The 121896-nt window shown below is 46.5% G+C and overlaps 1 protein-coding gene, 2 long non-coding RNA genes and 4 gene segments (V, D, J or C); 1 reads left to right on the forward strand and 6 right to left on the reverse strand.

The window, feature by feature from the left end:
• Nucleotides 1–3349, reverse strand: part of LOC105070989 (T cell receptor beta constant 1-like) — a 4692-nt gene extending 1343 nt beyond the window's left edge. The window contains 3 exon segments of the C gene segment in view: nucleotides 1–323; nucleotides 2964–3107; nucleotides 3340–3349. The exon segment at nucleotides 1–323 is cut by the window's left edge and continues 70 nt beyond it. Coding sequence covers nucleotides 1–323; nucleotides 2964–3107; nucleotides 3340–3349 — 477 coding nt within the window.
• Nucleotides 3350–8157: 4808 nt separating this feature from the next.
• On the reverse strand, nucleotides 8158–41359 carry LOC105070804 (T cell receptor beta constant 1-like). The segment is given in 8 exon segments: nucleotides 8158–8419; nucleotides 8730–8836; nucleotides 8997–9014; nucleotides 9459–9851; nucleotides 13448–13487; nucleotides 33788–33811; nucleotides 40706–40998; nucleotides 41270–41359. Coding segments are annotated over 8 exon segments (930 nt in total).
• LOC141578108 (T cell receptor beta constant 1-like) lies at nucleotides 17550–23140 on the reverse strand. The segment is given in 6 exon segments: nucleotides 17550–17811; nucleotides 18123–18229; nucleotides 18390–18407; nucleotides 18852–19244; nucleotides 22324–22346; nucleotides 22926–23140. Coding segments are annotated over 6 exon segments (738 nt in total).
• PRSS2 (serine protease 2) lies at nucleotides 28060–31945 on the reverse strand. Its single transcript, XM_010957152.3, has 5 exons — nucleotides 31812–31945; nucleotides 30292–30451; nucleotides 29035–29288; nucleotides 28515–28651; nucleotides 28060–28263 (listed from the first exon to the last, which is right to left on the reverse strand). The coding sequence occupies exons 1-5, from the start codon at nucleotides 31849–31851 to the stop codon at nucleotides 28111–28113; spliced, it is 744 nt and encodes a 247-aa protein (XP_010955454.2). The 5' UTR covers nucleotides 31852–31945; the 3' UTR covers nucleotides 28060–28110.
• A 12512-nt stretch (nucleotides 41360–53871) lies between the features above and the next one.
• LOC141578235 (T cell receptor beta variable 27-like) lies at nucleotides 53872–55318 on the reverse strand. The segment is given in 3 exon segments: nucleotides 53872–53979; nucleotides 54855–55144; nucleotides 55270–55318. Coding segments are annotated over 3 exon segments (447 nt in total).
• Nucleotides 55319–56008: 690 nt separating this feature from the next.
• LOC141578121 (uncharacterized) lies at nucleotides 56009–59699 on the reverse strand. The gene is made up of 3 exons (XR_012508046.1): nucleotides 58097–59699; nucleotides 57484–57639; nucleotides 56009–56271 (listed from the first exon to the last, which is right to left on the reverse strand). It is a non-coding gene; the product is annotated as an uncharacterized LOC141578121 (long non-coding RNA).
• Nucleotides 59700–61987: 2288 nt separating this feature from the next.
• On the forward strand, nucleotides 61988–111055 carry LOC141578114 (uncharacterized). Of its 4 annotated transcripts, none has more exons than XR_012508036.1 (11): nucleotides 61988–63080; nucleotides 63181–63310; nucleotides 63406–66229; nucleotides 66695–67111; nucleotides 82503–82610; nucleotides 84324–84674; nucleotides 85683–85896; nucleotides 86087–92164; nucleotides 102977–104430; nucleotides 109392–109714; nucleotides 110856–111055. It is a non-coding gene; the product is annotated as an uncharacterized LOC141578114 (long non-coding RNA). The 4 variants fall into 4 exon arrangements; XR_012508035.1 differs by having other exon boundaries at nucleotides 61988–62292; nucleotides 62833–63080; nucleotides 82503–84674; XR_012508034.1 differs by having other exon boundaries at nucleotides 82503–84674.
• The last annotated feature ends 10841 nt before the right edge of the window (nucleotides 111056–121896 follow it).

The raw sequence follows: 121896 nt of genomic DNA on the forward strand, positions 1-121896 counted from the left end.
CCGGTCCTTGTCCGTGAGCCCGTGGAAGTGGACTTGGCAGCGGAAGTGGTTGCGGGGGTTGTGCCAGAAGGTAGCGGAGACCCTCAGCCGGCTGCTCAGACAGTAGGTGGAGTCACTGAGGCTGGGGTCCTCCCTGTAGGGCTGCGGGTCCGTGCTGACCCCGCTCTGGACCTCCTTCCCGTTCACCCACCAGCTCAGCTCCACGTGGTCGGGGTAGAAGCCTGTGGCCAGGCACACGAGCGTGGCCTTCTGGGTCCGGGAGATCTCTGCTTCCGATGGCTCGAACACAGCCACCTTGGGTGGTTTGACCTGGCTCAGGTCCTCTGCAGGGGACAGGGGTTGGGAGCAGGGCTGCTCTGAGAGCTGGGCTTGGTAGGGGCCGTGTGTGTGTGTCTGTGTGTGTGTGTGTGTGTGTGTTTGTGTGTGTCTGTGTGATGAGACGGCAGGGCAGGAGGTCATCGCAGAGCACAATTGTGTAGCGGTAGGTCCTGCCTGTTTGGGGGGGCACCTCCCCATTCCTCTGTGATTGACCTCCATCTGCCTGCCTGTCCTTTGCATTCCCCCTGTGACAGGCCTGTCTACCATGTCTCCATCCCCCCAGGGGGCATTCCAAAGGGCACTGCCCAAAGTTCTGAGTATGTCTCTTCAGTGGCCTGCTTTGATTTCTTACCCAACAAGAAAAGCTCCCCTGTCTATGTCTCACCGTGATGTGTGGTAGCTACTTACGCAGATCACTGGGTTGGAATCACAATAACAGAATTGGAATCTTAGAACTGACCTTGCCCACCAGTGTGACTGCAGACCGTCTCTTAATTTCTCTGCATCATTTCTCCTACTTGTGAAGGGAGAGTCAGAACACTGAGTGTCTGGAGTGGGTGGGGGATTAAAGGATGGAGTCAGGACTCAGCCCTCAGCTGGGTTACTTGCTTGTGAATCTGAGGGGCTGCGGCGTGAAGGGGAGTTGGGGAGAAGGGGCTCATTGGGGGGCTGGGACTTTCTCCAGGTGACAATTCAGGTGGCGTATTGCTGTGCACTCATGTGAGGACATGCTCCTGTCCTCGGGAGAAAGGGGTTTCTTTTCTGCCCTTTTGGTGCATCAGGAGGGGACCCAGCCATTCCTCTGCCTGCCGTACCCCTGGGTCTCCTCAGCTGGGACAGAGGGCCGTCTCCCCGTGTTTCAGATTCAGGACTCTTCAACCTTCTTTGCCCCCTTTACTTCTAATTACTCTACTTCTCCCTACCAGCAAGCTTCCTAAACATGCATCTGAGATCATCAGAGCCACTGCTGCTTCCAGTTGTCATAACACATTGTCAGCGCTTAGCCTCTCCTCCGTGGCGCCTTCCAGGGCCCAGCTGAAGGCCTTCCTGTTACTGCCGCTTGGCCCCCTCACTTAGCTGGCTCATTTCTTCCGGGCTAATTCTACACTCATTCTATCCTGCCCTTTATATTGATTTTTCTGTTGGTTTTGGAGCAATTCTGTTAAAGGAAGACATCTCATTCTTAAGAGTTTTAGTTTAGCCTGGAGGAGGAGAAAATGTTCTTCTAACCGACACTTCACAGGTCTATGCATGAGACCTAACGCAGGGCTGGCTTCATGGTTATATGACCTGTGCTGCATGCACACGACACATACACACACAGATTCCCTCGTCCAAGACACAAGATCATTAAAGGGTCAGGGCTTGGGACCCAGCTTTATCTGGTTCTAAAGTCTCTGGTTTTCTCCACTCTGGCTGATCCCAGGGACGCGGCTTTTCCTCTGGGAACACCCCAGCTGAGCCCCATTGGCTCCATCTTAATGAGTCAAACTACAGACAGCGCTTGGTCAAATAATCCAGGGAATACCCAGTAGTGTGGGTTTCTTCCCCTCAGTGCTCTCATCACCTGGTGACTTTAAGGTCCCTTTTCCAGCACTAAGACCTAAGATGCTCCTGGGAATTTTCCTCACCTCACAAGCAAAGTATCTGCATTTTAATGGATGCCCTGCCCCCTCTAGCTGTTCAACCTCCAAGACCTAGTGTGAGGAGGGAGAGTTCAAGCAGGGCAAGGCAGGTGGGAGGACATATCTCCAGGATTAAATCCACCCCCGTGGCCCAGGTTCCCATCCAGCCTCTCTGTGCTGTACACACAGCCTGGACCACGGAGGTCTGGGGCTTAGGAGGAGAGGAAGAGGTTTAAAGCTTAAATTTAAATCCAAACTTCTAAACAGTAAATCAACAAACCCCGCTTGTTTGGAGTAATTTCCTGACTTGTGCTTCTCTCCCTCTTTCACCTCTCTATTCCACTCTTGTTTGTCATCCTTTCTGTCCTCTGTTCAGTGGAACCTCCATCTACACCTCCCAGGAGCCCGCTCTGCCCAGGGCTCACCATCCTGTGCTCACTCCTACCTTTTCCTGCTCCTCCAGCTCATTTTCCCCTTGGTAGCAGCTTCCCTGCTCCTACCCTTCCCCCAGCCCAGGACTGCCCTCCTCAGGCTTTTTCTCCAGTCAAGCAGCTCTCAGACTCCCAATAAATCCTCTCTTTCCACCGCTCAGCTTGCCCCTAAAAACCTCAGAAAAGAGAGACCAAATCCCCGCTGCCCTCTGTGCAAGTTCCCAGACGTGAGTACCACATCCAGTACCCGCTCCCTTGCAGAGCTGACCCCACAGACGGACAAGTGGCCGCGCGCCCCACCTCCAGCCCACCGCCTTCTCCATGGACGCAAGGGTCTGGGCTGGAAGGCACAGAGACTTCCACATCTTACCTAAGACCGTGAGCCTGGTGCCTGGGCCGAAATACCTCTCATAGGAGCACAAAGGAGGAGCCCCGCACGCAAACCCCCCGCAGCGCCCAGCCGCCCCTCTCCTGGGTCCCAGCGCCGGGCTCCAGCGCAGGGAGGGGACCGGGTGCGGGGTCCGGCCGCCCTGCGCCCGCCGCCTTCCATCCCGCCCCGCCGCCGGCTGCCGGGCCCGCGGACACTCACCCGGCACGGCCAGCCGGCTGCCGGCCCCGAAGGTCAGGGCGGCTGCTGGAAGCACAGCCCCCGGGCTCCCCCCAGAAACCGTGCCCGCCCGCCCGCACTCACCTAGCACCAGGAGCCGCGTGCCCGGCCCGAAGTACTGGGTCTCTTGTTCACAGCCCCCCAACCCCGCACAGAAACCCGCAGGGCATTCCTCAGGGTCCCTGGCGTCTGGGCTCACCTAGCACAGACAGCCTGGTTCCCCCGCCGAAAAACAGTGTCTGCTCACAGCCCGAGGCCCAGGACAAAAACCCAGCGCTGTCCTCTCCTGACGCCCCTGATTCAGCCCTGGCCCAGCCAACACTGAGCACAGCCTCAAATGGAGCTGGGAGCTGCCCACCTCTCTCCATCCCGCTCCAGGGAGCACTCTGGGACCCCAGCTGCCCTCCTTACCCGGCACAGTCAGCTTGGAACCTTCCCCAAAGTACAGCTGTCCGGTGTTCACACAGCCCTGGGGACTAAGGCACCGACTTGGCCTTCCCTGAGTGCAGCCCAGGAGGGTTCAAAGTCCACTCCCTGAAAGCTAGCGTTCAGGGGATCCTCAGGGCTGGGCAGCCCGTCCTCCCTCCACCTGGAGCAACCCTCTTACCTAGCACAGTGAGCCGAGTCCCTGCTCCGAAGTACTGCTCAGCGTAGGAGCACAGTGAGAAGGGGCTGCCAAGAATTCCTCCCCCTTCCCACCTCCCTTGGCACAGACTGAGGGCCACCTTCCCTCCCCTCTCTGGCTTCTCTCTTCCCACCTGTCTCCAGAACTAGCTGGACACAGTCACCTGGACCCTGCTTGAGGTCATCCCTAATTTACAGAGAACCACCTTGGCTTGGAGACAATACAGTGGCTGTGAAATCTGCAGGGGTATTGGTGGTGGAGGTTGGAGTTGAGAAGTGTGCCGGGCTAGACCCTGCCTCTTGCTGGTTATGTGACCTGTAAGCTCACTGGCCTTAGTTTCTCCACCTGAACAATGGGGTAGTATCTTTACCCCAGGGTTATTGTGAGTGCTTAACAAATAACCCATCTGCAAGTACTTTGTCAAAGGGCAAGTTTTATGAAAAGCACTGAGTGATGATCCTATTTTGAGGCCTTGATTCTTCACTTTTCAGGAAGCTGAGTGTGGAGCAGGGAGAGGCAGAAGTGCTTGCTGAGCCCAGCTCCCTGCAAGCTCATGTCCGGAGCCAGCTCCAGGGACCTCTCCCAGCTACTCTCCCCATGCAGGAGCCTTCCCTGGGCTGGGTGGAGCTGTTTTCTGAGGCAGGGCTTTTTGTAAAAGGACCTTCTCTACCTGAATCATTGTGCCTCCCCCCGCTATAGTCCCCACAATGTTACACCAGGATACAAAAATGTCTTCTCCCGTTGGCTCTCCTCCCCTAACCACTAGGCAGGGGCAGGAAGTGCAGGTGGCAGAGGCTGGTCTGATTGAGTGGGGCTGGGAAAAGACAAAACCAGAGTACATTTAAAGTGGGGAAGGGCAGGGAGCTAGTGGTGGTGGGGGAGCAGCGAGGCCCCTCCCTGGAGCACGCTCCACTCTGAGATCGCCTATGTCATGTCATGAGGTCCCCCCTCAGGGACGCCCTGTGCCCACCTGCACAGGCTGCCATTTATAGGGAGGTGGGCTGGGAGGAGCAAGCGGTGGAACCCGTAGAGCAGGTGATGGAAACATGGCAGGGGGATTAGCAGCCTGCAAACCCCTGCACTTGCTTCCTGAGCGAGGTCCAAGTTCCTTTCCCTTCGTTTATTCCACAGATATTTAATGAACGTCGACTGTATGCCAGGTGTCATGCTGGTCGCAAGGATAGGCTCCAATCTCAGCGTGGGATGCACCGACCTGCCTTTTCAACCTTCCTTTTTATGACTCCCCTCTCTGAACCATGCACCCAGCTGAGTGGAAGTACCCAGAAGTACCCGACCCTGTAGTTTCAGCTCTTGTGTATGCCTCTGACTGTCATGACCACTCTCCCATGTGGATAATTGAGACCAAGTTTTCCTTTGAAGAGTCCGCCACCTTCTCAGACTGTCCCCTGAGGACCTCAGTCAGAAACTGAGTGCTATCTTCTGCCTGTATTTTAATAGACAGCCCACATTGCTAATCAAAGCATCACTTTGTGTGTTAACTGTCTGTACTTATGAATTATCCCCACATGAACAGGGAAGTTCTCACGAATTGTACACTGGATATCTTTGGTTTTTTGAAGATTAGTAACAAATGTGCAATGATATGGGCTTAACAAGTGGGTGACTGTGTATATATGTTTTATATACATATACACATGTGTGTGTATGCAAGTGTGGGTACATAAGCAGACACACAAGTTAGAATGCAGGGATGCACTGTCATGGAGAGAGACGGCTGTGTGCTGCAGGCCTGTGAGTGGAAGGGTGGACGGCTATTTCAGGCAGGACTTAGGGTAATAACTGCTGCTGAACTGAGTCATTTTCACATCACTCACTGATTCATTTATTTGTTCAAACATAATTTATAGAACAAATATCCTAAAATTTATATGGAATCACAAAAGTCCCAGAATTGCCAAAGCAGTACTGAAGCAAAATAACAAAGCTTGAGAAATAACCCTCCCAGATTTTAGACAACACCTCAAATCTTCAGTAATCAAAACAGCGTGGTATTGGCACAAAAACAGACAGATGGATCAAAGGCTCAGAACAGAGAGCCTGGAAATATATGCACACACCTACAGTCAATTAATCTTCGACAAAGGAGGCAAGAATATACCATGGAGAAATGACAGCTACTTCAGCAAGTGGTGCTGGGAAAGCTGGACAGCTGCATGTAAATCAATGAAGTTAGAATACTGCCTAACACCATACACAAAAATAAACTCAAAATGGCTTAAAGACTTAAATATAAGACAGAACAACATAAATCTCCTACTAGAGAACATAGGCAAAACAGTCTCTGGCATAAATCTGAGCAGTGTTCTCCTAGTGCAGTCTACCCAGGCTATAATAATGAGACCTAATTAAACTTAAAAGCTTTTGCACAACAAAAGAAACTATAACCAAACAAAAAGACGAACTAAAGAATGGGAGAAAATGTTTGCAAACGATGCAACTGACCAGGGCTTAATTTCCAGAATATACAAACAGCTCATACAATTCAATAACAAAAAAACAACTCAATCAAAAAGTGGCTAGAAGACCTAAACAAACATCTCTCCAATGAAAACATACAGATGGCCAATAGGCACATAAAAAAATGCTCAGTATCACTAATTATCAGAGAAATGCAAATCAAAACTACAATGAGGTATCATCTCATACCAGTCAGAATGGCCATCATTAAAAAGGCCACAAACAATAAACGCTGAAAAGGGAGTGGAGAAAAGGGAACCCTCCTACACTATTGGTAGGAATGTAGGTTGGTGCAGCCATTGTGGAAAACAGTATGGAGATTCCTTAAAAAACTAAAAAAGAACTTAGCACATGACCCAGCAATGCCATTTCTGGGCATGTATCTGGAGGAAACTCTAATTCAAAAAGATACATGCATCCCAATGTGCATAGCAGAAATATTTACAATAGCCAAGACATGGAAGCAACCTAAATATGCATCTACAGATGAATGGATACAGAAGTTGTGGTTTATATACACACTGAAATACTACTCAGTCTTAAAAAAGAATAAAATAATGTTATTTGCAGCAACATGGATGGATCTGGAGATTGTCATACTAACTAAGCCAAAATAGAAAAATACCAAATGATACCATTTATATGTGGAATCTAAAAAAAATGACACAAATGAACTTATTTACAAAACAGAAACAGACTCACAGACATAGAGAACAAGCTTATGGTTACCAGGGGAAAAAGGAGTAGGGGAGAGGAAAAAATTGAGAGTTCACAGTTTGCAGATACTAACTACTGTATAAAAAATAGATAGACAGCAAGGTCCTACTATGTAGCTGAAAGAACTGTATTCAATATTTTGTAATAGCTTATAATAAAAACAGAAATGTAAAATATATATATATATATCTTTATAACTGAACCACTGATATATACCAGAAACTAACACAACGTTGTAAACTGACTATACTTCAATTAATAAAAAAACCCTGAAAATATAATTTATTGGGTTTGTACACTGAACGAAGGTACTATGCCACATCCCAAGGATATTATAATAAAACACAATTTTGTCATCAAGGGGCCGAACTATAAGTGGGGATGTCAGACTAGGAAAGAGATAGTTTCTATCAAGTGTGGTGAGTGACAGTAAGGAGGTGGGCCCAGGGCACTGTGACAGCAGGATACAGGGTGCGTTCCACCCAACCTCAGGTACAAAGGGGCAAAGAAGCATCTTGCAGGGGAGGATGTCATTGCTAAATCTTCAAGGCTGAGTGGGAGTTTGCATGTATGTCATTCCAGGTATATAATGGCCTGAGAGCAAGTCGCTCAGGGTGACAAGAGTGAGGATGACTGTGGACAAAGAGGTGGAGGACATTCCTGGATCTTTTATATCATCATGAACTTTGGATTACATCACTATGGTGGCAATGTAACAATAAAGAACTTCTGAAGGATTAGAAATGCTTCTATTTCTTCTACAAGAAGTAGCAATAGGGCTAACGCTGGTTGCAGGGGACTCTATTTCCTACCCTCCCAGGACTATCAGGGACGTTCTCACTCCCATCTAGGTCACTAGAATGGAACTTATAATCAGCTCTGTAACTGAAAGTGGAAGATACATCTGCTACTGAAAAGAGATTTCCAAGTCAGTGACTTCTCTTCTGAGCTGGCAACCCTACCGGGTGGTGAGTGAAGCCCAGCAGCACACTCAGTGAGACCCTTCAAAGGAGCGTGGATGAGGAATATGACTGATGGGGACGTGGCCACTTGGCGGGTGGACACACCTGTCTATCAGCGATCCCTCAGAGCACCTTTGTTCCGGCAGAACGGAAAGTTCTTGTAGGAGCACCAGCACTTTTCTAGGCTGTTCAGGAGCAAGCCTCTCTCTTCACCCACCGCCGCCGCTCACCTGTCCTGACGTTCTCTGTCAAGGAGGAGCGGTGCCAGCCACAGCTGGGCCCCTTGCCCCTCAGACCTGAGGGGACTGCACTTTCCTTGAAATCTTGTTTCTACTGTGAATGGAGTCACATGGGGGTTCAGAGACAGACAGAAGAGATATCTAGACACTCAGGGCAGAGTCAGCCAGAACAGGCCATGTTTATTGGTCACTCGGTCCTGGCAGGCTAGGGCCCCCCGTGGGCCAGGGCATTCCGGTCATGAGTGTGTAGGTGTGCACACACGTGGCGGGTACATGCTGGGATGAGCAGGTAGAGATGAAGGGGCTCTTCAGAAACACCGGGTAGGAACGGAAACAGGAGAATTGATATCAGGGCAATAACAGGCTGGAGGCTCCTGGCTCCTCCTCTGAGCTGGCTCAGGAATCCTTTCTCTTGACCTGAAGAACAGAAAGTGTGGAGGGTTACCAGGAGCCAGGAGTTGGGGGGGGACTGGGAGGAAGTAGGATGGCCCATTGACAAGACGAATCACAGGGTTCCTCCCAACACCCACTGGGTGTTCAGGTGACCCCAGTTTCTCCTGCCCAGCGTGGCTCCTTCATTGTGATCCCACAGGTATGAGGTGTTTTCTGAGGCTCGTGGTTGAGCCCCACCTTCCTCTCTGCCCCTCTCTGGTCCTGCAGTGTCCCTGTGTTCCTGGGTCTGAGTAACAACTGCAACCTGCCTGCCCCATCGTGCCCTCCCCCTTACCATGGCCATGAGCACGAGGGCGCTGACCAGCACAGCATACAGGGTGGCCTTCCCCAGAAGGATCTCATAGAGGAGGGTGGCAGACAGGACCCCTTGCTGATAGGACACTGTGGGCAGGAAGGGAGAATAGGTAGGTACCTGTGAGCAGGTGTCTCTGGTCTCTTCTCCACCTGCCCCCCACCCCACCCAGGTCCCTGGGATCAGCATTCTCTGGTTCCAGATCAAAGACCATGGGAGATGGAGACAAAGACGGAGAGGGCCACTTACCCGAGGTGAAGCCACAGTCTGAAAGAGAAAAGTGAGGGAAATGGGTGAGAGCCTCCATCTTCTAAAGTGGATTCAAAATTAAGACAGCCCTGTAGTGAGCACAGGCTCCCAGACTCAGAGCTGTCTCCTGTCAGAGTCCTAGCTCTGTCTTCTGTCTGTTGTGCGAATGTAGCCACAGCATCCTTGAAATTCATGGAACAGGGCAGCACTGAAGGGGGTTAGGGCCCAGCACTGAGGCCCTGAGCTGTGCAGGACACTGGTGATGGGGACCCATCCCGACAGCGCTGTGCTGAGGATCTGGGGGAGGAATTAGCCCGAGAGGCCCTGTCCACCCTCATGGTGGCCTCTGGTCGTCCCACCCCCATCCTTTCTTCCTGAATCTCATTTTTCTGGGCTTCTACCTGGATCTCTCCCTTTCTCTGGTCTGACTCAGTCCATGCCGATCCTCCCCGACCCGCTCACCTGCTCGGCCCCAGGCCTCGGCACTGACGTTCTGGGAGACGGGCATGGGCCAGTCCTCCTTCCACTGGTCCCGGTCCTTGTCCGTGAGCCCGTGGAAGTGGACTTGGCAGCGGAAGTGGTTGCGGGGGTTGTGCCAGAAGGTAGCGGAGACCCTCAGCCGGCTGCTCAGACAGTAGGTGGAGTCACTGAGGCTGGGGTCCTCCCTGTAGGGCTGCGGGTCCGTGCTGACCCCGCTCTGGACCTCCTTCCCGTTCACCCACCAGCTCAGCTCCACGTGGTCGGGGTAGAAGCCCGTGGCCAGGCACACGAGCGTGGCCTTCTGGGTCCGGGAGATCTCTGCTTCCGATGGCTCGAACACAGCCACCTTGGGTGGTTTGACCTGGCTCAGGTCCTCTGCAGGGGACAGGGGTTGGGAGCAGGGCTGCTCTGAGAGCTGGGCTTGGTAGGGGCCGTGTGTGTGTGTCTGTGTGTGTGTGTTTGTGTGTGTCTGTGTGATGAGACGGCAGGGCAGGAGGTCATCGCAGAGCACAATAGTGTAGCGGTAGGTCCTGCCTGTTTGGGGGGGCACCTCCCCATTCCTCTGTGATTGACCTCCATCTGCCTGCCTGTCCTTTGCATTCCCCCTGTGACAGGCCTGTCTACCATGTCTCCATCCCCCCAGGGGGCATTCCAAAGGGCACTGCCCAAAGTTCTGAGTATGTCTCTTCAGTGGCCTGCTTTGATTTCTTACCCAACAAGAAAAGCTCCCCTGTCTACGTCTCACCGTGATGTGTGGTAGCTACTTACGCAGATCACTGGGTTGGAATCACAATAACAGAATTGGAATCTTAGAACTGACCTTGCCCACCAGTGTGACTGCAGACCGTCTCTTAATTTCTCTGCATCATTTCTCCTACTTGTGAAGGGAGAGTCAGAACACTGAGTGTCTGGAGTGGGTGGGGGATTAAAGGATGGAGTCAGGACTCAGCCCTCAGCTGGGTTACTTGCTTGTGAATCTGAGGGGCTGCGGCGTGAAGGGGAGTTGGGGAGAAGGGGCTCATTGGGGGGCTGGGACTTTCTCCAGGTGACAATTCAGGTGGCGTATTGCTGTGCACTCATGTGAGGACATGCTCCTGTCCTCGGGAGAAAGGGGTTTCTTTTCTGCCCTTTTGGTGCATCAGGAGGGGACCCAGCCATTCCTCTGCCTGCCGTACCCCTGGGTCTCCTCAGCTGGGACAGAGGGCCGTCTCCCCGTGTTTCAGATTCAGGACTCTTCAACCTTCTTTGCCCCCTTTACTTCTAATTACTCTACTTCTCCCTACCAGCAAACTTCCTAAATATGCATCTGAGATCATCAGAGCCACTGCTGCTTCCAGTTGTCTTGATTAAGTTTCTGTCCTAAGTGTCTCCTCTGTGCTGTCCTGCAGGGCTCCAGGAGAATGCATTCTAGTTCCCACCCCGACATCTGCTACAGCCTCCCCGTATGGCTGGCTCATTTCTTCCAGGCCCTCTCTCCATTAATTTCTTTTTTCCTAGCAATTCTATTAAAAGAAAGTCATCTCATTCTTAAGAGCTCTAGTTAGCTGGGAAAACGGAGAAAATGTTCTTATACTTGACATGTCACAGTTCTATGGATGTGACTTAACTTGAGAGCTGGCTCATGGGTGTGTGACCGGTGCAGTCACTCAGGACCCCACACTTGGCAGGGGCCCTTGGTCCCTTGCTTGGCTTAACGTGCTGGTTTACTTGGAAATTTTAAATGATTTTTAAACAAAACCCTTGCATTTTCATCTTGAGGCCGTCTCCCTCCCGTCAGGCCAGCCTCGCTCCCCACATTCCTACCTTGCTGATTGTGATTCTGTCCCTAGGTCTTTACAGGCTGAAGGTGCCTGAAATGGAAATATCCTAACTTCTATCTGCACTAGTGGCTCCACCAGTCTTTCTCCTCCCAGCCTGGTTATTTTACTCCCCCGTCCACAACCGTGCCTCTGGGATTCTACCAGCCCTACAGAGGCACCACAGAATGTGTTCCTCTGACCTCCGCACGCAGCAAATGCTCAACTCTTACTGTAAAAATTAAAGATGCTCTTTGAGCCCTGTGTGATGGTCCCCATGATGTTTACTGATGTGATGGGCAAAACAAACAGAAGCAGGACCTTCCTTCCTCCTGGAAGCACTGACTACAGGGCTCCATGGTCAGGGAAAGTCAGTCTTCTCTCCAGATTTGTCAGTCCCTGTGGGGTGTGGGTGGGCTTGCTTATGTGAGTGTGTGTGCCCTGGTGAGTTTCTGTTGTGAGTGTTCCGATGTGGGCTGGACTAGCCTCAGGCAGAATTATGAAATCTATCTTTCCTGTCCCCAGCCCACCTCTCACACATTCCCAGCCCTCCACTCCATTATCCACATGCCAAACCTGCCCCTCCTTTGAACTGGGCTCCCCTACCTCCCCAGGGACCACCTGGTGGAGGGACATGGGAGGGGCTGATGGACTATGGCAATCCAGGTTTGCCAGAACCTCTGCGTGGAGCTGCTTTTGTAATCCTCACAGCAGCAGGTGTTATCGATGAGACTGCAGACTAGAGAGAACTGAGGTGCGCACAGAGGCACTTGTCCTAGGTCTCCAGATCATTAAAGGCCCAGGGCTTGGAACCCAGGTTTTTGTGATTCTAAGGTCTCTGTCTTTTCTTCACTCTGGCTGATCCCAGGAACGCGGCTTTTCCTCTGGGAACCACCCAGCTGAGCCCCACTGGCTCCATCTTAATAATCTAACTAAACGCAGTGCTTGCTGTGGTCAGATAATCCAGGGAAATACCCAGTAGTGCGGGTTTCTTCCCCTCAGTGCTCTCATCACCTGGTGACTTTAAGTTCCCTTTCCAGCACTAGGACCTAAGATGCTGCTGGGAATTTTCCTCACCTCACAAGCAAAGTATCTGCACTTTAACTGATGTCCTGCCCCTCAGGCTGTTTAACCTCCAACACCTAGTGTGAGGAGGGAGATTTCAGGCTGAAGAGAGAGTGTATATCTGGGGAGTAAATCCACCCCAGTGGCCCAGGTTCGCATCCAGCCTCTCTGTGCTGTACACACAGCCTGGACCGCGGAGGTCTGGGGCTTAGGAGGAGAGGAAGAGGTTTTAAGCCTAATTTTAAATCAAAACTTCTAAACAGTAAATCAACAAACCCCACTTGTTTGGAGTTCTTGTTTCTCTCCCTTTTTCACCTCTCTATTCCACTCTTGTTTGTCATCCTTTCTGTCCTCTGTTCAGTGGAACCTCCATCTACACCTCCCAGGAGCCCGCTCTGCCCAGGGCTTCCCATCCTGTGCTCACTCCTACCTTTTCCTGCTCCTCCAGCTCATTTTCCCCTTGGTAGCAGCTTCCCTGCTCCTACCCTTCCCCCAGCCCAGGACTGCCCTCCTCAGGTTTTTTCTCCAGTCAAGCAGCTCTCAGACTCCCAATAAATCCTCTCTTTGTCCACCACTCACCCTGCCCCTAAAAACCTCAGAAAAAAGAGACCAAATCCCCGCTGCCCTCTGTGCAAGTTCCCAGACGTGAGTACCACATCCAGTACCCGCTCCCTTGCAGAGCTGACCCCACAGATGGACAAGTGGCCGCGCGCCCCACCTCCAGCCCACCGCCTTCTCCGTGGACGCAAGGATCTGGGCTGGAAGGCACAGAGACTTCCACATCTTACCTAAGACCGTGAGCCTGGTGCCTGGGCCGAAATGCTGCTCATAGGACCACAGAGGAGGAGCCCCGCACGCAAACCCCCCCGCAGCGCCCAGCCGCCCCTCTCCTGGGTCCCAGCGCCGGGCTCCAGCGCAGGGAGGGGACCGGGTGCGGGGTCCGGCCGCCCTGCGCCCGCCGCCTTCCATCCCGCCCCGCCGCCGGCTGCCGGGCCCGCGGACACTCACCCGGCACGGCCAGCCGGCTGCCGGCCCCGAAGGTCAGGGCGGCTGCTGGAAGCACAGCCCCCGGGCTCCCCCCAGAAACCGTGCCCGCCCGCCCGCACTCACCTAGCACCAGGAGCCGCGTGCCCGGCCCGAAGTACTGGGTCTGTGAGTCACGGCCCCCCAGCCCCGCGCAAAAACCCGCCGCGTCCCCGGTGTCCCTGCTCACCTAGCACCGACAGCCGGGTGCCTGCGCCAAAGTACTGAGTGTTCTGGCTCACAGCCCCGGGGCGCAGCACAAAAACAGGCCCCCCACCCTGTTGGCGTCCGGAGTGCCCGACTCTCCTCCCTGTGTCCCTGGAAACCCCGCTTACCTAGCACGGTCAGACGGGTGCCCCCGCCGAAATACAGAGGATCTGTGCTCACAGCCCTGGAACCCAGGCCAAAAACCTGGCCCTATTCTCTCCTGATGCCTTGGATCAGCCCAGGTCCCTCCAACCATGAGCACAGCCCCAAATGGAGTTGGGTAGCTGCCCATCTCTCTCCATCCCGCCCCACGGAAGCTCCAGGACCAGCTGCCCTCCTTACCCAGGACAATCAGCTTGGAACCCTCCCCAAAGTACAGCTGCTGGCTGTTTACACAGCCCTGGAGATCCACAAGCAAACTTCGCCTTTCCAGAGAGCAGCCAAGGAGGGTACAGCGCCCATTCCCTGAACATCAGGGTTCAGAAGATCTTCCAGGCTGGGCAGCCCCTCCCTCCACCTGGAGCAACCCTCTTACCTAGCACAGTGAGCCGAGTCCCTGCTCCGAAGTACTGCTCAGCGTAGGAGCACAGTGAGAAGGGGCTGCCAAGAATTCCTCCCCCTTCCCACCTCCCTTGGCACAGACTGAGGGCCACCTTCCCTCCCCTCTCTGGCTTCTCTCTTCCCACCTGTCTCCAGAACTAGCTGGACACAGTCACCTGGACCCTGCTTGAGGTCATCCCTAATTTACAGAGAACCACCTTGGCTTGGAGACAATACAGTGGCTGTGAAATCTGCAGGGGTATTGGTGGTGGAGGTTGGAGTTGAGAAGTGTGCCAGGCTAGACCCTGCCTCTTGCTGGTTATGTGACCTGTAAGCTCGCTGGCCTTAGTTTCTCCACCTGAACAATGGGGTAGTATCTTTACCCCAGGGTTATTGTGAGTGCTTAACAAATAACCCATCTGCAAGTACTTTGTCAAAGGGCAAGTTTTATGAAAAGCACTGAGTGATGATCCTATTTTGAGGCCTTGATTCTTCACTTTTCAGGAAGCTGAGTGTGGAGCAGGGCGAGGCAGAAGTGCTTGCTGAGCCCAGCTCCCTGCAAGCTCATGTCCCGAGCCAGCTCCAGGGACCTCTCCCAGCTACTCTCCCCATGCAGGAGCCTTCCCTGAGCTGGGTGGAGCTGTTTTCTGAGGCAGGGCTTTTTGTAAAAGGACCTTCTCTACCTGAATCATTGTGCCTCCCCCCGCTATAGTCCCCACAATGTTACACCAGGATACAAAAATGTCTTCTCCCGTTGGCTCTCCTCCCCTAACCACTAGGCAGGGGCAGGAAGTGCAGGTGGCAGAGGCTGGTCTGATTGAGTGGGGCTGGGAAAAGACAAAACCAGAGTACATTTAAAGTGGGGAAGGGCAGGGAGCTAGTGGTGGTGGGGGAGCAGCGAGGCCCCTCCCTGGAGCACGCTCCACTCTGAGATCGCCTATGTCATGTCATGAGGTCCCCCCTCAGGGACGCCCTGTGCCCACCTGCACAGGCTGCCATTTATAGGGAGGTGGGCTGGGAGGAGCAAGCGGTGGAACCCGTAGAGCAGGTGATGGAAACATGGCAGGGGGATTAGCAGCCTGCAAACCCCTGCACTTGCTTCCTGAGCGAGGTCCAAGTTCCTTTCCCTTCGTTTATTCCACAGATATTTAATGAACGTCGACTGTATGCCAGGTGTCATGCTGGTCGCAAGGATAGGCTCCAATCTCAGCGTGGGATGCACCGACCTGCCTTTTCAACCTTCCTTTTTATGACTCCCCTCTCTGAACCATGCACCCAGCTGAGTGGAAGTATAGGACCCTGTAGTCTCAACCCTTGTTCATGTCTTTGACTGCCGTGACCACTCTCCCATATGGATAATTGAGACCAAGTTTTCCTTTGAGGAGTCTGCCACCTTCTCTTATTCTCCCTGATGATCCCAGTCAGAAACTGAGTGCTAACTTCTGCCTGCATTTTAATAGACAGCCCACATTGCTAATCGAAGCATCACCTTGTGTGTTAACTGTTTTTACTTATGAATTATCCCCCTCATGAACAGGGAAGTTCTTGGGGACCCTGCCTTGGATATCTTTATGTTTTGAAGGTTAATAGCCAATGTTGTAACGATACGTGCTTAACAAGTGGGCGACAGTGCACAAGCATGTTTGTATATACAGAAACACATATGTGCATGTGCAAGTGTCGGTACATACACAGACACACAGGTTAGAATGCAGGGATGCGCTGTCAAAGAGACATTCGGCTGTGTGCTGCAGGCCTGTGAGTGGCAGGGTGGACGACTATTGCAGGCAGGCCTTCGGGTGATATCTGCTTCTGAATTAGGTCAGTTAGGCTCCACTCATTAACTCATTCATTTATTCAAAGATAATTTATTGGGTTCGTACACTGAACCGAGGTACTATGCTCCATCCGAAGGATGCTGTAATAAAACACAATTTGTCATCAAGGAGCTGACCTTCAGGTGGGGGTGTCAGATGAATAAAGGGGTAGTTTCCATTAAGTGTGGTGAGTGGCAGGAAGGAGGAGGGCCCAGGGCACTGTGACAGCAGGATACAGGATGCGTTTCATGCAGTCTCAAGGAGTAAGGGGCAAGGACAGTCCAGAGAGGGCTTATTGCAGGGGAGGATGTGATTGCTAAATCTTCAAGGCTGAGTGGGAGTTTGCATATATGTCATTCCAGGTGGAGGATTGCAAAGTAGCCTGAAGGCAAGTGGCTAGGGGTGGGGGGTCAGAGTGATGGCAGTGAGGTGGGGGGTGGGAGGTCAGACTGACGGGAGTGAGGTGGGGGGTGGGGGGGTCAGACTGACGGGAGTGAGGTGGGGGTGGGGGGGGTCAGAGTGACAGCAGTGAGGTGGGGGGTAGGGGGGTCAGACTGACGGGAGTGAGGTGGGGGGTGGGGGGGTCAGAGTGACGGCAGTGAGGTGGGGGGTAGGGGGGTCAGACTGACGGGAGTGAGGTGGGGTTGGGGGGTCAGAGTGACGGCAGTGAGGTGGGGGGTGGGGGGTCAGACTGACGGGAGTGAGGTGGGGGTGGGGGGGTCAGAGTGACGGCAGTGAGGTGGGGGGTAGGGGGGTCAGACTGACGGGAGTGAGGTGGGGTTGGGGGGTCAGAGTGACGGCAGTGAGGTGGGGGGTGGGGGGTCAGACTGACGGGAGTGAGGTGGGGGTGGGGGGGGTCAGAGTGACGGCAGTGAGGTGGGGGGTGGGGGGGTCAGACTGACGGGAGTGAGGGGGAGTGTAAGCTAAGGAGGTGGAGGACAGTGGTGGGCCTTTCATGACATCCTGAGGACTTTGGGTTACATCACCATGGTGACAATGAGTCAATAAAGAACTTTTGAAGCAGTTTACAAATAGCAATCGGGCTAAAGATGGTTTTAGGGAACTCTATTTCCTACCCTCTCAGGACTATGAGGGACGTTCTCACTCCCGTCTAGGTCACTAGAATGGAACTTATAATCAGCTCTGTAACTGAAAGTGGAAGATACATCTGCTACTGAAAAGAGATTTCCAAGTCAGTGACTTCTCTTCTGGGCTGGCAACCCTACCGGGTGGTGAGTGAAGCCCAGCAGCACACTCAGTGAGACCCTTCAAAGGAGCGTGGATGATGGATATGACTGATGGGGAAGTGGCCACTTGGCGGGTGGACACACCTGTCTAGGTCAGCGATCCCTCAGAGCACCTTTGTTCCGGCAGAACGGAAAGTTCTTGTAGGAGCACCAGCACTTTTCTAGGCTGTTCAGGAGCAAGCCTCTCTCTTCACCCACCACCACTGCTCACCTGTCCTGACGTTCTCTGTCAAAGAGGAGCGGTGCCAGCCACAGCTGGGCCCCTTGCCCCTCAGACCTGAGGGGACTGCACTTTCCTTGAATTCTTCTTGTTTCTACTCTAAGTGGAGTCACATGGGGGTTCAGAGACAGACAGAAGAGATATCTAGACACTCAGGGCAGAGTCAGCCAGAACAGGCCATGTTTATTGGTCACTCGGTCCAGGCAGGCTAGGGCCCCCCGTGGGCCAGGGCATTCCGGTCATGAGTGTGTAGGTGTGCACACACGTGGCGGGTACATGCTGGGATGAGCAGGTAGAGATGAAGGGGCTCTTCAGAAACACCGGGTAGGAACGGAAACAGGAGAATTGATATCAGGGCAATAACAGGCTGGAGGCTCCTGGCTCCTCCTCTGAGCTGGCTCAGGAATCCTTTCTCTTGACCTGAAGAACAGAAGGTGTGGGGGGTTACCAGGAGCCAGGAGTTGGGGGGGGGACTGGGAGGAAGTAGGATGGCCCATTGACAAGACAAATCACAGGGTTCCTCCCAACACCCACTGGGTGTTCAGGTGACCCCAGTTTCTCCTGCCCAGCGTGGCTCCTTCATTGTGATCCCACAGGTATGAGGTGTTTTCTGAGGCTCGTGGTTGAGCCCCACCTTCCTCTCTGCCCCTCTCTGGTCCTGCAGTGTCCCTGTGTTCCTGGCTCTGAGTAACAACTGCAACCTGCCTGCCCCATCGTGCCCTCCCCCTTACCATGGCCATGAGCACGAGGGCGCTGACCAGCACAGCATACAGGGTGGCCTTCCCCAGAAGGATCTCATAGAGGAGGGTGGCAGACAGGACCCCTTGCTGATAGGACACTGTGGGCAGGAAGGGAGAATAGGTAGGTACCTGTGAGCAGGTGTCTCTGGTCTCTTCTCCACCTGCCCCCCACCCCACCCAGGTCCCTGGGATCAGCATTCTCTGGTTCCAGATCAAAGACCATGGGAGATGGAGACAAAGACGAAGAGGGCCACTTACCTGAGGTGAAGCCACAGTCTGAAAGAGAAAAGTGAGGGAAATGGGTGAGAGCCTCCATCTTCTAAAGTGGATTCAAAATTAAGACAGCCCTGTAGTGAGCACAGGCTCCCAGACTCAGAGCTGTCTCCTGTCAGAGTCCTAGCTCTGTCTTCTGTCTGTTGTGCGAATGTAGCCACAGCATCCTTGAAATTCATGGAACAGGGCAGCACTGAAGGGGGTTAGGGCCCAGCACTGAGGCCCTGAGCTGTGCAGGACACTGGTGATGGGGACCCATCCCGACAGCGCTGTGCTGAGGATCTGGGGGAGGAATTAGCCCGAGAGGCCCTGTCCACCCTCATGGTGGCCTCTGGTCGTCCCACCCCCATCCTTTCTTCCTGAATCTCATTTTTCTGGGCTTCTACCTGGATCTCTCCCTTTCTCTGGTCTGACTCAGTCCATGCCGATCCTCCCCGACCCGCTCACCTGCTCGGCCCCAGGCCTCGGCACTGACGTTCTGGGAGACGGGCATGGGCCAGTCCTCCTTCCACTGGTCCCGGTCCTTGTCCGTGAGCCCGTGGAAGTGGACTTGGCAGCGGAAGTGGTTGCGGGGGTTGTGCCAGAAGGTAGCGGAGACCCTCAGCCGGCTGCTCAGACAGTAGGTGGAGTCACTGAGGCTGGGGTCCTCCCTGTAGGGCTGCGGGTCCGTGCTGACCCCGCTCTGGACCTCCTTCCCGTTCACCCACCAGCTCAGCTCCACGTGGTCGGGGTAGAAGCCCGTGGCCAGGCACACGAGCGTGGCCTTCTGGGTCCGGGAGATCTCTGCTTCCGATGGCTCGAACACAGCCACCTTGGGTGGTTTGACCTGGCTCAGGTCCTCTGCAGGGGACAGGGGTTGGGAGCAGAGCTGCTCTGAGAGCTGGCTGGGCTTGGTAGGGGCCGTGTGTGTGTGTGTGTGTGTGTGTGTGTTTGTGTGTGTCTGTGTGATGAGACGGCAGGGCAGGAGGTCATCCCAGTACAATTATGTAGCGGCAGGTCCTGCCTATTTAGGGGGCACATCCCAGTACTCCGTGGTTATTCTCCTTCAGCTTTTTCCCCATTTTTCTATGTCACCCTAGGGGTACACAGTGCTGCCTGCCTCCTCCATCTCCCTGAGGTGGCATCATTTCCTGATTTTCTTGGCTTTCTTTGCAAAGTCACATACTTGACGCCCTGTAGGATTATCTATCAAATGAGTGTGTCCGTCTATTTGCTTCCTAGTTCTAAGCCCTCTTTGGTGCATGACTGTGTAATTTTTCAGACTTAGAAGTGATTAGAGTTGAATAAGGGTTGATTTTTGAGGCAAAAGATTCCTACTAGCAACGTGATCCTGGGAACTAAATTGACCTTCTAGTCATCATTTTCCTGTTTTTGCAAGGGGTATGTGTTTGTTTGAGTGGTAGCTCATATTAATCAGAATTAGCTGTTCTTGACTAGAAGAGACACTTTTCTCATTGCATCTGATATATATTTTTTTTCCTACGCTATACCCTACTCAGCTTTCATTTTGTTTTCTGCACGTAACCTGTTTTGAGGAGCCCAGGTGCCTCCGGCTAGTATCCTACCTGAAGTTCCACCCACACTGAGTCCTACCCCCGGGGTGCCCGGGGTGTGTGATAGCTTGCCTCTGATGGCTGTGATTCCAGGAAAGAAGCTGTTTCTGGGTTGAACTCTTTCTTCTTTCCATTGCCCAGGAAACCACCCTCCCAGCTTTGGAATCCAAATTCCAGCTCCATTTTATATTTGTGAAAGCAGCAAGACCTTGGGGACGAATGCATCTCAAAGTCCCAGGGCCATTTCATCAGAGATTCGTAGTGGAGAGTCCCAGACTTCTGCCTGACAGAAGGGAGAGAATTCTGGAATTGCTGGAAGGCATGCCCTCATGTGAAGACATGGAGGGATGGAAAACAAACTCATCTACCTTTCAAGCACCCTCCTTTTGCCAAACGTACTGTGCCCTCTATTTGGCTCTGTTCTGACAGCGCCAAACTGAGAATGAGTTTGTGGAGCAGAAATGTGGCAAACCCTGAGATGAAAAGGCTGACTACAATAAAGCAAGTCCTTTGCAAAGAATTTTCACATAATTGAGTCCCTTAAGGACCCCCAGAGGCTGGCACTGTTATCTCTGTTTTATGCATCTCAGAGAGCCCGAGAGACAGTTTAAGTCACTTTGCAAATTGTGGGAGCCCCTTTCCCCCAGGTGTTTTGAATCTCAGTGATTTGTACTTTCCAATTTCCATTACCTTCCTGGCATATGCTCCCATCTGCAGGACAAAACCTGCTCCAGCCAACTAATCTGGCAGGACCGATGTGGCCCATTCCTCTGGCCTCGTCAGTGTCTCCAGCTCAGGCCCATCCTGTTCTTGCTTTGCTCCTCTGCCTGCCTGCTTCCTCCCAAGGGTGGCGATGGTGTGTTGGTGCTTTGTGATGGGCCCCTTACTCTAATCTCAGGGTAGATCTCGAGGTTTGAGGAAATGGGGCCTCCGACCTATTTCTCTTCTTTGTGCCTTGTTTGTTGCTAAGATGGTGTAAGTTTCCAGTTGTAACAGCTTATTCAGGCCTACCTCTTCTGACCCCCACCAAGCACTGTGTTCCCCAGAGACTCCCCTGCAACTGACATGATGCTGTGACATGGATTTCTGCCCCCTAGGCTCAAGCACACCCCAAAACCATGCCAGTCTCATCAAGCTGCTCCCCCATTGCCTCCTGAGCCCTTAAACCACCTCAGGAAGACACACCTAGACCTTGGAGACGTTCGAGACAGAGAAGGAGGACAAGGAAGGTGAGGACAGAGTTCTCAGCTGGCGGTAGGTGTTGGGAGGGATTTTAACGTAGAAGACAGAGCTATTCACCAGCATGGAGTCAACAGTGCAGGACTGAGTTAGAATGGGAGGGAAAAATGGGGACGATCGGACAAGAAAGGAAACGTAAAACAAAACACACATTAAAAATGCAGAGATGAGAGGAGTCCTGGAGAACAGTAGGAAGAAGAGTGAGAAAACACAAAACCCAGAGACTGAGCACGGCCCCGAGCTGTAGCTGCTCCGGGAGGGAAGGGCGGCTTTGACCCCCATCCTTACCCCCAACTCCCCTCCCAGGAGCTGACTGTCATGGCCAACCACAGGCACCCCCATCAGCAGCGGGGCCCCCATACCTGTCACGGTGAGCCTGGTGCCGAGCCCAAAGTGGAGGGGTGAATTATAGGAACACAGCTGCAGACAGCTGTGGTAAAACCCTCCACCCCGAGGGCTCCAGCCGGAGCGCAAGTCTGAGCGCCCTGAGAGCCCGGATGGCCACGTTTCCCCGCCTGATTCACGGCTCTGGACCAGAGGGATTCCACTAGGAGAAAGGCCGAAGCCTTTCTGGGGAAAGGCAGGAAAGAGGAAGAGGCTTAGGAGCAGCAGATCCACATGCAGAAGAAGGAGGGATGAACCGACAGAGTGAGGAGGCAGATGATGGGCTGAAGACTTAGGGAGGAGAAACAGAGGAATTAACCAAGCCTCATCTACAGTGACGGCAGACCCAGCTCCTTGGAAGCCCCACAGGGATCAGAGAGTTTACTCGACCCCTTTCCACCAGAGCTGGGAGGACAGAGACTCCAGGTCCAAGGAGTCTGCCCTGCCTCCCGGGTCCCGTGCCTTACCTAGGACAGAGAGTCGAGTCCCTTCTCCAAAATGCTGCACCCGGTTGCTACACAGTAACACACGAGTGTGGCAGACCCCCGAGTGGCTGAGGGGCGGGTCATACTTTCCAGAAGCTAGCTTCCCCCGACAACTTCTGGGGATTCTAGCACCTTCTCTGCTCCCCCGTGCTCTCAGAGCCTTTTCTCTGCTGTGTTCTCAGTCCCTGTCTTCTCTAAGGGGTCCTTCTAGAACTCCAGCCTTACAATACACCATCCCCAAGGAAGACCTTTACTTACCCAAGACGGAAAGCTTCGTCCCGCTGCCGAAATAGAGTTTTTCATTAGTCACACAACACTAAAGCCTGGTAGGAAAACTGCGCCTGCGCCTCCCATTCCTTCCTCCTCAAGTCCACCTGCCGCTCTCCCGTTCCTTTCTTTAGTGGAATTTTAACTCCCAGAGGTGGAGGGGGTGACAACAGTGCAGTCTGAAATGCTGTGGTCAGAGGACCGATTCCACCCCACTCCCACCCCCTCCTTCGTCCATCTCCTTCTGCAGGAGGGAGAAACAGCAGAACGGACAGATCCCAGGCCAGAGGCTCTCCTATCTACCCCTGCAGTGATGGGCACATGCCAGGGAGACAGGAGATGGACAAGGTGACCCCTTTCTAGTTGAGACCACCTGCCTCCCAGTAGGGGAACCCAGGCTTGGCACAGGCCGTCCATGAAGTCACTGGAGATGGAGGCTGTCCATCTCGTCAAGACAAGAATTCATCAAGACACGAATTCGGGTCCTTCTGACAAAAATATGCTTTAACTGAAGCATCTGAGATGGCAGAGCCATCGGACTCTGCACCCCACCCCCCTTTTGGTTCCCAGCTCTCCAGCCCTGACTGGCTTACCTACAACAGTGAGCCGGCTTCCCTCCCCAAAATAGTAGGTGTCTGTAAAGCACAGCCTCCCAGATCCACTTCAAAACCTCCCGTTGTCTCCTGAGCCAGCTGGGATTCAGGGAGAGGTTGGGCTGTTCGTGGATCTTTTCCCCCACAGAACCACCAGGACCCAGGAGCTGGGTCATCCTTCCCTCCCCCAGGGAAGCGAGTCCTCCCCAGGAGACAGTCCTGCCTCATCGTACTCGCTGGAGACCCTGGCCTTACCTACGACCGTCAGCTTGGTCCCTGGGCCGAAGTTAAAGTCATAACACATCAGAATACAGCCACCCTACAACGCCCACTGGGGACCCGCCTTCCCCTACAAGGGGCCAGGAAAGAGCTGGACTATATCTTACCTACAACCGTGAGTCTGGTGCCTTCTCCAAAGAAAACTTCAGTGTTCACACAGTGACACGGAGCAAAAAGGAAAACACATATGAAGTGTGCAGAGAGGAGCGGGTCCTGGATGGTGTCTGGTGGATTTTGGAATTAGGAACCCCTCGTGTGCTTTATAGACATTGCACAGAAGACTGTTTTTGACTTTTGATTCTTGGGGCCACAGAACATGGCCAGAGTCCATCCAGAGGGCCCTGAAAGATTCCTTTCTGGAATCTTTCTGAGGCTCCATCAGAGAGGGATGTGGGCCTGGGGAGGGGAGTGGAGTCCCGGAGACCCATGACTGTCCACAGAGAGCTGGGATACCACTGGCTTCTTCTTTTAAAGAAGGGGTCCCTTCCCACTGACCTTGTCCTGGGGGACGGGTGGGGTGGGGTCTGTCTAAAGGGGTCTTTCTGGGTTCTTCACCCATGAGGCCCTGAGGCAGTCTTCTTACATCTGGCTTTCTGCCCGGAAGCTGCAGCTCTGATCCAGGCCTGTCCTTGTCCGTGGCCTTGACTTGACAGGTGGCCGGGGGTGAGGTGGAGGCATTCTGACCCAAACCACCCTTGGGCCTGTGACCCGGGCAGAGGGCAGAGGGACTGTGGGCTTTGGGACAGGCAGAAAGGTTTTTGTAAAGATTTCCCATAGGGTTGAATCACCGTGGCCCCCTGTCCCCACAACGTTACAGCTTTATACAAAAACGGCCCCTCCCATGGGCCCGCCCCTCGGAGTCGGAGTCGGGGTCTGGGAGAAACCACCAGAGCAGCTGCCCCTTTGAGGGCATTGGAGGGCGAGGAGGTGACGTCAGCGCCCCTGCGAGGGGGAGAGGGTAGGAACCAGGCCCCCCAGCCCCTGCCCCGTGCCCTTGCATCAAGACGGTGTGTTTTCCCTGGTGCCCGCCCCTCTACACAGTTGTCGCCCACTGTAGCAGCCCCTTTCCACCCTGGGTCTGCCCCTGAGACTGGTCACTAGAGGTCATGCCTTTCACCCAAGAATGGGATCCCTCAGTACCCAGACTCTGCCCTTTGGCCCAATTCTGAACCTCCAGGGTGATCTGGGAAGAAGTAACTACGAGCTACACAGAGGCAGGGCTTTCCCAGGGGTAGATACAGTGCTGAGGGCTGAGAGCTGTGTCTCTAACCAGGTGTGAGGAAAGGGAGGACCACGTGTGTCGCCCGCTGGCCTCTCTCCTCACTGTGGACCTCAGACATCAGAGTTCAGGGAAGGGAGCTGGGGGAGAGGACAGCGAAGTGGATGAATACAGCCTCAGGGACGTTCAAAGCGAAGCGCATGGCCACGTGATTGCCATCAAGGTCTCCTCCCGCTTTTCCCTGAGGGGCAGAAACATTTCACATGTTTGATGGGTATTTCATTTTCCCTGCACTAGATGACCTTGAGATTGAACCTCCAGTGTGTGGCCTCAACCTCATTTCACTAGATGGTGCTTCCTTTTGCTGCCTTTCAAACTATGACTTAAAATCTAGAGGGAGAAAAAGAGACCAACTTGCCTACGTAATGATAACACACTTACAGGGGAAAACGTACGCAGAATCAAAAGACAAATAACAACATGGGAGAAACGTGAGCAGTTCTCACCCTAAGGGCTGATCTCCCCATCATGATGAACTCCTAGAGATCAATAAGGAAATAATCCAGCAGCTCAATTAAACCAGCAAAGAACAGAGGCTCAGAAATAAGATCCAAATGCGCTTAAGCCACAGAAAGACACTTGCAGTGATAGATACAAACTAAAACTGCATTGAAACGTTGCTTTTCACCAACTTGATTGACAACACTGAATTATGGAAGACCATTCTTTTTTGGCTAGTTGCTGGTGAAATACATTGATTGCTGGTAGGAGTGCGAGATAATGCGACCCTTTATAGGAGCAATTTGGAAACATCCATAAAACCTACAAATGTGCCTCCTGTTTCACCCAGCAATCCCACCTGTGGGAATTTATCCTGTAATCACACTTGCATACAAATGAAAAAAATGTGGGTAAAATATTTGCATTGTTTGGAATAGCAGAAAGACTGGGAAACCCTTAAGTGCCCATCAGTAAGAAATTGGATAAATAAATTGTGATACATTCACAAATCAGAATGTTCTTCAGTGCTGAAAAAGAATGAAAATGTTTCATATTGCTATGGAAAGCTTAATACTGTTAATTGGATAAAAGCAAGCTATAAAATAATGTTCCTGTACCTGCTACCTTTGTCTAACAAAGGGGGAAAATAAGAATTATACTTTTGTTTGCTTGATGCTACATAAACAGTGGAAGGTTACAAAGAGATGGATAAAAGAGATTACCTGTTAAGAATGAGTGGAGGAGGCAGAAGCAGAGTGTAAGTCAAATAAACATTTCTCAGTATCAACTTTATCGTGTTTTGATTTTTGAACCGTGCGGCTTTATTATCTATTTAAAATTAAACTGAATAAAATTTTAAAAGAAAAATAACAATAAAGCACTGCTTTAAGTAATTTTAAAATCTGCTACTGAAAAAAAACCCTACATGTTTTATTAACAAAGTTATTCTTTTTTTCCAGAGAAGATCAGTTTATGCAAGCAGTTGTTTTATGGTCCTGAATTTGCATACCGAGTCTCTGATCAACTAGGGAGCTTGTGAAAAATACGTATTTCTGAGTAGTCCCCAGGATATTTTGAGTTAAAAATCTCTAGGGTTGGGTTTATTAATTTATGTGTAAATAAACAATTAGCAGGGAATTACCCTGGGTATTTCTACTTCAGCACCAGGGGACCCACTTCTTGTCCCCAGGAGGAGAAGGGCAGGTGTCGGGTGCTAAGAAGAGCAGGGAGCTATCTGGTGGTGCTACGAGCTGGCTGCAACCACAGGGCTCGCAGTATTTACAGGAAAAGGGGAAAGGGGCTACAGTCTTTATTTAACCCAGGCCTGGTGACAGATCTCACAGTGCTCTACCATAGCCCGAATAAAAGTTCATTGATCGCTTTTATCAGTTGGAAAGTGGCAAGACCACTTCCTTGCTCCTCTTCCACAATGAGGACCACTCTCATCAATGCGGTGACTCACTTTGATCTTGCACCATGATTTTCCCATCTTATTTATGCACATTTTTCACCTGACAGTAATTTACTCCTTAAGTGGTTTCCTTTGACCAGCTAGCTGGGGACCCTCATCCCAACTGGCCTTACAAAGAATAATACTTCCCTGTCTTGGTTCCACTACTTTTAACCCTGCTGGGGTTTGTCCCAGCTTTGCCACTACTCTGTCATACTCTCAGCCGCCTGAGTGTACGCGAAGGCTTGTTTATTTTTCCCTGTAAAAGGAGTTTAGACCGGATAGGCAGGGACCCAGCGGGGTCATTCTTCCTCTTGGACAGCAGGGAGCAGCCTTTCCTTATTTTTTGTTAGACCTAAGTGGCTGCAATCTCAGCGCGGCCGCTTGAGGGGGTGAGAGGAATGTGGATGGTGCCCGTGCCTTTCTTAAGGTGTGTTGGGATGTAGGGAGGAGACACACAACTAATATCTATGTGTCATTTTGAAAACTTTCAAGTATGTTAACAGACATTTTAACCCCGAATTTGTCTTCTAATTTCCCCAGATGAAATTGAAAGTTGAAGAGGCTAAAAGGGTCCCCAAAGGGGTGTGGGATAAAAGACAGGGCTGGAACCAGTGCCCAGGCGCCGCCACTTCAGTTCCCAGGCTCTGGTAGACGTGGCACCTGCTAGCCCCCCCACCCCCAGCCCCACCACCGTAGCCAGGCTGTGGGGCTCCCAACCAGCCTGCTTGGACCTTGGACAAGTTACTGAACCTTTTGAAACTCCAGTCTCCTATCTGTAAAATGGGAAGGATGATGATGATGATGATAAATAGAATCACACCTACCGTCCGGAGCTGTTGTGAGAAATAACTGAGAGAATACACGTAAAGTTTTATCATGGTGCCTGCAGGGAGTAAAGACGATATTACTGTCGGTTTCACAGAGGGTCCTGGTCTAGGGCTGTCACTTTGACTTCAGAATGACTTGGAAGTCTTGTTAAAATGCAACTTCCTGGGCTCTGTCTCAGAGCTTCTGGCTCAGTGGGTCTGGTGTGGGGCCCAGGAATTTGCATTTCTCCTAAATTCCCAGGTGATGCTGGTGCCGCTGGTCCAGGGGCCACCCTTGGAGAACCGTCCTCCTGGAAGGCTCTTTCTTCCTTCCGTACATTTCCCTCCAGGCCTAGCTCATACTCTGTTCATTTGATCACTGGTGGCCTACTCTGCCCCAGCTGTGGTTTGATCAGTAGATACACCAGGTTGAGCAAGACCAGATTTCTTCCCCAGGAAGCTCACGGCTGAAGGCCAAGGCAGACACATCCATGTACACCAGCAGCATGAGCAGACGTGTGATAGGGGAAAGCGTGGGAGGGAAGGAGGATTCCTCACTCAGGCCAGAGGGTCAGCAGGGCCAGGGCAGGGGTGTGGGGATGAGGGTCAGGAGCAGAAGGAGTCAAAGACTTTTCTGAAGAGGGTGAAGGGGTGGGTAAGACCAGAGCCCCTCAGGAAGTGCCGAGGGCAGGGGAGGAGCTGGAGAGATGTTGAGTTGCGGGGCTAATGGGCCACAGGTTGATGGATCACAGGCTGATGGACCAAAGGGTGATGGACCACAGTTGCAGCTAGAGATGGGGGTGGACCCTGTCTGGCCTTGGGTGGGAGGATGTTCCCCAGAGTGAGGGGGCTGGAGGGAGCAGATGCAGACCTGAGCAATGGGAGCAGAGTCACTTTATTAGCATAACGATGGCAGAGGGATAGGGTTTAGCTGTTGGCCACGATGGTCTCCTCAATCCAGTCTACATAGTTGCAGACCTTGGTGTAGACCCCAGGCTTGTTCTTCTGGGCGCAGCCATAGCCCCAGGAGACGATACCCTGGAGCTCTCCGTTGCAGGCCACAGGGCCACCAGAATCACCCTGGGAGGGAAAGATGGGACAAGCTTTATAAAGAGAGAGGAAAGGCGGACCAGAGGCGTGTGCAGTCTGAACCTTAAAAGACCCGGTTTCTGTCAGCTCTGTGGCTCCACATCCTTCTCACTGATGAGATGCCACCCACGCTAGCCGCCCTCGCTTCTCCACGGGACCACTGAATGGGAGCTTGCAAGCCCGCTCCCAGGGGGGGCTGCGTGGTGTCTGGGCAGGGTCTCAGCATGACAGGGTCAAGTCACCTGGCAGGAATCCTTGCCTCCCTCCAGGAAGCCGGCGCAGACCATGTTGTCAGTGATCTGTCCGGGGTACGAAGCCTCACACTCGGCCTGGCTCAGCAGGGGGGCGTCCAGGCACTGCAGCAGCTCAGGGTAGTTGACTTTGAGGATCAGGAAGAGATCAAGGAAAGGAAAACGGGGGTCAGGCCAGGACTGGAGATGGTACTCCAGGGCTGAACCTGGGGGCAGCCAGGAGAGGCCCCCCACGGAAGGGCCGGCAGTGGGTTTCAGCTCCCAGGGATGCTCTCTGCCGACCCCTCCCCTAGAGGTAATAATAGCAAGGCCTACACTGGTCCTGTCTTTTGATTCTAGGGGTCAGCTCTCTACACCTTGCATATCTCTGGTACCCAGCGCAGGGGCCTGGGTGTAGTAGGCACTTGATGTGAATTTGCAGACTGGAAGCAAGGTGGTCCAAGCTCAGGGGCTGCTGGATTCTGGGCAACGTGGCTAGGTAGGAGGCTGAAGTCGTGAGGGGCCCACTCACCGCCAGAGCTCAGGGTGTTGCCCCAGCCAGAGATGAGGCACTGGGTGCCAGCAGCCGCGCAGGCGGTGGGCAGAGCTAAGGTGGACACCCGGGTACTGAGGACTGCAGGCGACGAGAGTTTGATCAGCAGGATGTCATTGTCCAGGGTCCAGCTGTTGTAACTGGGGTGCCGGATGACCTTGGCCGCACTGATGAACTGCTCAGTGCCCTCCACAACATCGATGTTGTTTTCTCCCAGCCTCACCTCGATGCGGCTGTGGGTTTGGGGGGAGAAGGGGAAACCTGAGAGAAGTCCTGTTCTCCACAACCCGACATCTCCTCCCAGGGTACTCCCTGCTCAGGGGTGGAGGTGTGGGAATGTCACAGGGCAGAAGGGCGGTGGGTCAGTGCAGGTGAGACTGACAACCTCCATGCTTCACAGTGGGTGGGGGTGGAGCAGGGACCAGGTGAAGGGGTCTGGTTGGGGGTTGCTCCTCCATCCCCTTCTCCAGCCGCCTTTCCCATAATCCCTCAGGCAGTCAGTGTTGCGGGCATGAGAAACGAGCCACTTCAAGTTCCCCAGGCGTCCTTCTTCCTCTGTAACCTTGCTAACCACACGCAGTGACTTTGACCCCCTTCTCGCTCCGGTGAGCACCACCATCCCGTGTGATCTGCCTAGCGCTGCGCCAGCATCTGCAGCATCAGCCTCACCTGGGAACCTGTCCGACATCCCCTCTCCCGGTTCCTGCCCTGGGCCTGCTGAATCAGAAACTCTGGGGGTGGGGCCCAGAGAGCTGTGGTTTAACAGGCCTTCCAGGTGATTTTGATGCACACTCAGGTCTGAGAACCCTTGGTCCAGCCAGTGATTCTAAGCTCTGCCTGTAGAGTAGACTTGCCAGAGGCAGAGAGTGTTAAAAACTCACTGATATTCAAGCCCTCTTCCTAAAAATTCTGAGTTCAATAGGAACTGGGCATTCGTATTTTTCGAACATTTCTTAGCTGGTTTTGACATGGAGCCAACTTGGCAAAGGTGACTTGTGTGATGTCCCTGTCTGCTTTTCCTACGGGGGCATTTCCACCCCCAGAATAGTCCCTCCCTGTTTTTGTGACCGGCAGCCCCTTGCTGTTTGATCTATCTATTTAGGGTGTGCCCCTCTTCACCCGCAGCTCCCACTTCTTCCCCATCTTTGTACCAAACTCAGCAGCCCCCTGGACGGACCCCGGCTCTCAGAGAGGGCCCCGGGCGGTGGGCCTGGCCGGCAGGGGCCCAGCACTTACGACTTGTAGCAGTGAGCAGCGGACACCACCCACTGGTCGCTGATGAGGGAGCCCCCGCAGAAGTGGTAGCCGGAGTTCAGGGACACCTGGTAGGGGACGGAATTCTCCGCACAGGTGTAGCCCCCGACGATCTTGTCATCGTCGTCAGTGGGGACAGCAACTTGAGTGGAGACAGAAGGGAGAGGGCGGCTCAGCCGGAGGTGGGAGGGTGCAGCCTGGAGCCCCGCGGCTGGGCCACGCTGATCAGGATTCCCGAGCAAGCACAGCGACGAGAGGGAGGCCACAAGGGAGCGCCCCCGGTGTGTATCGCGGGAGGTGGCTCCCCCAGCCGCTCCGCGTGCCCGCAGGGCGCAGAGGTAGGGACCCCGCGGGGACGCAGGCCCAGACCTCCAGTGGCGGCACCAGGGCAAAGAAATCCCCTCACAGTGCTCTCAGTGTGATGGGGTCTCACGGGGAAGGCTTCTCTCTCTCTCTTTTTTAAAATTCTTGTCAAAAGAGTCATGTTCTAGCTTAGTCCAGAAAACTAACAAGTCACTGATCCCTTTTTAAAGAACAGTATTTGAAATAATTCCTTAAAGTATTCAGAATTACTTTGGATTATTCCTTAATGATAAATGAATAATAGCATATTATAGATGTTACTATTTCTGAGATGAATAAATCTGCAAGCACAGATCTCCCTTTATGCTTTAATATAGTTGAGAACGAACATTATGAACAATCTGATTTCTCAAATACTGTTCTGATTTTTGTGCCTTTTTTTAGTGATTTATTTATACATATAGGTATATTCCTTTTCGTATTCCTTTTGTTGTAGGCCACTACAAGGCACTGAATATAGTTCCCTGTGCTGTGCGGCAGGATCCCTGTGCTGTGCACAAAGTCTCTCTTACTCATCACCAGTCTCCTCCCCACTGTGCTTTCAGCCCCAGGCTGGGAAGGTAGGTTGGCCTAACCAGGGCAAGCTCCTGAGTGGCCCTGGCTGCACCCAGCCTCTCCCATAGCTCCAATCTCCACTGTGAGGCCAGGCACCCATTGCATACGACAAGGGTAGACACTGTTATTGGCCAAGAGAACAGTGATTTGCAATGGTGGGTGGACACCTGGGAATCTTAAAATCATCTGGGAAGTTTAAAAATTCAATGTGCAGGCCACGTCCCAGGCCAGTTACCAGGACTCCGGCAAGAGACTTCTTCCAGTCTCCCCGGGTGCATCTGAGGTTAGGAGCAGCTACAGCCAAGCCACAAGTACTAGCTCACATCACAGACCATCTCTACCTGGTCTCCCTTTCTAGTCTCTTTTGAAAAAGTCCCAAGGGGAAATGGATGGATGTTGGGGATGGAAGTGGAGTTGGGCAGAAGGGGAGAGAAGTGAGGCTTCAAGAGAGCCCAAGAGTGGGAAGGCAGGTGCTGGACAGGAAAGATAGATTATCAGAGCACAGGTAGACCGGAGAGGCCGCAGGAATGGTGGGGTGTGTATCTCCGCCGGGAGAGGGGGCCTGGACCAAGCATGAAACTCACCAGCTGCTCCAACGAAGGCAAGGATCAGGAGTGGATTCATGGTGGCAGAAGTCTAATTGAGTGGGTGACGGGGAGCCTTTATACCTCCCAAGGAGAGGGAGAGGGATGTAGGTGAGGGTGGAGGGCCACCGCTCCTCCCAGGACAAACACACCTGCAGCTTTCCCTTTCCTGGTGTCTTGCATCAGTTCTGCTATGTTTGGCCGCTCTGTGGACTCAGGACCTGCGGGAGATAAGGAACCTTACTTCTGAGGACAGAGAGGAAGACCAGCTGAGCCCAGGAGGATTCTGGGGTGAGGGAAACAGGGGAAGCCAAGACCCCACACATCACAGTTGGGCCTTCTTAAGCAGAGGAGGTGACAGTTAGGAGGAGGGAGAATGATCTGGGCCCCTAGGAATCCTCTGACCTCACAGAGATTAACTTACTTTAAGAAAAGGCTGCTACTGGGAGCACACTTGGCTTCCCAGTATCCTGGAGTCCCAAGAGAGGAAGGAGGTCCTGACTAAGCCATAGCTGTAAGCGGGAAGACCTTTCTCAAGTCCAAACCGCTGGGGAGGAAGGTCAAATCCAAAGCCTTGGGGAACCAGGATCCCAACACCAAGACGTGATGAGATGGGAGAGGCAGAGCTTCTTGGGAGTCTGGCCTTTCAGCTGGCTCTCCTTCCTACCGAGCCTTGTGGACGAGGACTGTTTGGAAGGAGGAGGGGCCAAGGGTTAAGTAGGTGTTTACCTGATACATTTGTGGGGATAGGGGACCAGTACCATGTTCCCCCTCTTCCTCACTATGAAGACACTGGTCTTTCTCACCGCTCATGCTGCCGTAGGTTCTCTTTAAGCAGCCTCGTGGTTGTGCTAGGAAACTGTACTCAGGGTGAAGGAAATTGCCCCCACCCGCTAGAAGCTGGCAGCCTGAGCTGGAATTTTAAGCTCCAGATCAGAAATTAGGAAAGGTTTGGACAATGGTAAATTGGGGTCCTGATCAGAGAATCAGCCGTAGGTAGAGAGACTGGCACTCAGTTATAAAGGTCGAGTATTAGGTGATTGATAACAAAGTTGAAGGTGGGGTAATTCTGGAATTTTCCATTTTAGATGCAGTGGGACTATTTTGCTAAGCTCAGTACAGAGTGAATCTTCCCAGAAACAATCTCAGTTTGCAAACTTCCATGGCCATTAAGACACAGCCCTCCCTGTATCTTATTGAGACACAGTCTGGCCAGAGGGGCAAGAGACGGAACTGGAGCCTGTGCTTGAGTCTAACGATGTGAACCAGGTGGAGGAGGCTGCCTGTGAGGAGACTTCTCAGCTGCTCTGAGCACAGGGTTCGTGACCGGCAGTAGTGGGCAGAGCTCCCACTTTTCTTGGAAAGGTAACAATGAGCGAACGTTCTGGAGATGGTGAACACAGTGAGAAAAGCTCGGAAGTCTGGTGGTGAGACAGGAGGTAGGCTGGGGGGATGGAGGAAATGGAACTAGAGGGAGGTGAGGGTGGGGCTCACGGCTTGAGAGGGACCACGGGGTGTCTCCTGGCCCAGTGCCTGGCACTGCTGGAAGCCAGCTTCTCCACACCAGGACACCCACCCACCCACGGCTCAGAGCTCTGCCCTCTCCCTCTGCGCACCCTCTGTTCCCTGCTGGGCTCCTGTCTAGGTGGGGATGCTGATAGATTCTTGCAGTGCCTGGCAGCTTTTATATGGAAGAGCTTTCACACCTGCCGACAGCGATGGGAAGCTGATGCCCATTTGTGTGGAATTTCAAGTCTCACTGATCATAAATGTTTTGACGCGAGGTGCGCAGAACAACATTAGTTCCATTTACAGAGGATGAGACTAAGAATAAGAAAGGTTGTGTCTCACCCAAGAATACAGATCTACAAGTGGTAGAGCTGGCCTCAAGGCTCCAGAAAGGCCTGGGAGAGCGTTGCGAGGCGTGGGAATCACTGCAGATGGCAGCTAAGGGGTCAAGCCAGAGGACAAACTACTTCCTGACCCCCAGTGATGCTTGTCTCCTGGAGGGGAGTAGAAGAGTGAATTAATCTTCCACCTGACACCTGGCTTCACAGCCTTACCTTGCCACGGTCATGGGTCCCTCCAGGACACGTCTAATGGATGGCACACCTCTCTGTGGCCACAGGTAGCTGACCTAGGTTGTGAAGTCTCCATAATGGGGACTTTTTCTGAAATATCAAATATGCTATTTTGTTTTGTCCCCCCATTATGGGGTCTTTATAGGAAGTCCTACTGTAAGATAGAGACCCTTCCTCTGCATGCCAGCGTGCCCTGGACAGGTCTGGGGTGGTGGGTGATCCTTGGTAGAAGATAAGATATTATCTTGGGAAAAGGGAGAAAGTTTTTGGATTGGTGCTTGCGGCTCTGACTCTGTCTAAAAGGGAACTCCCAAGTTTGGGGGCTTTGCTGGGTCTAAAGCCTATAGACTAACCTCCTGACATTTTGCACTCCTCATTAGAGTAAGCCAGCCCACCCACAACACGGTGTGATGTGAGTTTCTGTCAAAGTAGCAGGGATCGCCATACAGACAAAGGAGAGAGACGTGGGTGGAAGCCATTCCCTCATACTCTAGGCTCAGATGTGTAGAATGGATCAGGTCCACCTTTGCCCAAATTCAGTTTGGATAAGTCAGTGCAGCTCTTGGCACAATCATTCTAGTTCATATTTAGTGCTTGGTGTATCAAGCCACTGCCTTTGAATTAGGATAATAGTGCATAGTTTCTGTGTGCTTACTACACCAATTGTTGCGAGTCCTTCACGGACCTTTTTTTCCCCTTTATTATCATAACCACCTATGGGTTGACTGTTTCATAGATGACAAGACGAGGTTTGTGGAGTGAAGTAAATTTTCAAGGCCACACAGCCAGCAGGGGTTGAAGCGCGGCCCCCCGATGCCCGAGCCTGCATGCTCTACCACAAAACGAAAGTCGATCCTCAGCCTCATGAGGCGGGCAGCAGGTAGCATTTCCTCCTCTTTGTACTGATGAAAAAATCTAAGCTAAGAAGTTAAGTGACTTCTCCACGGTCACCCCGTGGTCACTCACATAAATGACACCAGAACCTTTCTCTGTTGAAGATACGTTCATTTCCCATCATGTTGTCACACATGCTGGAGTCTTTCCAACCTCCCACTCATCTGAAAAGTAGACTTTTGTCAGATTCCAAAGCCCTAGTTTCTTTAAAAAAAAAAAAAAAAAAAATTTGCCTCCCCAAGCCCCCCCACCCCCCCCCAGCACAGGTATTTCTCAGCTCTGAGTCACCTCCTCCCTGGCATCCGGTGTCCTTTACCACCTCCAACCAGATTATCAAATTCTGGGCTATCTTTTCTCAAAACTCCCAGATCCTCCCCACCTCCACTAATTTTTTCTGAACTGCGTATTTTCTTCATTGTGCAATTTCTCCTTCTCCAATAAGAGCGATTTCCTTGAATATCTCTGCCTGGGAATCACTGAGTCTGGACAGTGAAGGGGCGCTCTGTGCGATCAGGAAAAATTGAAGGGTGAGGCAGATGCTGGAGGCGTAGACTGGTCAGGGCTGGCTGGCTAAATGGAGAAGCCTGCTCCTCCTCCCCAGCCCCCTTCTGCTCCCCACCTCGAAGCAAGGAAGATGGGCAAGTTTTATGCCTGGGGGCCGTCCATTTGTGTATTGTATCTGTTCTTCAGGCTGATATAGAGGGGTAACTAGGGGAGGGTCTAGCAATGAAAGGTTTTTATCTAAAGATAGAGTGGTTCCTGTAACGTAATGGTCTTTCGGTTCACATTCCAGTCCCTCCTTGTCTGGTCCCTGGGCTTCTTAAGTGACTTCAGTGTCACTGAAGAGTGAGCAGAGGAAGCCCGTAGACAGTCTGGCAGCCATGACTTGTCCCATGATGCTCAGGGCTTAATAGATGACATGCATTTCTTTTTCTAAATCATATTAGATGCAGACTGAGCCCCACAAGCCAAGTTCAGTGATAAGTCTAGTCAACTGAGCTCCCTCCACTCTTTTGGGTTTTCAGAAACCCTAGACTGTGTTGTCCACTTGGGATGCAGCCAATGGTCAGTCCACTTCCTACAGGCTAACCTGTCCAGGAGGATCTCCTGAAGGCTCCCAAGGCCCGGGACTGAGCGCTCAGTCCACACAGGCGCCCACGCGGTTCCACCTGAGGACCACTCAAGTTCAGGGCCATTGCGTTTGCCTCTCTAGAACCCATCACACCTGTGCCCTTTCCCAGTCTGGGGGTGGGGCAGCCGATGGAGCCGCCCATGCTACTGGGACACCTTTCTACTCAAATAGAAAGGAAAAGCGTCTGCTCCCCCTCCCGTTAGAACAATCTAGTTCATTTTTTTAACGGGCTTACATTGTCTAAACTCAAATGCTTTTGTAGAGTTTTTCTCCAGGGAAGTCATTATTGCTTAGCCAACTCTTCTCTTTTCTTCTGAATCATATTTATTTACTCAGAGTATTATTTGCTCAGACTGCCTTAACAAAACCCCACAGACCTGGTGTCTTGAACAACAGAAAGCTATTTGCTCACAGTTCTGGGAACTCGAAGTCCACGATCAAGGTGTTGATAAAAGAAATTTTCACATACTGGGGAAAGTCATTCTGGCTCCTACCTGAATTAACTTGAATTTTATGCTACCTAAAATAGCCTATTTGTGGCTTATCAACCATACATTGTACATCTGCTTTAATTATTATAGAACAAGACACATCGATCAGAAGTAAAGAATGTCCATGTTAAAAATAAAAATTAAATGCTTCCCTTCCTGGGAGACCAGCACTGGTCCCTCTTTGCTGGTAAGACTCTTGTTTCAGATGCCAAGGCCATACTGACTCTCTGTGTATGTGCTGGTCTTTTTTTTTTTTTTTTTTTAAACTTTGAAGGAATGTATCGCTGACTTGTTCAATGTTCTTTGTTCTGACAAGACATAAAACTGTGCTGAAAGCCACGCTTCTACAGAGCAGTTCCTCAGTTATTTGAAAAGCTCTCTGCTGGGCTGTAGTTCTCCATTTGGCTCAACACAACTCCTTTCTATTCCTATTACAGATTGTTTATTGATTACTTTCCTTGACAGCGTCAGCAGGGTTGGTTCTCCTGAGGCCTCGCTCCTCGGCTTGCAGACGGCCTCTGTCTCCCTGCGTCCCCACGTGGCCTTTCCTCTGTACGCACATCCTGGGTGTCTCTCCCTGTACGCCCTCATCTCTTCTGATGAGAACACCAGCCAGACTGGATTAAGTCCATTGTAATGGCCTCATTTCAGCTTAATTATCTCTTTAAAGACCCTATCTCCAAATACAGTTACATTCTAAAGGACTGGGGTTAGGACTGAAACATATGACTTTTAGGGGAACACAGGTCAGTCCGTAACACTAAATATTTACTGAATTCCAGTGATGGTCCTGCTGTTTTTCTAAGCTACATGGAAACAGCAATGGAGAAGATACCAGTAGTCTTTGCTTTCATGGCATTTATGTGTGTGCATGTCCACACACGTAAGGAGGTATAGGAGAGGCAGACAGTACATTTAAAAATACATATTATGTATATACAGTTGACCCTTGAACAAAATGGGATTCGAGCTGTGTGAGTCTACTTATACACAGATTTCTTTTTCCCAATAAAAACTATAATATTACACTATCTGGGGTTGATTCAATCCACCAATGTGGAACTTCAGATACGGAGGGCTGACTATTTAAAGTCACAAGTGGATTTTCAACTGTGCACAAGTTTGGTCCCTAAGCTGCACCTTGTTAAGGATCAACTATATCTTTATATCAGAGTAGTGATTGGGTGTTAGGATAAAGAGATAATAGATGTGAGTGACTGGAGGCTGGGTCCACAAGTGGCCTATTAGGTAAGAAGGTCAGGAATGCTGTTTGTGGGGAGACGGTATTTGAGTTGAGAACTGATTAAGAAGATACCAGCCCTGTGAAGGTGGGGTGAGGGTGCCTTTCATTATTCAATGCTGAGTCTATAATAGAAATAAAGAGACATATTCAACCACAGGTTTTTTAAATTGAAGTATAGTTGATTTACAATGTTGTGTTAGTTTTAGGTGTACAGCATAGTGATTCAGTTATACATGTATACATGTGTATATATATTCTTTTTCAGATTCTTTTCCATTATAGGTTATTACAAGATACTGAATATAGTTCCCTGTGCTGTACAGTAGGATCTTGTTGCTTATCTATTTTATGTGTAGTAGTTTGTATCTGTTAATCCCAAACTTCTAATTTACACCCCCCACCTTTCCCCTTTGGTAACCATAAGTTTGTTTTCTATGTCTATGAGTCTGCTTCTGTTTTGTAAATAAGTTCAATTGTGTCATTTTTTTGATTCCACAGATAAGTGATATCATATGATACTTGTCTTTGTCTGATTACCTCACTTGGTATGATAATCTCTAGGTCCATCTATATTGCTGTAAATGGCATTATTTCATTCTTTTTTATGGCTGAGTAGTATTCCACTGTGTGTGTGTATGTGTGTGTGTGTGGGGGTATATATATATATGTCACAACTGCTTTATCCAGTCATCTGTTGATGGACATTTAGGTTGCTTCCATGACTTAGCTATTGTAAATAGTGCTGCTAGGAACATTGCGGCACATGAATCTTTTTGAATTCCTGTGGATATATGCCCAGGAGAGAGATAGCTGGATAACAATAATTCCATTTTTAGTTTTTTTTTTTTAATGGAATTTCCATACTGTTTTCCATAGTGGCTGAAACAAATTAGGGGAATAAACTAAAAATATAACCAAACAGGCAGTAAACAAGGATAATTATTTCTCTTGGTCTTGGCTTCAGGTGGAGGATTAAAGAGTTTGATCTGAATATTCATGACCACTAGGTAGTCAGCTCTTTGGGTTTGGCATAGACACTGTAAGGCCAGGAAGATGGACGCTGAGAATTATAAAATAAAATATCAGGTCTGTTGTCCCCCTAATTGTTTGACAGAGGCAAAAAATAAATATTTCCTAGAAAACCCAGCTATACTCTACGAATTAGGGAAAACACGAGGGTGAATTGATAATATCAAATTACATAATGCACAAGGAAATAAGCCACCCCGAGTAAGAGGCAGCCGAAACCACAAGAAAACCAGATGCATAAAGTCATCAGACATCAGCATTAACAGAGAAAGATTCCAAGTGTAAGTTCGATATTTTTAAAGAAATAAAATAACTGAAAAATACACGGGGAGCAAGAAGCTTCAAAAATGACTGCTCACATTTATAAAAGTCCCAAGTAGATTTTCTAGGAATGAAAATATAATTTACATCAAAAAGTCAACTGAAAAGTGATACAGCTTATTTGCAGCTCACATGTGAATTAGTTGATGGGATAGAGGATCTAAAGAATGTATCCCGCAGGCAGCACAGAGAAGCAGAAAGAGGGAAGTGTGAGTGGATAGAGTCTAGACGATACGGGGAACGAAAGCTGATCAAAGGCTAGAGCTACGTTTCAGGCCATCTCCCCCATGAAACGTGGACCGCCAGATTCACGGACTGAAGTTCTGGCCCTTGCAAAGACCTTCCTCTGTAAAGAAACGTGTTCACTGTAATGATGACTGCAGAGTAAAGTGCAACCTATGCAGGCAACATGCCCGTGGTTTTTTCAACTGAAAATAGGGGATTTCCCATGAAAACCTGAGTGTGGGTTGAAGGTAAAGAGGCTCGGCTGGGGGCGGGGAGAGCGGTGGAATAGGAATGTGCGCCATGAAGCTGGAATTTGCTCCTGCCATCAAATCGTGCCTTTTTCAACCTACGCATGGGTCTTGTCTTAATGATAGGTTTCCACTTCGTATCAGAAAAATCAGTGTGTGTCCGAATTTCTAGTTTTTCAGATCGGATAACAACCAGTTCTGAATGCTGTGATGAGGCATTTAGTACAGAGCCAGGAGCAGGTTTTCAAAGAAAGAACAGTTGTTGGCAGGTCGTATGAGTTTCCACCAAAACTGCTTGCATCTGCCTTCTGATTCTCTTTTTTGGGAAAGCCAAGGGCCCTGCAGAGCATCCCTATCTGCCACGGGCTCGTCAAGAACGCCTGAGCCTGCCTGGCCTGCGGTCCAGGTGGCTGGGCCATTCCCAGCACAGCCTTGCTCTGCTACAGAACTGTCTCTTGCATGGGCCCAGCCATACAGATTAGACAGTAAATGGACCAGAGCAGCACACCCGGAAGCAGTAGATGTTAGCACCCACGTCTAGAGTGTCCAGTAAGCATTGCACCTCTTCCTCCACGGCAGATGATGTAAGATGCAGTAGCTTACCTGTCCCTTTCGAGGACACTCCAACATGTCTCACATCTGTAAACCACTCAAAAGCACACCAAGGTGGCAGGCCCCTGAAGTTTTGCAGATTACCGTTGGTCTGGCATGCCTTTGACATCCCCAGGCAGCTAGACTGCTTTACAATTTCTGTTCACCAAGAACAATCAGCGTAAGGCCATCCATGCGACGGGCCAGTATGGTAGCAAGATGACTAAGGGCCTCGTGAACCGTGCTGATGGAGAACGGGCTAAGTGTAGCCTCGAGACAAAATAGTTAAATGGTATTTGGGACTCTGCCACTTCAAGGCAAACTGTACCTGATTGTGTTTACCGAGTATTTCTAAACACTCTTCTGGAAGAAATTTTGTCCTCACCCTCCAGGAGCCACCCTTCTTGTCTGCGGGTGGAGCCCTCCAGGCGGGTCCTCCAGACCCTCTCCCCGTCCCCAGCCTACTTGTTCATGCTCACAGCCACCCACCAACACACAGGCGGCTGCATCTGCCTGAGAGCTGCGGTTTCCTGCCTCTACCAGCCTCCCAGGGATGTCAGGCCCAGCCGGGTGGGAGCCGGCAGGAGGGAGCCAGGGTTCTTGCTCAGATCTGTGATCTGGGCCCAGCACTGTGTCAGCGCTGCAGAAGTAAGAGCTGCTGTCTTCAGGGCTCACACTGCTCACAGTCAGAACTGAGAAGTTCAGGCTTGGGCGGCTGATGGGAAACTTCTCCTTGGCAAATCCACTTTCATAAGTGGCCTGGGAGCCCTGATTTGCAGTTGCAATCAGGCTCAAGCTCTGTCCTGGACGCTGACGGTACCAGTACATGGAGATGACTTGGCTGTCGGCCTCACACTGGATCATCATGGAGACCCCGTGCTGACAGATGGCCCTGCTTGGCTTTTGAGAGACGAGAGCACCGAACGCAGAGCCTAGTTCCAGAGAGACAAAGAAACCCACGAGGGCTGAGACAAGCTTGTCCCTAGGCAGGAAAGTCTTTTACTATTTGCTCCAGTATCACCATGGCTCCCAAAGAACCCTGTACCACTGCCTCCATTTGTTTCTGTTCTGCCAACTGTCGTTCTGTAGGGATCCTCCAATCCAACATCTCCCCCCATGCTCTGACTCGTGTCCTCAGACCCTCGACTCCTCTTCTCAGCAGTTTAGCATTAACTCCAACCGTCCCCACGGGTAAGGCCATACCTAGCCCCAGGAGAAGCAGCAGAAGAGTCAGCATCTTTAGGTGGTAGCCGCTCTTCTTCCTTGAGAAAAGGCACTAAGAAGCCAGATTCAGGTTTGTCTTTCCTCACCACTGTGTACTTCCTTCCTACCATGCTCCCCCCTGCACCCCAACATAGGAAGTTGAGTTTCTGCAGAATAGGGAGTAATTAGTCTGCCCCCTAGTGGAGCTGTGTGGGTCTTCACTTCAGCTGTGTCTTCATTCACAAGGCTCCCAGCCCGCAACTGCCATCCCGCCCCCAGGTATCCATCACTTCCCCGTCCACAATTACTGATCACCTGTACGTGCTACCCTTTGGGTAGAAAGCAAGAATGAGACACGGTATTGACCTCAGGAAACGAAAGGTAAAATTTTAGATTATGTGGGAATCTTGTAACTCAGAATTTCAACTGTTTAGTTCTCACTGGGGTTGCCCCAAACTGAACTCATTTATCCTCCCCTGACGTGTGCTCCGTAAACTGGCTCCTATTCCTGAATTCCTCCCTCCTAATAAATGGTATCCCCATTCTTCTTCTTGTCCAGGCTCAGAAATTCATGTTTTCTTCTCACCTGCCTCATTTATTAATTCACAACTGAAATGCATTTTCTCTCACATCTCCTAATTTTGGTCGTTACAGTCATGACTGCTTGGTTCCTCTTTACTTGAACTCTGTATATTTATAATTTATAAAGTTTCCTCTAATTCAACTCAGCGTGGACTATGAGACAGGTCATTCCTCTGTAAAATTTGACCACAGTACTAAGGTCCTTTTTCTTCATCCGGCTGATTTCCTCTATCGTGGAACTTCCTGAAATAGTTTTTTTTAATTGAAGTATAGTCAGTTTACAATGTGTCAGTTTCTGGTGTACAGCATGTTTCAGTCATACATATACTTACATGTGTTTGTTTCCATATTCTTTTTCACTATAGGGTACTACAAGTTATTGAATATAGTTTCCTGTGCTATACAGAAGAAACTTATTGTTTATCTTTTTTATATATATGGTAGTTAGTATTTGCAAATCTCAAACTCCCAATTTATCCTTTCTCACTCTCTTTACCCCCCGGTAATCATAAGTTTGTTTTCTATGTCTGTGAGTTTGCTTCTGTTTTGTAAATAAGTTCATTTGTGTCTTTTTTTTTTTTTTTTTTACATTCCACATATGAGTGATATCATGTAGTATTTTTCTTTCTCTTTCTGGCTTACTTAGCTTAGAATGATGCTCTTCAGGTCCATCCCTGTTGGTACAAATGGCATAATTTTATTCTTTTTTATGGTTGAGTAGTATTCTATTGTATAAATACACCACAACTTCTTTATCTAATCATCTGTGATGGACTTTTAGGTTGTTTCTGTGTCTTAGCTAATGTAAATAGTGCTGCTATGAACATTGGGGTGTATGCTTGTTTTTTAATTAGAGTTCCCTCTGTATATCTGTCTAGGAGTGGGATTGCTGGATCATACAGTAAGTCTATTTTTAGTTTTTTGAGGAATCTCCATACTGTTTTCCATAATGGCTGCACCAAACTACATTCCCATCAAGCAGTGTAGGAGGGCTCCCTTTTCTCCACACCCTCTCTGGCGTTTATCGTTTGTGGACTTTTGAATGACTGCCATTCTGCCTGGTGTGAGGTGGAACCTCATTGTAGTTTTGATTTGTATTTCTCTGATAGTTAGCAATATTGAGAAATTTTTCATGTCCCTGTTGGCCATTTTTATGTCTTCATTGAGGTACTGCTTGTTTAGTTCTTCTGCCCATTTTTGGATTGGATTGTTTGGTTTTTTGTTATTAAGCTGTAAAAATTGTTTATATATTCTGGGAATTAAGCCCTTGTCAGTTGCACCACTTCCAAATATTTTCTCCCATTCCATAGGTTGTCTTTTTATTTTGCTTACAGTTTCTTTTGCTGTGCAAAAGCATGTAAGTTTAATTAGATCCCTTTTGTTTATTTTTGCTTTTATTCTTATTTGCCTGGGGAGACTGTCCCAGGAGAACATTGCTAAGATTTATGTCATAAAATGTTTTGCCTATTTTTTTCTAGGAGGTTTATAGTGTCTTGTCTTATGTTTAAGTCTTTAAGCCATTTTGAGTTCTGAAATTGTTTATACTTCCATAAACTTGCTTTCCATGTATTATTTCAGTCTGTCTATGAATTAGGCTATTGAGGCAACAATTATTTCATTTTTACAGATTTTAAGACATTTTACAGATTAGGCATATAGATCTTATATAACCTATCCAGGTTGACAAAATCCAACAGTGAGTGACAGAGGCAGGACTCAAATCCATGTCTATGTGACTCCAAAGATCAAGAGCTAATGTCAGTTCTGTTAAGGACTGCCTCACTTTTGCTTGTGCCTTACTAGAGCAGAAGCTGGTGGATGACTGAGAGCTTCAGGTCTAATAGCCTAAAGTAAACGAGGGACCTGGAGGAAGAAGTTCTTGCCAAACTAACTTATTTATTTGATTCTGAGTTTCCATCTATTATAAGACATGCGGGTAAAAACATAATTGTTATTTTGGGGTGGTGGTTAGTTCCACTACATGAGAAATGAATACTGATTATAGGATTTGTCAATATTTTAGAAAAATAAATCTGTGAAAACCAGTTTTCCTTATAATAGAGGAAACGCGGTATGTTGGGGATGCTAATACTCCAGTAGCCCCTTGTATGGTGTGCACGTGTAGCTTCTGCTTCTACTGTAGCTTCTGCTTCTACGGGAGATGCTAGAGACAGAGGTTCAAAATAAACCCTACCAAGTAGTATACTGGTAAAAGGTAGAGAATAATCCAATTTTTTCTTGACATGTAGGAGTGCATCAAAATTTCCTGGTCAAATATATCAAACTTTCTTCCAAAATAACCCCCCACATCTTCTATTTTAGCCATCCTAAGGTTTCCTGAAAATTATCGAATTACTTACTGCAAGAGTCTGAAATCTAAGAAAGCGCTGACTCCCCATTCCATTTCGATGGAACAGAGCACTGCTCAGGGGTCCGGTGGATCAGCACGGATGCAGAGGTCTTCTCACTGCTGAGAGAGCCTCGAACAAAATGCTTTTGCAGGTTTTTGGACTCTAGGGCCAGGGAGGAGGGTGTGATGGGAGGGCGAGTGGTGGAGAAGCCCTGGGTACTGAGTCAGAGTGGGGAAAAATGTCCCAGGACCCCTCCCCCTCTTCCCACTTGAAGGCCTTGGCCGAGGGGCCTCAGGAAGACCCCTCCCCAAGCCCCAAGGCCTCAAATAAAGAGACTTAAGGATGCAGTCTTAGGACCAGTAATGCAAATCTTATGAAGAAGAATGACAAGCCCTGGGGGGTCTGAATGCTTGACTGCAGCTCCCTTCAGAGACTGCCACACTGGCTGGACCCCAAGGCTGGTGTGGGGGTGGTAGCTTCCCGCTGTGAACCTGCAGATGGGTGTCTGTTTAGCTTCATAACTGAAACTAAGCGAGGTGAGATGCGTTGGAAGAAGCAGGTGCAGCTGCATCAGCACAGACGCGGAGAGGAGCTGGGTCTGGGGAAAGCGCTCCCTCTACCGGGGCTCCACTGAGGAGGTGGCAGCTGTGATGGGGAGGCTCCCAGGCAGCGCTGGAAACAGACTCTCAGGCTCATGCCTGTTCTGTTCCCCTGCAGTGATTTTCTGTGTCTGGGCAATGCTTTCTGTGGGAAATTAAAAAAAGAAAAAAAAACTTTGGGGAGACTGTAGGACTCCCAGACACCCTGGATGTCCACCGAGGGTAAGTGTTTGTAGATGAGATGTTCTGTTATTCACTGTTACTCTGTGAAGGTGTGTTCTCTCTCTTCTGGATGTTGACCCACAGCCAGGAGGCTTGTGACTCCTGCCTTTTCTCGAAGAAAGAATTCACTCCTTCATTCTAGTGGGACCGCTCACAAAACACTGCAGGGTATTTCTTTAAACTGTTTCTCTGTTATTTTTATCCAAAGTCAACCCAAGTCCTGTCTTTCATATGAGCTTTATCCTGAATGTTGTAATACACATTGATTTATTTTTTTCTTTGAATTCTTCTACATCAAAATTTAGCACTGAATCAAAATATATTTTCATATGCCCATTTTGTCTCATTAATGGTTTTGCAAATCCCCTGCATTTTGGGGCTTCTTTTTTTTCTGTATATATACAGGTTATTGAAGTATAGTCAGTTTTCAATGTGTCAATTTCTGGTGTGCAGCACAATGCTTTAGTCATGCATATACATAGATACATATATTCGTTTTCATTTTTTTTTCACCATAAGTTACTGCAAGATATTGAATATAGTTCCCTGTGCTCTACATTTTGGGATTTCTAATACTCTTTACATTGCTTGTGTACTCCCAAACAGAAGAAATTCACTTAATACTTACTGAGGGGATACTTCATTCTTAAACATAAATGAATACTTTCTCCAAATGATCGTGACTGCAGATAGAACCTAATTCTTACCACATTCTGCACCATAGTTCCCTATCAGAATTTTCAAATAAAACATTATTGACCATTCAGAGAACCTGGAGAAAGATTTATTTTTCAAAATCAGTTTTCCTCTTTTTAGATTGAATGAGCAAAACTCAAATTCCACAAACTTCCTCTTGAATCAGCACCTGGACAATAAAGTTTATGTCAACCAAGGGTTTAGATTGTGTGAGTGCCCTCTAGTGAGACATCAGGAGCAAAGATACTGAGCAGAGGAGCAAACGTACAGTAAGAGGGACAAGGGAAGGGAGGGGAAGGGAAGGGAGGGGAGGGGAGGGGAAGGGAGGGGAAGGGAGGGGAGGGGAAGGGAGGGGAAGGGAGGGGAGGGAAGGGAAGGGAGGCGGGGGGGAAGGGAGGGGAACGGAGGCCAGGGAAGGGAAGAGAAGGCTGATTTAAAAGATGGTAGGGCTGAGAAGGGCTTCCTCAGTGTGACTCTGTGAGAGGACCCTTCCTCCTGGTTGGGGCAGAGTATCATGAATTTAGACAACACATCAGGTTGAGCAGGTTAACGTCAGAATGGCCCCTAACTTGGAAAGGAGTATTGAGTGGGTCCTGAAAAATAACCCGTGCTGTTCTAGCCAAGTTGTGTGCCTGTGGGCTCGGTTCCTTCTCACTGTCTACCCGTCGTCTAATGGGCACACATGTGCCACTGGAGCAGCGTAACTCAGCCCTGAGTCACTCTTCCCTTGCATCTGCCCTTTTTGTGCAGAGAGGATGTGGCCGTGCAGTGCTGTGGATATACTGCTGGCACAGAGGTACACAGATGTCTGGCTGGTGCTGGCGGACTCCAGGGTCAGGGCGAAACGCTCTTCTTCCTGGAGACATTGTACCCTTCGGGCATATCTCCTTTCTCAACAATGTCGACATCATATGAGTAGTGCAGCAGCCGCAGACCCAGAGCTGGGTCTTGTCGATACCAGAACATTCTCTCGTGGCCCATGTCCTGTACACAGTCTATCAGAACTTTCTCTCCCATTCGTTTGACCAGATATCTTGGAATTTGGGTTACTTTTGCATCCATGAGACCTATGGAAGATGGATGGGGGAGGTGAAAAAAGAGGTCACTGGGAAGCCTGATGAAGGAATAATCTTATCCAGGGTCTAGAAATAATAGAACAAAGGTTTGCCATGAACTCCCCAGACTCACCTACTCCCAGGAAACAAAAGGCACAGAGGAGCCTGATTCCCATGGCAGGTTTAAGGCAAGGGTGCATCTTTCCCCAGGACCAGGCTCTGGGCAAATTGACTATGAAGTCCCTGTCCCGCCCACACTCGTGATCTCTCAGCCACCTGCTAGATTCTAGAGAGGTTGGAAGAGCTAAAGTGAAAGCCATCCCTTTTCTTTGTGAGAGAGTGTGTGTGTGTGTGTGTGCGCGCACGTGGTGATCTGTAGAAAGAACTGCTTACAAGGTAAGCCCTTGGCTTGATCTGGGAACTTGTTTCGGGAGCACTCCCACCACTTAATAACTTGTGAGTGTGATTCATTGTACCTGCCTGCAGAAACAGTGGAGTCTACGCTGAACACTGCTCTGTCTCCCTGAGTCTAGAATTTGGTATATGCTAGGCAGCAAATGCCTATGTGATCAGCTCTATGAGTTTGCTAGGACTGCCAGAATGAAGCCCCATAGGCTGCGAGACTTAAACAACAGAACTTTATTTTCTCCCTGTTCTGGAATCTAGACGTTCAAGATCATAGTGTTGGCAGGGTTGGTTTCTTTTGCCGCCTTTCTCCTTGGATGGTATGTGGCTGTCTCCTCCCTCTGTCCTCGCAGTGTCCTCCCTCTCTGTGTGTGTCTGTGTCCTAATTTTCTCTTCTTATAAGGGCATCAGGCATACTGGGGAAGGGCTCATCCCAACGGCCTCATTTAATCTTAGTTACTGCTTTAGAGAACTTATCATCCCCAAATATAGTCACATCCTGACGTACTGAGGGTTAGGACTTCACCATGTGAACTTTGAGGGGATCCAATTCAGTGCATAATACCAGCCACCCAAAGTAGAGTCTCTAACAGGCTTCTCTGGGCAGAGACATTACACACAGTTTGCTTCATTTCTATCACTGGGGTGAAAGTGTGTGCCTTCATGGGAGGGAGAGGGCATAAGAACATCTCACAAAGATTCCTCCAAACTCTGCCAATGTCTTCTTTCCCTCATGCTCTAGCTGTGTATCCTTACAAGGTCTGTGTGATGATCTTAGCCGTGAACACAACCATAATGCGAGTCTCATCGGTCCTTCTTGTGAGTCTCTGAAAGTGCATCTCCAGAAGTCGGATTTTTTTTTCTTGACCAGCTCTGATTAGGACTGCTTTACTGTTTCGCCCTCTCTCAATGTACATTTCTTTCACAGCGTGTTCAGTTTTTCATACAATATTATTTAACAACAGTAATTGTGACAAGTAATGTATTGGTTTCAGACATTGCTGCTAGACTGCCTGGGCTTCAAACTTGGTTCTTTGACTTACCAACTTTGACCATGGGCAAATTCTGGGCCTCAGTGTCCTTCTATGTACAATGGAACTAATAAAAGAACCAACCTCACAGGGTTATGGTAAGAAGGCAGCAAGCTGATACGTATAAATTGCTTATAAATGTGCCTGTCTCAATAAACGTAGCCATTAAAAGCATTGACTGTTATCACTACATCCATCATTTACTGAAGATTAATTTTGTCTCAGGCACTATGTTAAAATTCCTCACTGACATTTAGCAGCCTTAAGTAAGACTTTGTCTTTTTAGATTTGCCTTCCAAAATATTTCTGCAGGAATTGTTTTTCAATGAAGTCTAATCTATAAAATTAAAACTACGCTTACTATGCCCTGTTTAGCCACCATGGATATTAAACTTTCATCCATTACCAAGCATCCTGTATAATCTCTATTGATTTTTCTCTAAGTCTCATGATACTTGTGTAATAGGTACCTCACCCAAACGCTTCTGCTCATCTGCTAGGAAGGAAAAGCTACAAACTCCAGGGCTCCAATTCTGATATTAACCATCAATTTTTTTCCTCTGAATTCCTGGTGAATCTCTTAACCAGAAGTGGTCAGAAGAAATATGTCTGGCTTTGTGTTCTGGTTCAAGTTCTGCCTTCCTGTTGTGCTGCTCTCTGCTTTTGAAATGATTTACTTTAGCATTTAGGGGACTTTATCAGATTCTAGTAGCTCCCGGCCATCCTGAGGACATCTTTGCATCCAGGTTGGCATCTTGTATTGCAGAGTATCGTAGCAGAAAATACAAACCTGACTCCATATTGGATCTATTCCGTTGGCTCTAGCCTTTAAGCTCTGTTGCTTGCGCTTGGTCATGCTGGCTCTGCACCTTTGTAGAAGAAGGTTGCCAATAGCCTGAATTATACATAATAACCCTTTCTATAGGCTCTGCCTCCCAGGCTTGACCTTCAAAGGTATAACACTTTTCATTCATAGAGAGATAAAAAGTTGCAGAACAGAGAGTAACGTTTGTCTTGGAGGTTTGCAGGAACATCATGACTAGACTCAGGTGGAAAATGCAAGAACAAAGGTTTGTTTCATCCCCTTCAGGGTCTGTCAGTCACCAAGAAGTTTGCAACAACCAGCCACACCTCCTCCTCTTCTAGTATAAAAGAAGCCTGAATTATAACTCAGATAAGATGGTTGTTGGGGATGCTAGCCCACCATCTTCTCAGTCTGCTGGCTTTGTGAATAAAGTTGTTTTTCTTTACCCCAATGTCTTGTCTTGCAATTTATTGGCTTGTCGTGTGGCGAGCAGTCTGAGCCTGGACTCAGTAACAATAGGAGAAATTTATATGTAATTTTCATAGTACATAATATTAAAGAATTAGAAAATTTTTGTTAGGTAAGATAATATTAAGATAATATAAACATGTCATTATTTTCTAGAGCTTTCTAAAATCTGGAGTGAAATATTGTTACCAAGGCTGTTGCCCCAGAATCACACCCCTGGCTCCTCCCTCTAATGGCAACCAATTACTCTTATCTTCAGGAGGAAGCTGCAAAGACTAAATAACAAGAACTGACTAGAACCAACTATGCCCAAGATGGTGGCAGATTTGACTTCCAGTAGACCTTGAGCTTCACTATATGATCATTATAATTAATTAGCATGCTAAATGACACACCCACCAGTGCCATGACAGTTGACAGATGCCATCATGACTGGAAGATCCCCTACAAGGACAGGAAAGGAGTGGTGCACCAGGTCCAGGTCCAAGCCACACCCCTGTTCTTGGATAACTCATGAATATTCCTTCCACACTTTCCAGATCCCTCCTTTTACTTTTTGACTCTCCTATGTATTTAGTGTCTCCACTCAAACTGGGTTGAGAAATTGATTTGTGAACTAGGCTCCCACTTCTCCACTCTTTGGTCATTGAATAAAGCTTGTGCTGTTCCAGTCTCAGTCTCAGTGTCTGTTTTGTTACTGGCTGCACAAATCTGACAGGAAAAAGAACTCCCCTGACCAAGACAAGGGATCTTAGCCTGAGCCAGGACCCACGCACGGGTCCAGTCAACCAATTTGGTAACATTATGATGTCTGGAAATTGCTCCCAAATACATCAACTAAAAGTGTCGTGAATAGAAGAAGGAAGGACAGCAAAATACTAATGACTGCATTTGGGTAACAGGGTTCATTATTATTCTCCTTGCTTTTGCAACTGAAATTTTTCATAATAAAAAGCTTGAAAATGTTATACCAAGAGAAACGTGGAAAGTACAAATTATTTTTATCCAGTGCTTTACCACAACATTCAAATAAGCACCATCTCTTCTATGAAGTAATTGACTTACATTTTTCAAAATTGTCATGATTACAAAAGATGAAGACAGACTGAGGAAAATTCCAGATTAAAGAGCAAAAGGGACACAAAAACTCAACACAAGGTGTAATTTTGGATTGCACTGCAGACCAGAATCTTTTTCCCTTTTTGCTATAAAGGACGTTATTTGGACAATTGCAAATATGAGTAAAATAATACATAATGATGTAAAAAAAATAATAAAACCTAATTGAAAGTTGTTCTGCTTTTATTATCGCCATGTGCCAGAAATTCTAAACAATTTTGGTGATAAAAGATGCAATATTTGTCCTTCTGTGACTGGCTTATTTCACTTAGCGTAACGTCAAACACCTGGAAGCAGAAAGAAGCATCATTGCCAGGGGCTGTGGGGGGTGGGGGGGAATGCCCACAAAATCCACACCCTTTTTCTCTTTAATTCTTTCTTCATTTACACACCACCACTCTGCCCACCCATTCTGCTGTACAGCCGTTGTACTGTCTTTACCTTTTTCAATTTAGTCCAAACACTGAGATGCCTTTGTTCTCTGACCTTAACCCAGGTCTATAATATTGTTTTCTGTTTCATACTTTCATCCTTTATTCTTACAAATTCCCTTTCACTTTTTCCTACATATGTTTCTAAGAACATATCTCAAGTCTTCTTTCTTACACTTGAGGAATTGGAGGGAATCCCAAACAAGGAAACTTTGAGAAAACTGTAGATTCTCCATCTAAAAGGAGAGGGACCTGAATTCCTGGATGGACAGAGAACATCTCACATTTCACGTGTGCACCTGTGTGTGTCCACATAACTGTGTGTCATTCTATGTAAGTGTATGATCCTCTTTTTAATTTTTTCATGCAATTTGGGTACATTTACTTTTAATCATTTTGGTTTTTTTCTCTAATATGAAACACATCAAAGTTATATTCAGGAATTAATTTTTAAGGATTGCTGCAAAACTGTGCTCCTTGACTGCCCTCCAAAACTCCTGGTTACTCATATGAAAAACCAGATAATTTGGTTTTCATCAAGACTGGCAAGGGGATTAAGTGCACAGAATATGAAGAGTTGAGTCTGAAGCACCAATGGAGATTTCAAGTGACATCACCAGGTAGAAAGCTGTATAAACTGGACTGAAGCTCAGATTCGGTATCTGGCTAGAACACTTAATCTGAAAGTTATTAGAATAGAGGTTTTTATTAAAGTGATAAAGTTGGAATGATACTGTTCAGGGAAAGTGAATAAAGTAATAAGAAGAGGGAAAAGGATGGAATACTGAAGAAAATCATTTTTAATGGAAGAATATAGAAATAGTAGTCTACCAAGGACAGTGACAGTGAGTGAACCAAAAATTAAGACTAAAATATTGTGACTTGTGCTCTGGCTTAGCCTGCTCAGATGCTATAACAAAAATACTACAGATTGGGTGACTTAAAAACACCAGAAACTTATTTCTCCCAGTTCTGGAGGCTGGAAGTCTGAGAGCAGGGTGCCTGCGTTGTCTGGTGGGGGCTGTTTCCTGGTTACAGCCCTCTTGCTGTAACCTTACTTTGTGGAAGGGGCTGGGGAGCTCAGTGGGGCCTCTTGTAAAAGGGCGCTACTCCCACTCATGGGAGCTCCACCCTTACAACCTAGTCATCTCCCAAAGGCCCTGCCTCCTCATACCAGCCCATCTGTGATTAGAATTTCAACATACATTTTGGGGGAACATAAACATCCAAACCATAGCGTATTTTAACTCTAAAAATGCACTAAATTTTGTAGATATTTCTTTAGCATGTATGAGATTGGTTGAGGTGGAAATTAATCATAGGGAAAAAATTCCATAAGGAATACCGAGACTGGATCCCTCTAAGGAACAGTGTAAAACCAGAACGCTACTAGTCCTAGGAAACAAAGGGCAGAGTAACCTGGTGCCTAATGCAGGTCTAAGTCAGGAATAAGGGTTTCCCAGCTCTAGGCCCTGGTATAATGGGAGGCACTAGGTTTGTGGATTCTACAAAGTAAGAAGAGGTCTGTTGACATCATTGTCTCAGAGGCTCCCGTGGGATGCGGGTCAGTTGTGATGACCTCCAGGAACCAAGAATAAGTTATTGCATGTAGACTCTTTCACAGGGAACAGTCTTTGGTCTTATCACCTCTACTGACATCTTTGACTTAATTAGTATAATTCTAATAACATTGAGAATATGATAAAAGGTTGGACCTAAGGGGCAGCAATTTTTAAAATTCTGAAATGTCTGGGTAAGTCTTTTAAAAAAAGGAGAGAATGGTCCACTGGAAGCCTATGCTGATAATCACATGAGATGCTCCCAGGAGAGAGAGCTCACCTTGAAGTCAGGGTGGAGACAGGGGTCTGGCAGGGTAGACAGACCCAGTAAGACAGCCGTCATTCTTGGAAAGATGAGCAGATTCTACACTGAGTTGTGTTGCCAGACTTTGTACGTTGGATGAGGTTCTCTGCGTGCTCTTGTTCCAGGTGAAAATTACTATTTTACTGACTGGTGAATGATGTATGTAGTTGAATGAACCTTTGCACTAAAGCCTCAGTAGGACACTGGGGATCAAGACACAGACTTGCAGTCCTGCCCCTCCAACACAGAGAAGGAAAAGGCAAAGGCTGAGCAAAAGGTTTCCTCGCGCACTTCATCAACAGAGATGCCACTCCGCAGGAAACTATACCTGGGAGTGATGATGGAGCGCACGGGGAGCAATACTAGGGTCTGCTTATTGCCTTGCTTGGTAAATGAAATGGTACAGAGCAGAAGCATCAGCAGCGGCCGGCAAGTATTTTAGGGTCCAACAGAAAAAGGAAAGAATGCCATGGATGTCGTGGTACCCAAGAGAGGCAACATCCTTTTCGGGGTGATGTATAGCACAGAGTAAACCAGGGCTGGCGTAGAGAAAGAATTAAACACTACTCGAGTACGTGATTCATCTTGTTTGCATTCCCACGTGAAAACCCGTGGAATCTCCCCAAAGTATGGGTGGGTGAGGACTCTGCAGGGGGCTCAGATCCTGGACTAGTCAGAGGGGTGTTGGGAAGATGGTATGACTGATCCTTCATTCATTAGCCCCGCACTCCTCAGGCACTCTGGTGAGTATGGAGATTAAAAAAAAGTACCCAATATAAGCATAGTCGCTGCTCTCATTAACTCCAACATTTATTCATGTACGTTTTAAACAGCAAACAATCGAGTATGTTAACTGCCCTGAGGATTGATGTTCAGGCTGTCATTAGAGCACAGAGAAGAACTAATTCAGTCAGGGAGTCAAAGAAATCTTCCTGGAGGAAATGACTCTGAATTGGTATGTAGAGAAATCATTAATTAGGTGTCCAGGTAGAGGGAACATTCTTGGTGAAGACCCAGGGGTGAGTCAGCGTAGGACATGTTCAGGTCCCAAGGAGGGTTGTAGAGCGGAAGGCAGCTGTGTAACTGAAGGAAAAGGGACGTTCACGTTAAGGAAGGGAGACAGGTGCAAAGACCGCATCGTGGAGTTGTTGAGAGGCTTGTAAAATAACATAAACTTCAGATGTCAGCCAAGTCAATGAAAGATGCTGATGAATTTTAAGCTCCAGAGTACTTTGTGGGTGGGGGCAGGTAGCAATTTGGATGGTGGTTAAGGAATCCAGGCGAGAGGCAGCATTTGCTGGACCACAGTGTTATCAGTGAGGTTAAGAAAAGCTAGTAAAACTTGCAAGGAGTTTAATACTTAGAAGTGTGCAGGGAGGGTACATTAGGGGTGGGAAGGGAGTATCCAAGAGATGATGGGGACGACTTCTTCACCTTTGGCTTGGGCATTTGGGGGGATGGCAGACCATTTGCTGAGATGAGGAAAATGAGATAACAGATTTAGTAAACAACTCAGAACGTGCTGTTCCTCCAAGCTACAAGACTTGTAAGAAGAGGACTTGAAATGTGGGGTGAAGTTTTGTTAAGTGAGTGAACTGAAAACACAATGTTCAGTTTGGGTAACAACGATCCTCAGTAAGGAGAAAGGATGGCAGTGTGTGCAAAAGTCTTTTTCTAGGAAAGGAAAGCCTTACCCCTGGTGCTAGACTTAACGCAGTTAGCTGGGCCTGCTTTGAAAAGCTCGTTGGCGCCAGAAATGAGCGGAGGGCACGTTGCACAGGGGCTGCGTTGCTCAGAGTCCCCACAGCTGGGGAGTCAGGGAAGGACTTCTGTGGGCACAGATGACGGGGGAAGTTTTTCCTTTTGGTTGGGTGGGGCCTCCCACGGGAGGCGCCTCCCTGCCCTCGTGGCTGCCCTTCTTGTGCAGACAGCAGCTGGCTGCGCCGCGCTGTGGATACGCTGCTGGCGCAGAGGTACAAGGAGGTCTGGGTGATGCTGGCCGACTCCAGGGTCAGGGAGAAATCCTTCTTCTCTTTCCGAGAAACAGTGTACCCATCAGGGATATCTCCCTTTTCAGTAAAATTAACATTCTGTGAGAAGTAGATCAGCCTGAGACCCAGCCCTGGGTCTTGTCGATACCAGTACATAGCCTCGTGGTTCATATTCTGAGAACAAGTCACTGTCAGCTTCTTCCTGGTCTCTGTGATGCAGTGTGTCGGGCTCTGGGTCACGTCGGGTTCTACGGGGCCTGTGGGGGAAGGAGACAGAGCTAGAGGCAGCCGAGGAGGCACCTGATGCTGCAGCCCTTAGGAAAGGGCTCGAGCTAAGACCTGCAAGCTACAGGCGAGGTTGCCCTCGGGCTCTGGGTCTCACCTGCTCCCAGGAGCCAAAGCAGGACCCAGCCCAGGAGCCGGGGGCCCATGGCAGTGTCACTCAGGCGTCTGCCAGCGCTGGGGGCTCTAGTTGGTTTCTGTGATGTCTCTTTCTCTGCAGCTACTTGGCCCTCAATTTCCCGAGAGAAGCCACACCCCTTTCCTTATAGGGAAACCAGAAGTGTAAACCAGGTGACTGTCCTGGCCAGCCTGGGCTGGTGAGGCTTGTGATCCCTGCCATTTTCCTCGCCCTCCTGGGAGGCTGCTGGTTTCTGTGCATTTGACAGCTTCTTGTTAGCACCTTTTTTGTCAAAGTTGAAAAATATTTTGGATCTCTAAGATGGAAACTGGTGTAACGTATTTGATCATCACTTAGAAATATGAGAACGTGAAACATGCTATCATCAGAACTACACTTTTTCTAGGTTTCTACCTCTCATTTCTACTCCGCAGAAAAATTACAAGTATATTCCTGTCTTTGTATGGCCATGGACATATTTTTCAGCCACGACCTTTTAAAAGAGTCTTGTGTGAAAATTTACCTAAATCCCCGTCATGGATTATTTTATTGGTCTGTATCCAGTTCAAGATCCTAGACCCAGGGCTCTTTTCTCGTTAGCAGCTTAAACTTAGTCACGAATGTGAATAACTGCTTTCCTCAAGGCTGGTGTTGGATGTATCTTTCTTCCCTTTCCTCCTCTCTCTCCTCTTAAAGGGGCTGTGAGAGGCAGAGGCGACACCTGCCTTCTGCAGCAACCTCACCTTTATACCAGCAAACTCAGTTTCTTTGCTGCTTGGGGCGTGTGGCTTTGCTTGCTTGTGGTCTCCAGACGGGGCTCCACAGGGAGGGTTTCTGTCCCTGGAGAATCGTTAAGCCAGTCTGTGCTTTTCTGCTCTGGTCCCAGCCATGCGGAGCTCTGCCGGTGACTCGGGTGTCCCCGCATCATCTTAGCTCCTCCAGCAGCTCACAGATGGCTCCACTTTCTGGGTCTCTGTGCCCTTCCTGCATTGAGATAACTTCCCTGGGGCTGCCCAGAATATTTCCCCCCTTTAACTCCCTTGAGCTCTTCTTGGGCTATGTTGGAATCGAAGTATTCTTGAGAGGGGCGGAGGAGGAGAGGGAAGGAGACTGCCCCGTGCTCCTAATTGCTTCCCACCACAGCTAGAGCTTCACCGAGCCCCTCTGTATTTTGCTAAATCGTTATTATCTCCAGACAAGAAGTGGGTTCTCATCCCAGTTCTTGGGCTGCCGTCGAATCTCAGAGGTGGCTTTCTGGCCTCAGTCCCCTTCAGGTGGACATTTGGCTCTAACAATCCATGGGAGTGAGGGAGTCGTGACATTAACCCTACTCTAAGGAGGAGAGTTCTTTCTTTCTATATTTCTGCACCAATCCTTTCTGGAAAAGGCTGTAGGGAGCAAACCTGGTTCTACTTCCATCCTAGGTGTTCATGTTGTCCTGGCCAGTCCTCCATACCCTAGCTACGGGTCCAGGTACTCTCAAGAAAAAACCCCCAGCAGTTTTCATTCTCAAGAAGCTGCCTCAGTAAATAATTTTGTATTACCTAGTAATACCTTGTCATCCCAAACTGCATCTGTAGAAATCTTTCACAGCTTACCCACATCCGCAAAACAGAAGGATCTATTTATCCTCCTGTCCATTGGATTTTCCCAGGTTCCGTGGTACTTCCAACATCGTAGAGGTGGACAATTACAACTCAGAGACTTGTACTTTATCCCAAGCATTTTCCATATTAGATTAACCCAAGATTTAGGAGGCTGCTGCTTCTATATTCCTACCCTCCCCCACTGGCTAATTCCCTCTCCTCAGACACCTGCTTCTCGCCTCCCTATGCCATGGACTGTGAGGCTGCTCTGGTCTCTTCTTTCTTCTTCAACATCAACCAAGACCCTAAAGTGATACTGCTGAGCTGAGTCCCCAGTATGTTTGTACTTAGAAGCCAGTTGCTGTATCTTCCCACCCTTCTTTCCTGGAAACTTCCCTTCCCTCTGATCTCTCCTTCCCAAGGCCACCACAGCCAAGAGTTTGGGGAACTTCACTTCCCCAATGCGGGCCAGGCTCCTGTGTCCCTAACAAAGGGACTGGGAAGAAGAGAGAATCCTCCAGGTGGCCAGGAGCTCTGAAACGTCTCCTCCACATTTTGCACATTGATGTAAGGCATTCTGGTCTACACTGTCCATCCCCATGTGTCTTACCCTGCGGGTCTTCAGTGCCTGCTCTCAGCCTCCTCCTCTGAGACACTGCTCAGTACACCTGCTGCGTCTCTCCTCCATCCTTCTTGGATGACAGTCTCTTGACAACAGTAAGTATGTCTGCCTTTATCCAACTGAGGAACCGTTTCTTTAAAACCCCTGTAGGAAGGACACATCTGTCCCTTTAATTATACAGCCATATTTGTTTTCCTGTGGGTGATCCTGAACCCAGACACAGACTATAGAATTTTCACCACACTTCAAATCCTGTTTTACTTATCCTCAGGCCGTTTTTGGTTCTGAGGAAGTCATTCTATCCTGTATATTTTTCTATACTATATGAGTAACCTTCGAAAGACCTTGTGAGATTTTAGTACTGAGTTTTCTTTTAATTGGTCATATAGTATCCAATTTTATGTACACTTGTCTTATCAGTGTCTGAAATGCAAGTGTATATTAAGTAATATGTTAACGCCCTCTAGTGGACTATCCCAGCAGTAGGCAGACTAATGGCCCCTTAAAGATGCTCAAGTCCTAATCCCCCCAACCTGTGAATGTTTAGATTGCAAAAGGGAAGGAAGGTTGTGGATGCAGTTGAGGTTGCCTATCGGCTGACCTTGAGCTGTAGACAGTAGCGTGGGTTATCCAGGGAGGCCCAGTCTAATCATGTGTGTCCTTCAGAGCGGAGAACCTTTCCCAGCTGTGTTGAGGGAGACGGGAGCGTGGAAGAAGAGTCAGAGAAGGAACATTGCTGACTTTGAAGCTAGAGAAAGCGAACCACAGGGCAAGGAAATCTGATTCTGTCCAAGAGCCTTCAGAGAAGAATGGAGCCTTGCCAATTTTCTGATTTTAGTTGAGTGAGACCCATGTTGGAATTCGGACCTCCAGGACTGTAAGATAATAAATTTGTATTGTTTTAAGCCATTAAGGATGTGGTTACTTGTTGTAGCAGCAACAGAAGACAATTATAATCACCAACACTAAAAATTAGTGGGGAGATGTGGTAAGAAAGCAACTAAGGCGGGAAAAGCAGAGGAAAGGATGATAACCTGGCAGGCAGGGCTCTGGGTGTTCTTGTGTGGGTGGGGGAGCTGGGGAAGGCAGGGTCACTACGTGTCTTGGGTTTTCCACTTTTGTGCAGAGGATGTGGCTGCGTTGATAAACTGCTGGTGCACAGGGACTCTGGTGTACCTAGAAGATTCAAGGATCAAGGGGAGATCTTTTCTTTTCTTTTCTCTGTCTCTCCACATCTCCATCCGCCCTCCACCCCAACCTTTCCCTCTGCATGCTTGAGTGTGTTTGTGTGGTCACCTCACAGTGGAAAGAAAGCTGGAAAGCCAATGGACTTCTTTGATATTCTCAGTAGCAGGAACAAATTCCAATCTCCTGCTATTTGGAGGGTGACTCCTTGGGTCACCCTGGTGGCTCTGTGCTCCTTAGCAGTGACCATGCACACCGTGTTGGCTATTGACTGTCAAATCACAGGAAGGATCTCTTCCCAACAGAATAGTCCATCCCTGAGGCTAGCAATGACTGCGGGGCTCCCTGCTGGAACATTCTGATCCTAAACCTGTGGAGATGAGGCATTTGCAAAACTGGAGCGTGTCAAGAACAGAAACTGGTAGCATCTACCTTTAAAAATGGCATCACCTGTCCTTTAAAAAAACTAAAAGTGAAATTACCATATGATCCAGCAGCCCCACTCCTGGGCATATATCCAGAAGAAACTCCAGGTTGAAAAGATACATGCACCCCAATGTTCATAGCAGCACTATTTATAATAGTCAAGACGTAGGAGCAATTCCCCAGTGACAGCCAACAAGGAAACCGGGTCTCTAGTCCCAGCACCACAAGGAGCTGAGTCCTGCCAGTCATAGGGATGAGCTGGGTGGAGGAGCGGGGCTCCAGAGAGAATGCTGCCAGATGACACCTTGATTTTAATCTCATGAGACCTTGAGCAGAGAACCCAGTCCCTCCCATCCAGGACTTCCGACACACAGAGCCATGACATGATAAGTGGGTGATGTTTTGACCTGCCTAATTGCAGTGATTTTTTACCCAGCAATAGAAAACTAAGACAGCTGGCTGGCACCCAGCATCCTCCCTTGGGGACTGTACAGTGAAAATTCTGCTCCCGGATAATCCCTGAAGACAAACACATTTCATTTCTTTCTCACCCCTCTCCGCTCCCTCTCACACACACACTAAGTTCTTCCTAAACCCACACATTGTCTGACAACTTTTCACTACCGTTGCATCCGCTTTTACTTATGCTCAGGCCACTGCATGTCTGAGGAAGTCCCAGTACCCTATCTCCCCATCCAACATGGTTACTCTTTGAGACACTCATGGAAGAATCTTTGGCTTTTTTTTTTTCTCCTTTCTTGACTTAATTGAACAGAATTCAGTTTCATCAAAATTTTCTTACAGCTGAACCTGAAAACTGAAGTTGGTCTTAGAAAATATTCACATTGGGTTAATATCCTTTCGTCTAGTAGAATATCAAGGGCAAAGACTTTGATTAGAATAGAGAGAGTGATTTAGACAAGAATGGGAAAAGGGAAGCAAAGAATATTAAGGTCAAAGGCAGGGCTTCAGTGCAGGCTTCTGAGGAAACTTCTAGTCGGGGTCAGGAATCTTGAGGACAGCACCCCCTCACTCCTCCGTTTGCCTCTCTTTTTGTGCGGAGAGGATGTGGCCGTGCAGCGCTTGGATTCACTGCTGGCGCAGAAGTACACAGATGTCTGGTTGGTGCTGGCTGACTGCAGGGTCAGGGGGAAATCGGCCTGATCTTCTCGAGAGACATGATACCCCTCAGGGACATCTCCTTGCTTAGTAGTTCTGGTACCAGTTGAGTAATAGATCAGCCGCAGCCCAAATCCTGGGTCTTGGCGGTACCAGTACATTGAATAATGATTCATCCTCTGTGAACACTGGAGAGTTAATTTCTGTTCTGTCTTCAGGATTCTGTGTCTTGGGGACTGTGTGACTGCAGCTTCTTTGAGGCCTGTGGGAGACAAAGCAGGGATCAAATAGAAACAGCCTGGGGAGCGGAGATGAGTGCTACCTTCTTGATGAAACATTTTGCTGCCGGAGCCTGGGAAGCCAGTGACAAGGATTCCTGACCTCTGCTCAGGACTCACCTGCTCTGATGAGAAAGATAAGAGCACAGCAGAGGAGCCTGTTGCTCATGGTGGCAGCAGATGGAGAACACTGTCTGCTCCTGGGCTGAACTAAGTCTCTGATGCCAACACTTTTCACCCACTTCCTGGCCCGAGACCACGCCCTCCTCCCTCACTGCTTCAGAAAGCATCGCAAAGCCTCTTAGACTTGACTGAATGTGATAATTTCATTTATCCAGGTCACATGACTGTTTACGCCCTTCCCTTGAAGAATTAGCATGGCAGGATTTGCCTCTGTGACTTTTCTGATTTCCCTTATCTTTTGTAATATGGGGGTTTTGCATCTTTTGAATTTTCTCTGGACTATTGTGGTAAATTGATGTGTGTTCCCTGGACCCTTGAGTGTTTTCTCGGAACACTTCTGGAACTCTTTTCCATTTTGTCCTTATGTCCAACCTCGACTTTCACTCTAAAAGTACTCTCGTCTCTTTAGCCAGCCTAATGTTATTCTTTTCCACAAACACTGTATGTGCTTTCCAACCTCTGTGCTTTGCACATAATCCTACGTCCTCTCTTTTTCCTTTAGGCTGATGCTTAAGGGAGTGAAAAGGTGTGGGGAAGGGAACGAAGCAACCAGACGTACACAAATTTAGGAAAATCTCGTAGGTGCCCAGAGCACGTTCAGAGAGGATTTCATATGCTGTAGCAACTCATCTTAGCAGAGCTTCCACCGATGGAAGTGGGTATGGACAAATGCTGATGTAAGGACTTTCAGCAGCTGTCTCCCAACTGCTCTGAACAATGCTTGCTTTGGGAAAAAAAGCATTTTAGGGAAATTGTGGGATGCTCATCACCACAGATGAACTGAAGCCCAAATGTCATTGATGTGACTTTCTGCAATTTAACATTATTTCTAGGAAGGTTTTTTTCCCACAAATTCTAGGTCACCTAGGATGTGGCAGTGAATTACTATAGATAAACTGCTAGCACAGAAGTGTGAGGATGTCTCTAGGACCTGGAAGAAACCCTCCTTCTTCTGGGAGACACTCATCAGGGAACCTTTTTCAGTGCTGCCCCCAACAAGTGAGCAGGGGGTCAGCCGCAGCCCCAACGCTGGGTCGTGGATGCTCTAGAACATTCTGTCATGACCAAAGTCTGAAAGACATTCCAGAAAAGCTTCTCCCCTGTTCTTCTCTAGGTTCTGGATTACTCTAACCTCCAGGTGACCTGTGGGAAAAGGATGCAGAAGGTACAAACTGTGTCCATCAGGAAGCCCAATGTTTTGAGCATGACAAAAACAAACAAAAACCCTGTGCTGGTGCCTAGAAATCCTAGGGTCTGAATTCCCCTTGTGCTCCAAGACCTCATCCACTTCCAAGAGATAAACTGAGAGCCTGAGCCTCGTGGCAGGATAGGAGAAGGAACAGGTCTTCCTCCAGCTGTCAACAGCCCATCGGTTGCTTGCCTGTGATGTCACTGTCTCCGCCCACACCCACAGTCCCACATCTACACAGGTGGTGTCTTCCCTGCCTTTCACAGAGCACCACTAGGCATTCGACTTTCCCGACCAATTCAGATTGGGGAAAACAATCACTCTTTTCGGTTAATACTTGCTATTCCTTTGCATTCTTTCTCACTCAGACTCAGTTCTTCATCCATGACACGCCCTAACAACTACCATTGCAGCAAAGTAAGTGGATAACATGAAGGTTCCAGAGGGAGACTGCCTAGATCTGAATGCTGGTTCTGTTACTTACTCTCATCTTGGGGAAGCGAGTGACTTGGTTTGTGCCTCAATTTTATGATCTGTAATTTGTTTTATTAAAAGTATGTACCTTATAGAGTTGCTGTAAGGATTAAATGAGTTAATATGTTAAGTGGTTATAACAATGCCTCGTACACAGTAATCACTCCTTCAAATTTAGCTTTCAAATTGGTAACGAGTTGTACTGCTACTAACATCATCATTTATTATTGAGTCTAATTTTGTGCTGGGGATTATAGTAGGCAATCTGCATTCATTTTCTTGACTAAATAAAACCTGGGAGTCCCGAATTATTCACTCCACTTCTAGACTAGGAAATTGTCTTTAAACAGGTTAAGTAACTTGGTAAAACTAGAAATTAACCGGATAGTCTAATTCCAAAACCCGTACTTTCAACTGTTAATGATGAAATTTTCAAGATTTTCTACTCTGTATATTCCTCTCTATTTTCTCTCTCTTTTAAAGAGTTTGACTGGAGACTTCTTACTATGGGAATTATTTTTCAATTTACTCCAGCTTCTATAACTAAATGACACTTAGTAAGCTATCCCCCAACTGCCTGAAATTCAACAGTAGCACCAAGCTGATGCCTGCCACTCTGATGGCCCCTCCAGTGGCAGGGAGGGGATTCTCCTAGGAGAACTGCCCTCCTCTGAGCCCAGGGATCAGTGTGGAGTGCCCTGCTGGAAGATTGTATCCCTGAACCTGTGCAGGTATGACATTTACAGAAGTGGGCCAATTCTGGGGTTATCCACCCTTCAAACTGAAATCACCAGAATAAAATATTGTCTTTATTCCATGCCTCTTTTTCAGCCCTCTCCACAGAGGGGTCTCCATCAGCCTCCCATTTTAAGCTGCTTTACAACAGGGTTTTCGTTCACTCAATTAGGGAGGAGAATGAGACCTGGGACATGGGAGACTGGAGCAACGAATAATTTTGGGGGTGAGTAGAGAATAGTGGGGCACAAATTCAGGGTCAATTCCAGGAAAATATATTTGACTCTTTTTTTGTTTGTTGAATACATTTTTATTGAACAGCTACTATGTGCCAGAGCTACGATCAGACACTGGGATACAAGCATGAACCCAAAAACGCCTCTGCTCTCATGAAGCTTCTAGTTTTGCGTCCAGTATATCTCAACAGTCCTGGATCCTGGGGTTACAACGTAAAAGGATATGAAGTCCAGTCTCTCCAAGGCCATGCTTGCCTGTGAGGAGTGAGATGGGGCCAACATTTCAAGCTGGATTATAAGGACAAAAGTTGGGGTTTCTTTAAATTGATGTAGGACCACAGAGAAAATGAATGATTTATCTTTCTGGGAAGGAAGGGAGGACTTCACAGAAGTGGTGTGGTTTTAAGTAAGATTTGTAGGAAAAGAAATAATTCTCTGGTAGACTAGACAGAGGGACCAGCATAGGAAAAGTCCAGGGCCTTATGACATTTTCGGAGTTTAGAAAAGGTTCAGTACAGCTGGAAAGCACAGTTGAGGGAGGATGTGAATAGCTGCAAAGAAGATAAGTTTCTCCTCCTCCTCGTCTTTACCCTTCAATGAAAGTGTGCAAGAGGAGCAGGAGCTGCTGTTTTTGTAGCAGAGGGAGGCTTGGTGTTGGCTGTGTACAAGTGGTAGCTGCTCATAGAACAGCTCACTCACTTCTTTGCCATGAATCCAGCAGTTCACCCGGCATCTGTTTAAGAAGCACTCACCATCATCGGCATCAGAACCCAAAGTAGATCTTTCTCCTACCTGAGTACAGCGAGGATTTTACTGCCTCAGCATCCAGCATCACCCCCAACACTACCCAGCAGGACAGACATCCGTCCACCCTCTGAGACTTTGCTCTGCTTTGTTTCTGTCTGACTTATGCCCTGTGACCATTCTTATTCAAAATGTATCAGGAAAACCAGTAGCCCAAAGAGACTCTGTTTGGGAAAATAAGACAGACAGTGGTGAGGGAAGCCTCCCATACTGCTATTTGGAACACGGGGCTGGACTGAAACAGATGAAGACTTCTTGTGTCAGGACAGTGATGACTGGAACTGTAGGAGTGAGCCCTGCAGATGAGAAGAGTAGACCACGGAAGGTGGAGAGACAGCTCGTGCAAAGGCTCAGAGGGGGTCAGAGAGCATCGGTTCAGTGATGCTGGAATGAAAACCAGCAGGGGTGAGGGGACTGAAGGCCAGCTAGATCTCCAGAGTCCAGACTGTGAAATACCTTTGTGTCAGGTTAAGATATCTAAATTTTACCATGAATGTAAAAGAGAAGCATAGAGAATGTGTGAAGGGGCTGGGAGAATGATCAGATTTGTGTATTATGCATGTCACTCTAGTGGCAATGAGGAGGAAAAGGTGGAAGAGGACAAGAGGCAGGGAAGAAGCGTTCTTTTTTAAAAACAATTAAATTAATTAAACTTTTTAAATTGAAGTACAGTCAATTACAACATGTCAATTTCTGCTGTACGGCATAATGTCCCAGCCATGCATATACATATGTATATTCATTTTCATATTTTTTTCATTGAAAGTTACTACAAGATCTTGAACATACAGAAGGATTCGTAACCCTCCAGGCGTCGCGTCAAAACACCTGACCGTAGAAGACAGGGCTCCCCGATTTCGCTGGTTCGGGCGCCTACAACAGAGGGTGATGAGCCCTGCGGGGGATAAGCTGAGCTGAGGAACCTATAAATTAGGAATGTGGGAATACCTAGTAGATGGTTCACAGAACTAGCTTGGAACTAACGAGAGATGCAACGTGAATCGTGGATTGGATAATATTATCCAAGATGCACGTGCAGATCGAGAAGACAAGAATAAAAAGTCCAGAAATCAGGATAAAAGAAGGAAGAGAAGAGGAAGAGCCCACACGAAGGACTGCAAAGGAGTGGACAGTACTGTGGGGTTCAAACGTAAAGAAAGATAACCAAGTGGTGTCCTTTACAATCAAATACGTATCTTGTTCTATGGATCGTTTTCTCACAGGCTGAGTCCCTTCAGAGAAGAGACCAAGACAAAGACTCCGCCTGGCTTTGCTCTCCGGAAACCTCAAGACGGGGGGTTCACATCTGGGCCAGCAGCCACTTCTTCTCAGGGGACAGAGGGCCCCAGCGCCGACAGCGGGACTTTCATCCGCTGCCTGAGTAACAGCACAGTTATTCACGGTCCCGGGTCTGGCCTTGTGTGGATGCAGGCCCAGTTCTGCAAGATTCGGTGTGTCCAAGCAAGAAGCACTGATCTGTGGAGTAGCTTCCCAATGGCCAGGACGGTCTCCAAAGGGGTCCAGGGCTAAATACAGGGAAGCTTTTGGAGGGTTTTCTTTGCAACTACAATTTCTGTTCCTTGTGTCTCATGTAGATTTAGTTAAAACTCCATTCATTTCGAGGTAGGATTGTGAAAATCATCAGTTCACGTCCTTCTGTGATTTCAGTGTTCAAAGCCTCGGAGTGAGGACCCGAGGGCTGAGAAGAGGGACTGCGTGGGAAAGGAAAAGGCTTTTGAGCCGCTGTGTGTGAAGTAACACGCTTTACGTGAGGAAGGAACCGTTAACCAGAGATGACGGTCTGTGGAGAAAATCAAAGGAAGCGTTTCCTGTTTCCTCCCCTGCAGGTCGCCATGAGGCAACCGTCAAATACCATCCCACTTATCTTGCTGGACACAACTGGTGCCGGCCTCAGCAGGGCGGTGCAGGAGGGCGCAGGGGACGGGGCAGTCCGACCACGGCTGGACCATCCCCCCGCTTGGTCGAGGCCGACCCGGGCACAGCCCTCTTCCCAGCTTGCTGCTCAGACCACACTGGCCGCTCAGGGCTGGGGAGTCGGTGGACACCTGCAGTGGCTTCTGCAGTTTGAGATGAGGTTTATGAAGGTGGGGCTTCCTCACTTCTGCGAGGACCTTTTTTGTGCTGTCTGTAAGTGCCTGTGCAGTGCTGTGCATTCACTGCTGGCACAGAAGTATCTAGATGTCTGTGAGGGGCTGGTGGCCTCCAGCGTCAGGGGAAACTGGTCCTTCCTTATTCTGGAGACAGTGGACTCGGAGGGGCGATCTCCTTTCTCTGTGGTGTTAACCCCGTGTGAATAATGGATCAGCTGGGGTTCCATTCCGGGGTCTTGTCGATACCAGTACATGCTCTCGTGGTCCATGGCTTGATTACATTCCAGAGTAATCTTCTTTCCTGTCCCTATGACAGCGTATCTTGGGGTCTGGTTAACATCGGCATTTGTGAGGCCTGAGAGATACAGAATAAAATTGGCAGCTGAGTCCAGGATGGGCCTGAATGCTGAAGCCAGAAGCAAGCCTCGTACAGAGAAAAATGTTTCTTCCTGATTTTAGAGAAATCTGTGTCTATGACTTACCCGCACCCAGAAGGGAAAGGGCCACATAGCAGAGGAGCCTGACGGCCATGGCACAGTCGGGGTGAGAAGGGTGTCTCCCGGCTCTGGGGAAGAGGGACGGGCTCTTAATGAAGTCGCTCAGACTGCGATGACGTAGTCCTTCTGGGCCCCGCAGCTGTCCTGTTGATACCGTAGTGTCGTCTAGACGCTTTTACCCATCAGAGCACTGATATTTTTGTCCACGTCTCTCATCCAAAGAAGGCTAGATGTTTTGCTGGTCTTAACTCAGGTCTCTGTTTTGACAAAATTGCACCTATATTACAAGCAACGAAGATGAGAACGGTAACGCTTCAAAAGCTCGTAATAGGAGGACTTGACCTGATCAGAGAGGTCGGCAGAGGCAGTGATGCTCGAGGTGAGTTCTGGGGAACGGGCTGGAATGAAGTCTGCAGAGCTGAGAGAGAAGAACGTTTGGTGAGCAGCGCGGCTCAGTCAGACGGGGTGCAGGGACCATCTGGCGAGGATTAAGTGGGGCAACCCCTTAGGTAACACGCGTGAAGGGCTGAAAGCAGTAACTGGCATTCACCGGGTTCTCAGAAAATGTATTATTATTGCGTGATAATCACACAACGTTCCCCGTCTTGCTTCTCACTTTTCGGTGTTCAGATTTCACTCACTTCATCAACTTAGGCTCCATGGTACAAGGTTCATCTTTCTTTAACTGCACTACCAATCGTGCCAGGATGGAAAATTCAGATCTGCAGCTATTTTCCAGTACATACTTGGGTAACATTGGCTAAACATATTTGGATGCTGCTGCTATGAACAGAATCCAAAACAAACACTCTTCTCTCTCCTTTCTCTTTCCTCGTGTCATCTTGAGAAAAGTTTTTAGCTGTGACTTTGAGCCACGAAGATGAATCCCAGGTTTCCTTCCCCCTTTGTCTGCTGCCTCTGCCCCAGTTCACTAGGATACACACCCAATAAAACTCCTGCTTGCAGGCTGCTGACCTGGGCTTTTGGATTTTGGCTATTACAGCTCCACTGTTTAAGGATCACCTCTTCAGTTTTCTTGGATGTATTAACACCGGTAGGTCCCTGCTCACTCTTGCTCTCCCCTGTGTCCTGAACGAATATAACGCTTCTGACTTACAGACCCTGAAATACTCTTATTAGGGGCTCTCTTAAGATAAAGGTAATCATTAAAATCATTGGTGACATTTGGTCTTTGCTTTTACTATGAAAGCTGGTCTTCCATTAATAGGAAGTGGCCAGGAAGAGAAAAATCAATGAAGCTTTACTGCCCCCTGCTGGAAAAAAAAGTGGAATGGGTGATTAGAGAGATCTGGAGAGATTCTTTCTGATGAATTTTAAAGAAACAGGAAGGAGAGAGACTTCCAGTTGATCTAAGTGTGAGGAGATGTTAGGATTGAGTGATGAGTCGATAAAAGTTCTCAGCAGGGCCTGGGTGTAAAATCTTTATCTCGCGGTAGGGATGGCTAAAGAAAGAAGGAAGATAGAGAGGGGTAGATCTTGGGTTGGGAATAGATATGAGAGAGGCTCAGGTCCTGCTCAGAGGAAGGGATGCTTGAAGGCAGGGATAAACCACGTGCCCCTTGTTGCCTGTGCAGGAATGACTCATGCGTGCCCACCTTTCCGGTCCAGCGAGGGAAGTCTCTGGAGCAGCTGACGAGAATTTTTAAATGTCAACAATTAGGGATACAGGAATCATCAGAGATAATTGTTACATACATCTGTATGCATTTTTGGTCCAGTAAAAACACCCTGTCTCATTTTCTAGTCTTCTTTGTCTTCTTATATAATTGTGCTTAAAGGACTTGCAGGTCGGGGGTGTGTGGAGGACTTAAACACCCACCAGAGCTCAGAAAACATGTTATTTGGAAGAAAATCCTGAACTACTTGAGACGTGTTTGAGTCTATTTCCCTCTCCTGTCCTCTGTCCCATCCTTCTACTTTTTCTTCACTAAATCAAACAATGTTCTCAGTTCTAAGGCTGTCAAACTGGAGGGACATCACTCTCAAACTAAAGAACACAATCTCAGGAAGGGTGAACATAAAGTGATTTATGAAGGAATACACCAACTGTGGTAGTTTTAGAATGGATAGGAGCCGAGTCTTCCCTGTCTGTAGGAGTCAGAAAAGCCTTTATGGAGAAGCTAATCTCACAGCTAAGAATGAAAGGACATGCAAGAGTGAGCCAGGCGGTCAAGCAGCAGTGACCCACTTCAGACACAGGAGAAGCCTTTGCAAAGGTGAGGCCCTGTGATTCGGCTTGTCCCCTTCAGTGAAATACGAAACAGTCAGTAGAGCTGGACTCTCAAGTTCTGCAGTGAATTTGGAAGACTTGGTCATACTTTTAGACAGAGATCTCTTCATGAAGGGCTTTGTGGAGAACGTTGGACTCAATCAGGCTGATGGGATTGTCCAAGACAGAGGAGAGCCGATGCAGTAAGAGGCTGGCGGACCAGTGAGAAGAACACTGCATCTTTTCTAAGTGACAGGTGATGAGGGCCTGCAGTAAAGTAGAAGCAACTAAGACGGACAGGATCAGCTGAATCAGATAAGCGTGCGTGTCAGAAACCGTGATGAGACTCCAGGCTGTCCCTTTAGGCATGAAGGCCATCTCCCCCGCCGCCTAGGCGTGCTGCTGGCTGGCGGCCCTCCTTGTGAGGTGTCTTGGCTAAAGGGACCCCTCTTCCCCCGAGGGCAGCCCCCTTCTCAGGGCCATCGTGTCCAATGTGGCTGCACTGAATGTGGGCATAAGACCCGGCCTCCTCACCTCCCCTTCGGGTAATTCTAGGGGCCCCCTCCGCCTCCCAGCTCCCTGTGGACTCAGCTTAGGCCTTTGTGGAGGCTGCAGGACTGCCCAGCTTCTCCTCTGCCCCATGCAACTTCCTTCTTTTCCCTTCTACCGATGTTGATCATAAGGGCACTTTCTAATAATCTTCCTGAACACTAATGTCCCTTGCAAAGTCCATTTTCCAGGAAATCTGAATCGATGACAATGTGTAATACAGAAGTAATAGATTTATCAATGGATGTAATGCGAGGACTAATGGAAAAGAGGAACTTAGAACCATCATTCCACTCACTGAGACAGAAGTACAGTATATGGGCCAGAGTGGATGCATGTAGGGGCGGGGAGGCAATAAATTCAGGAATAAATTACTTGAGTTTGAATTGTAGGCCATCCAGGTGGAAGTGTTGAGGAGAAGACTGAATTTATCATTTAGGAAGTCATGTAAGAAATTGTCATGGCCATGGATGGGAATGTTAAGGGTAAATATTTATACTGAGGGGGAAAAAAGGCAGAAGAAAAGTCCAGGGAAATCTAGTAAAAATGTCCAGTAGACTGTAAAATGGAACAGTTACAGCTCATGAGAGAAGAATTGTATTACAGGTGAGATGGCTTGTGAAGTGTGTATAGAATGCTGGGAACCAAACTCCATAGAAAACTGATCTTTTTTTCCCAAGGGAATACATGAAACAGAACCCATGAAGTGCACTGCAAAACAGAAAAGAGGTATGACCCCCCCCCGCCCCCCGCCCAGGTTAGAAGCGGTAGAAAACAAAAGCAATTTGATTCTTTGTGCCTGAACATCACCAGATCCTGTGGATTCTTCTGTTCAAATAACTGAGGCTTCCACGGTAAGAAGAGAAAGCACATTAGGAAGGCTTTAACCTGGTCCGCAGGCAGACTCTTACATCATGCTTGGCAGTCCTTGATTGAGTATCTTTGTGCCCACAGTTCACTGGCTCCTAAGAGGGTTCGCCCTGCAGGGCAGTCGGGGTCTTTTGTTCCAATGCCTTGAGAGAAAGAGGAATCTCCAAGCTCCTAGCTTTGCCTCCATGTTGGACAGTAGGCGTATTTTTTTGAATTCAGTAGTACATCCAGGAAATGAAACAAGTCTTTCTGCTCCTGCAGGTTAAGATTAATCTCAGGACAGATTCAAGTATGGAGCAGTAGATGAAAGATCATTTTTATAGATCACTATCTCTGGTAGTTGAACTCCACCTTCTGAGTCAAATTGAACGGTAATTAAATTTACTTAGAACGAAGTTTTAGAAAACAAGCTAGTCTGTCTGTTCTCGGTATCAAGGCAACCACGTATAGAGCTAAACAGCAGGATCTGGAGGGCCCAGGACTGAGAAAGGCTGGCAGGGTAGAGGGGCCACCAGCAGGGACAGAATGGGTGGGGATGCTGCAGAGTGGGTAGAGGGAGACAGGTGCCACAGGACCACTGAAAACCACACTGTAGAAGAGCCAACAAGAGATGCTTTTATTGAAAGTCATCATGGTGTTCCCGAATGCTCAGGTTCATTCTCCTAGGAGGACACTATGGGGCTAGCCCCACCAGAACAGGTAACACGGGTCAGAGGATAGCTCTAGTCTAGCCTGTGCTTTTGGAGTCATCCCATGGCCTGGGAACCCTAACCCAAGGTGGCCCTGAGTTCAGATGGAGGCTCACCCAGGCACAGAATGACCTTGAAGGATCCTACAACTCGCATCCAGAAAGACTTCTGAGCCCTCCTGAGCAAATGTGCTGGTCTTCCTGTGCAGAGCGCAGGTGGGCAGGAAGCACTGTGCAAATAACTGCTGGCACAGAAGTAAAGGGCTGTCTGGTTGGGGACAGGAGTCTCCAGGAACAAGAAGAATTTCGCCTTCTCCGCACGAGAGACCCTATAGCCATTGGAGAGCTCTCCTTTGTTGGTATCATTGACATTGTAGGAGGAGTAGATCAGCCGGAGCCCCAGTCCTGGGTCTTGTCGATACCAGTACATATAATTGTGACCCTTAGTCTGAAAACATTCCAGTAAAACACTGTTTCCTGTGTTTGTGATCCTATTCCGTGGGGTCTGAGTAACACCAGTATCCATGGAGCCTGTGAGGAAACAAGGCAGTAACTGGAGGGAGTCTGTGCAGGTTCCTCTTGCCACAGTCTCGAGGGAGAAGCTTCAGACCCGGAAAATTTAAGGCAGGGATTCCTTATGTTTCCCTAACTCACCTGTTCCCAGGAGACAAAAGGCCACACAGCAGAGGAGCATGGAGCCCATGGTGGGGAGAGGCAGGATGGAGGTGTTTCCAGCTCTGAGGTTTGGGGGAACAGGACATGGAAATAGGAAACTGCAAGGATTCAGTAGGTGATGTCACTGTCCCTCCCAACTGAGTGGGTCTCAGAGAAAGATGCAACCACACCCCTTCCCACCACACCCCGCAAGGATCTAACCTTCAGTGCCGCACTTGTCTGGCGGGTGGTGCTTTGGCTTACTTAGTGTGTGTCCTATCAGCGGATGCGGGAACTCCTGCTCCTTCCGCTTCCTGGTTCTTCTCTGCCATCTGTCGGAAAGCAGTCTCTCTCCCTCTTCTCAGAACCTCTCTATTTCAGTTGTTCAAGGAAGCATCACCATCCCAACTGAATAGGGCACAGAGAAAGGTCAGAATCCTCTCAAATAAAAGGAGTCTAGTCTCACTGGAAGGCTGTGACCCTGTAACATTTCTCTTTTTTTTTTTTCTGCATTTATTTTTTCTAACTCAGGTCTAGGTAATCTATGTGATTTGAATATATTCATCATAAATGTTGAGATTTTTTTTTAAAGAGAAGGGAAGCACGATAACTTTGTTCCAAGTTGCCACTGTTCTTTAAGGGCTGCTGCTTTTTTGGTCAGTATTTTCTAGATGCAGATCTTCGCTAAAAGTATTAGCTCATTGCAGGAAGGCACTCACTCAATGTGGGTAGGGTTTGGGATTTCAAACCAATACTTAACATCTTCACTCATATTTTGAATGAACTGTAAATGGTTCCTTAAAGAAATATTTTTGGCATAACATAAATTGTTCCTGATTTTAGGAGGAAAGTGTTCAATATTTCAGTGCAACAAATTACAAATAACAGCACAGTGAGACACCAATGGTGTGAAATCCTGTGTGACGGTCGTAACAGGCAAAGTTGGCAGCCTGGTCTTGTCCTGGCTCCCCCTGGTCCATGGATACATCATGGCATCTCACACCAGTCAATCCTGCTGCACATAACATTGGAAAAATCTCCTTTTTAATATTTTTTCTTTCAATTATGAAATGTTCTAACACATACCGAGTACATACAATAGTATAATGAGCTTCCATGTTCCCACATTACCTGGCTTCAATAATCATCAACACATGGCATCTCTTGTTTATTCCCTGTTTGCTTCTCTCTCTCCTGTGTTATTTTGCACAGTGCCTGATTTATTTGGAGCACCCAAGCACATTTTACAGCCAGTGCATCATTCCATATGACACATTCCCTCCCTTGTCTCTCTTTCTGAGTACAGTTTTCCATTAATAATACCGCTAGATATGTGGACTTGTTCCAATAAATTTTATATCCTTGGGTTCAATGAACACAAACAAGGTCATTATAATAAAAATCATCAGTTTGGTCTTGTCCTTAATGGGAAAATGTAATTGCCCTCATTTGCAAATCTTAAGCATGCTTTTTTGCTGCCCCCTGCTGAAGGCAATGATGTGAGTGAAGAGAGATTTGGGAGCTGAATATAACCTGTTATTGGGGGCGGGGTCCCATCAGTTGAGAGAACAGAGGACTCAGGTCCGGTGGAGTCCTACAGGAGGAGTCTGTAGACACATGGCAAGGAGCGGAGACGCAGAAATCATTCTGGGAGCAGAATCTATGCCTGAGGAGGAGTGAGAGACTATTATCAGAGGAATGAATGGGAGAGATACATAACGGATGCGAAGGGAATTGAAAAAGACATTCTAATTTCTGGGCAACCAAGAAGGTCCTTGTTGGCATGGACCAATATTCCCTCTACTCTGGGCGGCTCATATGGCTCTCAAACCTTATCTATAATCCACTTTTCCTCTGACTTACCTTCCACCACAGGCAGAGCACAGACCTCTCGGTCTTACCCACATACCATGCTCCTTGCCACATATGTGCTGTGTGTTCAGAGGTGATCTTAGGGACAATGAGAACACGCTTCTCATTTGTGAATCGTTAATCTATATAACAAATGTCCTCTGGTACAAAGGATGCCAAAGGAGAAATGATGTTTTATCACTAGTTAGTCAAAAGAAAATTTTGTCTACCTTCAACTCACAAGGGTGTTTTCTTCTAGAAGATTTGTAGTTTTAGCTTTGACACTTAGTCCTATGACCCATCTCAAATTGATTTTAGTTCATGGGGTGAGGTATCAGAAAAGTCCATTCTTTCCCATGTAATCATCCATTTGTTTCAACTTATTTGTTGAGAAAGTTGCTATTACAATGCATTAAAATTTTCAATCCATAAACAGGATATATCTTTTCATTTTTAGTATTTTCTTTAGTTTCCATTTGTGATGTTTTGTAGTTTTTCATTGAACATCATTTGCTAAATTTACTGATCCTACTATATATGGAATTGTTTCCTAAAGATTATTTTTCAGTTGTTTGCAACTAGTCTAGAAACATCTGATTTTTAATTTTGATGTGGTACCTTGTGATCTTTCTAAAGTCACTAATTGTTTCTAGTTCTGAATCACTGATTTCTATATAAATAATCTATTTTTATAAAAACTATATAAATATTTCCATATAAATAAATATAAATTTATTTATAATTTATAAATACATAAAATTTATAAATATATATTATATAATATAATGAATATTATATAATAAATACAATCTGAAAATAGTGATAATTTCACCTCTCCTTTTACAGTATTTAGGATTTTTATTTCATTTTTGGTTGGCCTATGACATGGTTTAGGTCTTCCAATATAATGTTGAAGAAAACTAATGAGAGAAAACGTCATGCCTTGTTCCTGATTATAGGAAGAATGTGTCCAATATTCACCATTACATTGGGTGGTAGCTGTAAATTTTTCACTGATAGCCTCTATCAGATTGAGAAAGCTCTCTTCTATTACCAGGGCTGAGAGTGTTCGTTTTGAAAGAGTACTGGATTTTTCAACTGTTTTCTCAGTACCTATTGAGATGGTGAAATGGTTATTCTTCATTATTTTGCTAGCATGATGACACCCATTGATTTCTGAGCGCTAACTCATTGTGCCTCTTGCAGTAAACTCACTGGGTCCTGATGCATTATCACATGCACAGATACATACGCATACACACATGCATACGTCACACAAATGCATTTGGGCTGGATTTGTTAACATGCTGGGAAAAATCTTTTCACCTATGGTCATATAGGATAGCGTTCTGTAATATCTTAGATTTGGGCATTAGGGTTTTGCTAGTTTTATATAATGAGTTATGAATTGCTTCTACTTCTTGTTTTCTAAAAAGAAAGAACTTTAGGTAAAGCTGGCATTTTTTCCCCTTAAATGTTTGAAAAAATTCACCAGGAAAGGAATTCAGGTTTTTAGTTTCCTTTGAAAGAATGTTTTTGATGAAGAATTAAATTTCCTTCATATAAGGTTCTTCACATTCCTAATTTCATCTCTAGTCAGTATGATAAGTTGCGTTTTTCAAATAATTTCACTTCACCTAGTTGTAGAATTGATTGGCATATACTTAAGATATTCTACCATTTTAATGTCTGCTGGATCTATGGAGATGATCTCCTTTGCATCATTGATTGGTAACTTGTGTTTTTTCCTTTTTTGTCTTGACTGTTCCGGGTTTATCAGTTTTATCGATTAATCAAATTATGATCATATTTTCCTCTAAATCCTTGAACATTTTTGTAACAGCTCCTTGAAAATCCTTGTCTGAAGTTCCCAGCATCTGTGTTATTTATGGTTGGTTTCTGCTGCCATTTTTTCCTACGTTGGGTCATATTTTCCCATTTATTCCCAAGTCTAACACTTTGTTGTTGCATGATTCAAATTGTGGATACTACCTTGTTAAGAGTCTAGATTTTTTTTGGCTTTATTTAATGAGCACTGATGTATTTTTCTCTAAAAGGCAGCGAATTTATTGGCAAATCAGCTGGATCCCTTTGAGGCTTGCTGAGCATTGTTAGGGCAGTTCTGGCATGGCTGTCACTCTAGGACCTGGGTGGCCCATCTCCCGACGTGTGACTGCTTCCCCCTGGCGGTGCCAAGTGTATTCTCAGGGTGTCAGCAAAGTCTGTCCACTCTGGCTGCTCAGGAGTCCCATCTGCCTGGATTGTATGACCCCCAGAACCTCCATTCCTCTCACAGCTCCCCAGCAACTGCTCTCTGCCAGGCCTTGGGGGGGCTCTGTCTGGTAGACGTCTACTGTTACCATTTGCCCAAAGACTACAGAGGACTCCATGAAATATAAATAAATAATAAAGAGGACCCCATGCAATACTGGGAGCTCTGTTTGTGCACAGCTCCCTTCTCCATAGCAGCTTCCCCTCCCCTACAAAGTCAGCCACCTCCACAGCCCTGAACTCGGGTCTCAGCGAGGCCCCTGTGCTCGGCTTGGTCTCCACGCCCTTGCGCTGCGGTCCAGAAACTGTACCAAGGCAGGGACTTGTATGTCTCCGCTTCTCAGTGCTGACAGCCCTCCCCTGCCTGCTGTCCAATATCTGGACACTGCTGCCTTAAGACTGTTGTCAGGTTTCATAGTGGCTTCTGTGTGTAGGGCAAGTAAGTAACAACTGTCCATTTTGACCTTAAGCCAGCTTTCCAAGTTTTTCTTATTATAACGATAGAATTATTATGCTTTTGCATTTTTAAGGTTCTTGATTCCTATTGTCAAACTGACACCATTGTAAGTAGTTTATAAAAGGAACCCTCCGACTGGGCTCTTTATCAAACTGGACAACTTGAATCATTTTTAAAGTGTTCTTAAACACTTTCTCACAAATATTATTCCTTTCCAAATTTACATGAAAAAAATTTTTTCCATTCACATTTTCTCATTTCCTACAAAGTTGTTGGTTTTGTTCTTTTCTAAAATCATTATTTTCATCTTTATGGTAAATGCTTAAAATTTGTTTCCCTAAAGTTATTTCTCAGGAATTTGTTTTAATTTATCCAATGAATAATTACTCCCCATAGAGCATATAACATTCTCATATTTTTCATTTAAAAAAATCTATAACTTGCCATAACTACACACATTTTTTGAAATACATTTTTCATGGCTCGTTTACTCTTCCCTCTGTTCCCAGAGTCTGAAATTCTGTGTTGCGCCCCCAAAAGTTTCTCAGCCCTTTTAAGCCTCAGTGAATGGGAGTTGTTCTGCCACACTGGTGAAATTTAAATGAATTAGCTGTCATATCAAGAGCGCAATACAATCGATGATTGTACTGGATGGAACTTGGCTCTAAAAGTAGATAATGTGCAGATAAATATTAAGTCTTTAAAAAAAATTTGTGAATTTTTGCTGCCCTGTGCAGCAGAATCCACTGAGAAAAAAGAGAGAGAAAGAAATTTGTTTGAATCAAGTTGACTCCAGGGAGCAAACAGCACAGCTGAGTGGATGAAGCACTTTCTCAGCATTTTCAGATGAAAGGGGGCTGTTGAGGAGTGATGAGTAGCCTTGGGGCCAGCAATGATAGAAAAGCTTTTCTATTCTTCACAAAGACATGAGTGATAATAGGGGAGGCCACAGTCTGGATGCCCAGGGGACTGGGAAAGGGAGAAAACAAGGTGAGATTCATGTAACAGAGATAATAACATGCGCCTGCTCGAGAAGAGAGACCCCCGGTTCCCCCACGCCCAGTGGTTCTTTGGAGTCTGGGCTGCAGATGACGTCATATAGGAAGGTGGTATTTCAATGTCTAAAATAAAAAAGGGGGCTAATACCTAGTATATCTCATCATTGTCTGTCCATCACTCCTTGGCTTCTGCTAAGCACCCTTTAGCCTTGTATTAGATTGCACTGTGGCTTAAGCTAGCTCCAGGGAACTCCTGTTACGTCCTTCCAACCTAATAGATCACCTGCTTCCTGAGTTGGGTCTTGATAAGTTTGTGCACTAGGAGGAACTAACATTTTGGCGCTGTGGGTTGGCTCCTGGCACAGAAATACAGTGCTGAGTCTCCTGGTTCAGAGGACTGGATTTCCAGGCTGCAGGGTGAGTTTGGGGGGCATTCTGCTGAGACTCGCTTCTTGACTAACTCGATTTGATCAAGAACTCGTTCGTTCTGAAAAGAAATTAGAAACTTCAACTCTTTTTTCTGGATCTGTTGATACCAATTAAAAAAAGTATGTCCTTTTGGGGGAATACAATCCATGTTTGCTGTCTGTCCTTTGCCCCAAGTGTCCTGGAGTCTGGGGGACACTGGCATCTACAGAGCCTGTAAGAGAAGGAAGTAGAAGCTATAGACAAAAAGGGATCCTGACAAGACTTGGGTTTGGGTCTTAGCAAACCCAGGACAAGATTTTTCTTTTGTGCTTAGGACTCACCTGCTCCCAGAAGACAAAGGGCTACAGAGCAGAGGAACCAGGTGCCCATGGTGGAAACAATATAGCAAAAGGATGAGGTTTTGTAATCCCCATCAACAACCTTCTTGTGATGTCATCACTTTGCAGACTCAGTCATAATGAAATTTACCAATGTTTGCATGTTTAATGGCTAAGTAAATTTCTTCTTTTGTGAGGTGCTTGTTTGTGTTTTTTATACATTTTTCTATTATTGTTTTTCTCACTAATATATAGAAAAAATTATAGTAATTTGTAGGTGTCCTTTATAAATTCTATACACCAGCCTTTCTTGGACATATAAATGTAATATACATCTTGGACATATAAGTGTGGCTATGGATAGAAAACTAGTAATATCATCATATCTCACTATGGAGCTATTTGTTCACTCTTGCATAGTTCAGTTTGATGGATTAAATATCTTAAATTTGATAGAGTCATTTCAGTCAATTTGTTCATTAGTTTCATGATTTTACTACGTTTATGCTTTGAACACAGCTGGAATTGATTTTGGCTGTTGTGAGGTAAGTGGCCAGTTTCATCTTTCTTCATACATACAGAACCAATAGTCTCACCCCCATTTGTTGAAAATCTATTCTGTGTCTTCTGTGGTACTATCTCTGTGTGTATGTGTACCTATATAAACAAATCCATGAGAAAACCCCACAGTTCCTATGCCACACTGTACCTTTATTTGTGTGGTTTTACAATAACTCTCAACACTTGTTACAGTCCTCCCTCTTGTATCTTCTACTGTAAGAGTGTCCTGGCTACTCACTGCCCCTTGCAGCATCATATAAAGTTAGATTTAGCCTATCAAGTTCTATCGAAAACATATTGGGAGTTTGATTGAATTCTGTTAAGTATACAAATCAATTTGGAAAAATGGACATTTTAAACTTGTCAAATCTACCCAATCTGTAAATATAGGATGTCTTCACTTATTTAAGCCTTCTCTAATAGTGTTAATAAGGCAATATATATATTCTTCTTTTCGTGGAGGACTTTCACTACTTTTGCTCAATTTATTCCCAAGTATGTATATTTGATATCTTTGTTTGATTTAATTTCCTAAATCTGTTTCTGATATACAGGTGTTTATGTTTAGAATATCATTCACATCTGTATATACATGTGAATAATATATATAGCTTTATATATATATATATATATATATTTATATATCTATATCCCATGAAATATACCTGGTTGGGAACAGTATTTGTGTGTCTCATCACTCTCCTCTTTCCAACACCTTTTATTTCTTCCACATCCTCAGAGTCTCCTCTGGCGTCAGCCATTGGTAGACAGACCCACACTCCTTTTACAGAGGCTTCCCGCTGCCTGCTTTGGTGGTTCATCAGAAGCTCACCTCTGCCTCATGTCTTTCTAAAGATGTTCTGAAGAAACTACAGTGTAAAATCTCTTACTGTCCAGAATAAGCTAATATATGACCATTCCCTTATTCCTACAAGTTACCCAAGAAGTGTTTGTGGCTTTTTCTGCTTTGATCACCTTTACTTTTTTCATTTTCTTATGAATATCAACATTAGACAACCCAAAGCTCACACTTTCTCTTAATTTCCTTTTTTTTTTTAAGATTTTATACCTTGATCAATCCCTACATAGTCCATTTCTGCCTTCTTTTATCTCCTTAAAGAACCGCAATACCATAATCTATGTTTCCAAGTATTTTATCTCAACCGAAATCTGTATTTTGGGTGGACTTTTCTGGCCCCAAAGTTTAATTCTTGATGTGCTGAGTTCTACAGAACCTGTACCTCTAGCCAGGCTCTATTCACATCTGTATGTACAACTGCCTACTTCCAATTTTTATCTTATTATCCAATAAATAATTCAAACTCTACTATCCAGATGGGAAATGCTACTGATAACATGGTCCCGTTTATTGAACTCGTGCCTTTATAAGGAACCAAAGTCTTCTAGAGACCATTGAAAAATTGTGTTGATCGCCTGTCTGCTGATGACAACTGAATATTTCTCTCACGTTTCAGTTCCATCTTTTCAGCATTAGCCCACAAGAGATTTCTATACTCACATCCATGAAACCAGAAAGTCACCTTGTTCCGAAACTCCATTCCATCAACTCTCTCAAATTTGTTCAGTTGGATAAAATTCACATCAGTTGATCATGTACTTTCTCATCTTTCAATTCTGCCAAGTGTGACTCTCTTTAATAGGAATGTTCTACACGTAATGACATCCATCTGGTGAAGCTCACATTCTCTTAGCTTCATCTGATCCACCACCAGGCAGAACTGTCATATCTTCCCCAGAGCAACCAAAAAGCTTCTGATTGCAGTGTTATATTGTATCATGTTGCGATATATGAAATTACAATGTATTAAATTATATTCAAATTGATAATTACTTTCTTACTAGACTAGTAGCTCCTTGGAGAACGACTCTGTTTTCTATTTAATTTTTTATCCTTTATATCTGGAAAAGTGGCAGGACACAGGAAAATGTCAAGGAAAAATATAAGTGAATGTATAAGGAGCGATTAAAAGACCAGAGGCCCCAAAGTGCTGAAATGTATCCTCTGGGTCTATTCTCCTGTGTTTTTTTAAAAATTTTTTTTTGAAGTGTAGTTGATTTACAGTGTTAGTTTCAGGTGTACAGCAGAGTGATTCAGTTATACATATACATACATATGTGTATGTATAAATATAAATATGTATATTTTCTTTTCAGATTCTTTTCCACTATAGCTTATTACAAGAAATTGAATGTAGTTCCCTGTGCTATACAGTAGGTTCTTGTTTATTTTATATATAATAATGTGGTGTCTGTTAACCCTCAACCCCTAATTCATCCCTCCCCACCCTTTCCCCTTTGATAACCATAGTTTGCTTTCTACGTCTGTGAGTCTGTCTTTGGTTTGTAAATAGAATTTGTATTTTTTTTTTTTAGATTCCACATGTAAGTGATATCATATGATATTTGTCTTTCTCTGTGTGTCTTACTTCACTCAGTATGATCATCTCTAGGTCCATGAGTCATTGATTCAGAATACAGAGTGCAGGGAAGGATGCTGAGCAGAGGGACATTTAAAACATTTTAGGTAGAGGCTGTAGTGGGGGCCGCAGGGCTGGAGCGGGTTTGTGCACCGGTGGGCGGTGGCCGTGTTCCACCGTGGTGCGCTGCCAGAACAGACGTACAAGGCTGTTTGGTTGATGTGGGCCAGCTTCACAGTGAGAGGAAACAGTCCTTTCTCCTCTCGAGAGACACTGTAGCCTTCAGATATGTCTCCTCTCTGAACATCCTTTTCAACCGTTGAGTAATAAATCAGCCTCAGACCTAGCCCCAGGTCCTGCGGGTACCAGAACATGGCATTGTATCTCAGACTCTGTTTGCACTCCAGGGTCACACCCCGTCCAGCTCCAGCAAGCAGGAATCTCCTCTGGTAGATTTCAGCATCTGTGGGTCATGTATGGTAAAGATACAGAGGCTGGGGATAACGCCCAGAGAGGAGCCCGGCAACGTAGTGAGAAGAGAGTGCCGGAGTGAGGGTCTGCACATCCAGGGTAGAATTGTACTGAATGCGTGTTGGGCTCACCTGCTCCCAGGAGACAGAGGGCCACGTAGCACAGGGCCCAGCTGCACATGGCAAGGGCTGGCTCTTTGTGAAGCTCCAGACACAGAGTCTGAGAGAGGCCAAGGGAAGGGGCTGGGATCTCGGGCTCCCCCTGGCTCAAGACGCAGAATTGGTCATTGCTATAAGGTGACTGTCACAGCTGATTTTGCAGATGGAGAAATAAGACTAAGAGAGATCAATACATTTGTATCGTCTCTTCTGCCTTATGGAGCACTTTATATCCCTTCTAAATGGACAGGTGCCCACATGGTGAGAAGATTGAATCCCCCACTTCCTGGTCAGAGCCACACTCAGAGGGTCACGTGCCTGTGTACTTGCTGTGATGAAAACTAGGAAATACCTACAATTTTCAGTCTATTGCCTGCCCACCGACTGCTGTTCCCACCAATACTGTTAGTGGGGAAACTCTGAACACAAGAAGAGATTCAGATGTTGTGCTGTAAGATAGGGTCAGTGCTCTCCACCCTCTGCATTTATAATAAATAATTGACATAGAAGAGATGGAGTAGAGACGACTGCAGTCAATAGCAAAGATCCCTATACCCACCCTCCCCCAGTGGCGGCGGATTAGAGCGGAGAATTGGGAGGCAACCTGGGCTTGAGTCCTGGCCCTGCCGGTTAGCAGCTGTGTAACCCTGAGCAAGTCCCTTAACCTCCCTTGGATTTGATTTTCTCATGTGTAAAATGGGTAGAATGAGCATCTACTTCGAAACTTGTGAATATCATATAAAGAATTTAGAGGGGTTCTTAACACAGAATAAGCACCGTCTTTGTGTTTGCTATGATTATTTTCTGGAGCTGTTATCTGATCCACAGGATTGAGGAAGTTAATACCATGTCAAGGAAATTCAGACATTTATTGACATAGGATTGTGCAAGATAGCAAAAATACTATTCCCAGTGCTGAGCTGAAATGTATATACAGTGAGTATACATTCATTGCAGAATATCATTTATTCTCGAGAATCTTAGATAAACAAAAATGTGATCATAGATTAATTATTTCTTATCAAATGTTATTTCGGTAGACAAATGTTTGCTTTATTTTTATTTCTGGGGTCATCTGTAAGAAAAGATACTTTAATGATGAAACTTGGTTGGAAACCGGTGGCTGACTGTTGCTGCCACCGTCTAGAATAAAGGCGTGTGTGAGACAGAGACAGAGACCAGAGAGGAAAAGGGGAAAGGAACTGATAGATGATTTAGAATGGGAATCTTTAGAGAGTGTGGCCACAGGGTAGAACTCTGAGAAACAATGCCAGCTGGCAGCTCTCTTCCAACCAGTGGTCCCAGTCTTGAGGTTCTCAGTCTACAAAGTTGAGGACCGCATTCCTCACACTTGGACTCCTTTGGCATTTTGGTAAATCCTAGAAACCCCTTCTCAGAAAAAGTCTTTTAAACTCAAAATAGAACACGTAGTATTACAAAGGAAACCAATTATTTTGAAGTGCAGTTACCAAGACATTTTAAATAAAATGTATAGTATATTAATACATAAACATCTTTAAAGTTCATTTAATAAAATATATCCCGGTGATTCTGAAAATTGCCATGATTTCCAAGCAGCAAGTGATGAGAGTAATGATATTTACTCTATGTAATGTGATATGAAAATACCTGGGACTTCAATATCAACTGTAATGTGCACCAAATTGACTGATATGCAAATGTATTTATGCAAATATCTGCGATTTCTATTATTGATTTTGTCACAGGTTCTACTAACACTGCTGTGGTGTATTCACGACATCTATTATGAACTAAATGCTGTATTTTAGTTAGAGATTAGTGAAAATAAAGACACATTTTTTCCACTCAAATTTATGGATTCCTGAATTCTATTATTGCACCCCTTGGAAGTCCATGGGTCCCAAGTTAAACATTTCTGCTTTAGAACAGAATGTTCTTTGTACTGAAATCCATGAACAGAAAGGATTAGGAAGTTGATGTATCCTCAAATATTTTGCCTCAGATTTGTTAAAGGTGCCCTGATTTAAAAAAAACTCTTTTTAGACTGATTTACAGACCTAAATTATGACAGTAACAGGACTTACTATGATTGTATTCTAGTCCTGGAAATGTGACTTAATATCTGTATGCATCTTTCTATACAACATCTTTACCGTCAGTTACTTTCACCATCCCTGTTGTCCATATCATCTTTGTTATTAAGATGTATGTGCGACTCTCGAGGGGCACTACTGGGATAGAAAGTGATAGGGACACGACGTGGCAGAGATACACTTGCGTGAAAGAATGAGGCTTGTGCTGAGAAACCCTGTAATCAGAAACAGCATCCCCCAAATGGAACAGTAAGAATATTGACAGAGACTATACATTAAAACCATCCCCTACAACGATGCTATGTGTGCAATTTCTGAGACACTTCAGATCCCAGTGAATAGATATATGTGCTATTCTTGTTGACGGAATTTTAGACAATTCTAGTGGATTCAAGATCTTCATTGCATTCATTGTTAAGGAGAGTCATGTTTCAGAGGTAGCTCGAGGAGTAAATAATGAAAAAGTTTTTGTTGTTAAGCACTGTTTCTTGTATTGCAAAATATTTCACAGCCTCCACCCTTTCCATGCCTCTAATGCAATAATTTCATATCTGGAATGCTTGTATATTTTCAGAAATAACCATGAAAGGATAAACCAAAAATCAATAAAAAAAAAATGATTACCCAGAAAGGGAAGGAGGAAACAGGGTAGAAGAAAGAAGTCGAGCAAAGAGCAAGAATGACATTTTCATCCAAATATGTTGCTAACCATATTAAATACAAGCACTCAAAATGACCCAGTCAAAATGAGGAGATTTTCAATCTGGATACTGAAAACTAAGGGACAGCGGATTTATTCGATAGCAGGGTAAGGAGAAAGATGACTGTCTTGTAGGGCTAGAAACCTGATGAAATGGCCCACAAGAGGAACAAGAAGAGAACTCACAGACTGACCAGCAGAGCTGTGACGCTGAAATTCATCTCTGTAAGTCATGTGCTTCACTGTCAAATAACCCCCTTCGGTACTCTTAACTCAAAGGTTTACTTTCATAAGGAAACAGTGAGACTTTTTAAGTGCACACTGCCAAAGTTCCATAACTTTTTCAACATGTTTGAATTGTCTATTTTACTTAAACACAGAGCAGTACTAACAGTTGGTCACACAGGTAGTGAGGCTGGTGGTGTGACCCAGGTGTGGTTGCTGGTGAACACTTTTTCTGGAGAAGGTATTTTTCTGTAGATACTGAGGCTCAGCTATCAGCTGAGAAATGCAAAGACTAAATTGAAGTGGACTAACGTGAAGTCTTGGCAGAAAAGTCTTTAAATAAATACATTCTTTATGAGCATTAAAATAAAATCATAATACATTTCTTAAAATCCAAAAAGTGCAAGACATGTATGATAAAAACACAAAGCAATGTTGAGAGATGTTAAAGACCTTGACAGAGCAGCATGAGGGCACTATTAGGGGAGAGGGAAATGTTCTGGGTCTTGATTGTCAAACTAGTTACATGAGTGTAAAAGCCTGCAAAAAGTATTGAAATATATACTTTAAAAATGGTGCATTTAATTGTGGGTATGTTATGCTTGAAGGTTGCTTGAAACCTCAGACAACCCCAGCGTTTGGGAGGGAGGGGGTTGCAGAGCGCCCTCAGCTGCTCTGGCAGAGACAGCTGTGAGAAGCAGTCATGAACCCAAAGGAGAGTCTGGGTCTGGATCATGAATTGTGCGGGGCCAGGGGATCAGGGTCCCCAGGAAAGAAAGTTCACCTGCCGATCATCGAGCTTCCCGAAGGCACAGCTTTGTGAGGGGAAAACCACACAGTTACATTTCTCAGAGAGATTGTTAGAAACCCATCAGGCTCATACCCTGTGTCTTTCCTCTGCCTGACGCCCCGCACGCTGGGGCATCTGAGCCCCTTTACCGCTTCCTCCCCCTTCCCTGGCTTTCTGTGCCATCAGCTGTTCTAACATCCCTTTCTGCTCACCCACAGTTGCCATGTACCAGCTTCTCCTTCTGGTTAATATCTTTCAAGTTGGGTTTCTGTTACTCCTTTCCCACCTCATACACCACTGATTTCCTGAGCTGGGCCCATGATGAGTTTGTGTGCTAAGAAGAGCCAGCGTTCAGCACCGTGGATTCACTGCTGGCACAGAAGTACCGCGCTGAGTCCCCTGCCTGAGTGGAGTTGATTTCCAGGCTGCAGGGTGAGTTTTTGGGACATTTAGCTGAATATCGCTGTTCAAATCCTGCTATCTTATCCACAATGTCTTCATTCCGTAAGTAAACCAAAAACTCGAACGCTTCTTCCAGCTTCTTACGATACCAGAAAACTAAAGTATGTCCTTTTATGGGGACACAGTGCATCTTTGCTCTCTGTTCCTTTCCTCTGACCAGATGTCCAGGACTCTGGGTGACCCCCGTGTCCACGGAGCCTGTGGGGGAAAGAGACAAAGTGGAGACAAAGCCCAGGAGGAGCCTGATTCTGCAGCCACAGGAGAAAGTCCTGGATCTGGAATCTGAGAAGTTCACAGCAGGAACTCACCTGCTCCCCAGAGCAAAAGGGCCACACAGCAGAGGAGACTGAAGCACATGGTTGGCTCAGGGGAAAATCAGGGCAGGTGGCTTTTTGTCTAAGGCTCCTCATCCCCCATCAGCAACGTCCTTGTGACGTGGTCCCTTCCCATGTCATCACAGTCCCGTGGAGAGGAAACTACACATTTTATAGGCTGGAGGGCAGGGAAAGCTGATGATGCAACTAGTGTGGCTTTCAAACTGCTTTTTATTGCCTTTTTCCTGACTCTGCTTTTTCATTATTAAAAATAAATAAATAAAACCATTTACATCATTAATTTATTTGCTCTTAACTTGTCAATTTCCCTCCTCTCCTCCACTCTTGCTTCTCAGGCAATGAACCATACAGCTTGGTGTATGTCAATCATAACCTCTCCTGCACTTACAACTCAGATAGAATCTACTTTAAATTTTAAAAACTGCATGTTGAAGTATACAAAACAATATATGCGATGAGTATACAATGCGTCTAGGGAAACAACAAAATCAATGCTCTTGCCTGAAACCGTCAATTTAGGAAACAGATGATCACTGAGAAGTTTTCAGCCCCTGTGTTATTTTTCTAGATTTCATTGTTCTTTCTCTACCACGTCCAGGTAAGCATGACCCTGAAGTTTATATTTTCATTCCCTTGCTTTTCCTTACAGTTCTTGCACTTATGTAAGAATCTTTTTATACCTATTATTCAATGTTGTTTGTCTTTGAAATGTGTCTAAGGGAGTTCATTTTGCTCATACTGTTTTCTGTCATATTCTTTGTTTTCAACACTATGTCTATGATATTAATTCATGTTGTGGCATATGCTTTCAGAGAATTCATTTTCACTAACATGTAGGCTTCCATTCTATTCGTTTGACAGATTTATTATTCATTCTCCAGTGAATGCACACGAGGATTTTCCCCTAGATTTTGGGGCTACTGCAAACAGGACAATCTTCTTGTACATTCCTTTAGATACCCTGGTGTAATATGTATCTATCCCTGAGATATAAAAATTGAGCCTTAGGGTCCCCATGTCAACTTTACATAATTAGACAAAATGCTTTCTAAATTAAGACAAGTACATAGTTCCATCAACAGGGCATGCGTGTTTTCTTGTGTTCCACCTCTGAGTCATTCACACTTAATATTCTTTTATTTGCCCGTCTTCTAGGTTAAAATAGTACCTCACTATAGTTGTAGTTTGCATTTTTATGATTGCTAAGGTGGTCCAACTTTGTTTTTTATATTTATAGGCCACTAGTGTTTTGTGTACACGGCCCTTTGCCTCTGTATCTTTTGGTTGATTAGCTATTATTTACTCATGACAGTTCCTTATATATCCAGAATATATACTTGTATATACAAAATATATAATAATATATATAACTTTGTTAGCTGTATATGCTGCCAATATATTTCCATTTGTGGCTTGAATTTACACTCTTTATAATGTTTTTTGGTGACATTCCTAATTTAGTAGATCTGTCATTCTTTTTTGAGAGGGCATCCATTCTTTAATTCTTCATAAGAAATGCTCCCATAGTGCAGTTTCATAAAGGTGTACTTCCATGTGATTTGCCAAATAGTGAACAATTTAAGTGTTGTATTTAAGCATTTAATCCTTTCAGAATTTAGTTTTGCTTATACAGGGAGACGTTGTTTAAAATTAGTCTTTCTGTGGATAACCACACATCCCAGAAGATCTTACTGTATATTGTGCCATTCCTCTGCATTCATGCCATGATGGTTCTCTCATATATTAAGTGCCTCTCTATGTTTGGTGCTATTTTAAATCTATTATTTTCCATTTGTCCATTTATTTATGCCTTTTTCAGTATCCTTAATTATAAAATAATTTGAAGATACAAAGGGGGATTCACCTCACTTGGTAATTCAGTATTATCTGCCCTAATCTACTCTCTCTTCTCCATTTAAATATCAGATTGGTTTTGTCAAATTTCATGAAAATATCTCTTGTAATTTTGATTAGTGCTGCATTTAACACATAGATGATAGTTCAGAAATTGGAATACATTTCCTGTTGGTTTAAATTCTACATGACATGACATATATCTTCACTTAATTCAAATTTTTGAAATGCTTTTCTCTAAAATTTAATAATTTTCTGAATTAAAGTCTAACTCATCCTATGATATTTGTTTCTGTATTTTATACTGTATGTTACTCTTAATTGCTCTCTCCTTTTGAAAATATATATTTCACTGTTGCTAGTATATGGAAATAAGTTGACTTTTCATATTATATGAAACTCAGTTAACTTATTAAATGATATGATAAGTAATGCAATGCTTCTTTAGATTCCTTTGCGTCTTCTGTATTTGTCATCTGTCTATAATCACTGACTTTCCCTTTTCTCATTTCACACTTTGTCTTGTTTTGTTAGCTGGGATTTCAGCACAATGCTGAACAGAAATGGTGGTGGCGTTCTTCTGCTCATTTATCAATTACGTGTGACCAGGACAACTAGAAGTACAGGATACGTGCTACTCACAATGGGGGTTAAAAGGATAAGATTAGATCCTGGGTATTTCAAGGAACTATTGGCATCCCAGGATGTTTGCAAATCATTCTCCCAGATGCTACTGAACCTGGTTCATCTCAGCTGACCAACAAGAAGCCAAAACGCTGAGGTGTGCAGCAGAGAAAAGATTTATCTCTAAGGCAGCCAAGCGAGGTGATGCGAGAACAGAACTCAGATCCACCTCCCTGAAAGCAAGAGGCGCAGGGTATGCATGTGATAAAGAATAAAGAAGTAAATCTGCCTTAGGTGTGGGGAGCGTGGAGACCTTGAGGAGAGGTGATTTGAAAAAGATGTGGTAACTCTCATCCTGCGCAGGCATAACTCAGCTAGAAGCCCCGCAGAGTCATAAGGGAAGACTCTGAGCAGGATTCGAGGGTCGAGGTTTTGGTCCCCTGATTTTGCACACCCAGGTCGAGGGTCCATGGTTCTAACCAGTCTTAACAATCTGACATCCAACTAGACACAGCTTACTCTGGCTCCTCCCAGCTGGATGTAGCTGACTCCAGGTTCCAGGAAAATACCTCAAACAAACATGTTGTTTAGATTTACTTGAAGCTTGGAGAACACGCAAGTCTTAAAAAGACCTTGATTCGAGAAGGCAAGCGAAATGGATTTGACTAATCGTTACCCAGGGTTCCACAGCCGGGACCTGAAGTATGTCACTTGAGTTCCCTGAAGTATCTGAGGACTTCCCACCTCAGGTGAGGGGAGGTCTCTGCTTGCTCTTTAAGCTCCAAAAGTGTTTTTACAGAAAGACCCACATCCCCTCCTAGTGGCCAAAGTTCCAAATGGTCTTTCCCCTTGGTCCTTCTCAGCCATCTGGCTGTGGTAATCCTCTCCATGAGCCTAATGAAGCCCAGCTCATCTTTAGCAGGACGTTGTAAACATGACTTGCTCTAAAGCGCTGCTCTGTGATTCTACCAGATCTCCCTGTGTCACAGAGAGTAATAAGTGGGTTCACACGATACCCTGCCCGAGCCCGGCTAACACATGGCCAGAGACGCCACATCCCTTCAAAGAGTTTTCCCATGAGTCTGAAACTGTAACAGAACCATAGAGACAGAAGGTAATGGTTGCTGAGGCTTTTTTTGGCTTTTAGAAAGAAGACTTACGAGCTTCTGCTGCTTATGAACGTAGGAGGAGGGTTTCTATTCTTTGTTGGTATTTTTGATGATACCATCTGACAGGTGTGATGTAACATCTCACTGTGGCTTTGATTTGCCCCTGTGATGACAGCAGTGTTGAGCATCCTTCTCTGGGACCCTTGGCCATCTGTATGTCTTCTTTGGAAAAGTGTCTATTAGCTCTCTTGCCCATTTTGCAATTGGTATTTTTTTGGATATTCAGTAGTATTAGCTGCTTATATATTTTGGATATTAACCCCTTATCACTCATCACTTTGCATACACTTTTCCCACTGTGTGAGTTGGCTTTTCATTTTGTGTATGGTTTCCTTTGCTATTAAAACCTCTCAAGCTTAACTAAGTCCCATTTGTTTATTTTTGCTTTTGTGTCCTTTGCCTCAGGCGACAGATACAAAAATATTGCTGCAGTTTTTGCCAAAGGGTACCCTAAGTTTTCCTTTCAGCGTTTTATGATTTTTGGCCTTACATGCAAGTCATTAATCTATTTTGTGTCTATTTTCATATAAGCTGTGAGAAACTGTTCTCACCTCTTTCTTTCACACGTGGCTGGCCAGTTTTCCCAGCACCACTTTTTGAAGAAAGTGTCTTTTGCCAATTTTATGTTCCTGCGTATTTTGTCACAGATTAATCAACCATATTTGTGTGGGCTTACTTCTGGCCTCTCTACTCTGTTCCATCGACCTGTGCCTCGGTTTCTGGGCCAGTACCACGCTATTTTGATGATTATATCTTTCTACAGCGGGCAGAAGTCAGGGAGCGTGGCACCTTCGGCTTTGGGCTTTTTCCTCATGATTGCTGTGGATCTCCGGGTTCCTCTGTGGTTCCATATACATCTTAGGAGTCTTTGTGCTGGTTTTGTGAAAATGTCATGGGTCTTATGATAGGGGTTGCTTTAAGTCTGTAGATTGCTTTGGATAAAATATACCTTTTAACAGTGTTAACTCTTGAACTGGCCCACGGGAGGAACAAGAAGTGAATTCACAGACTTGACCGGCAGAGCTGGGACACCCGCTTTCCTTACTGCAGGCCACGAGCCTCCCTGTAAAACACGCTCCTTACTGTGCTTAATGGACTGGTTTATTTTCGTAAGCAAGGGGCATCTTTTAACTCTATCACTATTGAATTACTAATAGTCTGTATTAAAGAAAGAGAGATTAACAGTTGGTCACACAGGTAGTGAGGCTGGTGGTGTGACCCAGGTGTGGTTGCCGGTGACACTCTCCCTGGAGATCGTATTTTTCTATAAGATACTGAGGCTCAGACATCAGCTGAGAAATGTAAAGACTAAATTGAAGTGGACTAATGTGAAGTCTTGGCAGAAAATACTTTTAATCATTAAATTCCTTATGAGTTGTAAATTACATTCATAATGCATTTCTTAAAGTAAATTTAGGAAAATATCAACAAAATATGTGCAGGATATGCTCAATTAAATCACAAGTCAATGCTGAGAGAAATTAAAGACCTTGACAGAGCAGCATGGGGCACTTTTCAGGGAGAGGGAAGTGTTCGGGGTATGGATTGTCATGCTGGCTACATGGGTAAAGGTATTTGTCAAAATCTAGTGAAATATAAACTTAAAATGGGTGTGTCCCATTGCCCTTATGTTATACCTGAAGGTTGCTTTTCCCTTGTACATTTGTACTCTTCAGGAGGGAGGGGGTTGCAGAGCACCCTCAGCTGCTCTGGCAGGGACAGCTGTGAGAAGCAGTCATGAACCCAAAGGAGAGTCTGGGTCTGGATCATGAATTGTGCGGGGCCAGGGGATCAGGGTCCCCAAGAAATACAGTTGACCAGCTGGTCATCCTGCTTCCTGAAGGTACAGCTTTGTGAGGGGAAAACCACACAGTTACATTTCTCATAGAGATTGTTAGAAACCCATCAGGCTCATACCCTGTGTCTTTCCTCTGCCTGACGCCCCGCACGCTGGGGCATCTGAGCCCCTTTACCGCTTCCTCCCCCTTCCCTGGCTTTCTGTGCCATCAGCTGTTCTAACATCCCTTTCTGCTCACCCACAGTTGCCATGTACCAGCTTCTCCTTCTGGTTAATATCTTTCAAGTTGGGTTTCTGTTACTCCTTTCCCACCTCATACACCACTGATTTCCTGAGCTGGGCCCATGATGAGTTTGTGTGCTAAGAAGAGCCAGCGTTCAGCACCGTGGATTCACTGCTGGCACAGAAGTACCGCGCTGAGTCCCCTGCCTGAGTGGAGTTGATTTCCAGGCTGCAGGGTGAGTTTTTGGGACATTTAGCTGAAAATCGCTGTTTAAACCCTTCTGCCTCTTCCATAATGTCTCCTCCATTCCGTAAGTAAACCAAAAACTCGAACGCTTCTTCCAGCTTCTTACGATACCAGTAAACGTAATTATGTCCTTCTTTGGGGACACAGTCCATCTTTGCTCTCTGTTCCTTTTCTCTGACCAGATGTCCAGGACTCTGGGTGACCCCCGTGTCCGTGGAGCCTGCGGGGGAAAGAGACAGAAAGTGGAGACAAAGCCCAGGAGGACCTTGATTCTGCAGCCACAGGAGAAATTCCTGATCTGGAATCTGACAAGTTCACAGCAGGAACTCACCTGCTCCCCAGAACAAAAGGGCCAGACAGCAGAGGAGACCGTGGTACATGGTTGGCTCAGGAAAAAATCAGGGCAGGTGGCTTTTTGTCTAAGGCTCCTCATCCCCCATCAGCAACGTCCTTGTGACGTGGTCCCTTCCCATGTCATCAGAGTCCCCATGGAGAGGAAACTACACATTTTATAGGCTCGAGGGCAGGGAGGGCTGGTGATGCAACTAGTGTGGCTTTCAAACTGCTTTTATTGACTTTTTCCTGACTCTGCTTTTTCATTATTTTTTTAAAACTAAAACAACTTACCCGTACACATTTAATTTATTTGCTTTTTTAACCTGTCAGTTTGTCTCCTCCCCTCCCTACTCCCCTCTAAGACAGTGAACCCTCCAGTTTGCTGTACATCTATCAACTTCTACTGCACTTATAAAAATCACACAGCAGCTACTTCAAGTTAAAAACTACATTTTGAGCTATACAAAGAATATTTATGATGACTATGCAGTGCGTCTAGGGAAGCAATTTGGTTTTGCCTGAACCAATCAGCGTAGTATTTAAGTCAGCACTAAGAATTTTTCAGCCCCTGGGTTATTTTTGTAGATTTTATTGTTCTTTTTTCTACCATGTCCAGGTAACCATAACCCCGAAGTTTATTTTCATTCACTTACATAAATACTAAAATCTGTAATGAAAAGTAAATATCTGCAAATTAGATATTATTTACCGTTGGATGTCTAATTTATCTAAGGGGAATCATTCTGTTCATATTTTTTCTGTGACTTTTTTTTAATTCTTTGTTGCATATAATTTGAGATAATTCTATTTCACTAATATTTAGGATTCTATTGTATTATTTTGGGACAACTTATTATCCATTTTTGAATTAATACACATAGTTTTCTTTCCTAGTTTTTAATGCTACTGCAAAGAGGACTGCATTCTTATACATTTCTCTGCATACTTAGGTGCAAGATTTTCTCTGTACCTGGGAATGCTGAGATCAAGCATTAGGGTCACCATGTCAGCTTTACATAATAAGACAAAATGCTTTCCAAATTAATTAAGCCGAATTAATAGTCCCATCAACATGCATGAGTGTTCTCTAGTGTTCCACCTCTAGGACTCAAGCACACTTAATATTCTTTTTTTCTGCACATTTAAAAAAAAATCACAAATATGTACTGTTCATTGTCTCGAAGAATGTTTAGAGCTTTAGATTTTTAAACTTACATAGTTATCAAAGGAATAAAGCAAACCACAAAATAAGAATTAAATAAAATGCACACACCTCACTATTAACAGCAACAATATTTTTCTTATTTGGGGGGGAGAAAATTGGGATTTTTATTTATTTATTTTGATGGAAGTACTGGGGAGTGAACCCAGGACCTTGTGCATGCTAGGCACGTGTTCTACCACTGAGTTGCACCTTCCCACCTTGGGGCTGACACATTTTTATATTCATAGGCCACTAGTGTTTTCTATACATTGCCCTTTGCCCATTTTTGGAGGATTAGCAATTATTTGTAACAATTCCTTATATATTCTGGATACCAAACTTTGTCAGTTATATGTGCTGTTAATACCTTTTCAACTTGTGGCTTGTGTTTTCACTGTTCGTAATGTTTTTTGTTGATATTCCTGGTTTGGTAGAGTCTATGATTATTTTTTGGGAGGTTATGCATCTTAATTCTTTATAAGCAAGGCTCCCATAGCCCAAGTTCATAAAGATGTACTCTCATTTTTTATTTTACCAGTTAACATATTGAATGTTGCATTTAATGCTTTTAGCATTCATTTTTGCTTATGCTGCAGAGACGTGGCTTAATCTTTCTGTGGCTAACCCCTTGTCCTGAAGACCGTACTGTATATGGCATTATTCCCCTACAGACATGCAGTGATGGCTCCATCATATATTAAGTGCCTGTATATGCATGGGCCTATTTTAAATCCATTAGTTTCCATTTGTCCATTTGTCTTTCATTATCTTAAATTATAAAATAATTTGATGATTGGAAAGTCACCTCAGTTTTTACTTCATTAGTATTATCTGCTCTAAACTTCCCTCTCTTTTCCACTTAAATTTCAGATTCCTTTTATCAAATTTCATGACATCTTTTATGATTTTGATCAGTGTTGCGCTGAATACACAGATGTTAGTGCAAAATCGGAATGCTTTTACTATTGCTTTAACTTACTCATGATCATGCTATATATCTTCACTTATTTCATATTTTCAAAATGCCTTCCTCTGAAGTTGAGTAATTTTCTCAATTAAAGTCTTGCTTGTCTTTAATAGATTTGGGTTTTTTAATATATAATTTTACTGTTGGTAAATGCTCTCCCTTTAAAAATATATCTAACTGTTGCAAGTATATAGAAATAAACTGACTTTATTTATGTTAAAGTCAGTAAATTTATTAAATGTTGTTATAAGTAATGCAATGCTTCTTCAGATTCCTTTGGGTCTTCTAAACTTGTCATCTGCCTTTAGTCATCTTTTTTCTTTCTTTTCTTATTCTCCCCTTTTTTTCTTATTCTACGGGCTGAAAATTCAGCACAATGTTGGATAGAAATGGTGGTAGCATTTATATACTTATCAATTTTGTTTGACCTGGACAACTACAGGTACTGGATATGTGGCACATGGTATGGGAGTTACACTTCAAGATTAGATCCTGATATTTCAAGGGTCTACTGGCATCCCAGGACATCTGCAAACATTCTCCCATCTGTTACTGAACCAGGGTCATATTGTCCTATGCACAGTGAGCCAAAATGTTAAGAGGCCGAGGTTTGCAGCTAAAATAGGGTTTATTGTCAAGGCAGCCGAGTGAGGAGATGGGAGAACAGATCTCCAATCCACCTCCCCGAAGGCAAGGGGCTTGGAGTATTTATGGGACAAGGAATAAAGAAGCCGGATAGTCTGAGACACAGGGCACATGGGGAGGGTGGGGAAAGGCGGTTGGAAGGCAGTGTGTGAATCGTCTTTCTACACAGGCATGACTAAGCCACCCGCCTCTGCGTGTTCATAACGGAGGTGGTTAGCATGAAATGAGCATGGACTCTTTGGTCCTGAGGCAAAAGGTCACGAAGGGGAAATGTGCTCAGTTGGAAAGTCACTGGTTCTAACCAGCCTTCACCAGTTCAGCTCCAACTAGACACAGCTGACTCTGGGCTCAGCTGAACGGCAAGCAAATGACGCCATATTCCTGGAAAATAACTTGGGCAAATGTCTTATTGTTTTGGCTGCATGCCACTTAGAGGACAGCAAGTCTTAAGTTTTTTTTTAATTGAGGTATAGTCAGTTTACAATGTCGTGGCCATTTCTAGTGTACAGCACAATGCCTCCGTCATACATGAACATACATATATTCAACAATTAAAGTGCCCTTGAGTAGTGAAGGCAGGTGAACTGGATTTGACTAGTCATTACGCAGGGTTCCACCGCCAGTGTCTAATGTGTCTGACCTGAGTGCCCCGAAGGCGCTACCAACTCATCTCAGGTGGAGGAAGGCTTTGCTTGCTCCTGACACGCAGGTGTATTTCAGAGACCCACATCCCCCCCTAGTGGTCAAGGGGGCACATTCATGCCATGCCCTCTGGTCTCTCACTGCCTTCAACTCCTCTGTGGTCAGTGGGCAGTGGCCAGTTCCACACTGTGCAGCAGTAGCAGCCAGGCACCCCAAGTATCAGAGCAGAACCAGCCATCGGGGTGTTGACCTGCTGGGGTCCTGCAGAGATCTGTTACTAGTAATTAGGGACGCAATTCATCATTAATCCAGTATTATTGGTGGCTCATCAGTATAATTTGCTTCTCAACCTCTTCTGGCCACATTCAAGGTGAACAGGGTTCCTTAGATCGCTGTCCTAAGTTCTCTGTTCTCTTCTCTGTGTATTCTATCATCAAAGGATCAAATGCACTTTCATTCTTCCAGTTATGGAAATTGTCCCGGATTTTTACCTTCATCCAGTTCCACTGAGTCCCTGTCTTGAACATACAACTGCTTTCTGCATATTTCTGGTCAGATTTCTGTCTCAAAGTAACACCCAGTGTCAAATAAATCATGAAACCTTCCCCCTCAGCCCTCCTAGTCCATCTGGCTGTGACGGTCCTCTCCATCCTCCCCATTTATTGCCTCTCTTGTCTAATCAATTACCAAGTCCTTTGATTTTCTTCCTTATTTCCTAATTGTTTTATATTTCTCCTTTTTCAGTATTTCTATTACCACGGCCACCATTGTCTTAGCTTCGCCTGCCCGGGTCACTGCAGGGGCTGACTCTGTTCTCTGCCTCAGCCCTTTCCACACTGTCCAATGTTTTTTCACAAATGTAGCCAGGATGGTTTAAAAAAAAAAAAGCAGTGTACACACACAGAGCAAGAACAAACATTAATTACTACAGAAGTTAAGTACTTAAAACCTCAAGCCCAGGGCAAGGGATAAATGAGAAAATGAGAAATGGCTGTACCTTGTGCTGAATTTTGCTGAACCTAAGACTGTTCTAAAAACAAATTATCTACAAAAGAACCTCAATGTCTCCTATTAAATTTTATGTTAAATTCCATATCACATTCTTCGACATCCCTCAAAATTAATGTAGACTAAAATCTTTCTAAGAATCTTTAAGAGTTTTTTGCCCCTTGTTATGAGGAGAAAGTAATGTTTTTGTAAATTACACACAAATCTTGATGTAAATCATTAAGAATAATATTTAGTGTTTTCTCATACTTTCCCCAAAGGTCCGATAACCATTAAATATATTGTAATAGAGGCTTCAAATTCTTGTCACCTGTAGTAAATTAGCCACAGTTCATTTTTGTTAGGAAAACCAAAGAATCTTAACTTATTTTTTTTTAAAAAGGAACCAGAGATAATTACAGATTTTAAAAAACCCACTAAAATATTTGAAGACTATTTGAAATTGACTATTGGTCCCTCAAAAGTAGTCCAGTTGCTTTCCATGTTCCAGAATGGAGTCCCAGTAAAGCAGCTGATCAAGTGATTCCGTTCAGTTCCACTCTGGTCAGGGTCAAGGTCTAGTGTTCACGCCTTCATGTTCACACTTAGTGTCCACGAGCCACCTCCCTGGTTCTCACGACACAATACCCTCCATCCTCCCCTTCCACGGACTCTCATCTCTTCTGTTGTTAATTTTCTCTCCTTTTTGATCTCATAGGCACAGGATTTGATTAATCTTAAGCCGTGGCTAATAACACAGAGGCACTGTTTATCATGCACATTCTTTTATTTATTTAAATATACTAGTTACCTGACTCGTCCAGTGACGTGCGAGGTAGACCTTGACAATACTGAAGTTTAGCGCATCCCAGCTCCTGCCACTCCCAGTCCAAGCCCCGTATTAAATATCATTCCGGGGGTGGGGGAGGTGGAGCTCAGCAGTAGAGCGTGTGCCTAGCAGGCACAAGGTCCTGGGTTCAATCCCCAGTACGTCCATTAAAAGTAAATAATAATCTAATTACCTCTTCCCCCGCTCCAAAATAAATAATTCAGGAACAAACATCATTCTGAACTCGGGTCAATCCTCCTTGCCAGTGTGTGTTGACAAATATTTGACAGCCAGCTCCCTGGAGGAGAGTAAATCAAGAACCCTGGATTGCTGTGCTGCATGCAGCCCCACTACGGCTGATTTCAAGCCATCAGCGTGATGCCACCGACACTGAAGTCGGGAGGATGTGCACCAGCGGCTTCTGGGAGCTGGGAAAAGCCAGCTCACGCAACAACAGCTATTTCTTGCTTTTCTTTTAATATGATTTTGTTCTGATCTATTTGTGGTCATGAAAATAATTTGCTTGATTTAGTTGGTTTTAGCTTTATATAAAATACATCATGCTTTACAAAATCTTATCAGGGTGAGTTTTTGCACCTCATATTATATCGCTAAGATGACCTATAACTTTGTTCACCATTCATTTTGACTGGTGTATACCGTTTTCCATCACATGGATGTGCTACTGTTTAGTCATTCACTTTCTTGTCAATGCATGTGTGCCTTGGTTCCATCATGAATAGTACTGCTTAGAATGCTTTTGCATTTATGTCATCTGATGCGCGTATGTCAGATGTAGTGGAGCTGCTGGCTGCTGGAACAAAGGAACGATCAACTCTGTGAGATAATGCCAAAGGGCTTCCCAGTTGTTTGCATCACTTACGCTCCCACCAGTAATCCTGTGGAACCATACCCTCTCTAACAGGTTTTATTTCTAAGCTTTTTATATTTTGCTAATCAAATGGATATAAACTTAACATATCTTTGTGTCTTGCTTCACATTTTCCTGATCACCAGTGAAGTCAAATATCTCATGTGTTTATTGATCATAGATGATTCTTCAATTAAATATATGTTAATATCTTTCGCTTATTTTTCTTGGGTCATATAAGAGTTGTGATCAATGTATGGTTTTTCCTGGGAAAGGATTTTTCTGAGGGCTTTACATTCAATGCTCTTCTTACTATCTTGTGGCTTCTGATAGAAATCGCTGGCTTTGTAGACAGGTCTGAAGTCTTTTATTTACTCCCTCTGCCTTCTCTTCCCTCTGACACCTTCGTTGGGCGACAGCTCAACCAACACCTTCTCTGTGAAGGTTTTTGGCATGCTCCGTACCGAGGTGTAGAGGGTGCACCCCACCCGGCCTTAACCCATCCCTTCATCAACCACAGCACTATATATAGAACATCACTGAATTCTTTCCTGAGTCAGTATCTCTGCTTGGCTGCCTTATGATTCTGTTTATCTTGCAGGCCTGGGATGTTGACAAGACAACGCTGAATTGTCTTGGAGAGACTAGTGCCAACACTTATTACAAAAATGCACAGTGTTTTATAGAAGCATTTTGAAATCTACCCATAGGATTATGTGTTGATTTATCTAAGAACATATGATTACCATATGGTAGAGTCAGGGGAAAAAAACCCAGGCTTTATCATTTTCAGCCCAGGGAAATTCCATGTCAGTCGGCCACTTATAGACCCAGGTCCTTTCCCATATTGCTGGTTCTCAAACACCAAACCTTCTCCACACTCCACACCCGGATATTTTTTTCTCTGTACACGCTCACGCTCACAGATGTCTCAGTCAGAGAGCCTGTGGTTTTTCTCTCCCACGCCCCCTTTCCACAGGGCTCCCTGCATTCGGCGGGGTCGGGGAGAGGGGCTGTTGCAGGATTCTTGTTTGGGTCTCTGATCTCCGCCCAGCGCTGTGTCACTAGCACTGCAGAAGTAGAGGCTGCTGTCTGCAGGGCCCACGCTCGTCACCGTCAGAGATGAAAACGTTAGGCTTGGATGGTTGATGGGAAACTTGTCCTTGGTAAAACCTTGTTCGTACGTGGCATTGGAGCCCTGGTTAGAAGTTGCTATCAGCGTGAGGCCCTGTTCCGGGAACTGACGATACCAAAACATAGTCGTGGCCTGAAAGTCCTCTGCATGGCACTGGAACGTCACAGAGGCTCCCCTCTCACGGATAGCCCTGCTCGGATGTTGAGAGACCTGAGCGCCAAGCCCAGAGCCTGCGGAAACAGAGGTCAAGGAGATGAGAGAGGCCAGCAGGGCCAGGCAGAATATCACAGCCTCGCGCCCTCACCTTTCTCCCCGCTTCCAGGGAATCCTGTTTGTTGTGTGCAATCTTCCCGTCCTACTTCCTAGGATCATGATCCCCCATCTCCCCTGACTGGTGCCTTGTCGCCTTACCCTCTGCACCTCCAGACAGCATGGCTGCCCCCCCCCACACACACACCTTGATCAGCATCAACAACCCGGAGTCTGGCTACCAATCATCCAAGCCAGCTCGTGTGCACACTCGCCCAAGCTCCTCAGATAATAAGGCTCATACCAGGCCCCAGAAGCAGCAGGAACAGCAGCATCTTCAGGTGCCGGCCTCGCACCATGCCTCTGAAGAAAGGTCTGACCTTGCCCCTCAATCTTCCCTTCTCCACCCCTAGGAGGAAGGATGACAGCCGGCCTAACCCTGAGGGTGCTGTATCCTGCCCCCTGGTGGTCATCGTCGCCAATGCTGCAGGGTCCATCACTTTTTAAAAACATTTTATTTTATTGAGTTATAGTCAGTTTACAATGTTGTGTCAATTTCCAGTGCAGAGCAAAATTTTTCAGTTATAAGTGAACATGCATATATTCATTGTCACATGCTTTTTCACCGTGAGCTACCACAAGATCTTGTATACATTTCCCTGTACTGTACAGTATAAACTTGTTTATCTGTTCTAAGTATACACCTGTCAGTATCTGCAAGTTTTGAACTCCCAGTCTGTCCCTTCCCACCCCTTTCCCCTGGCAACAAGTTTGTATTCTATGTCTATGAGTTGCTTTCTGTTTTGTATTTGTTCATTTGTCTTTCTTTCCTTTTCTTTTTTTTAAGATTCCACATATGAGCGATCTCATATGGTATTTTTCTTTCTCTTTCTGGCTTACTTCACTTAGAATGACCCATCACTCTTTCAATCAAAGAACCATACCAGCATTGCTGGAAGGGTCTCAGATGTTCTAATTTGACTCCTAATTTTAAGGAACATAAACGGAGACCTAGATCATTGAAGTGACTGAAACAACTTTCCTAGCCTTCTGTAAGGACGAGGGCGTGTTTGTGTATATTAAATGATACCATAGGTAATTCTTGCCTTCCGTAACATATCCTCAAATAACAATCGTGAGTTGTCTTGGCTAATCACTAGAACTAAGGTGAGCATAGGAAATCCCAGGCTAGAAGCTCAGTGTTCCTTCACACTGATAAGGACACTTCCTCATCTTCTCAATGAAATATTTATTTCATGACTATCTTACGCCAATGCCCTGGTAAAGTAAAGCATTTTAGTTCCATCTCATTTCCAACAACTTTCTTACTATTTCAGAGAACCCTGGCTGCAGGGGGCGGCGGGGGGTGGGGCCTTGGAGTCCTCCTCCTACCATATTTCAGTGTTTTAGATCCTATTCAGCGGTGAGTGTCTCTTTCCCGCCTCTGTTTCTCAGCATTTCGGTCTTTGTATAAATACATGGGAGAATACGTGGGAGAAGAAAGCCAGAGCTAACGCGAGGTTCAGAAGGGAATCCAAACAAAATGCCTGGAGCCAAGGCTTATATGTAATGGTCAGGGGCTCCCTCCATTTCCCCAGAAATTGCTGGTCCCAAGAGACATAGGGCCACACCAAAGAGACTGGGGCTCGTGGATGCCTCCAAGAATTATTTTAAAATATACTAGTCCAGCATTTTCTTCTGTATGCAGTTTGAATAATATAGACTGTCTGTCATTCATTGCTAGAAACAGAATTATACGATCAAATAAATATTTGTGAAAAAATGAAGTCCCAAGAACTAACAATACTTGTCTTCCAATTCGATGGGTGGCAGACCGCAGAGGGAGAAAATATACAGAAGACACTGAGACCGTTTGCAAAATAAAACTGACCACCTGCCAGCTGATTAGTCATGCAAATATCTCTCTCAACTCTTTTCCAAGTGCCAAGCGTACAGTTACATGAGTCTCCTCGGTGTTCCTCTGCACACATCCAAGGAAGGTCCACCGGAGCTACAAACCCAATGTTGTTGAACAACGTTGTTGCTGCACTCATTTTTCCAAATGTTCTCCTACTGCCATATTCCAGGGTGGGGGCTGTGATCATCTGTTCCTGATTTTTATCTCCTGATTCTCTCCTGCCGTGGTTCCCTAAGCCCGTGTCAGTCTGTCCGTGCTTGTCCATCTCGTGAAATCCTGCTCACCGTGTGAGTTTCATCTCACATCCTGCCTTTTGTCTGAAGCCCTTCCTGATGTCACCGGGCAGAACTGGCCGTGCTATTTCGCACACTCCACTCACACCTCTGACGCATGCACACAGTATATGATACTCGGTAACAGTGTGTTTCTACACGTTTCTCTCCCCGCTGGGCTTTTATTAATTTTCCGAAGGAAGGGACCATTTTGTGTTCATTTTTGTTTTCCACGATTTGGTAAAAAAGAGCTGGATTGTAAAATTAACCTCTCCTCTCTCCCTCTTTCTGATGTAGACAGATTTAGACACGTAATTTAAAAATCAGCTTAGTGGTTCTCCGAGGCATCGTGCCATTGCACAAAGCGTGTTGATGCAGCCGCTGCTTTGGATGCCTGGTTGAGGAGGAAGAAAGCGTTCTGATCAGGGGATCAAAAACAGAAAAGCCCCGCCACCTGGTGGGGACGCAGGGCTTGGGACACATTTATGTGCAAAGAGGAGGTGGCTTTGCTTCACTGTGTCTATACTGCTGGCACAGAGATAAACAGCCGTCTGGTTCTTCTGTGTCAACGTCACAGTGAGAGGAAAGAGCGGCTTCTTCTCCCGAGAGGCACCGTAGCCTTCGGCCATGTCTCCTTTCTGAACATCCTTTGCAGACAGTGAGAAGTAGATTAGTCTCGGCCTTTGTCCTGGGTCCTGTCGGTACCAGTACATGGTGTCATAATTAAAATCCTGTTCACATTCCAGGGTCACATCTCGTCCTTCCTCTTTGAGCACGTATTTTGGGGTCTGTGTGATTCCACCATCCACGGTGCCTGTGGAAGAAAGGGAGTCGCTCTGGAAACAAGGCCCCGGAGGGCGTCTCAGGGCTGCTGCTGTCGGGGAGAGGCTTAGATCTGGAGCTCAGCACCTTATGGTGCAGGAATTTGCCCCCTGAAGCCACGACTCACCTGCTCCGAGGAGACAGAGGGCCACCCAATAGATCACCGAGCTGCCCATAGTGGGAAGGGCGTCTCCCTCCAGCTCCAAGCCCAGACAAATGAGGAAAGGAACTTAGCCCTGGGGCTCCCCCTTGGCTTAATGTGCAGAATTTGTCACACGGCTAGAATGGACACTTGGATAGGATCCTGGAGATATTCCAGACCGTCTCCCCGGTTTGGCAGATGAGGAGATTGAGAACGGAGCTCTCAATCACTGGCACCACCACCTTGTGTCTTCCTTCCCCAGACTCTGCACTTTGGCCTGATTGTCGGCGCTGCCACATTCCAGGCCCGAGCTTCACTCTGATTGGCTCACGGGTTCACCTTCCTCGTCATGGTAACTTTTGCTCACAGGAGGACGAGCACACAGATGCTCTTGTCACACAAGAACGGAGAGTATGTTTAACCCCCTCGCTGCCAGGTACTGCTCCAGGCCTGCAGCGGAGGAGGAAGAGGACTACCACCGCCTGGAAACCGCCCCCGTTCCTCAGCCTACGCGTTTTATTGCTTTAGCTCGGCACGTCAAGGGTTGAACATTAGAGAAACGTTGATTGTGCCAAATAGTTGACTAAGTCCCTCAGGAAAGACCCCGTGGTCCCAAGTGGCTATTACCTGTTGTAGATGAGTTTGCTGTCAGCCTAGAAACCTTAGAATAAGCAGGGATGAGAATGATCAAGTGAAACTAACTGCTAACAACTGGAAGTTTTGCAGGAGCCCTGGGATAGCAAGCAGAAAACAAAGACATGCTATGCTTTCCTTGAGGGCCAGGTGGCTCCGAGCAGCCCGCAACCCGCCTTCGCCGTTTAGTCTGAAACCCCCCTCGTCCCACTTCTTCCTTGGAATAAAAGCAGCCTGAATCCTACCCCGCATTAAGGTGGTTCTTTAGGACGTTAGCCCGCCATCTTCTCAGCGTGCTGGCTTTCTGAATAAAGTTGCTCTTCTTTGCCCCGACACCTCTCTTGACTTACTGGCCTGTGGAGCAGCGAGTGGTAAGAGCCTGACTCATTAACAAAAGTTGACAAGCCAGCCAGGAGTCTTGCTGCTCGAGGCCAGCTGGCCCCGGCTGGGAAATCGTGCTGGGCAAGCCCCCAGCAGCTTCCAGGACCTCTTGTGCTGCAGGTCCTCCTTCAAAAGTCCTTGGAGCAGGGGCTGGCCCCCCCGGTGCTCAGCAGTTGAAGCAAAGACTTGTCATTTGGGAGTCGAAGGACTGAATGCAGAAAGGTAAGTTGCTTCCACGTACACAGCCAGAAACTCCCCTCCCCTGCACTCCGGGCTTTTCCTTTTTCCTCGCCAGAATAAGCCCCACTGGTTTTGCATTTGTGTGTGGGGGGGTACCCTGTCGGACTCTGCCCAATCTGGTTTGTTTGTTTCTTTGGATGCTAGCATGTGGTTTGCGGGGGCACTGTTTTGTTTTTCTTGACTTTGTTTTTAAAAGATGGGGAACGTCTGATCTGTCCCTAAGGAAAGCCCTCTAGGTCGCTTTTTGGAAAAATGTGCTGATTATAGCTATGAACCTAAAGACTAAGGAACAGATGGTATTTTACCGTAACAATGTGTGGCCACATTATTCATTGGGATCTGAAGAATGGTGGCCTCTGAAAGGTTCTCTGAATTATGATACAATCTTACAATTAGAGTTATTCTGTGAAAGAGTAGGGGGAAAGATAAAATTCCCTACGTGCAAGCATTTATGTTGTAACATCAGGATGAGAAAAAGACAGTTGCCATCTTATGGTAGAAAGATCCGAAAAGAAACCCAAGAAAATCTCTTCTACAGCAGGGCAGGGAAAAGAGCAAGAGTGAGGATATGTCGCTGCAAACCTTACATCCCCCTCGGGCCGTGCCAGCTGTCCCTGCAGCTGCTCCCACCACCCCTGTGCAACTGACATCCATCCCTTCCATCGCCTCTTGTCCCTGAAGCCCAACCCCCGACACTGAGGCATGGGAAGTGGCAGGATTGGCTCCCCCCTCCTTATGGGCATCAATCAGAAAATCCTGCATTATTTCCTGGAGCAAAGGGACCTGGTCTCCAGTCATCATCTAAGACCCATCAGGGCACTCAGTTCAGACCGGAAGCCACCTTTGGGGCAGGGCAATTTCCCATTACCCTGTAGAAAGCCTCAATAAGAACAGCCAGTCAGCTGGGTTTTGTGAAGCACAGTCCATTTCCAACCTTTGATTTATTTAACTGGAAGGACCGTGAACTTCTTATAGAAAATACCCTTTCCAAAGGACAGAATTGTTATTTTCGTTTTCGCTACCCACCACCCTTCATGGGCAGGCATTCATAGTCTCAGTATGATGCTTACTGGCAATGAGATGATGGTCACCTACAAGGCTAGAGGTAGCGCACGAGCGCCACCGAGTGGATCCAAACGGCACACCTGAAGCCTGCTTGGCAGGACCCACTGTTGAACCACACTGGACCCTAATGAAGGGATGCCCCACGCACTACTGTAAGTCCATCCTGGCAGGACTCTGGGAAGGGGTACCCAGCCAAAAGTGCCTAAAAAATTTCAAGAGATTCAGCAATAAACAAGTGAAGACCCCTCCGAGTTTCGGGGAAAATTTACCAGGCGTTACACTAAGCAGACCCTGAGGCCCCAAACACTAGAATGGTAAACATGGATTTATCGGACAAAGTGCTCCAGATATCAGGAGAAAGTGACAGAAACTGGATGGTGCCTTTGGAATCAATCCTTCTGGGTTGGTGGATATTGCTCTTAAGATATTCAACAGCAGAGAACAGAAGCAGAAAACATAAGGTAAAAAAAAAAAAAGAGCCGCTTTTCTGACTGCAGCATTGGATTCCCAAAAAGAAAGGTAAGTTCCCCCTAGGCAAGGAAAGGTGCACTGACTGTAGAGAGGAGGAACCTTGGAAAAGGGAATGTCCCAGACGAAAGAAAAGAGGGCTGAGGAGGAGAAAAGGGTAGTGAGGGAGGAACGCTTGGATCATAAATGAGGGAACCCAGGGCCTCTCCAGGATGCGCAGCACCCAATTCAAATATCCCCACTGGAGCCCCAGGCACAACTGACAGTGGGGAGCAAACTGATTGACCTTCTAGCAGACGTGGGTGAAACCCATTTCATGCTAAATACCAAAATGGTACACAGAACATCCCAGTCCACCCCCATCACTGGGGTATCTGGAGAAGCACAGAGCCAATCATTTTTACAACCATTGCAATGTTAATTAAGAGACCTGACATTTAAACACAGTTTCTTGTATACGTCTGAACGCCCTAGTCCCCTCTTGGTTCGAGATCTCCTTTGTAAAGCTAAATGCACAAGTGACACTTTCACCAGGACAACTTGATATACGGGTCCTGCCAGAACACATTTTAAACCTACAGATGGCTCTCCCAGAAAAGGAGACAGACTTCTTTGCCTTGAGGTCTGCAAAAAGGTAAGACCAGAAGTGTGGGCTGACGGTACCTCAGGAAAGGTTGAAAACTCAAAGCCAACACAAATCCCATTGAGAAAGGACGCTGGGACTCCTAGCCTAAGCTATCCTCTGAAACACGAAAAGGAAATCTAGCTAATTCTTGAGAGATTTTTTAAAATGGGACTCATCAGATCTTGCAAGTCCCCATACAACACCCCCATCCTCCCGGTTAAAAGGCCAAATGCAGCAGGGTATCTCTTTGTTCAAGACTTGAGGGCCATTCATGATTTAGTCCAAGACCTGCACCCTGTGATACAGCCTGCTCACAACTATTCTGGGAGAATGCAGCTGGCTCTCAGTTTGGGGACTGAAAGATGATTTTTTTTTTTTTTTCTGCATCTCTACTGCAGAAGAGTTACAGTAGCTTTTTGCCTCTGAATGGCAGGCCCCAGAAACACCGGTAACGCAACAGTGTGGCTGGATAGTCTCAGGGTTTCAAAATTCTCCTTAGTTTGGAGCAGTGCGGGCTAAGGACCTCCGGAGCTTGACAGTAGACGAAGGGCTCTTGCTCTGATGGGCGGATGACGTGCTGCTAGTGAGCGCCACGCATGAAAAGCGTCTACAGAATAGCATTAAAACTCTCAACTGTTCGGCTGAATGTGGATGGAAAGTCTCTTCGAAAAAGGCCCAGGTTTGTCAAGCAGCAGGTCACTTATCAGAGTTTAGCTCTCTCCCAGAGACAACAAGGTCTTTTGCCTGACAGAAAACAGGCGACTGCAGACTTAGGCGTACCCGAGGCCGCAGACAACGGAGGGGTTTTTTTTTTTTTAAGGAATGGCAGGATTCAGGATCTAAATCCAACAGAATTAGAAGCTCATACTAAAGTCCCTCTACCAGGCTCTAAAAGAGTGCCAAACAGCCTTTGAAACCATAAAAAAGTTCATCTCAGCCCCAGCTTTGAGGCTACCAGATTTGAAAAACCCTTTCAAATTATACATCCATGAAAAACAGGGCGTAAGTCTTGGGGTATTAACTCAATCTCTGGGACGCATCCTGCGACCTGTCGCCTACTTCTCAAAACAACTAGATCAGACAGTTAAAGGAGGGTCCTCTTGCCTTTGGCTGCCACTCGTGGCATACTTCAGGAATCCAGGAATTAACCCCTGGGACAACTCACCACAGTGTCTGTCCCTCACCATGTCCTTTCTTTACTAGAACAAAAGAAGGGCTATTGGCTGACTTCTGCGAGAATGGAAAGTATCAAGCCACTCTCCCAGACTATCCCAGTGTAAGACTGCAGGTCACTTTGGCTCTAAATCCAGCCACATTGCCCCAACGAATGCTGCATGATCCCCAGAGCATGGCTGACTGCCTGCCTGTCATCGAGCTACTGCATACTTCAGCAGACCAGGCCTAACAGATGAACCCTGGCTGAGCTGAATTTTGGAACTGGTCATCAGTGGGAGGAGGTTCACGGATCAAGGAAGTCAACACACTGGGTATGTGGGGGTAACTTAGAAGAAATTGAGGCCCTGCCCTCGGGGAACTCAGCTCAGAAGGCAGACATCATTGCTCCGACAAGGACCCTCCTACTCACCAAAGGGAAGAGAGCAAATATATAGACAGGCTTGTGATGGATTCTCTGCAGTACGTGCTCCCAAGGCAGTCTGGAAAAGAGAGGGGCCTCTTTCCCTCAAATAATAAAGACCATGAAACATGCTTCTGAAATCCCGTCACTGCTAGAAGTGGACCACAAGCACTCACAAGTGGCCATAAACATTACCCGGGCCAAAGAGGTGAGACTCATAAAAAACGCAGTCAGTTAGCTAACCAAGCGGCAAAGAAGGTGGCAGAGGAAGGTGACCACCAAGCCATGATGAGTCCGCTGCTCCCGCAAACTGGTTTGTCAAAATATCAGCCAGAACATTCAGAAGGGCCAAAGAAAGGGCCAAAGGGTGGGGTCTCACTTTTGATCACACCTCGCCCGGCTGGAAATGTCACGCACAAGAATTGTTTTGATCCCTGACGCCCCTTTGAACACCGCGTTAACGACACTTTGCTGACGGTGCCCATCGCGGGAGGGAGGCCACCTCACAATGGACTCAGAGTGTATCAGAGGGCCTAACCTGCAAGAGACCATCCAGCAACTCAGTCAGAACTGCACGATCCGATCTAAAAATAACCTGAAGACTGCCACTAGACGCCCCGCAGATGGGAGCTGAACACAGTGCCCCGCTGAGGACTGACGCATAGACTTCAGTGAAATGCCCTGAGCCACAGTAAACTTTATACTTGTTAGTGTTTATGGATACTTTTTCGGGATGAGTGGAGGCATATCCCACCAGGGCAGAAAATGTCTCTGAAGCAAAGTCCTCCTTACAGAAATCATCCCCCAATCGGACTGCCGAGCCCCCTTCCAAGTGACAACGGATCTGCTTGTCTCCAGCATAACCCAACAAGTGTCTAAAGCATTGCGTGTTGACTGGAAACTTAATTCACCTGGGAGACCACAATCAACAGGGAAAATAGAAAAGAAGTCATCCATGAAAAGAGCATTGCTAAAAAAAGTCAAGAGACTAGTTTCGCGTGGGATGAGACCTTGCCAATTGCCCTGCTAAGGATCAGAGTGGCTCCCAGGAACAAACTTAAGCCCCTTTGAAATTTTGGACGGCAGGCCATTCCAGGTGTCTGCCCAGGCGGGGAAATCATTGATGCTTTAAAGGACCTAGCTGGTGCTAACTATGTCAAATCGATGGCCACTATACTAACTTCTGTTTATACGTTTTGCTTCCAACAGGTCTGTCTCTCCAACTGAAGTCACCCTGCACCCTTTTCAACTAACCCAGGCACCTCATCCTCCTTAAAAGCTGGAAAAAGCAAGGACCCAACCATCCACTGGCTGTGAAGTGGACCGGAGGGGGCCGTATGAGGGCTTGCTGACCGCACAGTCATCAGTTAAGCAGCTGGGGTTAAGCTGTGGCTTCGCCACACCTGTTAAAGGCAGCATCCACAGCAGAGGGCCAAGGGGCGCCCTCTAGGGTGGAGGAAACTAACAGGCAGTGGACTGGAGAGCTTCTGAATGATTTAAAGTTTCTCTTCAAAAAAAACAAACAAAAAAAGGTACATAAGGAAAGCATGTTATTCTCTAAGTGTTTTGACTATCCTCCTGGGAACTTCCTCCTTTCCCTCAGCTTGGAAAGATACTTTTTAGAATTTCCTGCATCAGTAGCCTCTTCTGCTAATCCATCTCACAGCTGGATATGGCATCCCAAATCACATTCTGTTTGTCATCATGGGAACCCCCTAGTTTACCCCATTTATGATTTTTCCAGTATCTCCCTGTGTTGGTCTAGAAATCCCCAGACCACCCGAAGAAAAGTCTATTGGGTCTGGTGGATACATCTAATAAATGATGCTGTGAAACCACCGTGTTTTTATTTAGTGACTCTCTTTTCCTTATTTCATTAAAGATGCTTTTGAGTATGTAGAATGTGAGGAGGATTTCCGCTTTCAGCGAGGTATAAAGGGAGAAAGTACATTACTGATCTGCGCTAATCACGCTGATCCCTGGTTTAGAGACAGCCGTGTAGATATTCTCTTCCACGGTTTTGTAGCCTGTGCCCCAGAAGGACACAGATGTGTGTGTTGTCAGGAAAATATGCCACGGGCACATGACTGCGTAGGGAATAGAGCAGACAGGAGCTGCTGTCCATTAGAGGTTCTTGCTATGCGTTAGGTTATATGCTTGCTGAGCAGGGAGGGGGCCTCTTGGTAGCAAACTCCACATGGTGCACCTGTGTGAGTTCTTTCTCTGATGTAGAACTCACATTGGCAGAATTCGACAGGAGTTTGGCTACAATAGCCTTCAGACCATCAAAATGGGTCTCAACAGGCAGACTGGTTTTCTGCATTGTTTTCCTGGGTCCCACAAAGGGTCCAGTCAATGTTTTTGGGTATTTTAAGCTTGGCCTGTCCCTCTTACTAATTGTTATTCTTGTCTAACTCCTACTCAGTGTTGTCATTAAGTGCGGGTATGTCGTTCAAAAACCACAGATCACAGTGCAAACGTGACAACGATGTTTGACAGAGACTAGGCAGGCTCACTGACCCTGGACAGTTAACAAGGGGAAAGAAGTGCCCCGCTGATGAGGAACAGGAGATTTCTCTCATCTCACAACAGGCTCCTTAGATCCCAAAGACATTCCCCAATATCCCCTCCTTTGTTCCCGCCTAAGTTTCTGCTAATTGCCTTTTGTTTCAGGGCTGAGCTGAGGGAGGATGGAGACTAGCAGAATGTAACTGCCACCACCAGGATGAAGACATGGTGAAGGACCTTGTAATAAACGACCCCGCAGCCCGGCCGGGAGCTGGAGCTGTCCTGACCGGGTACTTGGCAGACGGCTCCCGACTCGAGTGTTTCGTTTTTTCCCCTCTCCAAGCAATAAAAGCAGGTGTTTTTCACTTTGTCTTTCTGCCTCATTTGAAAATTCTTTCTCACTCTGCGGGCAAGAACCCACATATTTGGGAAGCAGCCTTGTCTACCCATTTGGTGGGGCCCCTCTACCTGCAAACACCAGACACAAAGAACACTTTCAATTTCAGGTTGATCAATTCCACTCCACAGTCACCCCTTCCTCCACCCCATTCAGCTCAAAGTAGCCAGAGTGGCTGTTGCCCCCTTTCCCCACAAGATTGTGGAACGGTGGTGACAGCGGGGAACTGGAACAGAAGACAACTAACACCTTCTTGAAAGCGCCTCCCTCATTCTTCAGCCTTCATATTCTTCTACTTTAGCCCTGCAGGTCAAGAGTTAAAAACTAGAGAAACGTTGCTTGTAACTAAGTAGCCCATTAAGTTCCCTTAAGAAAGCTCCCATCCTGCAGTCCCCGATTAGCTCTGTTACTTAACTTATAGAGAAGTTTCTTTCAGCCTAGAAACCTTGCAAATAAGCAGAGAGAAGACGGGTAAAGTAAAAACTGCTGCTAACAACTGATGAGAGCTAACAATGCGGAGTTTTGCAGGAGCCCTGTGATCCCGCCCACGTGAACAAGCAGGACAAAGAAATGTTATGCTTTCTTTGAAGGCCAGGTGGCTCCAAGAAGCCTGCAACCCACCTTTACCCTTTAATCTTAAGCCCTCCGGCCTCCCTTCCCCTTTTCCCTCCTCAGTTTGTTGGCTCTCTGAATAAAGTTGCTATTCCTTGCCCCAGTACCTTGTCTCTCAACAAGGCTGGGTATTGGCCTGTGACGCAGCGAGCGGACGGGCAAGGACTAGTACAGACCCATCCTGCTTTCACACCAAGGCTCCCCTTTCATTTCACCACCTTCTCACTGGCTGGTTTTACTTGTCATTTTCGTTCTCTTAGGTGTTTCCCTGCCTTCCTTCAATCCCTAAGTTTCACGTTTTAGTTTAGTTCTTCCTTCACTTCTTTAGAGAGTTGTCTTTTAAAGAAAAAGAAAGAAAAGAAAGGAAAGATCTAGTTCCTGAGTTCAATCAACCTTTAAAAAAATGTCTCCCTGCTTTTGCCCTTTCTGTTCTTAATTTTTGAGCTTCTGGTTATACTTGGGTTATCCTGTTACTGAACTAGCTTTGTCTTGCTCGAGGCACAGAAAACAGAGACGCCAAGACTTGAGGCAGAGTTTCTTCTTAAGATAGACAAAGAGAGAGCACGGAAGAAAAAAACCCTCACCCCCTCCCCCCCGCACAGCTTGGGGCTGCGGTATTTATGGGATGAGGCCTAAAGCAGCAGGGCGCTGTGGGGCGTGGGGAGCGCCAGGAAAGGTGATTGGCAGGTGCGGGAGCACCATTCTGCGCAGGCATAACTAAGCTGCCGGCCTCTGCGTGTGTCAAAGGTCACGGGGCGCCCCGCGCATGCCCAGCGGGAGGGTGGCCGGTCCCTGAGTTAACCAGCTCAGCTGAAGTAGACGCAGCTGAGACTCCAAGTTCCTGGGAACTAAGTCAGGCCAACATCTTACTGTTCAGACTACAGGCTGCTTGGAGAACATGCAAGTGTTAAGGTGACCGTGATTAGTGAAGGCAGGTGGAGTGGATTTAACCCATGGCTTTACTTGTTGAGTGTGTTTAATTCTGTTGGGTGTGTAGACTTGGAATTTTTTTTTTTCTGACTCGTGATTATTTGGGGTGGGGGGAGGGGGTAAAAGGTGTGAATTTTCCTCTAGTCCATGGATTTTACCTTCCTCTTCATTTTTGTGATGCTGGGTGTTTCACAATACGCTCAACTTAATGGTATCCTTTTCCACTGTTGGAGCAAGTGGAGACACTTTTGTAGTTTTGCTGGTTGCTTTTCATGATGGGGGTTGTGAGTCCTCTTACTTTGTGACTCTCTTCTGTTTTGCAGGACTCTGTAAGTCCCCCCTCCCCTTTTCTTCTTTTTTCCTTCCCACTACTCACGTGCCAGAGGAGCCTTCTTCCTAACTTATTTACTTTTTTTCCCTCAGAAGCTGCACATTCGGAAGAGGATCGCTCTAAAACACGTGCCAGGTGCTTTTAAAGGAGTGTGCATGCTTTGAAAGCTTCTTCCTGCAGTCCCGCTCAGGTCTGATCTGGGGTTCATCTGGTGGTCCCTCCAACACCCTCTAACCACCAACCCCTTGCCCCTGTCACTGCCCCTCCTGCATCTTCGTAGCAGTTTGTCTGGTCCTCCTCCTGGGTGGGGAGGGGAGGGACTGGAGTGCTTGAAATAATTTGTAAAAATCAAAAGGCAGAAAATGCTGTAGTCACATGGTTTCTACTCCATCCTGGTGCGGGTGGACTTCTTCGTACACATGAATGTGAAATGACTTTCCTGCATCTGTCTGCTTTTGATTTTCTGAAATTGTTTCATCAAAGAAAATGATAATAAACAGTGTTCTGTAGGTGCCCAGCATTTGTTGTGTGATGAGAATTAAAAAAAAAAAATTCACTAATTGACACAACATTGTAGACTGAATATACTTCAATAAAAAAAACATTCACTGAGATAAACCTTTGAGGTGATGTTTCTAATGAACAATAGTTGGGGACCAGATCTCTCTCTCAAATTCCAGACCAATTTATCCAACTCTATTTCCACCGTCTCTGCAATATCCTATAGCTGGAGTCTTCAGTCCTGGCATCCGTACCTGCCTGCATGGGCACTAGGCAGAGGACAAAGCCAAGATTATTCCAGAAGGAATAAGAATCAGCATAGCATGGTGTAAACATCACAGCCCTTTTGGCCGGACAGAGACAGAACTGGGTTCTCTCTTTCTTCATCCCTCTTTTTTTTTTTTTTTTTTAGTTTAAGAAAAGAAATGAACTCCTGGTACCATGTTTTCTTATGCTGAAAATAAAGTGTTTCCTTTGCTTGTCTTGGTGATTAAGTAAAGTTCTGTATTTAAAGCAGACAATAGAGGACTTACAGAGCACGAAATAGAGAGAAGTATGCACCAATAAATATTTAACATGACAAATTTTGTCCAGTTTTTCAAAAATCTCTACTGTTTTCCAGCGACAGAGTCTTAGTTCCTGAGCTTGGGCTGGGATGTGCCAAGCCTCCCCTCTTTCCATCTTCATCCCACAAAAAGCTTTATGGCTGATTGAACTAATCAAACATGTCACCTCCCCCAGGAGGCAGGGGGTTACCCAGAGGAGCCTGATGTCCACGGCAAGATCAGCGGCAGGATGAACTTTCCAGCAATGGTGTCTGATGCTCAGCAGCGAAGAGGAATGGAAGTTCTGGGCTCTCTCGGCAACACCCCCAGCCGCGGGGGCACCGCCTACAGGAGAGGGGGACTCCTTGGTCCAAATGTTGGACCTCTTGTTTATTTTGTAACATGGAGGATGTAAACAGGCTCCAGTCTCACGTGAGGGTTCTTAGGGAAGTTGAAGTTTGAGGAAATCATATGAAAAAGGAAAAAGGGAAAAGAGGAGAGTGGTTAGGGATAGGACAGGAGGGAAGAGCTGGAAGGGAAGGACTAAAACCTGACACAAACGTACGCTTCAGGAGCGCGAGAGCCAGAAACTAACGGAACATTGTAAATCAACAATACGCCAGTCAAAAAAAGCAAAACAAAAAAATTTAAAATAAGTAAGAGCAAGAAGAAAATTGTAGAGCCATACACTAGGATTGTAATTTTATCAATCTTACAAATTTCTCTTGGTAAAAGGTCTCAACCTTTAATATGAACAAAAATCGCCAGGGGCTTGGAAAAATAATATGTACTCCTATAACTCACCTCCAGAAAGTCTGACTCTGAAATTCTGACTCTGTCCTAGAATTTACCTGCTTACCCTAACCCTCAGTGAGGCAGGTGGTCTCAGACCTCACTTTTTTTTTTTTTTTTTTTTTTTTTTTGCGTAGAGATTCTTAATAGGCTAAACTAATTAAAAAAAAGAAAAAAGAGAGACCACTTTATTAAATTACATGTTAAAATTTAAGTAGAACAGGAAGAATGTTCCTGGGAAAGGGAATATTTAATGGATAGATTTAGGTCCTGGAAATTGCATTTAAAAAAAGAATCAACAGGAAATAAGAAACCAAATTGAAAACAATGTGAATGAAGCTGAGGGAGGAGAATTTCCCAGGGCTTAGGGTATAGTCAGTATTGGCAAATGCTTCAAAGCGATCACACCAGTCAGAGAAACAGAAATAAGTCTTTGTCCCAGCAAGCATATAATTTTAGTCCTCAGAAGAATAGTTTCATAAGAATGGAAGTAGTCCCCCCAAAGCAGAAGACGGCATTCAAAGCACTGACTCCTCTGTGACAAAAGCAAAGGGGTTAGTTACTGAGTAAGACTTGGATTTGGAGAAGAGCAAAAATGGACAGTAAGGAACATTCACTTTTGAGCTGCTGTTTCAAGGGGTCCGAATGAAGTTTTGCCTGGGACAAAAGTATATTTGGACTTCTGGGAGTAAGACAAGTGGGTTCAGCTTACACTGAAATAACAGCAGATGTGACTGGGAAGAGTATACAAACTTTTCTAGAGATGATTGGTGGGTGGCGTAGAAATAACCAGTTTTGTAAAGAGATGATCAAATTTTAGAGGAGGTGTTTTGAATCCTTTATCTGCTCTACAGAATTGCACGGATCTCCCTAGGTAGGGGTAAAGCCACAACGCCTGCTTTCACCTACACTCATGTGGAATTATTGTCTCACTACAGTTTGGACCACACACCTGAGGGCTTTTCAACTGTCTGCATATCAATTTGCAGTTGCACATCAGATGTGTTTCCACTGAGTACATACATATTCATCTGTCTCCTTCCTCAACTCCATAGAAGCTAATTAGTGACCGGGGGGAGGAGGGGTCTGACATTATCACACTTAAAATTAGCACGCTTTTTGTGTGACTTGGATTTAACTCCTAAAAAAGAAATTAACCAGAGTCTTCACTTGGTCTGATATTATTCTAAAAACTAAGGATTTGGTCGCTCCTCTGATCCTTTCTCTTTTCCTAGGTTTTTTGTATCCAGCAAAAGCAAGTTATCCTTCACCCCTCCCACGTGGTGGATATCTCTTGGGTGTCCTGGCCCCTAATTAGAGAACTGAACTCCACTCTTTGGAATTCTTGATGCATAAGGTCAAAGTCACAGACTCTCAGCTGCCATGTTGTTCAAAATAACTCAACCCATTTGGCTAATGTTGAGTTTTCTAGAAGCACAGTTTTTAGCAAAACAGAATCTTTTTTTTTTTTTTCCTATTTTCTGGATTTGTAATCTAGCATGAGAGAAGGCTGATCCTTCTCAATGTGGCTGGAAGGCTGACGTCTGAATCTATAATCATCTCATAACTACGCAATTTAAGAAATGAAGGAGGCGGTCTATAATAAGGGAGAACAAACGGAGCCAACACGGTGGGAAAAGAAATGAGCTGTCGAATGTGCCATGTCACAGGTTCAGGACTTCAGTCTGGTTTCTTCCAGAGAAAATCCTATGTTCTTGTTTTGGGGTTTCATAGGATATGCTTTAACATTGCAAGAAATTTCCATATGGCTTATGACAGCTCTAGTTAGTTTCTGTTATTTCCTCTTTCAACCTGCTACACCACCTGCTTCCTGAGCTGGGCCAGGATGAGTTTGTGCATTAAGATCAGCTAATACTTACCACTGTGGATTCACTGCTGGCACAGAGATACACGGCTGAATCCTGCAGCGCCGCAGGCTGGATCTTCAGGGTACAGGATGAGTTTTGGTAGCACACAGCTGAAAACCTCTCCTTGGGCATCCCTGTTTTATCAAGTTCATTATTATTTTGGAAGGAAATCAAGAACTTGAACTCTTTTGCTGGGATCTGTTGATACCAGCAAACATAATTGTGTCCCTTTCTTGGGACACAGTACATTTCCGCTTTCTGTCCTGTCCCTTTGACCAGGTGCCCGGGAGTCTGGGTGACTTCTGCTTCAAGGAAGCCTGTGAAGAAAGCACACAGAAGTTGGAGCCTTCGTCCCTAAGGGAGTCGGCTGACATGGACAACAGGCTACGAGCAGGGGGCTGACAAGATCAGGACAGGAACTTACCTGCACCCAGGAGACAAAGGACCATGAGGCCGAGGACCGTTTGGCACATGGCAGAATCAGGAAAAGAGCAGAGGCATGTGGCTTTCTCCGAGGTTCTTTCTTCCCGGTGAGCAGCTTCTCTGTGACGTGCCCACTTCCTAGAACCGAGCAGTCTTTATATAAAGGCACACTTGCTTTTGTCACAGAGAAATCACTCCTTCAGATGCCGCCTTAAACTTGTTCATGGAATACTTCCATTCCTTATACTCTTAGGAAGTTATTTCCCTAAAGATTAGCATTGTATACTTACCGGGGGAAGAACTTACGTTCGCTTCTCTGCCTGCTTCTCTTGGAAGCGTTTGACAGTATTGACTATCGACTATGTGCTAAGTCCTGGAAATTTCTCTTCCTTCAACTTCATTCACATCATTTTCAACTACATTTCTTATTTCCTGTCCTTTCTTTATTTTTATTTTATTCTTTGATTTTTAATATTTTTTATTTGCAGTTCCCAGAACTGAAATCTATCCATTAAATTTAGAATCCTGCTCTGCACAAGTGAAAACCAAATGGAATATATGACACAACTCAGTCACTGGAAAACAGGCAGCACAGGGCTCTGATTTGTCTCAAGTCAGAAACAAATGGGGGCAGTGTCTACACACAATGAGGAGGGAAAAACAGAGCCTGTAAATCTTCTGAGTTGATGAGATAGAAGTGAAAAGTTGGAACAAAGGCAGCTAGAAGCTGTGAGGAAGACCGCCAGAGAGGAAGGAGCCACAGCAGAATGCCGAAAATCTTCACAGGGATCAAAACCAATTTTTGTCTCAGCAATAAGCTGTGTCTGTGTAGATGGAACTTTAAAAACATAGAGGGAGTCTGCAGAAAAGCTTAAAGCTTCAGCAGGATCCCCAGAATGGTCACCCTTTAGTAGCGGGACAAAATGAGGCTAGAGCAGGAGTGGGCAAGTCACAGCCCGGTGTCTGGCTGCCTTTTACGTAGACGGTTGTACTGGGGTGAGAGTCACTTCCAAGATGGCAGCAGGAGGAGCTTTAAGTATCTGATTTCCAGAGAAAAAACCGTAACCTGAAAATTTAGGAACAAGCATTTAAAACCTCTGAAAATTATCCTACGAGCATACAGCAAATGGAGAAACAGTCACTCAAGACAATCTACTAAATCTCAGGAGGAGCAGTGAGAGTCGGTGGCTTCTGAGCCATGACTCCCCGCATCCACCAGCCCAAGCTCTGTGGCAGGAGCTCTAACCCACGTGGATGTGGTCCAGAACTCAGGGATCCCCCAGGTTCTCCCCAGGGAGGGGCAGGCTGCCAGGCCCTCTCATCCCCACCAGCCCTGCAGTGTAGAAATTCTGTTTCTGGCCATTACAGCCCCGAGGTCTGGGGTCCCTTCTTCCACCCAGCACCCACTCATAGCGTGGACTCTCTACTCCAGGAACAGTAGTCCAAGAAGACGAGGCCCCAGTCTTCCTCTTCCTGGCTTGCTCATAGCATGGAGAGTCCACGCTGGGAGGGGCAAGTCAAGAAGACCAGGGCATCCTACCCCACCCAGGGACCCACTCAGAGAGCAGCAGTATCATTTCAAGGGAAGTGCATCCCTGTCTCTGCCCTGGCCCTGAAGCAGCGGGCTAGTGCGAGAGGCGGGCCACAAGGACACAGAGCTTCATAGCTCTACTTTGCCTTAAGGATCTGCCCAGCTTTGCTGCCATTTCTTAGAACTGTGCTGCAGCCTAAGACCTGCTTTCCTTCCTTCCTCCCTTTGCCTCCTTTTCCTACCTCACTCCTTCCCGTCAGGGTCACAGATCTCCATCTCCCAGCCGCCTCCCATTTTCTCCCACAGCCATTTTCTCTAATAAATCCCTCGCAAGACTAACCCAAGCTTGGTATCAGCTTCTTAGAGGACTTGAATTAAGGCAGCTTTCTTAAGGGCCATCAGTATTAAACTCCGCTGAAATAACAGATATTCGTAACAAATAAAATGATAGTCCAGAAAATAGTTGGTTCCTGTAAGCCCATCTGATGGCACTGGATCTGCACAGAAGCTCTCTCTTCCAAGATTCCCTGGTTTGACTGCTGGGAAATGACATTGCTGAATGTAAATGAGAGAAGGCAGAGGAGGCCAAACGTGGGATGACTCAGAACCGCAGAAGAAACCACTGACCCCTGGATAAATGGAATCACGTAGCGCCTGTCCTTCTGTGACTGGCTTATCGCTCAGCGTAATGTCCTCAGGGTTTATCTGTGTTGTCTTGAATTGCAGCATTTCCTTCCCTTCAGCTGTATGTATACACCATATTGTACTTACAGTTTTGTGAGGAAGGTAAAGCTCATGTTAAGTGTTCTGACCACAATAAAAATTTTTTTTTATTTTATTCTTTCTCCTTTGCTGTCTCCAAACTCTCAGAGCATCCAACATCACAACCTCCCATTTTTTCTATCAGATTCCCCCAAGAATTTCATTCCCTCCTTCCCTAAATGTGTCCTCACATTTTTAGTGACCGTCACACGCCCTGGAGGACAAGACAGTTCCCTGCCACTCTGCTTATCGACAGCAAACCATATCGACCACATCGGCAGCCCCTTTCCCTCTTCTCCTCCCCCATCACATCTCCCAAAACCGTCCACGTATGAGGATCAGACGGGGCACCCGGAACAGCAAGAGCATCTGTATCTCCAGTCCCGGGTCTCACCTTCCCTTCATCTGGACCAGAAAAGAGACGTGTCTGTTCTCTTCATTTCTCTCCTTGTATTTGCGAGGATGTGGCGTGTTTACAGAATCGGAGGGCGGGCTCCTCCGCCCCCTGGTGGAATGCTTTGGCCATTCACTCAAGATACATCCGTTTTATACATAGGCTGTATCCGGGAAATAGGGTAAGTGAGAAGAGACCCCAGAGAAACCTGGCCTGAATACTTAATTTTATAGAAGAAAAAATTTTAATCTAGGCAGAAGAATAAAGAGACACAAGCTTTAATCATTAGTAGGCAAAGGGTTGCAAATGTGTGGAAAGCAGGACATTGAAGTTAGAGGGTCGTTAGCCCAGCTGACAGTTTATAGCTGCCCTGGTTTTCACTTAACAGCACCAGAATTGGATGCTGGGCAGCACCTCTCGGCCTCTTGATGAGAGACTTGGAAGCTTGTGGTGTTGCTCGTGAGCATATGTGGCGACGGAATAACTACTGCACAGTCGGACCATGTACGTGTTCCTCAAAATTAAAGCGGGCACACATCCTCATCTTCTGAGTCCGGCATCGCTCACCAATGCCAATTCCTTCTCCCAGGGGTGAACTGTACTCACTCCTGCATCCATGTATTCAATCAGCCATCATAAATGTTTCAGTCTAGTAAAGGGTGTAAGTCACGTATCGGCCTTTAGAAAGTTGTTCTGGTCGATTGCAGGAGTCTTTTTTTTTTTTTTTTTTTTCCAGACGAGCTGCAGCATTTGATATTATTTATTAACATGAAAAACAGAGGGCAAACTCTAGTCATTTCAATATATCTTCCATAGCACTGCTTCTAGCTTTTGATATAAGTCCTATTGATTCCACTTAAATGGTTCAGAGACAGATCTGTATCCGGCAGGATAGTTAAATACATTGTGAATAATGCATGCTCCAGGTGAGTCACTTGTCTTCAAATCTGGCACAAATTTTAGCAGTTCTCATTTTCCCTACTTGATGAGAAAACTCTGAGACCACATTAGCATGCCTACGAGGGCAGTTTCTTCCCCTAAACGCAGGGATTCGTGAGAGTGGGGCAACCTCTCACCTGGGCCTGTCAACATGTTTCTAACTCTCCAACTTAGATTAAACAAACAAACAAACAAAAACCAAAGGAAGAAAGTTCCTATTTATCTACTGAAGAGAACCGAACGGGTGATTAAGGTGTCCTGGGAAATTACCACAAACTGAACGTCGGATAAGAGGAACCACTTTTCCCACTCTTGGCATAACTGTTGATGGTTTCTGTAGGTTTATGCCCCACTTCTATCTACAAAGGCGATCACGACAGTCACAAACCCAATTCCTCCTGTGGTTGTAAGAAGGGAGGGAGGTCTTCACAAGACCCTTGGATCTGGGAAACAGAGAGGTTTATGAACAGAGGGGAGGGAACCCTTCAGCTCTGTGTCTCTACTGCTGGCACAGAGATACATGGCCGAGTCCCCCACGCCTGCCGAGCGGATGTCCAGAGAACAGGAAGAGGTGTTGAGCCGCCTGGACTGGAAATTGTCAGAGGTGTCGGTTTCCCTGTTTAACTGTGTATCGTAGTAGTAAAGCAGCAGTTTTGGTGGTTGGCTGGGCTTTTGTTGGTACCAGTACATGGTATCATGATTCAGAGTCTGAGAACAATTCAGGGTCACTGGTTTTCCCGTCCTGGTCACCCAGTATCTTGGGGTCTGGTTGACCATGGCACCCACGGGACCTGCAAGGAGAGGAGGAAGATGCTGAGACAGTAAAGGAGAGTAACGTTGCTGCCACAGAGCTGGGGACGAAATAGCGTTAGTCAGAGATGTCCTTTCTGACCAGGACTCACCTGCTCCAAGGAGACAAAGGGCCACACAGTGGAGAAGCCTGGGACCCATGGCAGGGCCAGAACAGGACTGAGGCATCTGTCTGTTCAGCACTCTGGTCTCTGGCCTGGGAGGTGGGACTTCACTGCATCCCTGGTCCCTCATAGGCGGATGCGCCTGTGATGCTGCTGTTGATTGCAGCACGGCAAGGGCCCTGCTTGCTGTGACACTGTCCACGGCTTCCTGCTGGGCAGAGGCGCTGGGCTCAGCTGGGTCAGGAAGGAAGTGCTGTGGTGGACCCT

The sequence above is a fragment of the Camelus bactrianus genome, chromosome 7 (genome assembly GCF_048773025.1).
Source record: "Camelus bactrianus isolate YW-2024 breed Bactrian camel chromosome 7, ASM4877302v1, whole genome shotgun sequence".
NCBI lineage: Eukaryota > Metazoa > Chordata > Mammalia > Artiodactyla > Camelidae > Camelus > Camelus bactrianus.

Bases quoted from the DNA above. Each gene is read 5' to 3' on its own strand.
- PRSS2 (XM_010957152.3), bottom strand. From the start codon at position 31,851: ATGAATCCACTCCTGATCCTTGCCTTCGTTGGAGCAGCTG. The intron at 30,452-31,811 runs GTGAGTTTCATG...TCTCCACTCAAG, and splicing joins TGCCTTCGTTGGAGCAGCTG to TTGCTGTCCCCACTGACGAC. The intron at 28,264-28,514 runs GTGACTTGACCC...TTTCCCTCCCAG, and splicing joins GAGGCAAGGATTCCTGCCAG to GGTGATTCTGGTGGCCCTGT.